This window comes from Somniosus microcephalus, chromosome 9 (assembly GCF_052327205.1).
Source record: "Somniosus microcephalus isolate GS21.2 chromosome 9, FLI_Smic_1.0, whole genome shotgun sequence".
Classification (NCBI taxonomy): Eukaryota; Metazoa; Chordata; class Chondrichthyes; order Squaliformes; family Somniosidae; genus Somniosus; species Somniosus microcephalus.
The window spans coordinates 219626994-219762077 of record NC_140995.1 but is presented as its reverse complement, the minus strand read 5'-3'; the positions used below and the strand labels follow the sequence as shown (position 1 = coordinate 219762077).

The following is a 135084-nucleotide window of genomic DNA, read 5'->3' as shown; positions in this document are numbered from 1 at the left end:
AAAAATTGGCAATTGAAAATAAAAAATTAAGCAAATTGTTAATGTTTACATTCAGGAACAGTAAAGCAGTGATTAATTGGGTTCCTTTAGTTTGACGTCAGCTGAAGTGATGATGTTGAGAGCTCGCTGATAGGGGTGTAAGGTCAGGGGTTGATCAAGTGCATTTGAAAGGAGACAGGCGACAAAACAGCATCCCTATAAGAATGGACAGTAATGGAATGATACAAAAATACAAAATGATTGCGTGCGACCAGCAGGTGGAAACGGTGGGACCTTGAGGAATGGGGAACATGAGGAGCAACAGAGGGAGCAGGAGAAGGGGACAAAAGAGAACAGAAAGGTTACCACACAAGGGGTGGACATTCTGAGACTGGTCCGAAGGTGGAAAAATGGGTGTCCTCAACGCATATGGTCTTCAGTCATATGGACTAGGAAGCACCCAGGTTCAGTACCTGGTCTGTGCTGAGTTAACGGATTTCAGCCAGGTTGGTCTCAGTACCACCAGACTGAGGAGAGGAAATACAGCCAGGTTTCCCCCACTTCAATGCTTTCCACTTGTCCCGGCTAGGAAGTGCGCATGTGTGTATGTTGCTCGAAGACAGGATCGAGCTTGCGTGTGTTGTTCCGCACAGTAAAATAGCCTGATGCTACATACTGCCCAGGCTTGTACTCGGGCGACTTAAAGGACAATAGTCGATAAGGTATTCCCTCATGAGCTAACATCTTCAGTAGAGGAGGGGAGAAATTGGGGGTGGAATATGGAAAGCAGAGAGAAGAAAAGTAAAAAGAAGCATAAAATTACAAAGCGATATTAACCGATTAAGTGAATGGGCAAAACTGTGGTAAATGGATTTCAATATAGGCAAGTGTAAGGTCCTTTGGACCTAAAAAGTATAGATTAGAGTACTTTCTAAATGGTGAAAGGCTAGAAGCAGTGGCGGTTAAAGAGACCTGGGGGTCCATGTATGTAGATCATCAACAGGTCATGGACAGGTACAAAAAATAATCAAAAAGGCTAATGGAATGCTGGTCTTTATATCTAGAGGGCTGGAAAACAAGGGGTTAGAAGTCATGCCACAGCTATACAAAGCCCTGGAGCACTATGTGCAGTTCTGGGTACCACACTTTAGGAAGGATATATTGGCCTTGGAGGGAGTGCAGTGTAGATTTACCAGAATGATATCTGGACTCCAAGGGCTTATGTTACGAGGAGAGATTACACAAATTAGGGTTGTATTTGTTGTGTCCGTGTGTTAATGGAGACACGGAATGCAGGAGTTGGTTTAACAGGTGTTTACTGAACAAAGTCTGGAGGTGAACTAAAAGATACAAGACACTATACAGGCTTATATAGCCCGAGTGGCCACTACCGGCATTACAGTACACAGGGGCTCTTAAAGGCACATACACCACAATTCCTCCCCTTTTAGACAACCAGTACATAATATTTTAAGTAATTGTTATTAACATGTGTACAAGAACAATAATCTACACATTTGCTGCAGTTAATCAATTATAAGTCAGTCTCTCTGGAGGCTTCCTGACTCGGTCCGGATAACGCCTCGGTGGTGTAGTAGTTTTCGGTGGTGTAGTAGGTTCTTTTGGCAAGGTCGATTCGGCTTGAATGCCAGTGTCGGGTTCATCTGGTTCCAGTATTACCGGATCAGAGGTAGATACTATGGGTATCTCTGCTTCATCATTAGGCGTATAGAGTGGTGGTGTAGGTTGTCCCTTTTCGGATGACTCTATGATCTGGTCAGCATGGCGCCTTATTATGCTTTCTCCAATGTCCACGGTATACATCAGCGGTCCTAGTCGTGTGCAAATAGTTCCAGGCTGCCATTTCTCGGTACGGTAGTCCCGGGCCAAAACTTGTTGACCTATCTGGAAGGTTCTAGTTGGCCTTTCATTCATGCCTTGAAATTGCCGGTTCTCTACGTCTCTTCTGATGTTTGGCTTGATCAAATCCAGCCGGCATCTTAGTCTTCTATTGAAAAACATCATGGCGGGAGTTTGGTTTGTAACCACATGTGTTGCATTCCTGTATGCAAACAAGAAGTTATCTACCTTATGCTGTAGATTTATGTCTTCATTACCCATGGCCTTTATGGCCTTCTTGAAGGTCTGGACATACCTTTCAGCCAATCCATTGGTGGTGGGATGGTATGGGGCGGACGTGTAGTGCTTAACCCCATTGTTTTTTAAGAACTTCCTGAATTCTTCGGACACAAACTTTGGTCCATTATCAGAACAGATCTGTTCAGGCAGCCCATTCCTGGCAAATATGGTCCTTAATACTGTGATGGTTTTTTCCGTGGTGGTGGAGGACATCTTTATTACCTCCGGCCACTTGGAGTGTGCATCAACCGCGATTAAGAACATCGAGTCCATAAATGGACCAGCAAAGTCGATGTGTACCCTTTCCCATGGAGATGAGGGCCACTCCCATGGATGTAGAGGGGCTTGTGGTGGGGCGTTTTGGGCCTTCTGGCATTCTAGACAGCCCTTGGTCATTTCTTCGATGTCTCCATTGATACCTGGCCACCACACAAATGCTCTGGCTAGGTTCTTCATTTTCACTCCACCCAGATGCCCCTCGTGAAGCTCCTTTAGCACTTTATCCTGGAGTTTGGGTGGAATCACCACTCTGGATCCACACATCAAGGTTTCTCGGCACACTGACAGCTGTTCTCTTCTTTGCGAGAATGCTGGCAACAGTGGTTCGCCATGTGCTGGCCATCCCTTCACCGTTAAATCGTAGACTCGTGAGAGAGTCGGGTCATTTCTCGTTTCCTTTTCAATGGTAGAATTTGTTACTGGTAGACATTCCACTATGGTTGAGTGGAACATTTCCACTGGGTCCACTGTAGGTGCCTCTTCTATCGTTGGCAACGGTAGACGCGATAAACCGTCAGCATTTCCATGCTGTTTTGATCCTTTGTATTCTATGTCATATTGGTGTGCTCCTAGGAAAAGGGACCACCTCTGTAGCCTTTGCGCTGTCATAATGGGAACGCCCTTTTTAGGGTTGAATATGGAGACGAGGGGTTGATGGTCAGTCAACAAGGTAAATTTTTGTCCGTGTAGGTAATGGTTGAATTTCTTCACTCCCCACACCAGGCTGAGTGCTTCCCTGTCGATCTGGGCATAGTTACGCTCAGCTGAGTTCAATGAGCGTGATGCAAAAGCTATCGGCCGCTCCGAGCCATCAGGGAATCTATGCGATAAGGGGATGCATCGCACGCCAGTCTGATTGGCAGTGATGGGTGGTAATGAGCCAAAACTTCCTTGGACGTGATCAAGCCTTTATATTTATGGAAGGCACGTTTACAGTCTTCGCTCCATTTCCAAATTACTCCTGTTTGTAGCAGTTCGTTAAGAGGGTGCAGAACAGTTGACAAGTTCGGTAAAAATTTATGATAGTAATTTATCAATCCCAGGAACGACCTTAATTGTGAGACATTTTCAGGTGCTGGGGCTTTTATGACCGCTTCAATTTTTTCAGGTGACTTATGCAACCCTTCTTCGTTAATTATGTGGCCACAATATGATATTTGTTTCTGGAAAAATTTGCACTTGGGGCGATTTGCTCGTAGGCCTCGTTCTCTCAGCCTAGTGAGCACCTGCTCCAAATTGGCAAGGTGCTCGTTGTCGTTTTCTCCTGTTACAAGGATGTCGTCTAGGTAGCATTGAGTCCCCGGAATCCCTTGCAGGACTTGCTCCATAGCTCTTTGCCAGATAGCTGGAGCTGATGCTACTCCGAAAACCAGTCGATTGTACTGGTACAGGCCTTTGTGTGTGTTTATCGTGAGATACTTTTTAGAGGCCTCCTCAACCTCCATCTGTAGATATGCCTGTGCCAAGTCAATTTTGGTGAAACATTTCCCTCCGGATAGTGAGGCGAAAATATCTTCTATCCTCGGAAGAGGATACTGTACCGTGTGAAGGACCGGGTTTACAGTCACTTGAAGTCCCCACAGATGCGAATTTTTCTCTGTTCTTCAGGTTTATCATTATTCAACGTTTTCTTCATGACCGGGACGATGGGTGTTGCCCACTCGCTCCAATCTATCTTGGGTAACACGCCTGCCTTTTCCAAATTCTCCAGCTCTGCCTCGACTGCTGGACGAATTGCGTATGGCACCGGCCTTGCCTTAAAAAACTTGGGAATTGCCGCATCTTCCACTTTTATTGAGGCGGTGACGCCTTTCAAGGTCCGTAGTTCCTGTTGAAACACTTCCTTGGCGTTGGCCAAGATGTCTTTTAATCGTTCAGGTTTGAAGTCGTCATCATTTTTTTTTTTCACTGGTCACCGTCAGTGCCTGAATGGAGTGCCAGTCTAAACGTATCTTCCTGATCCATTCACGTCCCAACAGCGGTGGACCACCATCTTGCAGAACGTATAAATACAACTCCTGTATTTCCTTGCCGTTGTATACAACAGGCACCCTTATTTTCCCTCTGGGGTATACTTTCTGCCCCGTATATGTTTTCAAGATAATGGATGTGTCTTTCAAAGGTATATGCGGAAATAGCCGCTCGTAATCCTGTTGACTTATGACGGTCAGAGCTGATCCTGTATCTAGCTCCATTTTAACTGGGGACCCCGCTATCATGAGGGTAACCCAAATGGTCTGGTAATCTTCTTTGGCAATTACATTATGTAATTTGAGAGAGCTTAGTCTCTTGTTTCCGGAGTCGCTATCGCTCTTCTGGTCTTCGGAGCTACTGTCCGTCATCATTTGTACCTTTCTGTACTTTTCCTTATTGATTTTTTTTCTGTCAGTGGATTTTTTGTTTCCAGATCGGCATACACGTGTAATGTGTCCCATCTTTCCGCATTGCCTGCATGCTTTGTCCTTGAACCAGCAGTCCCTCTGGTAATGGGTGGATCTGCCGCAGCGATAACATCTGTCGAAACCCTGTGTCATTTCATGGGTGCCGAAGTCCTGTGGCTTTTGCTGTATCTCTGCAGCTCCTCTTGCTGCTGCTTTGTATGATACAGCCACACTGAAAGCCTTGTCCAGTGTCAAATCTTTCTCAGAAAGTAGCCTTTTTTGTGTTCCTTCACTTAGGAGACCGCAGACGAATTTGTCTCGTAGAGAATCTGCCAGTCCTGCCCTGAATTGGCAGTGTAGGGTATCAACAATCACCTTAAAATTCTTGTCCATCGGTTTGGCTGGAGTGATTAAGTTTCATAACAGCCTGTATGTCCTTGCGCCCATTAGATTTAGAAGTACCGATGCCTTTTTATCATCCTTTATTTCATTCGCTGTGCAATATGCCTCCACTCTTTCCACATATGTGGTCCAATCCTCTACATCACTATCGAAAGCAGTAAATATATTGCCAGTCTTAGGCATCCTGAAAAAAAATGACGCCTCCCGTGCTTTCCTTTCTTCCCTGCCAAAAAAAAAAGGCGCCTCCCGCGCTTTCCCACCGCTGCCGCTGCTGACAACGCTGTTCTCTGCGGTTTTTATTTATACAGATATTTTTAATAGTTGGAGACTTGTTCCCACCGGACTCTCTGGGACTTTTCCCTCCCTCTGCTTGGTCCGAACCCCGACCTGCTTTGCAGCGCTGGCCATCTCCTGAGTGCTTCCACCCTCCGTCTCTGTTTGCCTCCGCCTTCGCTGCTCGGCCCCGCTGCAGAGCCAGCCGATCGAGCCCCAGCCCGCCGCCCAGGGAGGATTATTGCAGTACCTGCCACTAGCCCGGCTAGCTGGTGAAACCACAGTTTTCTTTCTTTTTTTTTTTCTTCGACCTTCGTCTGAGGAATCGATCTCCTTGAGGTGCTGCCGAATTGCAGGTAAGTCCGTTTCCAATTCGTCGCCACTGTTGTGTCCGTGTGTTAATGGAGACACGGAATGCAGGAGTTGGTTTAACAGGTGTTTACTGAACAAAGTCTGGAGGTGAACTAAAAGATACAAGACACTATACAGGCTTATATAGCCCGAGTGGCCACTACCGGCATTACAGTACACAGGGGCTCTTAAAGGCACATACACCACAGTATTTCCTAGAAATTAGAAGATTAAACAACAATTTGATCATAGTTTTCAAGATATTAAGAGGAACTGATAGGGTAGATAGAGATAAACGATTTCCACTGGCTGGGGAATCTAGGACTAGGGGATAGAGCATAAAAATTAGAACAAGATCTTTCAGGAGTGACGTTAGGAAACACTTCTACACACAAAGAATGGTAGCAGTTTGGAACTCTCCTCCACAAATGACAGTTGATGCTGGGTCAATTATTAATTTAAAATCTGAGATTGATAGATTTCTGATAACCAGGGTATTAAGGGATGTGGGGCAAAGGCGGATATGAAGAGCTAGGTCACAGATCAGCCATGATCTTATTGAATGGAGGAACAGGTTCGAGGGGCTGAATGACCTACTCCTGTTCCTATGTTCCTAGAAGAGAAAGAGAGAACAGGAAGAAACCTGCTGATAGAAAAGTGTTCAGGCGATCTGAGTCAGGAAGAACCTGTCAAAGGAACAGAAAAAAAAGAATTACAGCCGGCCTGTGGAAGATGAGGAAAGAATATTTCCAGCAAAAGTGCAAACTGAGGTGTCCTCAGCCACTGTCTTAAACATCCACTCCCTCTACCTCCAGCACACTGTGGCTGCAGTGTGCAACCATCTACAGGATGCACTGCAGAAAGTCGCCAAGGCTTCTTCGACAGCACCTCCCAAACCTGCGACCTCCACCAACTAGAAGGACATGGGCAGCAGGCGCATGGGAACACCACCACCTCCAGGAAAGACCGGCATTTATTGCCCATCCCTAGTTGCCTTTGAAAGGGTGGTGGTGAGCCTTCTTCTTGAACCGTTGCAGTCCGTGTGGTGAAAGTTCTCCCACAGTGCTGTTAGGTAGAGAGTTCCAGGAATTTGACCGAGTAATGATGAAGGAACAATGACATATGTCCAAGTCAGGATGGTGTGTGACTTGGAAGGGAACTTGAAGGTGTTGGTGTTCCCATGCGCCTGCTGCCCTTGTCCTTCTAGGTGGTAGAGGTCGTGTGTTTGGGAGGTGCTGTTGAAGAAGCCTTGGCGAGTTGCTGTAGTGCATCCTGTAGATGGTACACACTGCAACCATGGTACGCCATTAGTGGAAGGAGTGAATGTTTAAGGTGGTGGATGAGGTGCCAACCAAGCGGGCTGCTTTGTCCTCAACAGTGTCGAGCTTCTTGAGTGTTGTTGGAGCTGCACTCATCCAGGTAAGTGGAGAGTATTCCATCACACTCCTGATTTGTGCCTTGTAGATGGTGGAAAGGTTTTGGGGAGACAGGTGGTGAGTCACTCGCCGCAGAATATCCAACCTCTGACCTGCTCTTGTAGCCACAGTATTTATGTGTCTGGTCCAGTTAAATTTCTGGTCAATGGTGACCCCCAGGATGTTGATGGTGGGGGATTCGATGATGATAAAGCTGTTGAAAGTCAAGGGGCGGTGGTTAGACTCTCGCTTATTGGAGACAGTCATTGCCTGGCACTTGAGTGGCACGAATATTACTTGCCACTTATCAGCCCAAGCCTGAATGTTGTCCCGGTCTTGCTGCATGCGGGCACAGACTGTTTCAGTAACTGAGTAGTTGGAGCTGAACACTGTGCAATCATCAGCGAACATCCCCACTTCTGACCTTATGATGGAGGGAAGGTCATTGATGAAGTAACTGAAGATGTTTGGGCTTAGGACACTGCTCTGAGGAACACCTGCAGTGATGTCCTGGGGCTGAGATGATTGGCCTCCAACAACCACAGCCATCTTCCTTTGTACTAGGTACGACTCCAGCCAGTGGACCCTTCCCCCCCCCCCACCCGCTGCCCCCCCCTCCCAGTTTCCATTGACTTCAATTTTACTCGGGCTTCTTGATGCCACACTCAGACAAACGCTGCCTTGATGTCAAGGGCAGTCAACTCACTTCTGGAATTCAACTCTTATGTCCATGTTTGGACCAAGGCTGTAATGAGGTCTGAAGCCGAGTGGTCCTGGCAGAACACAAACTAAGCATCGGTGAGCAGTTATTGGTGAGTAAGTGCCGTTTGATAGCACTGTCGATGACACCTTCTATCACTTTGCTGATGATTGAGCGTAGACTGATGGGGCAGTAATTGGCTGGATTGGATTTGTCCTGCATTTTGTGGACAGGACATACCTGGGCAATTTTCCACTTTGTTGAATAGATGTCAGTGCTGTAGCTGTACTGGAACAGCTTGGCTAGAGGCATGGTTTGTTCTGGAGCACAAGTCTTCAGCATGACAGCTGGGATGCTGTTGGGGCCCATAGCATTTGTTGTATCTAATGTGCTCAGCAGTTTCTTGATATCACATGGAGTGAATTGAATTGGCTGAAGACTGGCGTCTGTGATGGTGGGGACTTCAGGGGGAGGCTGATATGGATCATCCACTCGGCACTTCTGGCTGAAGATGGTTGCAAATGCTTCTGCCTTGTCTTTTGAACTCACATGCTGGGCTCCACCATCATTGAGGATGGAGATGTTCATGGAGCCTCCTCCTCCCGTTAGTTGTTTAATGGTCCACCACCATTCATGACTGAATGTGTTAGGACTGCAGAGCTTTGATCTAATCCATTGGTTGTGGGGTCACTTAGCCCTGTCTATAGTATGCTGCTTCTACTTTTTAGCATGCATGTATCCTGTGTTGCAGCTTCACCAGGTTGGCACCTCATTTTTAGGTACACCTGGTGCTGCTCCTGGCATGCTCTTCTACATTCCTCATTGAACCAGGGTTGGTCCCCTGGCTTGATGGTAATGGTAGGGTGAGGGATATGCCAGGGCATGAGGTCACAGATTGTGGTGGAATACAATTCTGCTGCTGCTGATGGCCCACAGCACCTTCATGGATGCCCAGTTTGAGCAGCTAGATCTGTTCTGAATCTATCCCATTTAGCACGGTGATTGTGCCACACAACTTGATGGAGGGTGTCCTCAGTGTGAAGACGGGACTTCGTCTCCACAAGGACTGTGTGCAGTGGTCACTCCATGGACAGATACATCTGCGACAGGTAGACTGCTGAGGATTAGTCAAGTAGGTTTTTCCTCATGTTGGTTCTCTCACCACCTGTCGCAGGCCCAGTCTGGCAGCTATGTCCTTCAGGAATTGGCCAACTCAGTCAGTAGTGGTGTTACCGAGCCACTCTTGGTGATGGACATTGAAGTCCTCCACCCAGAGTACATTCTGTGCCCTTCCTACCCTCAGTGCTTCTTCCAAGTGGTGTTCAACATGGAAGAGTACTGATTCATCAGCTGAGGGAGGGCGGTAGGTGGTAATCAGCAGGAGGTTTCCTTGTCCATGTTTGACCTCATGCCATGAGACTTCATGGGGTCCGGAGTCAATGTTGAGAACTCCCAGGGCCACTCCCCACTGTGTCAGCACCTCTATTGAGTCTGTCCTACTGGTGGGACAGGACATACCCAGGGATGGAGATGGAAGAGTCTGGAAGGTATGATTCTGTGAGTATGACTATGTCAGGCTGTTTCTTGACTAGTCTGTGGGACAGCTCTCCCAATTTTGACACAAGTCCCCAGATGTTAGTGAGGAGGACTTTGCCGAGTCGACTAGGCTGGGTGCGCCTTTGTCGTGTCCGGTGCCTAGGTCGATGCCGGGTGGTCCGTCCGGCTTTATTATTAATATACTTCTTTGTCGGGGTTTGGTGTAACTGAATGGCTTGCTAGGTCATGTCAGAGGGCAGTTAAGAGTCAACCACATTGCTCTGGGTCTGGAGTCACTTATAGGCCAGACCAGGTAAGGGCGGCAGATTTCCTTCCCTAAAGGGCATTAGTGAACCAGATGGGTTTTTATGACAATCCGGTAGTTTCATGGTCACCATTACTGACACGAGCTTTTTATTCCAGATTTATTGAACTAACTGAATTTAAATTCCCCAGTTGCCGTGGTGGGATTTGAACTCACGTCTCCGGATCATTAGTCTAGGCCTCGGGATTACTAGTCCAGCAACATAAAAACGAAAGACTTGCATTTCTATAGCGCCTTTCACGACCCCAGGATGTCCCAAAGTGCTTTACAGCCAATGTGGGAAACGTGGCAGCCAATTGCGCACAGCAAGCTCCCACAAACAGCAGTGTGAGAATGAGCAGATAACCGCTATGCTACCGTACCCCTATTGTAGCTGTGTACTATATATACACACACACACATTAAAAACTAACTCACATTGGCATCTTCAGCATTTGAGGTTTAGTTGCAACAGCCAGCTCTTCTCTGAAGCTCACAAGCATTCCTATAAATCGGATTATTGCAGAGCTAACAGGACCAGCAGTGTTTATATCCGAGGCCTTTGAACCGCTCTATATTGGCCATTATACAGTAACAGCTGGAAGAAACACCGCATGTCCTTCAAAGTCATTAAACGAACAGATTTTAATGTCTGCAGTGCATTCTGCATGAAATGTACTTTTTAGATTTGTTCAAACGCACTTTAGCGCATACATCACATCAATGAGATTTTCTCGGAGAACAACTTTCAGCGACATCAGAGACCTGGGAGCCCCTCCATCCCTGTCCCCCTGCAGATTATTGATTCTACAATTTACTCACGTTTCTTACCGATAAACTATTTTTCCTTTTCTCTCACAGCAATCTGCAGCACAGCAGTAAAAACAGAGGTTGCTACTTGCCTGCGAAGCCTGTGACGGGTAAAGGCAGGAGAGTACCAGGTACAGAAAAAGGCTGTACTGAATCCCAGGAACCATATCGCCTCTGCTCCTTTACTCTTAGGGAATGCCTTCAAGATCTGCACGTGTGTGGGTTTTTTCTCCCCCCTACACCGGGAAAACTCCTAGTTTTCGCTGGCAGGTGCATTCACATTGGGCTCATTGTGGAGTCAGTCGGTTTCACTCCCTGGACAGGATGACGACAAGTGGGAGTTCAGCAAAGTCTTTCAAGGGAGCTTCTTTTCCAGACTCGACTGAATTCACATACTCAGGTTTGTTCCCTTGCTGCGGGACGGGAGTTGATCTCCACTGGACTGTGTGCTCAGGGTGAAGGATTGCTTTGGTCTCAGGTTCCTGTCAGAATGATATTGTCCCGCCCCTTTAAGGAGCTGGAGGGCTGGTGGAATTGAGACAAAAAAAATTGCTTCAACTTTGCAGCTATTATTATCTTAAGGTAGCAAATCGCGCTTTAAACAATTACCTTCCTTGATGATACACGTTAGTGACAAGGGCTACATCATAACAACAACATAATAAGTATGTTGTCAAATAAGGACTGATTTACAATTGGTTTATATGCGCACACATACATGTAAATGTGAAAACAGAATATTGTAAGGGTTCTAAGTACACTGTGGATTTATACATCGAACGATTTATGTTGCTTTCAGATTTAAAAATTGAGCCCCACAGACTGAGAATGTTAACAATAAAAGTTTACATCAACTGCATTCGTGCTTTTAAAACACTATCAAAATGGTCAGTGATAAGGTATCTTTTAGCGTCAACAGGGATTAGAACAATATTTTGACGTGAATCCTGTCAAATGGCATCATTTCCCTGCTTAGCTTTTAAATTCCAATTACTATGCACTTATAATAAATAATAAAATGATGTAGCAAAATATATGTAATGATACAGCACCTTATCACATGCAAAGCGTTTGACGACCAATGCAACACTTTCAAGTGCAGTTTCACACACATCAAATGAGATGAAACGAACCTGTAAGCTGCTTTTGGTGTCTTTGGTCGAGGGGAAAAGGTTAGGACAGTGGGAGAATTCCCGGCTCTTTTCAAGTAAGGATTAGGGGATGGGTGGGGTGCTGGGTGGGTGGTTTCGTTTGTTTCCGACTGCTGCCCTGTTACAAAGCCTTAAATGTAGTGTGTGCGTGTTTTTAAGTACCTATTGGGCATATGGATACATAATGAAATCACATTTCCCCTTCGTTTGAAACCGTTCTGCCAGGACTCCTGAATCAACATTGCAAGATGCGTGTGATTCAATTGTCCCTCGTGTCCATGAACATATCACCTGTGTTGTATTGATTAAAGCAGTGATATTAGATTACTGTCTGTCAGCTTTCTACTGTGAGTATCTGCTCTCTGTATCCAGCAAAGAAAAAACCTTTCTGGGCTGTTTGATATGAAACGAATTCATCAGAAGGAGAGGAATGCGGCTGCTGCTAGTTTAACAGCCCAGAAAGGCTGGATATGGAGAGAGCAGATACTCACAATAGAAAGCTGATAGGCAGTAATCTAATATCACTGCTTTAAGTAATACAATACAGGTGATATTTTCATTTTGCAGGAATGCACACTTGAATTGACACCCATCTATGATATATATCACTGTTACAGTGAGGGGTGTGGGGTATATCACTGTTACAGTGAGGGGTGTGGTGTATATCACTGTTACAGTGAGGGGTGTGGGGTATATCGGAGTTAGTGAGGAGTGTGGGTTATATCACTGTTACAGTCAGGGGTGTGGGTTATATCACTGTTACAGTGAGGGCTGTGGGTTATATCACTGTTACAGTGAGGGGTGTGGGGTATATCACTGTTACAGTGAGGGGTGTGGGGTATATCGGAGTTACAGTGAGGAGTGTGGGTTATATCACTGTTACAGTGAGGGGTGTGGGGTATATCACTGTTAGAGTGAGGGGTGTGGGGTATATCACTGTTACAGTGAGGGGTGTGGGGTATATCACTGTTACAGTGAGGGGTGTGGGGTATATCACTGTTACAGTGAGGGGTGTGGGTTATATCACTGTTACAGTGAGGGGTGTGGGGTATATCACTGTTACAGTGAGGGGTGTGGGGTATATCACTGTTACAGTGAGGGGTGTGGTGTATATCGGAGTTGCAGTGCGGGGTGTGGGTTATATCACTGTTACAGTGAGGGCTGTGGGTTATATCACTGTTACGGTGAGGGCTGTGGGGTATATCTCTATTACTGTGCAGCGTGTGGGATATATCGGAGTTACAATGAGGAGTGTGGGGTATATCACTGTTATAGTGAGGGGTGTGGGGTATATTACTGTTACGGTGCGAGGTGTGGTTATATGTTCGAGGCAGGGACCCAGGAGCGAGGACGAGCCCAGCAGTGAGGTCAAGGCCCAGGAGTGGCGCAGCGTTGACCAGCAGCGGGGTCGGGGCCCAGGGAAGGTGCAGCATGAGCCAAAGGCAAGGTCGGGAGGACCACAATGCATCCTACGAAACCCAGGCAGAGAGGACCTGCGGGAAGGAGGGAGGAGGACAGTAGGAGTATATTTGTGTGTGTGTGCTAGACCATTGTAGCAGAGCCTGGTCTCCAATTGTCTTGGATCCCCTTGCCATTGGACCAAGACCTTGCTCTGTCAAGCCCGTGTGGTAGCTGGTGTGCAACGGCCACCCCATGTTAAAAGAATTCACGCACAGGCATCTTCCACCCTTTAAAATGAAGTTCGGGACCTGGAACATCATGGACAACCCCAACAGTGACAGACCGGAACGCCGTACTGCTATCGTTGCCCAGGAGCTCAGACGTTTCAACCACCGTCTGCCCCACCTGTGACAGACTGTAGGTCCCGCATTGGACTCATCAGTCACCTGAGAACTCATTTTTAATGTGGAAGCAAATCACCCTCGGTTCCGAGGGACTGCCTAAGAAAAAGAAGATATTAAAAAGCGTACATTTATATGTGATTTCTGTTCGTAAAACCTTACTTCCTATTGTGACATTTTTGTCATACTTTTATGTCAACTTGTCCCCATTATAATTACTATGCCCACATTTGCCTATGTAAACATGTCACACTGTAATGACACCCTCCTGACAATGGTGGTGCTGTAGAGTCTCAATTTTCCAGCTCCCTGCTCCTCAGCCAAACTCCTATGTCCCAGGCAACTGTACTTCACTCCTTCCCAAACTACCACTGCTTTTGCTGTTTAAAAATCAAAATATTAGATACAATTAAGAACAGAATGCATGACTTTAAAACGAGGATGATGTCTGCACACTGTGGTCCAGTTATCACCTGCTCTCTAACCTCACTTCACTTGAAGACTACGCTTAATCTTGACTCCCCATGTGCAATGCCACCGGTGGTCGACTAGTATAATAGCTGAAAAAATGCCAAGGGTTTTTTCATATCCTCCATTTATATCGCACCTTCTCACGCCTCTCAGAAATACCTCAACACTTCACAAACAATGGATTACTTTGGCAGGAAGATCCCAAAAACAACAGTGAGATGAATGACCAGTTAATCAGGTTGTGGCGGTGTTGGTTGAGGGAGGAATACTGGCCAGGTCACTGGAATAGCTCCCTTCTTCTCTTACAATACGGGAGCTTTTAACATTCACGCAAAAGGCAGGATGGACATCTCTTTTAATGCCTATCCGGAGGGCAGGGAGATCACTTCAGGAGTGGATCACCATTCATAACAGCGGCGAAGCTGGATGGAGGAAATCCAGCCCCACAATCTTTTTTTTGCTAAAAGGTACCCCTAAAATGCTTTGTAAAACTGATTACCCTAGTGCTGTACGTATGTGGATTGAGACGATGGTGGTGGGGCTACCTCATTGTCCACATAAAGCAGGACCCAGCTAAGGCCAAGATTGATAGAAGTTAGGCTACCCATTAATGGCTCATCGTGAGTCCCAGTGGATGGAGTGACTGTCCAGACACTGAGAGAAGGTGGGTGATCCAGGGCTAATTGGACACAAAGGGGAGGGTTAGTTTGAAGGCTGGGTTGCAGACGAGCCAAGTGTGATAGCTAGCAGTGCCCTCCGCTGGTTGTTATCTGGAAGGACTCCACAATAAATAATCGACTTCAGAAACACAGCTGGTGAGCGTCCTCTGCCGGACAAGAGGAAGAAGTGGCGACAAGGTTCTGGCTTAAAGGGGCAGGCATGTACAGAAGCCTGACATCGGTAGTGGGGAAAATGCTAGAGTCCATTATAAAAGATGTAATAGCAGAGCACTTGGAAAGCAGTGACAGGATTGGACAAAGTCAACATGGATTTACAAAAGGTAAATCGTGCTTGACTAATCTACGGGAATTTTTTGAGGATGTAACTGGTAAAATAGATAAGGGAGAACCAGTTGATGTGGTGTATTTGGACTTTCAGAAGGCTTTCGATAAGGTCCCGCATAAGAGATTAGCGTGTAAAATTAAGGCACATGGGATTGGGGGCAAGGTATTGACTTGGATAGACAACTGGTTGGCAGATAGAAAGCAAAGAGTTGGAATAAACATGTTGTTTTCCGAGTGGCAGGCAGTGACTAGAGGGGTACCGCAAGGATCGGTCCTAGGACCCCAGCTGTTCACAATATATATTAATGACCTGGACGAGGGAATTGGATGTAATATCTCCAAATTTGCAGACAACACAAAGCTGGGTGGGAGGGTATGCTGTGAGGAGGATGTCGTGAAACTCCAGTACGATTTGGACAGGTTGGGTGATTGGGCAGAAACATGGCAAATGCAATATAATGTGGATAAATGTGAGGTTATCCGCTCTGGTGGCAAAAACAGGAAGGCAGATTATTATTTGAATGGCAATAGATTGGGAGAAGGGGAAGTGCAAAGAGACCTGGGTGTTCTTGTGCACCAGTCGCTGAAAGTAAGCATGCAGGTGCAGCAGGCGGTTAAGAAGGCAAATGGTATGTTGGCCTTCGTAGCAAGAGGGTTCGAGTACAGGAACAAGGATGTCTTGCTGCAGTTGTACAGGGCCTTGGTGAGACCGCACCTTGAGTATTGTGTGCAGTTTTGGTCGCCTTACCTGAGGAAGGATGTTCTTGCCATGGAAGGAGTGCAGCGAAGATTCACCAGGCTGATACCTGGGCTGGCAGGAATGACGTACGAGGAGAGATTGGGTCGATTGGGCTTGTACTCACTGGAGTTTAGAAGATTGAGAGGGGATCTCATTGAAACCTATAAAATTCTGTCAGGCCTGGACAGACTCGATGCAGGAAGGATGTTCCCGATGGCCAGGGAGTCCAGTACTAGGGGTCATAGTCTAAGGATAAGGGGTAAGCCATTTAGGACTGAGATGAGGAGGAACTTCTTCACCCAGAGAGTGGTGAACCTGTGGAATTCTCTACCACAGAAGGCAGTGGAGGCCAATTCATTAAATATATTCAAGAAGGAGTTGGATATATTTCTTAAGGCTAACGGGATCAAGGGATATGGGGAGAAGGCAGGGACAGGGTACTGAATTTGGATGGTCAGCCATGATCTCATTGAATGGCGGAGCAGGCTCGAGGGGCCGAATGGCCTACTCCTGCTCCTATCTTCTATGTCTATGTTTCTATGACAGATTCAAAACTGTTCTGTGGTGAGATCCTACACTGTTTCTTTTGTGAATAGCCAAGCTAATGGGAATCAGCAACATATTTCAAAAATCAACAGAGGTGTTTAGAGAGAGGCTCGATTGGTTCCCCAGTGATTGTAGCTCCAGATTGTACTGATGTGTTTGTCGAACTGAAATTCTTCAGGTTGGAGGTTTCTCCAGCCCTAGAAATGGACGGCCTAATGGATGATACACAGAAGAATGGAGAGAGAATGGAGGAACTGAAGAAAAGGTTAGTGCTGGAATCAGGATTGCAGAGATCGAGAGCTTAGCTGCTTAACAACCGGAAACATTGGCCCCCGATCTTTACTGGGGTGAGATTTCAAAGCAGGAGAGAGGATTTCTGGTCGGGAGTGGGTTTTTTCAACATCATCTCCACCTGGAAGCCAGCCTGATTGACAGTGGGCGGGGGGGGGTGTGGGGGGGTGGGAGGCTGCTGAAAAGGCCGCAGCCCAGGAACAGGGATAGAGATCGCAAGGGTGGGGGGAGGGGGATACAGTGTGGCTTCGAGGGTCGGGGTGTTGGCGAGAGATTGGGGCAGAGATGAGGGCATCGGGAAGGTCGGTGATCACCGGGGGATCAGTGATCGTGGTGCGGTGGGGGTAGGTCCGATCATGGGGGGATCTGATTGTGGGGGGGTCCGATTGCATGGGGGCTCCGATCCCGGGGAATGAAGCAGGTTAGCTTGGGGGCCGGGGGGAAGCACACTTGCTGCTCCTGGCCCATGTAGTGTATGTACCCGTCTACCTTTAAGGGAACTATTGAATGTAACCGTTCACCTTTAAGAGAACTACTTTAGGTGTGGCACTATTTGTTTGGCTTCTGTATACTGTAATACCGACAGTGACCACACCAGTATATAAGTGTTGTGGCAGGATAACTGGGGCAGATTCTTCTGACCTCTGAATAGTAAAGACCTGTTTGTTTGTTACTCCTGAAGTCTGTGTCGTTATTAACCGTACAACCCACAGACTTTACAGTGGCGACGAGTCCGATCGTACCCTGCGGCAAGACTACCAAAGCAAGAAGAGCGTCGAAGAGAGGCAACCGCCCTCGTCGTGCTGCTGGAAGAAAACACAAGGCTGCAGCAGGAGAAAGGTGGAAGACTTTAGCAACAAAAGCTTCCGTCTGCAACAGGCACTGACTACCCTTCTACCACGGTACGGAGTGAGCCGATCAGCAGGGAACAAGGCGGCCGTGGAGACTGTGAGTAGGGGAAGGTGTAGAAGTATCCGGAGGATAAGGGCAGAGCACTCGACCTCGGTCGAGGGGGAGCTGAGCCGGTCAGAAGTCGGGTCCAACGGCGTCGGGTGACAGCCGGACCGCGATCGGCGGGAAAGATCCGGGCGGCGACGAAGCCGCGGAGCGCTGAAACCGAGCGTGTGGGAGAGGCAGAGCCGAGCAAAGGAGGCTGCGCGAGAGCCAGCCCAGCGGCTGAACTGTTCTCCACCAACGGGGTCCCCAGAGCCGGTAGAACCGAACGTGCGGGGGAGAGAGCGACAGAGCCGGGTACGGAGAGAGAGACTGCGCGAGAGCCAGTCCAGCGGCTGAACTGTCCTCCGTTAACGGGGTGTACCCAGCGCCGGTAGAGCCGTGCGGGCGGGAGGAAAAGACAGAGCCGAGTAAGGGGAGTTGTGCGAGAGCTAGCCCAGCGGCTGAACCTGTCCGCTGTGGGGAAAGCGTACCCCTTCCACCAGGAAGAAACGCGGAAAGCCGCCATTAGGCGGAGAAGACGACAGAGGCGGGAAACCGCCATTGAAGTGGGCGGGGAGAGAAAGGAAGAGCGGGAAACCGCCATTTTAGAAATAAACAGATAATAAATAATACTTAAAGAAATACTGTGCTGCTCCAAGGAAAGGAAGATGCCTAAGCGAGGGAATATTAACGATTTTAATTCTGAGATAGAAGACTGGGCCACGTACGTGGAACGCATCGAGATCTATTGTGAAGCCAACAAAATAGAGGAAGACGACAAGGCGATAACATTGTTAAACTCGATGGGCGCAAAGACATACGGGCTCTTGAAGGATTTACTAGCACCAGCTAAACCGGCGGATCAGTCTTTCGAAGAGATTGTGGCTGTTCTGAAGGACCACTTGAACCCCACACCGTTGATATTGGCTGAATGATTCAAATTCTATGCAAGAACGCAACGGAAAGACGAAAGCAACGCAGAATACTTGGTCGAACTGCGTAGGCTAGCGAAATACTGCCAGTTCGGAGGGAATCTGACAGAGGCACTGCGAGACAAGTTCGTAGGTGGATTGTCCAAGGAAGGGACGCAAAAGCGCCTACTCGAAGAGAACGACCTTACACTTGACAGGGCTGTCCTTATAGCCACATCACACGAAGCCGCAGCGAAAGGAACGGCGGAAATGCAACTAAAGGCGGCGGCACTCGGGGTGGACCAAATTACCTCGAGTACAACAAAATGCTATCGTTGTGGGAAGACAACACACGACCAGAATCAATGCTGGTTTAAGAACCAAGAATGTAGGAAATGTGGCAAAGTGGGTCACATCGCTAAGGTATGCCGGTCAGGGAAGAAGACCAACAACCAAAGGAAGCCATCACAAGAAAAGTACAACAAGGTATACAAGGGGGCTGAGAAGAGTTCAGACGAACAGAATCCAGACTCAGATCCAAACGGCCAGGAGCTGGGTAGTCTGAGTATCCACCATGTGAGTAAGGAAGCTGACCTACAAACTATCTGGGTCATGCTAAAAATAGCTGGAGTCCAAGTGAAAATGGAGTTGGACACTGGATCAGCTGTATCAGTCATAAATCGAAGGGATTACCACCGGCTATTCCCACACATACCCTTAAGAGATACCAAGTTCGTATTGCAGACATACACGGGGCATAAAGTATACCCCATGGGAAAAATAAGAGTCAAGGTGAGAGATAGGGGTAAAGTACACCCAAGAATGAACTTGTACGTACTACCTGAGGGAGGACCACCACTTCTAGGACGGGAGTGGATCAAGAAAATAGACATGGAATGGCACTACCTACAAGCAATGACGAGTGAGGACTCGGTGCAGACAAGCAGCTCAGACTCTGAGCCGGAAGACGATAAGTCCAGCCCATGTATGAAAAACAAGGTTAACATGAACTCACTGACTAAGGCTGGAAAAACGATGGCGTGCATAAAGACAGAGAATTCTGAGTCTGTTCAAGTTACAGACATATGCATTACGGAGGAACATCGGGCTCGAACTCAACATTATTTCAAAGTACGACAACAATTAGAACAATTAAGTTACCGTCTCGTACAAGAGATGAAAACAATGAAAAAGTTCTATGACACCGAATGGGAGAGTCTGGAAAGACAACAGAACCTGCTGGCTCAAGCAGAGAGCGACCATAGAGCCATCGTGACCAATTACCGATCACATCTCCCTTATGATGTTCAGGAGTTAGAATATTTGCATGATCTAGAGATACAGCATAAAGGCAAACCACGCTTCACTGAGGATTTTGTTCTGCAATTGGAGACGGAGCTAGTGCAGGCAAGGTTAAGAGAAGCTGAATCGCAGTGTGCACTTAAAGAGATGCAAAAAAAAATCTTGGACATGGAAAAGAGAAACGCTTCTTTACCTGATGTGAATAATGTGGCCATGTTGCAAGAGGAGCTTATAGGGGCGAAACTGAAAGAAGCTAAGCAAAGGATGTTGGAACTTGAAACACAGAACCAAATCAGCAGTAACCAGCTATGTCGAGCAGAGAAGGAGTGCTATGGTCTACATGAGAAGGTGCAATATCTCTCAGCCCAGAATAAGGGTCTACTCACTCAGTTAAATGAAAGTAAACGGAAAATGGCTGAGATAGACTGCAAGAATAAAGAAGATTTGATGGCAGTGAGACTTCAAGAGGCAGATAGCATAGCAGCCTTGGCTGAACTCCAACAGGAAATTGCGAAAGAAGCAAATGAAGAGGAATCTTCAGGAAGCCAGGATTTTATTCCAGTTCTTCTCTACGACTCCTTACAAGCAGAGTGTGAGAAGTTGAAAGAACAGTATGAACAGGCCCAGGCTACAATTCTGGAGGGGATTAACTCGGCAACCTCCGAAAAGCTAGTTTCAGTAGAAGCATATGAACAACTAAAGGTTGAACATGAGCAAGAAGTCCAAAGGCTGCAGGAAATTCTTGATGAGCTCAAGGCCAAGATAGACTCATCGGTAGAAGTTCCATCCATAGATGAGAATTTAGAGGTGAAAGACATGGCAGAACATGAAAGACAAGATGTCCAAGAACTCATAAAAATATTGAAGGAAACCCAAGTCAAATATGAGGCGGCAATGACCGAGGTTCAACGACTTGAAGAACAAATTCAACTGGGAATCCTTTCAGTGGAAGGAAAGGAAACTGTAAGAAACACAGAGACTGTAAGAATGGGCCCTGAACATGAGCTAGGGAGCATCAAGGCGCAACTTCTTCGAGCGCTTGAAACCAAAGTACAAGAGGAAAGGAAGGTGAAAGCATTGGAGGGAAAGGTGGATGAAATGGAGAAGACTCTGATCCACAGAGTCCCCGTGGAAGAGTTAACGGTCAGCCAACTCCTTCACATGCTGAGAGACAAGACTCCACAATGGGAACACGAGCTTCAATCTTCAAAGGGAAGGAATTCGGAGCTCCCAAAAGTTACGGAAATAACTGAGGTGGCAACACAGATTTTGTATTACAGTTTACTCTATGAAGAGTTCGTTGAATCACGTCAATGTGAACAGAAGAATGTTGAAACAGCTGCTTCAGTAGAAGGATTAAATAGCCTGATAACGCAATCCCCGATGGAAGGGAAGGTATTGAACTCACAAATGAGGTCAGTAGTGAAGGAATGGCAGACAACCCAGGAAGAGCGGAATGAAATTGAATGCATGAAGAAGTCTTTTCAAGAAAGATGTCTAGGGAAGGAACCACAGTCAGCTAACGTCCAGATGGGTAAGGAGGAAGTAGAAGGCCCTCTCGCTGGCCTAACTCAGGACGAACCCGAGTATTACCATGACCTGTTGAGTGACACTGAATATTACGAGCATCTGGTCTGCTCAGTTTGTGATGAAAACTCCCAAAGTGCTGAAATCCGGATGAAGCACTTCAGGTCTAAGGAACATAGAGAGTTGGTGGCGCTACAGCTGGCAGCCGAGAAAGGAGCTCCGAGAGTTTCAAAAAGGCAGAAAAGAAAAAGAAGAAGCAGAAGATAATAACCGTCTAAAATATTATCACTTCTACCATCTCAGGCGGGACACTACGAAAGGAGCTAAATTAGTTGAAAAACCGGAAATTATCAAGACAGCCAGTTGGTTGTAAAAGTCCGCACTGCTGGTTCAACAGGACGAAAGTTCAAGCTGTTACGTCAAGAAAAAGGCTATGGAGGAGTCACGCTAGCCATGTGAACCGGCTACACCAAAGAGATGCTGTTCGGAACGAGTCAAGATCAGAGACTGAATCTATGAACTGTTCCCACCGAGATTATATCTGTAAATTGTTTTATAGGAAGTTGAAGATATGTATGTTTAACGGGGACTCTGTAAGTAATAAGCTAAAAAGGGAGGATTGTAGTGTATGTACCCGTCTACCTTTAAGGGAACTATTGAATGTAACCGTTCACCTTTAAGAGAACTACTTTAGGTGTGGCACTATTTGTTTGGCTTCTGTATACTGTAATACCGACAGTGACCACACCAGTATATAAGTGTTGTGGCAGGATAACTGGGGCAGATTCGCCCTGACCTCTGAATAGTAAAGACCTGTTTGTTTGTTACTCCTGAAGTCTGTGTCGTTATTAACTGTACAACCCACAGACTTTACAGCCCACAAGCTGGAAAGGCACTTCCAGCCTGTTCCTGTTCCATGCACCAGTCCTCCCTTTAGCACCCGGGGAAACCCGGCCAGCCAGCGTTAAAGCTGGACAAGAGATAAAATCTGAGGCACACATCCTCATTCAAATATTTAAATCAGCAACCTGCCTCCTGGGAGCGGGCTGGTTGCCTGTCCCCCATCCCACCACCGTTAACACTGGAAGTGGGCTGGCCCGAGGCGGGTTTGACAATTTTTAAATTTTCACATCCCACCCGAAACCCACCCGTTTTGCGGGGTTAGAATTACCCCCAAAGATGCTGCCTGACCTGCTGAGTGTTTCCAGCATTTTCTGTTTTTATTTCTGATTTCCAGCATCCGCAGTATTTGGCTTTTGACTCACGTGCTTACTTGATGTAGCACGGGAATACACAGCTAATAGACTACCAACACCTGACAATTTATGTGCAAGATCCTTGATCAGAACCAAGTAAAATTGGTTCCACATCCCCAATGGCCCAGTGAGGCTATGCCGACTGGGACTGGCCCAGGCCTGATCTCCGACTGTGCGGAGTTAGCTGGCGTCCAACTGGACAGCGGTAACAGGGCTACAGTACCTCTGGGATTGGAAATGGGAAATCAGCCAGGGTTCCCCACTGCTGATTGCTATCCGGCAAACTCTGCTGGAAGCGGATCTGTGTTGATGTTATGAAAGCAGATGATTGGCTGATGCCCCTTGTGGTCAAATAGCCTACCAACACTAACTGTCAAAGCTCACACATGATTAATGGGTCAGGTACCAGGGAGGGACCAGCATTCAAAGAACTAAAGCCAATGCCTTTAAGAGGAGTGGGAAGAAAAAGAAAATTGTTCTAATTTTTATCCAGTAAAAATGAATGCACCAGAGGACTGACGGTTCCACCCGGCTAATGCAACTTATATCTTTAAGAAACAAATTGTCTACTATTTAGCAGTTTTGATTTAATGAAATCTTTACCTTTTTTTAATAAATTGCTGGTGTCCTGTATTTATTCTTAATTCTTCACACGGTCTTGTGTGGATGAAACTGGTATTGTCCCCCTCTCCCTCAAATCTGCCGTCATCACCCCTCTCCTCAAAAAAACAACCCTTGACCCTTCCGTCCTTGTAAACTACCGCCCCATCTTCAACCTCCCTTTCCTCTCTGAAATCCTGGAACATGTTGTCGCCTCCCAAATCCATGCCCATCTTTCCCGCAACTCCATGTTTGAATCCCTCCAATCAGGTTTCCGCCCTTGCCACAGTACCAAAACGGCTCTCATCAAAGTCACAAATGACATTCTTTGTGACTGTGACAAAGGTGTAAGCTATCCCTCCTCGTCCTTCTTGTCCTGTCTGCAGTCTTTGACATGGTTGACCACTCCATCCTTCTCCAACGCCTCTCCACCGTCGTCCAGCTGGGTGGGACTGCACTCGCCTGGTTCCTTTCAGGAAAGTGGTAGATGGAGTTTAATACAGAGAAGTGTGAGGTGATGCATTTTGGCAGAAGGAACAGGGAGAGGCAATATGCACTTAATGGCACAGTTTTAAAGAGTGTGCAGGGACAAAGGGACCTGGGAGTTAATGTGCATAGGTCCCTGAAGGTAGCAGGACATATTGGGAGAGTGGTTAGCAAAGCATATGGGATCTTGGGCTTCATAAATAGAGGTATTGAGTACAAAAGTAGAGAAGTTATGCTGAATCTTTATAAAGCGCTGGTTAGGCCACAACTGGAGTATTGCATCCAGTTCTGGTCACCACACTTTAGGAAGGATGTGAAGGCCCTTGAGAGGGTGTAGAGGAGATTTACCAGAAGGGTTCCGGGGATTGGGGGATCTTAGCTACAAGGACAGGTTGGAGAAGCTGGATTTATGTTCATTGGAGCAAAGGAGGTTGAGGGGTGATTTGATAGAGGTGTACAAGATTATGACGCGTTTGGATAGGGTAGACGGGGAAAGGCTTTTCCCACTAGTTGATGGTACAAGGACTAGGGGACACAGATTTAAGGTTTTGGGCAAGAGATATAGGGGGGACGTGAGGAAAAACTTTTTTACGCAGCGAGTGGTGAGGACCTGGAACTCGCTGCCGACAGAAGTGGTGGAAGCGGAGACACTTCTGTTGCCTAGGCCCTAAGCTCTGGAATTCCCTCCCTAAACCTCTCCGTCTCGCTACCTCTCTTTCCTCCTTTAAGTCGCTCCTTAAAATCCATCTCTTTGACCAAGCTTTTGGTCACATGCACTAATTTCTCCTTATGTGGCTCGGTGTCAAATTTCTTTGTCTTTTAATACTCCTGTGAAGCGCCTTGGGATGTTTTACTATGTTAAAGGTGCTATATAAATACAAGTTGTTGTTGTTTACAATAACCCCACAGTAGTAATAGAGATAACCAATTGCAAACATAGTGGGAAGATTTCCTGAAATTGCTATTTCGAGCAAAACCTTGAAAATTTTGTAAAGCAATGTGTGCTCAGAGGAAATTGACTCCTTGTATATGGAGTTGATTTTCACAGCCTCCTGCCCAGCAGGAACAGGATGATAATGGCAGTGTACCACCTGCTGTCCTCTTCCCAGTCCCAGTCTGGCCACTGCTGTTCTCGCCGGGGCCTTTCACCTGTTTCAGGCGGGAACCTACTTTTAGTACAGTCCCCGCTGCTTACAGTGGGCGCGTCAGTGTTAACGCGATTTCCCCTCTATACACGGTGGATGGTTAATGGTTCCATTAAAAGCCCGTTAATCTCCCCCATCGCTGATTAACTCTCCTGTATTAATCAGGAACACGGGAGGCACTGCTGGAACCCAGCGCTCTATAATTCCAACCCACTCACGCTATTCCCTGGTGCAATGCACACTAATCATTCTGTAAAATTTTTGCACGATTCTCACACTGACAGGACATGGCAAAGAACCACGAACTCCTCACTGGCGCTTCCAGACTGATGCTGTCTGCAGAGATCAGTCAACTTCGCCCAGCTTCTCTTCACCTGAATTCCTCGTCTGGCTCCACACAAAGAAGCATAACAGGTAATTGCAGCTTAACAAGGTGCGAACTACTCACTGAACACCTGTTTCTGCCCGAAATAACCGACGCTGTTAGCGCCAACTTGGTCATTTACAATAACGGTAATGACAAATTGCCCCGCCTCCAAGGCCGCCAAGTCATCTGGAGTGGCCAAGGCTGGCGCCGCCGCCGCTCCTCCTTCCGGGTCTAGCCGCGCCCCCGCTCAATCGAACGCTACCGGGGCGCGGTCGTCGTCGGAGGCCAACGACATCCAGGCCTCCGGCGGGGGGGAGGAGGGAGGTCCGGTCAGAAAGAAGGCGCGGGACAAGACCAGAAACCGTAGGGTGGGTCCCCCCGCGGAGGGCGTCCCCCTGAATTTGGAGGCCCTGACGCCCGAGCGCGTAATCGCGATAATCGCGGAGTGCGGAGGTGGGGGGGACCTCGTGCCCGAGCCTGTGGCCGCGACCGCCGAGGCGGTCACGCCAGTACCTGCGGCCGGGCTCGGGCCCGGGGGACCCAAAGAACTCGCTCCACCAGGGGGAGCAGGGGAGGCCCCTGAAGAAATGGAGGCCTCCCTTTACCCCTCCGCGCTCAAAAGAAGGCGCGACTCCCTGGACGAGGAGGAGGACCGGGAGGTGGAAGGTCCCTCCGGTCGGGGGGAGTCGTCGCCCGCCGCGGGCGCTGCGCCCCACCCCACCGCTAACACCATCGGCGAACGGCAGGGGTCGCCTGTCCCTGGGGAGGCTGAGGCAGAAGCGTCTGCCCAGCTCGTGCCTCCCGGGGATGGGGACGAGACCCTGCCCGTGGGGGGGGTCGCGGAACAACCCACGGCGGTTATAGATCCATTGCTGGTGGCATTGCCCCTCGACGGGTCGGGCGGCCAGGGGACCGGGTCGGGCGAGTCGTCTGAGGACGAGCTCGCCCAGAACGACCCGGATTTTTCCCAGGTGCTGCTCGACCTCGTCGAGGTATGTAAAAATTTCACCCCCTCTGCTGGGTCGGAGGCCGGTGGTGTCGCAGAGGAGGGCCCTCGGTCTGTGTCTCCGGCGCCGGGCGACTTGGAGGTGGCCCGGTTTTCGTATTCTCCGGTCTCTCCGACCTCTCCGGCCGTTCCGGCGCCTGGGGCGGAGGGGGTCTCCGAACCGCCGCCGTCTTCTGGCCCGGCCCCCCTAGAGGAGCCCAGGGAGAAATCCTCCGCTACCGATCCTGGGGGTGGGATCCGGGCGGAGGCGGGGCCGGCCGTCACGGCCGAGCCGCCCAATGCGCACTGCGTGGCGGACGGTTTGGCCGACGGTGGCGACCCCCCGGAGGAGGACGGGGACTCGGTGGTAGGGGCGGAGGAGGATCTAGATGCCGTCGCCGAGGAGGCGATGGATGACCTCGCGCCCCTCGCCGGGACCCCCCTCGATCTCATTCCCATCAGGGACCTCCGGGACTTTGTGGCCACGTGCCAGGGTCGCCGCACCACCCGGCGGGCCCTCGACAGATGGTCGGAGCTGGCGCTGCTCATCGGGTCGGCCCGCGTCGCCTACAGGACTATGGGCGAGGACGCGGGCGCGGACCCACTCGGGCTGCGTCGGTTCCGGCTGTTTCTCACTGGGCTGCTGAGGAAGTGGCGGTCGACTAGCGGCCGCCCTTCCTTACCCCGTTAGTCATAAGTAGGGGATGGTTGTGCTTCTGAAATGAAGATAACCATAGCCAGCCTCAACGTCAACGGCAGCAGGGATGCTAGCCGCAGATTTAATAACTTTTCGGTCCTTCGGGACGGGAAGTATGCGGTGTGCTTCCTGCAAGAAACCCACACCGTTCCGGGAGACGAGGCCACGTGGCTCCTGGAGTGGCAAGGAGGGGTCAACATGAGTCACCTCTCCAGTGTTTCCAGTGGGGTGGCTATCTTGTTGGCCCCGCATTTTCAGCCGGAGATCTTGGGGGTCAAGGAGCTCGTGCCGGGCCGCTTGCTCCAGGTCACTGTTCGCCTGGGGGGCGTGCCGTTCCATCTAGTGAACGTGTACGCCCCTCAGGCTGGTGCGCAGCAAGCGCGCTTCTTTGAAGAAGTGTCCACTCTTTTGGGCTCCATCGACGCGGGCGAGTGCGTCATCCTCGGGGGGGATTTTAATTGTACCCTCGAGGCGAGGGACCGCACGGGTACCCAGCCGTGCCCGGCGGCGATGGGGAAGCTGAGGGACCTGGTCGGGTCCCTCGACTTGGTGGACGTCTGGCGTAATCTCCATCCCGACTCCAGCGCCTTCACTTTTGTGAGGTCTGGGGGAGGAGCGTCCAGGATCGACCGCCTCTACATTTCCCGGGCATACGTCTCCTGCGTTCCGACGGCTTCCGTGCGGCCGGTGCCGTGCACGGACCACCACCTGGTGTGGGCGGAGCTCGTGCCGCTGCGCGCCGGGGGGGGGTCCGCGTACTGGCACTTTAACAACCTGCTGCTGGAGGACGCGCGGTTCCGGGATTCGTTCGGTCGGTTCTGGGCCGGCTGGAGAAGGAAGCAGGGGGGCTTCCCCTCCTTGAGGCTATGGTGGGATGTGGGCAAGGCTCACATCCGTCTCTTCTGTCAGGAGTACGCGAAGGGGTCGACCAAGAGGCGGGAGGCCCGGGTCGGGCAGTTGGAGAAGGAGGTGCTCGACCTGGAGTCCCGTCTCGGTCAAGTAGCCGAGGACCCGGCCCTGCGGCTGGCGTACGAAGAGAAGAAGGGCGCGCTGAAGGACCTGCAGCTCGTCGGGTCCCGAGGCGCGTACGTGAGGTCGCGGATCCAGTTCCTGCGGGACCTGGACCACGGCTCCCCCTTCTTCTACTCGCTGGAAAAAAGACGGGGGGTCCGTAAGCAGCTTTTGGAGCTGCTGGCCGACGACGGATCTCCGGTCTCGGATCCGGAGGGAATCTGCGCGGAGACCCGCGCCTATTACGGGGCTCTGTTCTCTCCGGATCCGTCCAGCGAGGACGCGCGCAGAGTTTTGTGGGAGGACCTGCCGAAGGTCGGCCTGGAGGGCGCCGAAAAATTGGACGCTCCTCTGAGTTTGGAGGAGCTGTCCGGCGCCCTCCGCCAGCTCTCTAGGGGGAAGTCCCCGGGGCTGGACGGGCTGACCGTGGAGTTCCACAGGGCGTTCTGGGGCGTCCTGGGGGGCGACTACGTGCGGGTCCTGGGGGAATGTTTGGCGACCGGGGAGATGCCCCTCTCGTGGCGCAGGGCGGTGATTGAAAAAAAAGTCTGTCGGTCGCCTTCCTTTCCCTGGATCAGGAGAAGGCGTTCAACAGGGTGGATCACGAGTATCTTTTCGGGACTTTGCGCGCATTCGGGTTCGGGACGCATTTCGTCGCCCGGATCCGACTTCTGTATGCTGTCGCGGAGTGTCTGATTAAAGTTAACGGGTCCTTGACGGCGCCCCTTCGCTTCGGGAGGGGGGTGCGTCAGGGATGCCCCATGTCCGGCCAGTTATATGCCATTTGCGTGGAGCCTTTCCTGCGCCTCTTGCGGAAGAGGTTGGCGGGATTGGCTCTGCAAGGGCCGGGCATGGAGGTGGTCCTCTCGGCTTACGCCGATGACGTGCTCCTCATGGTCACGGATCCCGTTGACTTGCGGAGGATGCGGGAATGCCAGCAGATTTACTCGGACGCATCCTCTGCCAGGATCAACTGGGGGAATTGTTCTGGACTCCTGGTGGGTCAGTGGCAGGTGGACTCTCTGCCGGAGGAGTTCAGGCCCTTCGCCTGGAGTACGACGCACCTCCTCTACTTGGGAGTCTACCTCAGCCCGGCCGAGGATGCCTGGCCGGCGAACTGGCACGAGCTGGAGGCCAAAGTCACCGCTCGCTTAGGACGCTGGACAGGATTGCTCCGAGTGTTGTCCTACAGGGGTCGGGCGTTGGTCATAAACCAACTGGTGGCCGCCATGTTGTGGTACCGGTTGGTTACTCTGATCCCCCCCCCTGCGTTTGTCGCCAAGATACAGAAGAAGCTCGTCGACTTCTTCTGGAACAACAGGATACACTGGGTCGCTGCCGTGGTTCTGAGTCTCCCGCTTAGGGAGGGCGGTCAGGCGCTGGTGTGCCTTCGCACCCAGGCTGCGACTTTCCGTCTTCAGACGCTGCAGAGATACCTGTACGTCGAGAATCCTCCCAGATGGTGTGCGCTGGCGACGTATTTCTTCCGCCAGCTGCACGGCCTCAATTACGACATGCAGCTCCTGTTTCTGGAAGTGGGCAGCAGGCGTGCCAGCCTGCAGGAGCTGCCTGTCTTTTACCAGGAACTGCTATGGGTTTGGAACTCCGTCGCCTCCAGGCGGAGCTCTCCCCCGTCAGGAATGGCGGCTGTCCTTCGAGAGCCGCTGTTCAGGAATCCGCACCTCCGCGTCCGTGAGTTCGGGTGGCTGGCGGAGCGGAGGGCTGTGCCTGGCAGGGTGACTAGAGTCGGGGACCTACTCGATGGCGGAGGAGCGGGCTGGATGGCGCCGGAGGAGTTGGCGCGGCGTATGTCGTGGGGCAACGTCCGGCTCGCGGTCGATGCCATCGAGGCGGTGAAGGCGAGGTTGCGCCCCGGCGCCACGAGGTGTATCGAGGTGGCTCAAGCACGTGGGGCGATCCCGCCCGAGCTTACTCCCGTTCGGACGGAATTCCTTATCGGCGCCCTGCCCCAAAGCTCCCCTAGGGGTTTGGTGCCTCACAACTTGAGCCGTCTCGAGGAGATGCCCTCCGTGCCTTTCCATTCTGCGCGGAGGGGTTTCCTGTACGGGCTGCTCTTGCACACCTTCCACTTTGCCATCTTCGCCTGCCGTCCGGACACGCCGTGGCGTGCCGTTTTACCTTCCGGCGGAGGCGGAGGTCCCCAATGGGGGGCTCTCTATGCGGGAGTCTTCCCTTGTTCTATTGGGGACTTGGCCTGGAGGGTGTTGCACAGAGCAGTCCCGTGCAATAGGTTTTTAAGTAGGTTCACGGACTCCCGGGCCGCCTGTTTGTTCTGCGGTCTGGAGGAGTCCGTGTTCCATGTTTATGTTGAGTGTGGGAGGTTGCAGCCGCTCTTCCACTATTTGAAGGGGCTGCTCCTCAAATTTTGGTTGCACTTCAGTCCCACGCTCTTGATCTACGGTCACCCGGTGCGGAGGGGAGCGGGCAGGTCGGAGGACCTCCTCGTGGGCCTGCTCCTGGGCCTGGCCAAGAAAGCCATTAATTGGTCCAGGCAGCGGGCGGCCGAGGGGGTCGTCCGGCCGGATTGCCTCCCTCTCTTCCGCGGCCATGTTCGCGGCCGGGTGGCCCTGGAGATGGAGCACGCGGTGTCCGCCGGCGAGCTCGAGCTCTTTCGTGACCGGTGGGCGCCGCGGGGACTGGAGTGCGTAATCGATTTAAGGGGCCAAATTTTAATTTGATTAATCGGGTTTATTTAAAGGGTTTATTGGTTTAATGGTTTTTTTTTTGGGTCTATAAAAAAAAAGAGGACAAATTGGCTAGTGCTATTTACCCAATTTAAACGTGTGCATTTAAGTGATAGGGATTGTATACTAATCAGGGTCCTGTGACGTACATAGGATCCCAATGTGATTTTGAGGTACCATTGGGCGGAGATGGGACCATGCACACTACACTCATTGGAACCAGGCATGCAGCAGCCTCACCAGCGGTCCTTAAAGGAACTGCTGCATACTGCTCAGAAAAAATTAAGTACAAGTTTTTGAAGAGATTTCTGTGGGGCCAGAAGGAGCAGGAAAGTCACATTAATGAGGATATATGATAGACTGCCAGACAAAGGAAAGGAAGTTGTAGGTGAAATTTGCAGAGGGGCATGTGTTATGATAAGAGTTATAATTTTAGGAGATTTTAACTATCAAAAGTTAGGCTGAGATAGGAGAAATGTTTGTGGAAAGGAAATTGAGTTTTTTTGCAGTGTGTTCAGGATTGTTTTCTCAGTCGGTATATTGCTATTCCAACAAGGAAGGCAGCATTGCTTGACCCTGGTTCTGTATAATTAAGCAGAGCGAGTAGACAACCCAGAAGTAGGGCAATGATCACAATATAATTAGGTTCAGTGTAAGAGTTGGAAAAGGAAAATGAAAAGCTGAGGGCCAGGTGTACTTGACTGGAAAAAGCAAATTGTAACGAGTTAATAAGAGACATTGCCCAAACAAAATGGAAGGAAAAGCTGGCAAATAGAATCTCAGATCAGTAATGGGAAAGGTGCAAATCAGGCACATTCCAGTAAGGACAATGGCAGTGCACCGAAGGTTGGGGTCCTAAAGGTGAATAAGGGGAAGTAGATCAAATTTGAAACAGAAAAAAGAACCGACGCAGATAATAAAAATGAAAGGCAGGACAAATATAGAGCATAGATAGGAAAACTACAACAAGGAAGACTAGAAAAGCTAGGAGGATGTATGTACAAAAATGAGCAAAAAGAACAAAAGAGGCAACAACTAGCCATCTTTGTACAGGTATATTATTCTTAATAGGAAAAGCCAGGTAGATGCAGAGCCACCAAGAGACAAGGAAGCAAACTTGTATTTGAGAGTCAGGGAATAGAGTGATACTAAATGAGTATGTTGGTTTCAATGAGGAGGTGGATGTTGAGATGTAGAACCATCAGAGGTAGATGGGTGGAGGGGAACTTTACTATGTAAATAGTATTAAAGAAGTTGCTCAACCTTAAGGTAGGCAACTCATCAGGACTGCATGGTTTACAGCTATGAATCATTAGGGAAGCTAGGGAGGAATAGCAGAGGCTTTGACTATAATTTTCCAAAATTCAGTAGAAGAGAAAATTGTGCCAAAATATGCCATCCTATTCAAAACAGGAGATGAGGACAAGGCAGAAAATTATAGTCTAGTTAGTCTTATTTCAGTTATTAGTAAACCACTCGAGTCTATAATATCTAAAAACAAAGGAATAAAAGGGCCAAATAGAATGTATGAGAATAGATTAGCAGCTAACATAAAAGAGAAACCAAAAGTCTTTTATAAACATATAAATAGTAAAAAGGTAGTCAAAGGAAGGGTGGGACTGATTAGGAACCAAAAGGGAGATCTTCTTGGGGAGGCAGAGGGCTTGGCTGAGGTTCTAAATGAGTACTTTGCAATTGTCTTCACTAGAGAAGAGGATGCTGCCAATGTAGCAGTAGAGGAGGAGGTCGTAGCAATATTGGATAGGATTAAAATAGATAAAAATAGGAGCTACTTAAAAAGTTGGCAGACCTCAAAGTAGAACAGTCACTTGGTCCAGATCTTAGAATCATAGAATCATAGAATGGTTACAGCACAGAATGTGGCCATTCGGTCCGTCGAGCCCGTGCTGGCTCTCTGCAAGAGCACTTCAGCTAGTCCCACTCCCCCGCCCTTTCCCCATCGCCTTGCAAATTTCTTTCCTTCAGATACTTATCCAATTCCCTTTTGAAAGCCATGACTGAATCTGCCTCCACCACCCTTTCAGGCAGTGCATTCCAGACACTCGCTGCGTATAAAAGTTTTTCCACATGTCGCCTTTGGATCTTCCACCAGTCACCTTAAATCTGTGCCCTCTGGTTCACGACCCTCCGCCAATGGGAACAGTTTCTCTCTATCTACTCTGTCTGGACCCCTCATCTTGGATGGTAGCGAAAAATGTGCATCGGCCGCCCGTTTCACCTGCCTGAGATCCGATAACTCAGCACAGACTGCAGATTAAACCAGGGGCTGAAACCTGTCCTGGGCAGGAGCTCAATTTTCTTCTCTGTTGACTCCAATGGAACTGGGCGGAGTGTAAAACTGGCGGCCGATCCGCTGTCGCACGATTTGTGCTGCCGTCCAAGACAAATTTCACCCATTGGGTCCTTCCTGGTCTGTATGGTTCAGTTCCACAACACAGGAGAACTTACCAACTGAGACAACCGTGGATTTTCAGACACATTTTTAAACAAAGAGTAATTTTGACTTTGGCGGATAGTATAAAACGGGCGATATCCGATCAGCCGCTCGTTATACATCTCTCCCGATTTTCATTTCTATTGGAGAGATGTATAACGGGCGGCTGATCTGATATCACCCAAAGTCAAAATTACCCCGAGGTGTGGGCCTGCTAATGGAAGCTGCCTTTTACAGTGAGAACAAGGGAAGAGTTTTGGGAGTGAGGCTGAATTGTAACATACAGAACAAGCCACTCCTGACACGTCACCAATGTTATTGCTGTATTACTGGGGAATTTATCAGCCTCACAGTCTGAGCGCTGGTGTGGTGTACCGATCACAGAAAGGACACAATCCGCTTTTCGGTCCGTAGACTATAAATCAGGCGTCATGCCTTTAAGAAGGATCACACCTTTAAGAAGCTCGATCTGCAACATAGTTAAGCCCAGAGCAGGGGAGGAGCAGTCGAAGCTGTGGACTGATGAAAGGCAGTCGGACTTGGTGTAGGCTCTGACGCCATTTTGTGTTCAACATGCAGTCTCAACAATTAAACCTTTTCTGTTGAACCTCTCCGAGTTCAGTATTTTTTGCTAGGAGTACGTAGACTCCTACATTGGTGACCCCGACGCTCAGGATGACTCCTAAGCGTAACCATGGCTGACACAAACGCAGTTTCTGTGAAGCTGCCGGAGTTCTGGGAGAACCTAGCCACCGCCTGGTTCCTTCAAGCCGAATCGCAATTCCGACTCTGCGGCATCACCACCGACGCAATGATGTACGACTCCCTCCTCGCCTCCCTGGGCAGCTCCACAATCACGAAAGTCTGCACAACACTACAAAACCCTTCGGAGGAAGGCAAGTATGCACATCTCAAGGCCGCGCTCCATAAAAAATCACAGCCTCCCAATTTTTGCGCAACTGCCACCTCCTCGACCTCCCGGGCCTCGGTGACTCCACGCCGTCAGACTTGCTCTCACACATGCTTGCTCTGACCGACGAGAAACCGCCCGGCTCCCTCTTCCGCACGCTCTTTATCCGCCAACTACCTCCCAGCATCCGCCCGGCGATCGTGGCGTCCAGCCTCACGGACCTCGAGGCCCTGGCCGACGAAGCCGATAAGCTCCTGTCCGCCGGCTGCAACCACGCCGTCACCCCCGACCTGGCCTCCGCAGCGTCGGCGCGCGCTCCACCCTCTATCGCGCGGCCACACAGCTCGGCCACGATGCCCCCCAGGCCCCCACGTCCCCCAAGCCCTCCGACCCAGGGCTACTGCTACTTCCATATCCGGTTCGGCGCACGGGCACGCCACTGCAGCCATCCCTGCACGTTTCCAACTGCCCCCACACCGGCCTACACGATGGCCATGGGGCAAGCAGGCGCGCTGCTGTACGTTACGGACAGCGCCTCCGGACGTCGTTTCCTATGCGACACGGGCGCGCAGCGCAGCATCATCCCCGCGTCCGCCCTCGAGATCCAGCGAGGTGGCCGCGGCCCTGCGCTGGCTGCCGCCAACGGCACCGACATCCGGACGTATGGCACCCGCACTGTCACCATCGACCTCGCAGGCCGCCGCTACCACTGGGAGTTTACCACCGCCAAGGTGCTCTCCCCGCTCCTCGGTGCAGATTTCCTGTGCACCCACGGCCTGTTGGTCGACATGCCTCAGCGCCGCCTCGTGGACATGAACACCATGTCACCTGTCCCGGGCGCCATGGCCCCCCCCAACCCGCCGAAATGGCGTGGCAGTGCCGCGCCCACTCAACAGACGACTACTCAGCACTCCTGGCTGAGTTCCCAGCCCTCACCAACCTGACCTTCTCCGCGAAAATTGCTAAGCACGGGGTAGAACACTTCATCCCCACCACAGGCCCACCGGTGTATGCCCACGCCCGCAGGCTGGACCCGGCCAAGCTGGAGATCGCGCGGGCCGAGTTCGCCACAATGGAACAGCTCGGCATCATCCGCCACTCCAACAACCCCTGGGCCTCCCCACTCCACATCGTCACCAAACCCGACAGGGGATGGCGCCCCTGCGGGGACTACCGGCGCCTAAACGACGCCACCACGCCGGATCGGTACCCCATACCGCACATTCAAGACTTCTCGGCTAGACTGGCCGGCCGCTCAGTCTTCTCCAAAGTTGACCTGGTGCGCAGTTACCATCAGGTGCCAGTCCACCCCACGGACGTTCCCAGGACGGCCATAATCACCCCTTTTGGGCTATTCAAGTTCCTTCGAATGCCCTTCGGCCTCAAAAACACGGCCCAGGCCTTCCAGCGGCTCATGGACTCGGTCCTCCGGGAACTGAAGTTCCTCTTTGTCTACCTGGATGACATCCTGGTAGCTAGTTCCTCCAAGCAGGAACACATCGAGCACCTCCGCACCCTGTTCCAGTGGCTCAGTGAGCACGGGTTCATCATCAGCCCAGCCAAGTGCCAATTCGGCCTCAGCAGGATCGAATTCCTCGGCCACCACATCACGCAGGACGGAGCCATTCCCCTGCCCGCCAAGGTGCAAGCCGTCCAGCAGTTCCCCCGGCCTACCACCATCAAAGGCCTCCAGGAGTTCTTGGGGATGATCAACTTTTACAACCGCTTCATTCCCGGAGCGGCCTCCCTCATGTGGCCCTATACGAAGCCCTCCATGGTAAGAAAGACAGAATGGCGATCGAGTGGTCGGCGGACATGTTGACCGCTTTCGACTCGACCAAAAAGGCGCTCGCCGACGCCACCATGCTCGCTCACCCACAGCCCAACGCCAGGGTGGCCCTCACCACGGACGCCTCCGACCACGCGGTCGGCGCCGTGTACGAACAGTGGGTCGACGGGGCCTGGCAACCGCTGGCCTTTTTCAGCCACCAACTGCGCCCCCCGGAGGCCAAATACAGCGCCTTTGACCGCGAGCTCCTCGCACTGAACCTGGCAGTCTGCCATTTTAGATTTCTTCTGGAGGGCAGCCCCTTCACCGCGTTTGTCGACCACAAACCCCTGACATTTGCGATGGCGAAATCTGCGGACCCGTGGTCAGCCAGGCAGCAACGCCAGCTCGCCGCGGTGTCCGAATTCACCACGGACATCCGGCATGTCTCCGGTCGAGACAACGTGGTGACCGACTGCCTATCCCGCCCCACCGTCCACGGCGCCCACCTGGCAGTGGACTATGCTCAACTGGCAGCGGAGCAACGCACCGACCCCGATCTGCTCTCCGCGCCCACAACCCTCCCAGGGCTGCGACTGACCGACGTCGCCTGCGCCCGTCCGCCGTCACAGTCAAATGCGACACCTTCTTGGCGCAACCCCGCCCCGTAGTCCCGGCGTCCTGGCGAAAACGGGTGTTCGACATCGTCCACGGCCTCTAACACCCCGGCACCCGCACGTCCATTAGACTGGTGGCCAACCGATTTGTCTGGCACGGCCTGCGCAAAGGTGTGCGCGTCTGGTCCAGATCCTGCATAGCTTGCCAGCATGCCAAAATCCACCAGCACGTCAAAGCCCCACTCGAGGAGTTCACCGTGCCAGAAAGAAGGTTTGACCACGTCCACATCGACCTCGTCGGCCCCCTGCTGCCATCACAAGGTCAAACGCACCTGCTGACAATCGTGGACCGTACCACCCGCTGGCCCGAGGCCATTCCACTGACGTCCACCACCACCGCCGACATCGCGAGGGCGTTCATCGGTACCTGGGTCACTCGGTTCGGCGTCCCCTCCGACATGACGTCGGATAGAGGCCCGCAGTTCACCTCTGATCTGTGGGCCGCCATCGCCCGAAACTTCGGGGTGGCCGTTCACCACACTACGGCTTACCACCCCCAAGCCAACGGACTGTGCGAGCGATTCCACAGGTCCATGAAGGCGTCCCTCCGCGCCAGCCTTGAGGACGAGGCTTGGATCGACCGCCTCCCGTGGGTGCTACTTGGCCTACACTCAAGGAAGACCTGCAAGCCTCGGCAGCGGAACTCGTGTACGGCCAGCCACTGCGCGTACCCGGAGAGTTCCTGCCCACTGCCACGACCCCCTGGTCGGCTGACCAGCAACGCCGCGCTTTCACCAACCGAGCACAACAGTTCTCTCCGGTACCCACCGGCTGGCACGGCGAACCAGCAACCCGTGTACCACCTAGCCTGCACATGGCCAAATTTGTTTTCGTGCGCCATGACGCCCACCGAGGACCTCTACGGCCCCCATACGACGGACCCTACAAGGTACTCCAGACGGGGAACAAGTTCTTCCTCCTCGAAGTGGGCGGCAGAACTGACAAGGTGTCGGTCGACCGGCTCAAGCTGGCGCACCTAGAGCCCGACGAACCCGTTCAAGTGGGCCAACCCCCACCGCGGGGCAGACCGCCTAAGAGCCCGACGCGTCCGACCGCCCCGCTCCCGACACCAACCGCCAAGAGCCGTTCCGGCCGTGCCATCAAGCCACCACGCCGGTTCGTACACTCCCTACTAGCGGATTCTGCGGGGAGCTGTGTGGCGTACCGATCACAGAAAGGACACAATCCGCTTTTCGGTCCGTAGACTATAAATCAGGCGTCATGCCTTTAAGAAGGATCACACCTTTAAGAAACTCGATCTGCAACATAGTTAAGCCCAGAGCGGGGGAGGAGCAGTCAAAGCTGTGGACTGATGAAAGGCAGTCGGACTTGGTGTAGGCTCTGACGCCATTTTGTGTTCAACATGCAGTCTCAACAATTAAACCTTTTCTGTTGAACCTCTCCGAGTTCAGTATTTTTTGCCAGGAGTACGTAGACACCTACACTGGAATCATTTATAAAATGGCTGCCCCAGGTGTTCAGACTTCCCTGGAGCTGACACTCAGGGAGTTAATGATGTCTAAATCCATCACAATGTTGGAACGAAGAAACAATTCCAGAATCAATTCGCTGCTTTTTGTCTTCAGCATTTAATATTTCTGCCTAAAGTAATCAAAAATATCTTCAGAATACAGCATAAAAAGATCTGAACTCGCTGCTCAAACAGCAGATCCACCTGAAGGTGCAGAGTCATTCAGCGCGTTCAACAGTGATCAGAGTGGACACCAAGAGGCTGAGACTCTGCTTAACTGTGTCTGTCCTACTCGGGCTTGTAATTGTGGCAACAGGAGCAGATCAAGAGATGGCTGATTTCTGCCATGAAGTTTGCGGCCTTGAGCCCTTAGGGACCATTTCATTCAAAGTCAGTATAGTCAGGAGCCCACTGTTTGCTGCCATGTTTGTGCCAGCTCATTTTACTTTTGTCACTGAGAGACAGAAAGACATTTTGTCAGTGCTTGATTTTGTGTCTTGTGGAAACATTTAAGTCATGTTCTACAGAGGGGGAGAAACCTGCTTTAAGAAATTATGTTAAAATCTACCTTCTGTTCCAAAAAGTATCTTTCATCTAATTGATAAAAACATTCCTGCTTGTCCATTCAACGAGAGGCTTGATACAGTCCCATCATTAAATTATCTCATCAATAATTCCCATAATTAGTGATGTGTATCAGGAAATTGAAGTTTTATTGCCTCCAAAATAATGTCTCTTTGCTTCCTGACATAATACACCAATCCGAATCTTTACTCCTTACACCAAAACATATTCCCATTTAATTTCTAGATTTTCATTTGTTTGCCTGATATAAAACTTGGGAACCAATCATTTAACCCCTTTTGATCTAATTAATTAAACCAAAACCTCCATACAAAGTACACATAATTGCCTTTGTGATCAATTGTTTCTTATAGTCTTTGTTGTTCTGATACAACATCTCCTGTCTGCCTATTTATTCCTTTAAACAGTCCCTTTAATTGCTTGTGCATGGTTTATCATGTTCCCACATTCTCCTTATGTCAATTCACCTGATTTCCTTCCCAAATTGCACTTAGTAAAATCGTGTACCATTTCTCTTAGCACTGGATGATGAAATTCTACAATCATACGCTTACATCAATCGGAAAGCAAAGGTACCAAGAAAAATTTAACAGAGTAGGAAAATTTGTGTGACATCAATACTTTCAAACACACTTCCTCCAATTGCCATCAAACTCAGGGGTATTTTAAGATCTCAGTTTTAACTGTTCGATTTGTTCTTGCGGGTGTTATGGGATATGGAAATTCTGTTCTATCCCGAACATTGTGCACATTTCTTTCATGACCCAGCCCACAAAGCATTGTCCATTATCACCAGCGATCGCCTCCAACTCCCGACTTCAAAAGAACTTGTTCCACAAGAATTTTCGCAGTAGTGAGCCTGGTGGTATCGCTTCGAGCTGAAACTTATAAACCTAATACAACTTGTCTTTACATTCAGCAATTCAAGGTGGCAAATAGAAGTAAGGGGTTTATTACTTGTTCACTGTGAAAAGCCCTTGGGGGTGGGGAGGAGTCAGCCAGCACAGTGGCAGTTTCAGACGTGCTGTTTAAGTCAATAATAAAACTGCTTTGAAAAAGATCAAATTGTAACTTTGTAATTCTCCAAAGCTGCCTTTTTATCCTCTTTAAAAAATCTCTTTGTGAATTTCAACAGCGGTATATTATAAATTGGGGTCAAAATAAATCCACACCAGTGTCTTTGTATTGGCCCCGATTTTGCGGTCCACGATGACGGCGAACTGGCAGTGTTTGCCATCATTTTGCCTTTGAAACTAACTGAACTTCATGATTTAGCGCAGTCACAGCCCAACGCAGAAATCCAGAAGTTGCGGTCTGTCATTCACTGCTCCTCCACAGGCTGCGCTGTTCCCCCCCCCCCCCGGCCCACCACACAGAGCTGGCAATCAGTGTACTGCCCCTCCGACAGTGCAGCACTCCCTCAGTACTGCCCCACCGACAGTGCAGCACTGCCTCCAGTATTACCCCTCCGACAGTGCAGCGCTCTCTCCAGTACTGCCCATCCGACAGTGCAGCGCTCTCTCCAGTACTGCCCCTCCAACAGCGCAGCGCTACCTCAGTACTGCCCCTCCGACAGCGCAGCACTACCTCAATACTGCCCCGCCGACAGTGCAGCACTGCCTCCAGTATTACCCCTCCGACAGTGCAGCGCTCTCTCCAGTACTGCCCATCCGACAGTGCAGTGCTCCCTCAATACTGGCCCTACAACAGTGCAGTGCTCTCTCAGTACTGGCCCTGCAACAGGACGGCGCTCCCTCAGTACTTGTTATTGACAGTGCAGCGCTCCCTCAGTACTGCCCCTCCGACAGTGCAGCACAGTACTGGCCCCTCCGTCAGTGCGGCGCTCCCTCAGTAATGCCCCTCTGACAGTGCAGCGCTCCCTCAGTACTGCCCCTGCAACAGTGCAGCGCTCCCTCAGTACTTGTTATTGACAGTGCAGCGCTCCCTCAGTACTGCCCCTCCGACAGTGCAGCACAGTACTGGCCCCTCCGTCAGTGCGGCGCTCCCTCAGTACTGCCCCTCTGACAGTGCAGCACACCCTTCAGTACTGCCCCTGCAACAGTGCAACGCTCCCTCAGTACTGCCCCTGCAACAGTGCTGCACTCCCTCAGTACTCGTTATCGATAGTGCAGTGCTGCCTCAGTACTACCCCTCCGCCAGTGCGGCACTCCCTCAGTACTGTCCCTCTGACAGTGCAGCGCTCCCTTAGTACTGCCCCTCTGACAGTGCAGCGCTCCCTCAGTACTGCCCCTGGAACAGTGCAGCGTTCCCTCAGTACTGCCCCTCCGACAGTGCAGCACTCGCTCAGTGCCGTGCTTCCAGCGTACTGCCCCTCTACCAGTGCGGTGCTCCCTCAGTACTGCCCCTCTGACAGTGCAGTGCTCCCTCAGTACTGGCCCTCCGACAATGCAGCACATCCTCAGTACTGTTCCTCCGACAGTGTAGCGCTCCCTCAGTACTGCCTCTCTGATAGTGCAGCGCTCCCGCCGACAGTGCAGCACTCCCACAGCACTGCCCTTCTGACAGTGCAGCGCTCCCTCCAGTACTGCTCCTCTGACAGTGCAGCGCTGCCTCAGTACTGCCCCTCTGACAGTGCTGCGCTCCCTCCAGTACTGCCCCTCCAAAAGTACAGCACTCCCACAGCACTGCCCTTCTGACAGTGCAGCGCTCCCTCCAGTACTGCCCCTCCGACAGTGCAGCGCTGCCTCAGTACTGCCCCTCTGACAGTGCAGCGCTGCCTCAGTACTGCCCCTCCGACAGTGCAGCGCTGCCTCAGTACTGGCCCTCCGACAGTGCAGCGCTGCCTCCAGTACTGCCCCTCCGACAGTGCAGTGCTCCCACAGTACTGCCCCTCCGACAGTTCACCGTTCCCACAGTACTGCCCCTCCGACAGTGCAGCGCTCCCTCAATACTGCCCCTCCGACAGTGCAGCGCTCCCTCAGTACTGGCCCTGCAACAGTGCAGCGCTGTCTCAGTAGTGGCCCTGCAACAGTGCGGTGCTCCCTCAGTAATGCCCCTCCGACACTGCAGCGCTCCCTCAGTAATGCCCGTCCGACAGTGCGGCGCTCCCTCAGTACTGCCCCTCCGACAGTGTAGCGCCCCCTCAGTAATGCCCCTCCGACAGTGCGGTGCTCCCTCAGTACTGCCCCTCCGACAGTGCAGCACAGTACTGGCCCCTCCACCAGTGCGGCGCTCCCTCATTACTGCCCCACTGACAGTGCAGCGCTCCCTCAGTACTGCCCCTCCGACAGTACGGCGCTCCCTCAGTACTGGCCCCTCCACCAGTGCGGCGTTCCCTCAGTACTGCCCCTCCGACAGTGCAGCGATCCCTCAGTACTGCCCCTCCAACAGTGCAGCGATCCCTCAGTACTGCCCCTCCGACAGTACTGCCCCTCCAACAGTGCAGCGATCCCTCAGTACTGCCCCTCCGACAGTGCAGCAATGAACGGATACGTGTTAAACGTGAACTAATGTGGTAGGTCGGGGTTAGAGTAACACTTTTGGGGGGAATGGAATTTACTTGCACCTTAAGCACATTTTGCAAAGATAATAAGACGTATTATATCTGCGAGGGCTTGTATCAATGAGCTGTGTTACATTTTTACCCTGTCTCAGTCATGTGTTCTATAACTCCATCACATTTTCTGTATTTCAACTAAAGAGAAACAGCAAGAGAGAGAGAAAGAGAGGGGGAGAGAGAATGAGAGACAGTATTGAAGGGCAGTACAGTTGCCACGATTACCCTCCCATGGGCGTATGATCATTTTTAGAAAGTGCAATCTAGGTCACGGAACACTTTCCAGCAATGCTACAGGAGACCTGCTGGTATTTTCAGATGGTCTTTCTTGGCACATCACTAAGTGATATTGCATTCTTCTGCATAGTTTCTTATCTATCGTAACTTCCTTATTATCTCAGCACATTTTTCATTGCTTTGTTATTTAAGTGCTGTATATTTTGCATTTCAGGTTTTACAGAAGTAGGCAACAAGATGGAGATTAATGAGGAAGAGTTTTCCGAAAGAATTACAGAAACAAGCCATTCGGCCCGTCAGCTCCATGGCGGTGTTTATGCTCCACACGAGCCTGCTCCCACCCCTCTTCATCTCACCCCGTCAACATATCCTTCTATTCCTTTCTCCCTCAGGTGCTTATCTAGCTTCCCCTTAAATGTATCTATGCTATTCGCCTCAACCACTCCCTGTGGTAGTGAGTTCCACATTCTTACCACTCTCTGGGTAAAGAAGTGTTGGCGGATTTCCCTGTGGTTACCATCACAACAAAGATTGCTCTTCAGTACTCACAAACTTTCTCTCTCCCTCTTTCTATCTTTATCCCTCAATTTCCCTCAAGTAAATTCCCTCCCCCAAAAAAGTGTTATTGTCACCCCAACCCATGCCCGTTCATTGCTGCACTGTCGGAGGGGCAGTACTGAGGGAGCGCCGCACTGTCGGAGGGGCGGCACTGAGGGAGCGCTGCACTGGTGGAGGGGCAGTACTGAGGGAGCGCTGCACTGTCGGAGGGGCAGTACTGAGGGAGCACTGCACTGTCGGAGGGGCAGTACCGAGGGAGCGCTGCACTGTCGGAGGGGCGGCACTGAGGGAGCGCTGCACTGTCGGAGGGGCGGCACTGAGGGAGCGCTGCACTGTCGGAGGGGCGGTACTGAGGGAGCGCTGCACTGTCGGAGGGGCAGTACTGAGGGAGCGCTGCACTGTCGGAGGGGCAGTACTGAGGGAGCGCTGCACTGTCGGAGATGCAGTACTGAGGGAGCGCTGCACTGTCGGAGGGGCAGTACTGAGGGAGCGCTGCACTGTCGGAGGGGCAGTACTGAGGGAGCGCTGCACTGTCGGAGATGCAGTACTGAGGGAGCGCTGCACTGTCGGAGATGCAGTACTGAGGGAGCGCTGCACTGTCGGAGGGGCAGTGCTGAGGGAGCGCTGCACTGTCGGAGATGCAGTACTGAGGGAGCGCTGCACTGTCGGAGATCTATAATCATGTGTAAGGATTAAATGTAGAAGTTTATAATCATTAACTGCATACAATGATAACCTGAATTATGTATAACATGTAACCCTTTTTCTTATGCTTAAAAATCTGTGAGTAGGCTTTCACCAGACAACCTGGGGTGAGCAAGAGATTGCCACGGTCGAATAGACTGCAGTTAGCCTGGGAACCAAGGTCAGCTGCAGTTGCCATTGCATTAGAATGTTATAACCTCTGTGTTGAGTCTGTGTGTCCCAGTTATGTTTATTATAAATCACTGGACACAGACAACAAGAATAACTTTAACAGGTCTTTACTATTCGGAGGTCAGGGCTAAACTGCCCAGCAAATCACTACACAACGTTTATATACCGGTGTGGTCACCACCGGTATTACAGTATACAGCAGCCAAGAGAAAGTAGTACATCTCTTAAGGTAGTTCTCTTAAGGTGGAACAGGTTACATACACCACAATCCTCCCTTTTTAGCTTAACAGTGTATATCCCCATTTAACATAACATAATAACATATATATATATGTATATACAACTTCATGCAAAACAGTTCAAAGATTCAGTCTCTGAGGAGGCCTCCTGATCCGAGTTGGATAACGCCTTTCAGGGGTCTCTGATTCTCGTTGCTGGGGTGACTCATCTAGTTGATCTCTTATGGATTGGACATCATCATCAGGTACATTCACTTCTGAGGTAGATGCTTCAGGTTCACTAACTTCTTCCACGGTTGTCTCTGCCGTAACCCTGGGTTCGACCCTTGTTCTCGATTCTACCAGTTGGTCAGCATGACGTCGTATTACATTTTCACCAATATCTACCGTGTACATCAGGGGTCCTTGTCTGGCCTGAATTGTTCCAGATTGCCATTTCTCATTTTTATAGTCCCGGGCTAACACTGGTTGTCCTATTTCGAAACTCCGAGTGGTCTTGTTATTTATATGCTGGAACTGTTTGTTTTCGACTTCCCTCCGCACATTTGGTTTTAACAAGTCCAACCTGGACCGCAACCTCCTGTTATAGAACATCATGGCAGGACTTTGGTTTGTCACTGCATGAGTGGCGTTTCGATATGCCAGTAGGAAATTGTCCACCTTGTGTTGTAGTGGAATCTGATCTTCGCTCATGGCCTTTATTGCTTTTTTGAACGTTTGTACAAATCTCTCGGCCAACCCGTTTGTAGCCGGATGATATGGGGCAGAGGTATAATGTTTCACCCCATTCTTCTTCATGAATTTCTGGAATTCTTCTGACACGAACTGCAGTCCGTTGTCTGAACATATTTGTTCTGGCAATCCATTTCTTGCAAATATCGTTCTTAGCACCGCGATCGTCTTTCCCGAGGTAGTGGTAGTCATCTTAATCACTTCTGGCCATTTAGAATGTGCGTCCACCGCAATTAAAAACATGGAGTCCATGAATGGACCAGCAAAGTCAATATGTACACGTTGCCATGGGGTTGAAGGCCATTCCCATGGATGCAGCGGTGCAATCGGAGGTGCATTTTGAACTTTTTGGCACCCTGAGCAGCTTTTCGTCAGATCCTCTATCTGTTGGTCGATACCCGGCCACCACACATAAGCCCTAGCAAGGCTTTTCATCTTGACTCCCCCAGATGACCTTCATGCAGTTCCTTTAGAACTCTCTCTCTTAACTTAGGAGGAATAATCACCCTTGTTCCATACATCAATGTTCCTTGACAGACGGACAGCTGTTCTCGTCTTGCTGAGAATGCCGGTAACAGTGGATCACCATGTGCTGGCCATCCCTTCACTGTCAATTCGTAGACCCAGGACAGTGTCGGGTCGTTCCTGGTTTCTCTTTCAATACTTGCATTGGTGATTGGTAAACATTCGATGATGGTCGAGTGAAATAACTCAACAGGGTCAACCGTCGGTGCCTCCTCCGCTGTAGGTAATGGCAGGCGCGACAGCCCATCAGCATTACCATGCTGCTTTGTACCTTTGAATTCAATCTGATATTGATGTGCCCCTAGGAAAAGGGACCATCTCTGGAGCCTGTAGGATTCGCAAAATTGGATTTCATATTAATAAGGATCAATGGGCAGAAGAGGCCATGATTTTAAAGACTGTTTTAAAAGAAGCCCAGAAAAAGGGGCATACAAAATGGCCACTGTATCATGTGACCAGCTTATTGGGACACTTTAAAATGGTTCCTGCACAACCTCAGACAACTATGTGGATTGAACCCATAGCAAGTTCTGGAAGCTGTTTCTGAGAGAACAAAGCCAGACCCACAGGCATGCATATGGATTAGATGCAGATCCACTCAAGATCTGGCTGGAGACAGAGGCCATCTAAATGTTGACCCAGATGAAAGAGACAATAACTTATTCATGAGGACAACACCAAGGGCTCGGTAACAGGATTAGCATGAAATTAAAAAACAATGAAAGCCATTTCAAACCAGAGATGGGCCTGTTACCAGCTGCTTAAAATGATTTAAAATATAATAACTGCTCCGCTGTGCTCAAAGCCCACCAAAAGTTAAAACAAAGACTCACCTGATTTTGGGGGGGGAAGTGAAGCCTCGGGAAGAAAGGTATAACTGAAGAGACTTTTCAGCAATTGAAACAAGCAGAAGCACCGGGTTGGAAGCGACACTTGAGGCAAGCTGAACAAGCAGCTTGGAGGACACGGCAGTGGGACACGACGCGACAGGGGCAACGACCCCAGGGACAGCTTGGACGAGTTGAGACACAGGACCAGGACGCAGCAGCCCGGAACGCAGCTTGAGGAGGAAGACACAGCTTGGGAGAAGACGTTGGAGGAAGCTTGAATCAACAAGCTCGGACAGTCACAAAGAGAGCGGAGAAAAAGGACAGTTTAAAATCGGACAGTCGTTGCAGCCCCAGCAGCCTCGTTTTCAAAACCTTGCACTTCCTAGTGGGATTGGTGAGCATGTTTCTGGCCCTTCACAATCAGATAGTTAGGTTTAATAAGGGGGTGGATTTAAGGGTACAATTAACATGAGTTGTTGTCCCTCGATGTTCCATGTGTTTCTTTATTTCATGATGATCTTTGTAGAGTATAAGATGCCTATATTTGCCTTAGTTAGTATAATGTCGTTATGATTTGTTTGTATTTGTTTTTCCCTCCCATGTACCGTACTCTTGTCTTTGTTGCATTTGATTTGATATTTTTCCATTTGCAATAAAATTTCATTTTTATTCATCAAACTTGGTCTACAAGAGTCTTCTCTGCATTGCAGTTCCTGCACCTAAGTCCAGATTATAGAATCTAAGGGGTGAGTGGGTCGAACCACTCAAAGTTTTACTGTGCAAGAGAGAGAGGCTTCTAGAGAGAGAAACCTCAGGGAAACCTCTCGAGGAAAACCCCTTACAAGCCTCTGTGCTGTCATCACCGAAACACCCTTCTTAGGGTTAAAAATGGATACCAACGGCTGGTGGTCTGTCAGTAGCGTAAACTTTTGGCCCTGCAGGTAATGATTAAACTTCTTTACTCCCCACACAAGGCTGAGAGCCTCCCTATCTATCTGAGCATAGTTGCGCTCAGCGGAGGTCAATGATCTGGATGCGAACGCGACTGGCCTCTCCAAGCCATTTGGCAACTTGTGTGAGAGTACTGCCCCAATACCATATGGAGAAGCATCACAAGCCAAACGAATAGGCAGCGTTGGGTTGAAGTGAGCCAACACTTCCTCTGAGGTGATCAATGCCTTGCTTTTGCGAAAGGCCCTCTTACAGTCCTTGCTCCACTTCCATGGCACTCCCCTCTGCAAAAGAGCGTTCAGCGGGTGTAGCACCGCGGATAAATTTGGCAGGAACTTATGGTAATAGTTAATCAACCCTAGGAACGACCTCAACTGGGATACATTTTCCGGAGCGGGAGCCTTCACAACAGCTTCGATCTTGTCAGGTGACTTGTGAAGCCCCTCCTGGTCAATGACGTGACCACAGTACGAGATTTGCTTCTGAAAGAACTCACATTTCTGGCGATTAACTCGAAGTCCATATTCTTTCAATCTGGTGAGCACCAGTTCCAAATTTGCAAGATGTTCCTCATCATCATCTCCTGTAATCAGAATATCGTCCAGGTAACATTGTGTGCCTCGAATTCCATGTAATACCTGCTCCATGGCCCTCTGCCAAATTGCTGGAGCCGATGCCACTCCAAAAACCAGTCTATTATACCGATACAAGCCTCTATGCGTGTTGATCGTGAGATACTGGCGTGACTCTTCCTCAACTTCCATCTGTAAGTACGCCTGCACCAGGTCTATCTTGGTGAAGTGTTTCCCGCCAGACAACGAAGCGAAGATATCCTCAATCCGCGGAAGCGGATATTGCACCGTGTGAAGCACCGGATTAACAGTGATCTTGAAATCTCCACAGATGCGAACCTTCCCCGGTTCCCCCGGCTTGTTGCTCGATGAACGCTTCATGACGGGAACAATGGGTGTGGCCCACTCACTCCAGTCCACCTTAGACAGTACTCCTGAACGTTCTAGCCCTTCCAGCTCAGCTTCCACAGCAGGTCGTATCGCATAAGGTACCGGTCTGGCTTTGAAAAATTTCGGGTTTGCATGTTCTTCAACCTTGATGGTTGCCGTAATTCCTCTCAGTTTTCCCAGTCCCTGTTGGAACACCTCTTTAGCATCGTCCAATATTCTGGACAATCGTTTAGGTTTGACATCTTTTTTACCGGAATCTACCGTTAGTGCTTTTAAGGAATGCCAGTCCATATTTATTCTCCTGATCCACTCCCGTCCCAGTAGTGGTGGACCTCCCTCAGGTAGCACATATAAGTCCATTCCTCGGCTTTCTTTGCCCTTGTGGACCACCTTTACCTTTATCTTTCCGATGGGGTATACTCTTTGCCCCGTGTATGTTTTCAATACAATCTCCGTATCCCGTAGGGGAATATGTGGGAATAACCTTTTGTAATCTTGCTTATTCATGACCGTCAATGCCGATCCAGTGTCCAATTCCATCTTCGCTTGGACTCCTGCTATCTGAAGTGTGACCCAGATAGTTTGGAGGTCTGCTTCATTACCCACATTGTGTACTCTTAGACAACCCAGTTCCTTACTGCTGGAGTCTGAATCTGACTTCTGTTCATCCGAACTGTTCTCTGTCACCTTGTGTACCTTTCTGCACTTTTCCTGCGGTGACTTTTTGTTGCTGGTCTTCTTTCCTGACCGGCATACTTTAGCTATGTGACCAAGCCTGCCACATTTTCTGTATTCCTGATTTTTGAACCAGCACTGGTTCTGATCGTGCGTTGTCTTTCCACAACAATAACACTTTACTGCACCCAAGGCCATTTGATTGGTGCTGAGTTCCGATGACCTTAGCTGCATTTCCACAGTGCCTCTCGCTGCGGCTTCGTGCGATGCTGCAATAGTGACAGCTTTATCAAGCGTAAGATCATTCTCTTCTAGCAGTCGCTTTTGTGTTCCTTCTTTTAACAATCCACACACAAATTTATCTCTCAGCGCATCTGCTAGTCCTGTTCCAAACTGACAGTACTTTGATAGCTTACGCAGTTCAATTAAGAATTCAGCGTTGCTTTCTTCTTTCAGCTGCGTTCTTCTGTAAAATTTAAATCGTTCCGCTATCAGCAGCGGCATGGGGTTTAAATGATTTTTCAGGACAGTAACAATATTCGCGAAAGTCTGATCCGCCGGTTTATCTGGTGATACAAGGTACGTCCTCGCACCCATTGAGTTTAATAAGGTTAGTGCTTTCTTATCATCTGGTACCTCATTTGCTTTACAATAAACTTCCATGCGTTCTACATACGTGGCCCAATCTTCGACATCGCTATCAAAAGCATTGATGTTACCATGTTTAGGCATCCTTGCAAGTTTCTTTAAATTTTCTTTTTCCCAAAATGGCGGCTTCCCGCGCTTGTCTTCTTCCCCCGCCTACTAAAATGGCGGCTTCCCGCGCTTGGCGGTTTTTCCCGCGCTCGTCTTCTTCCCCTGCCGACTACAATGGCGGCTTCCCGCGTTTGCCTTCTTCCCCCGCTGGCTGCAATGGCGATTGCCGTGCTGCTGCCGTTCTCGCCTCCCCAGCGGTTCTCAATTCCCTGACGCTGCTTTTTGCTCCCCCGCGGTTCCCGTGGGCATTCACGCTTCCCCTGCTGTTGCGCCTCTCAGCCCCACTTGCAGGCCGGTCCTTTACACCGGCTGCGGTTGAGTTCTCCGCGGTTCTCGTGGCCTTAACGCTGCCCCAGTCGCTGCGCCTCTCGGCCTCGATTGCAGCCCGGCCATTTTCACAGGCCGCGGTCGAGTTCTCCGCCCTTTTTCCTCCGTTTTCCCTCCCCTACTCTACAGCCAACGCGGCCGACTTTCTGCTCGTGTCGCTGATCGGCTTACCCACCACCGTGGTAGAAGGGATGATCACTGCCTGTCGCTGATGGAGGGCTTCGTGGTCAGAATTTTTCTTTTTAACCCGGGTTCTCGATGCCTCCCGTGCGATGTGGTGCTCAGCAGGATGATGAGGGTGGATGCCTCTTCTCGACGCCCGTTCTGAGGACGAAGCTGACTTGGATGTAAAACTGTCGCAGGGTAAGATCGGACTCGTCACCACTGTTGAGTCTGTGTGTCCCAGTTATGTTTATTATAAATCACTGGACACAGACAACAAGAATAACTTTAACAGGTCTTTACTATTCGGAGGTCAGGGCTGAACTGCCCAGCAAATCACTACACAACGTTTATATACCGGTGTGGTCACCACTGGTATTACAGTATACAGCAGCCAAGAGAAAGTAGTACATCTCTTAAGGTAGTTCTCTTAAGGTGGAACAGGTTACATACACCACACTCTGCAGTGAATTAAAAACAAAGGCCATCAGCAGGGGCCATGTCTCAACCTGTGGAGACATGTTCCGATTGTGTTGCCATAGCTACCCCAGATATGAGTCTTGATGGTCAAAAACAGATGATGTCAGGGGGTCATAGGACTAGAACTTGTGTAAGCCCAGCTGCTGCAGACGGGCATCTTTATGATTGGATTTTGGGTTTGGGTGTCAGCCAGTGATCGGTTCAGGAGGACTCCATAGGTTTTGAATGAGAGTACGGGTATAAGAGGGGGCGGTGGGTGTGGGTGTCTTGACAGCCACAAATTCTAGACAATTTCAGGAGTAGAAGATTTCAGGAAGGATCAAGGAGACACCTGGGAGGCGAGGAGAGACAAGAGACACAGGGTGCAGCTCACTCACGGCTGCTGCTTCTACCCAGTGTATAACGGGGTAATACAAGTCTCAATTATACTCTGTAAACTGCTGCTCGAATACTGTAATGTATTAAATCTTGCTTGTGCCGAATAAAGTTTTATCACTGTCACCAATATGGGTCAAGCTCGAATCATTTGGAACCAGGGTCTCTCTGCGATCTTATAAATTCATAATTTTCCTTCTATCTCTTTTTATCTCTCTTTCTCTCTCTCCCTCTTTCCAAAGCGCATGTGCCTCTCACCAGCGCCAGTGCTGGCAATGATCATTGCATTGACGTTTACAAGTGATCAACGGAATCGGAATCTTGGCATTTCTTAACCGACAGTTGAAATGTCATGAGGGTTCTACCTGCTCCCTGAGCCTCAACTGTCAAACATTCGAGAGGGGCAGTACTGAGGGAGCGCTGCACTGTCGGAGGGGCAGTACTGGAGGGTGTGCTGCACTGTCGGAGGGTCAGTACTGATGAGCGCTGCACTGTCGGAGAGGCAGTACTGAGGGATTGCTGCACTGTCGGAGGGGCAGTACTGGAGGGTGTGCTGCACTGTCGGAGGGGCAGTACTGATGGAGCGCTGCACTGTCGGAGGGGCAGTACTGAGGGAGCGTTGCACTGTCGGAGGGGCAGTACTGGAGGGTGTGCTGCACTGTCGGCGGGGCAGTACACGTAACGCCGCACTGTCGATGGGGCAGTACTGAGGGAGCGCTGCACTGTTGGAGGGGCAGTACTGAGGGAGCGCTGCACAGTCGGCGGGGCAGTACTGAGGGAGGGGGGAGTGGGGGGGAGGGGGGAGGGGGAGGTGTGGGAGGGGGGAGGGGGGGAAGAGGGGGGGAGGGGGGGAAGAGGGGAGGAGGGGGGGAGGGGGGGAGGGAGGGGGGGGTGACCAGGGGGAGAGCGCGGGGGGCAGAGCGGGGGAGGGAGAGCGGGGGAGAGAGTGGGGGGTGACCAGGGGGAGAGCGGGGGGAGAGCGCGGGGGGAGTGAGAACGAGAGCAAAAAAAAATCTAGGAGTGACATCACAGGATAGCAGGTAAGTGATTGGTTGGTGAGTCTCACAGTGTTGTTTCGTTCTCAAAGCTAGTGCAGTGGTTTAAATTAAGAGCTGCGGAACTATAACTATTACATTAATAAATAATAACTTAACTAGATAAACTAATTAATTAATATAACTATAAATAATCATTTGATTAAAAACTTTAACTAATTAAATGAGCAAATAAATAAAATAAAGTCTAGAGATGGCAGGGACTAAGTGTCAGGACTGTAGTATGTGGGAGTTTGTGGACAGCGAGACTGTCCCGGATTCCCACATCCGCAGGAAATGTCTCTGCCTTCAGTCACTCCGGCTCAGAGTCATTGAGCTGGAGTGTGCGTTAGAGACACTCCGAAACATAAGGGAGGGGGAGGAATTTCTGGACAGTTTTATCCTGAATACAGTCACACCTCAGAGGAAAGCACAGGTTCAGGAAGGGGAGGGTGTGACTGTTTGGGAGACGGGTAGTGCGGATTTAGGAGAGGTTGAGAAGGAGGTCCGGCAGACACTGGTCCTGTCCAACAGGTACGATGTACTCGCTACCTGTGAGGACAAGGAGAAAGACTGCGGGGAGGACAGCCACAATGCAGACCAAGGCACCGTGGCTCAGAAGGCTGTCCAAGGGGGGGAAGAGCAGAACGGAAATGTGGTAGTGATAGGGGATTCTATAATTAGGGGGATAGATAGCCTCCTCTGCAGCCAAGAACGAGAATCCCGATTGGTGTGCTGCCTACCCAGTGCCAGGGTAAGGGATATCTCACAGCGGCTGAAGAGGAACTTGGAAAGGGAGGAAGTAAATCCAGTTGTCGTGGTCCATGTCTGAACAAACGACATAGGTAGGAACAGGGAGGAGGTCCTGCTGAGGGAGTATCAGGAGTTAGGAGCAAAATTAAAAAGCAGGACCTCGAGGGTAATAATCTCTGGATTACTGCCCGAGCCACGTGCAAATTGGCATAGAAGCAGACAGATCAGGAGAATTAACACATGGCTAAAGGGCTGGTGTGGGAAAGAGGGGTTCCTTTTCATGGGACAGGAAGGAGCTGTACCGATGGGACGGGCTCCACCTGAACCAGGGTGGGACCCGTGTCCTAGCAGAAATGGGAAATAGGGAGGTGACAAAGGCTTTAAACTAGTAAGAAGGGGGGAGGGATCGACAAGAAATGAAACCAGCCTAAATATAAACAAGGAAAGGAGAGCATAGGAAAGAGTAAAGAAAGGGAGGACATTGATGGCTAGGGAATAAGTAGAGTTAAAAAACAGGAGTTTAAAAAGATGGTTAAAAATAAAGTGAGAGGAACTACTATTAAAAATGAGTTAAACTGTCTGTACAACAATGCACACAGTGTCCATAATAAAACAGGGGAGCTGGAGGCAATCATGCGTTGCGAGGAACCAGACATAGTAGGGATTACTGAGACATGCTAAATTCAGCGCGAGTTTAGCGGCGGCGGTAACCGGTACCACCCCACTCCGCTGCACAGGCAATGACGATGTCATCACCGTGCGCAGCGCCCAGTTTTCACCCCGCCTGCAAAGTTGGCCGCACGTCCCCATAATCTGTGCTGGACGATGACAGCAACCGACTTAAGGGGCAGGAACGGACAACAGGAGGCGCGTGGGGCGGTTAGTAAAGGGGAGGTGGCGAGGGGGGGAAAATAAAATCGGCCGACTTGCTTGTGGCTCGTTGCGTCTTTGAGCGCGTGGTCCGTGCCGCGATCTGGCAGCCCAGCACTTCACTTGTGTGCCGGGCTGTTGGCACAGCACCCCGCTCCCCGGTGGTCCAGGTATGGCCCCACAGAGTTGTGGGCTTAGGCCCTCCCCTTTAATGAGGGGAACAGCCCTTCCAATACACAGCACGACGTGGCCCAGTGCAAAGCGCTGCAGAATGCACTGCCCCGATATTCGGGGTTAGTGCTCTAAGAAGGAAGTGGAGCGTTTGAATTAGCGCTCCACCTCCCTCTTGGGGCGCTAAAACTGAAGTTAGCGATCGCCGGCACTATTTTTGCGCCGGGCACTAAATTTAGCGCCCAGGCGATGTTGGTTGCTAACGAACTTTTCCCCCATGGACTTTCAAAAGGCATTTGATGAAGTATCACATAATAGACTTATTCAGAAAATAGAAGGATATGGTATCAAAGGGACAGTGGTAACTTGATACATTATTGGCTAAGGGATAGGAGGCAGAGAGTAGTGGTGAACCAATGTTTTTCTGACTGGAGGGAAGTGTGCAGTGGGGGTCTCAAGGGGTCAGTATTAGGGCTATTGCTTTTCTGTTATATATAAATGACCTGGACTTGAGTATAGGGAGCACAATTTCGAAGTTTGCGGACTATACAAAACTTGGCAACGTAGTAAATAGTGAGCAGGGTAGTAGCAGATTTCAGGAGGACATAGACAGACTGGTGAAATGGGCAGATACATGGCAGCTGCAATTTACTGCAGATAAGTGTGAAGTGATGAACTTTGGAAGGAACAACATGGAGAGGCAGTATAATCTAAATGGTACTATTTTAAGGGGGTGCAAGAACAGAGGGACCTGGGGGTACATATTCACAAATCCTTGAAGGTGGCAGGGCAAGTTGATAAGACAGTTAAGAAAGTGTATGAGATACATGGCTTTGTAAATAGGGCTATTGAATGCAAAAACAAGGAAGTCATGCTAAACCTTTACAAATCATTGGTTAGGCCTCAGCTGGAATATTGTGTCCAATTCTGGGCACCGCACTTTAGGAAGGATGTCAAGGCCTTGGAGAGGGTAGAGACGAGGTTTATCAGGATGATACCAGGGATGAGGGACTTCAGTTATGTGGAGAGATTGAAGAAGCTGGGGTTGTTCTCCTTAGAGCTGAGAAGGTTGAGGTGAGAGCGAATAGAGGTATTCCAAATTGAGGTGTTCTGATAGATCAAGTAGGGAGAAATTGTTTCCTCTGGCAAGTGGGTAGGCAACCAGAGGTCATAGCTTTCATATAATTGGCAAAAGAACCAGAGGGGAAATGAGAACTTTCTTCACACAGAGAAGGTCTGTTAAGGTCTGAACGCGTTACCTGAAAGGGAATCAGATTCCATAAGAATTTTCAAAAGGCAATTAGACATGTACTTGAAGGCGACTAATTTGCAGGGTTATGGCGGAAAAGTTGGGGTGTAGGACTAAATTGGACAGCTCTTCAAAGAGCCGGCACGGACATGATGAGCCGAATGGCTTCCTTCTGTCCTATCAGATTCTATAATTCCATGACTGTGCCATTGAGGCAGATTTACTGTAAAATATGTGGCTTTGCTCTGCAAATGTCAGTGTCAGCATCGAGCACTCCCAGGGCAGGCACAGCACTCGTTAGATATAGTGCCGAGCTCCCGCTGAATAACAAAGTAACTCGAGGCTTTTCTGCTTGTGCCAGGATGGGAATTTCCCACATCCTGCGCCCTGAACAAGTTGATACAAGTTGTTCAGACGGGATTATGTTGCCAGCTGTCAGGATAGTTTGATTGCTGTTTTGAATGACTCAGTATAAACTCTGAGAACAGTTCCCGAATCACTCCAAAAGACTCTTTAAACCACAAGTCAGTTCATCTTTTTGACACTGCATCAGCACACACTGGGTTCTTGCTCCTAATAGCATGTGTGTACGTGTGCCTTTACTGGAACCGTTTATTACTGAAATATAGACTGGCATTTATATCGTGCCTTTCACCACCTCAGGACGTCCCAAAGTGCTTTACAACTAATGAAGTGTAGTCACTGTTGTAATGTAGGAAACTTGGCAGTCAATATGCGCACAGCAAGCTCCCACAAACAGGAATGTGAGATGACCAGATCAACGGATTTTTAGTGATTTTTTTAGTGATGTGGGTTGAAGGATAAATATTGGCCACAGGACACCGGGGAGAACTCTCCTGCTCTTCTTCCAAAACTGGGCGTGGGATCTTTTACGTCCACCTCAGAGGGCAGAAGGGACCTCGGTTTAATGTCTCATCTGAAAGAGGGCGCCTCTGGCAGTGCAGCACTCTCTCAGTACCGCCCCTCCGACAGTGCAGCGCTCCCTCAGTACTGCCCCTCCAACAGTGCGGCGCTCCCTCAGTACTGCCCCTCCAACAGTGTGGCGCTCCCACAGTACTGCCCCTCCAACAGTGCGGCGCTCCCTCAGTACTGCCCCTCCGACAGTGCGGCACTCCCTCAGTACTGCCCCGCCGACAGTGCGGTGCTCCCTCAGTACTGCCCCGCCGACATTGCGGTGCTCCCTCAGTACTGCCCCTCTGACAGTGCAGCGCTCCCTCAGTACTGACCCTCCCACAGTGCAGCGCTCCCTCAGTACCGCCCCTCCCACAGTGCAGCGCACCATCAGTACCGCCCCTCCAACAGTACTGACCCTCAGTACTGCCCCTCCGACTGTGCAGCGCACCATCAGTACCGCCCCTCCAACAGTACTGACCCTCCCTCAGTACTGCCCCTCCGACTGTGCAGCGCACCATCAGTACCGCCCCTCCAACAGTGCAGCGCACCATCAGTACCGCCCTTCCAACAGTGCAGCGCTCCCTCAGTACTGCCCCTCCAGCAGTGCAGCACTCCCTCAGTACCGCCCCTCCCACAGGGCAGCGCACCATCTGTACCGCCCCTCCCACAGTGCAGCGCACCATCAGTACCGCCCCTCCAACAGTGCGGCGCTCCCTCAGTACTGCCCCGCCGACAGTGCGGTGCTCCCTCAGTACTGCCCCGCCGACAGTGCGGTGCTCCGTCAGTACTGCCCCTCTGACAGTGCAGCGCTCCCTCAGTACTGACCCTCCCACAGTGCAGCGCTCCCTCAGTACCGCCCCTCCCACAGTGCAGCGCACCATCAGTACCGCCCCTCCAACAGTACTGACCCTCAGTACTGCCCCTCCGACTGTGCAGCGCACCATCAGTACCGCCCCTCCCTCAGTACTGCCCCTCCGACTGTGCAGCGCACCATCAGTACCGCCCCTCCAACAGTGCAGCGCACCATCAGTACTGCCCCTCCAACAGTGCAGCGCTCCCTCAGTACTGCCCCTCCAACAGTGCAGCACTCCCTCAGTACCGCCCCTCCCACAGGGCAGCGCACCATCAGTACTGACCCTCCCACAGTGCAGCGCACCATCAGTACTGACCCTCCCACAGTGCAGTGCTCCCTCAGTACTGCCCCTCCAACAGTGCAGCACTCCCTCAGTACCGCCCCTCCCACAGGGCAGTGCACCATCAGTACTGACCCTCCCACAGTGCAGCGCACCATCAGTACTACCCCTCCAACAGTGCGGCACTCCCTCAGTACCGCCCCTCCGACAGTGCAATGCACCATCAGTATTACCCCTCCAACAGTGCGGCGCTCCCTCAGTACTGACCCTCCCACAGTGCAGCGCTCCCTCAGTACGGCCGCTCCGACTGTGCAGATCTCCCTCAATGCTGGCACTGGAGCAATGTCGGGAGTTTCAGAGAAGGCACGGGGGCAATTGGACAAGGGGAGAGCTTTTTCAGAGGGAGGGTCACAGTGCCTATCTATTCTAATCCCATTTTCCAGCACTTAGTCTGTAGCCTTGTATGCTATAGCATTTCAAGTGCTCATCTAAATGCTTCTTGAATGTTGTGAGGGTTCCTGCCTCTACCATCCTTTCAGGCAGTGAGTTCCAGATTCCAACCACTCTCTGGGTGAAAAAGGTTTTCCTCAAATCCCCTCTAAACCTCCTGCCCCTTACCTTGAAACTATGCCCCCTGGTTATTAACCCCTCTACTAAGGGGAATAGTCCTTTTCTATCTACCCTATCTATGCCCCTCATAATTTTGTACACCTCAATCAGATTCCCCCCTCAGCCTTCTCTGCTCTAAGGAAAACAACCCCAGCCTGTCCAGTCTCTCTTCATAGCTGAAACGCTCCAGCCCAGGTAACATCCTGGTGAATCTCCTCTGCACCCTCTCCAATGCAATCACATCCTTCCTATAGTGTGGCGACCAGAACTGCACACAGTATTCCAGCTGTGGCCTAACTAGTGTTTTGTACAGCTCCATCATAACCTCCCTGCTCTTATATTCTATGCCTCGGCTAATGAAGGCAAGTATCCCATATGCCTTCTTAACTACCTTATCTACCTGTCCCGCTGCCTTCAGGGATCTATGTAAATGTACACCAAGGTCCCTCTGATCCTCTGTCCTTCCTAGGGTCCTACCATTCATTGTGTATTCCCTTGCCTTGTTAGTCCTCCCAAAATGCATCACCTCACACTTTTCAGAGTTAAATTCCATTTGCCACTGTTCTGCCTATCTGACCAACCCCTCTATATTGTCCTGTAGCCTGAGGCTTCCCTCCTCACTATTTACCACTCTACCAATTTTCGTGTCATCTGCAAACTTACTGATCATACCTCCTACATTCATATCTAAATCATTAATGTACACTGCAAACAGCAAGGGACCCAACACCGATCCCTGCGGTACACCACTGGACACAGGCTTCCAGTCATAAAAACAACCTTCGACCATCACCTTCTGCCTCCTGCCACTTAGCCAATTTTGGATCTAATGTGCCAAATTGCCGTGGATCCCATGGGCTCTTACCTTCTTGACCAGTCTCCCATGCGGGACTTTGTCTAAAGCCTTACTGAAGTCCATGTAGACTACATCAACTGCATTACCCTCATCCACACACCTAGTCACCCCCTCGAAAAATTCAATCAAATTGGTTAGACATGATCTCCCCCTGACAAAGCCATGCTGACTATCCTTGATTAATTCTTGTCTCTCCAAGTGGAGACTAATTCTGTCCCTCAGAATTTTTTCTAGGCCTGGTAGCACTGCCATTAAGAAGTATCACCATGGCAAACTTCGACCCTAGTGCTGAGTTCAGTGCTGGGTCCTAAGCTCACCAGGTAAACCCAGTGTGAATACAGACTCACAGAGGCGCTGTCAGCACCTGTTAAAGGGACACACACATCGTTCATGTAAGTTTGCATTTAAGCTATTGGACTGTTTAAAAAAAAATTTTGCTGAAGTAGTGGCTTGTTGCAATAGATGATAAAAGTTTTTTAAGTGTGTAGGGAGTGCTGCTGAATGTTTGCAAGGCCTCGGATAGTAAAGGAAGGCCTCTGAGAAGACAAAAAATGCTGCAAATACTCAGTAGGTCAGGCAACATCTGTGGAGAGAGAAACAGAGTTCACGGTCGGGAACCTGCTGTCAAAACATGCCCACCTGCATTTCCTGATGTCAGGTTTGCCAGCGCTGAGCCGTCCCAACAGGCAGCGGTGGGAGACCCAATTCAAATCATTAACAATGCTTTTTTCCCCAGCTTTTTGAATTTGACAGGTTGCCCACCAGTTTCCTGCAGTGCCTAGACCTTGTCTTTGAAGCTGAGGCAGGAGGTCACTAGCCATTGAATCAGATGTGGAGTTGACAGCTTCAGATGTCAAGTCAAAGCTCCCCGCTGATTGATAAATGTTCCCTTAACCACTAGCTTCTCTAAACTGCATTTCCACTACAGATTCACAAGTCTCCATCCAGTCTGACTTCATTACCTCTCCCACCATTGACAGACCGCTTCTGTCATCTCTGTTTCACCTGCCATCTATTCCATCAGCATGGGTGTACTTTATATTGTCTCACCTTGGTCCTCAGAATCTGACCACGATCAGCCCCAACACCAGCATCACCAGGCACACCAGCAGCACCAACAATCACACCAACCTTCTCTGCAATCACCTGATGCTGCACAGAACAGAGGGCATCAGCACCCGACCAGATTTCTGCCTGGGACGCCAGGGATGGCCTCAACAATGCCACATTTACTTCACTTGACACTGCACACCCTGGCTGCCACATGATGTGCCAAGTTGGCACCATCCCACACCAACAACATAATGCATCCCTACAATGCCCAAGCCATAGAAAAGCAGAGTGTTTTTTGAATGTTGAGAGATTGGGAAATATTGGTATTCAGAGGGACCTGGGTGTCCTTGTACATGAATCATTGAAAGTTAACATGCAGGTACGGCAAGTAATTAGGAAAGCAAATGGTATGTTGGCCTTTATTACAAGAGGATTTGAGTATAAGAGTGAAGACGTCTTACTGCAATTATATAGGGCCCTGGTGAGACCCAACCTGGAGTATTGTGTACAGTTTTGATCTCATTACCTAAGGAAGGATATACTTGCCATAGAGGGAGTGCAACGAAGGTTCACCAGACTGGTTCTGGGATGGGGGGATTGTCCTATGAGGAGAGATTGAGTAGACTAGGCCTATATTCTCTAGGGTTTAGAAGACTGAGAGGCGATCTCATTGAAACATACAAAATACTTACAGGGCTTGACAGGTTAGTTGCAGGGAGGATGTTTCCGCTGGCTGGGGAGTTTAGAACCAGGAGTCACAGTCTCAGAGTATGTGTCGGCCATTTAGGACTGAGATGAGGAGAAATTTCTTCACTCAGAGGGTGGTGAATCTTTGGAATTCTCTACCCCAGAGGGCTGTGGAGGTTCAGTCATTGAGTATATTCAAGACAGAGATCGATAGATTTTTGAATATTAAGGGAATCAAGGGATATGGGGATAGTGCAGGAAAGTGGAGATGAGGTAGAAGATCAGCCATGATCTTATTGAATGGCGGAGCAAGCTGAAAGGGCCGAATTGCTTACTCCTGCTCCTGTTTCTGATGTTCTTATGTTCTTATTTCTTTCACACTCATCACCATTGTGGGGAGGGGGTACCGTTATGTCTCACCATTCACTGCAACACACTGAGCCACTTCCAAAGATGCACACAAATCTGTCCAAGAATGCAAAGTGTTGAAAATAAAGATTTCAATGTTTGACGGCACATTAACAGAAACTTAACATGAACATTGGCTAAAACACACAAGTGCCTACCCTTGTGTGTTGTTAGTTAGTATGATTGGACTAGGATGAGGGTGAGTGTGAGGGGTAACTAGTGAGATGGGGATGTGATAATATAGATAGAGAGGGATGGGTGGAGGTGCAAGGTAAGTTGGTGTGAGTAATGATGTGCAGCAGTAGGGTAGGGAAGGCAGAGTGATGGGGATGTAATGAGTGGCACAACAGGATGAGGTTGAGTGTGCCTTTGCAGTAACGTTTTGTGATCTACTGACATCATTGAAAGGTTTGCGCCACTGCAGCCTGGTCCTCCTGATGACGCTCCTGCTTGTGTCCTCCTATGCAATGTGCAACTAGGCTGTGTTGATCTCCTGGGGAGGTCTCTTCCGACTTTGGAAGGGAAGAGAACCTCCCGGTGCGCTGTGACTCCCTCCATAAGCATATGGAGAGAGTCATGGGAGAGCCTGGGTGCAGCCGTGCACCTCTGTGCAGTGATTGTCAGTGTTTGCAGCACCTCAATGCTGTAGAACACTGAAAGCACAAATGTCAAAGTAAATATTGTTATAAAACACATTTTGTTGTGCACTTGAGTAGTAACAAATTCAGTCATCTGGTTATAATCATTTTATTCTTTAACTTCAGTATTAAAAGCAATTTACAACCTGAGTATTGTCACAGATAGAGTATACGAACTTAGGCATGGGTCCTGTCTCGAGCTGCTTGAACAAATGAAAAGTTTATATTAATTCATTGTTTTCTTATCAAACTGGAATTGGCATTGCATAATATGTTAGTCTCTAGCTACAGCATAGTCCAGAGATTCAAGGCTACATTTTCTTCAACATGATGCACACAAAAATACCATGGCCTTGCTGTGGTAAGCCTAACCCTTCTAGTTTCTAGACATTTTTACCATAAATAAACATATCCAAGGCTGGTTGGTTGCGAACACCAGCAGTTGCTAAGTGAAATCTGTATCTCTCTCTCTCACTCTATATCTCTCTCTCTCTAATGATGCCATCCACCGTTTTTTCCTATATTCAATGAACTAAACATGAACACCTTTCAGAAGCTGAATTAACCGAGTTCCATACGCCAACACTTTGAATCTTACTCATGCTGTACCTGCCTTGGGAGTGTTTGATGGGATAGTGTAGAGGGAGCTTTACTCTGTATCTAACTCGTGTTACATAGAAACATAGAAGATAGGAGCAGGAGTAGGCCATTTGGCCCCTCGAGCCTGTTCCGCCATTTAATGAGATCATGGCTGATCATCCAAATTCAGTACCCTGTCCCTGCTTTCTCCCCAAATCCCTTGATCCCTTTAGCCTTAAGAAATATATCTAACTCCTTCTTGAATATATTTAAAGAATTGGCTTCAACTGCCTTGTGTGGTAGAGAATTCCACAGGTTCACCACTCCCTGGGTGAAGAAATTCCTCCTCATCTCAGTCTTAAATGGCTTACCCCTTATCCTTAGACTGTGACCCCTGGTTCTGGACTCCCCCGCCATCGGGAACATCCTTCCTGCATCTAGTCTGTCTAGTCCTGTTAGAATTTTATAAGTTTCAATGAGATCCCCTCTCATTCTTCTAAACTCTAGCGAATACAAGCCCAATCGACCCAATCTCTCTTCATATGCCATTCCTGCCATTCCAGGTATCAGTCTGGTGAATCTTCGCTGCACTCCCTCCATGGCAAGAACATCCTTCCTCAGATAAGGCGACCAAAACTGCACACAATACTCAAGGTGTGGTCTCACCAAGGCCCTGTACAACTGCAGCAAGATATCCTTGCTCCTGTACTCGAATCCTTTTGCTGTGAAGGCTAACATACCATTTGCCTTCTTAACCGCCTGCTGCACCTGCATGCTTACCTTCAGCGACTGGTGCACAAAGACACCCAGGTCTCGCTGCACTTCCCCTTTTCCCAATCTATTGCCGTTCAGATAATAATCTGCCTTCCTGTTTTTGCCACCAAAGTGGCTAACCTCGCATTTATCCACATTATACTGCATCTGCCATGCATCTGCCCAATCATCCAACCTGTCCAAATCATACTGGAGTTTTTCGGCATCCTCCTCGCAGTACACACGCCCACCCAACTTTGTGTCGTCTGCAAACTTGGAGATATTACATCTAGTTCCCTTGTCTAGATCATTAATATATATTGTGAATAACTGGGGTCCTAGCACCGATCCCTGCAGTACCCCACTAGTCACTGCCTGCCACTCGGAAAAAGACTTGTTTATTCCAACTCTTTGCTTCCTGTCTGCCAACCAGTTCTCTATCCAAGTCAGTACCTTACCCCCCAGTCCCATGTGCTTTAACTTTGCACGCTAATCTCTTATGCGGGACCTTATCGAAAGCCTTCTGAAAGTCCAAATACACCACATCCAGTGGTTCTCCTTTACCTATTCAACAGTTACATCCTCAAAAAATTCCAGTAGATTAGTCAAGCATTTTGTAAATCCATGTTGACTTTGTCCGATCCTGTCACTGTTTTCCAAGTGCTCTGCTATTACATCTTTTATAATGGACTCTAGCATTTTCCCCACTACCGATGTCAGGCTTACCGGTCTATAATTCCCCGTTTTCTCTCTACCACCGTTTTTAAATAGTGGGGTTACATTAGCTACCCTACAATCCATGGGAACTGTTTCATAGTCTATAGAATTTTGGAAGATGACCAGCAATGCATCTACTATTTCTAGGGCCACTTCCTTAAGTACCCTAGGATGTAGATTATCAGGCCCTGGGGATTTATCGGCCTTCAAACCTGTCAATTTCCCTAACATCATTTCCCTACAAATACTGATTTCATTCAGTTCCTCCCTTTCTTTAGACCCTATGTTCCCCGACATCTCTGGGAGGTTATTTGTGTTCTCCTTTGTGAAGACAGAACCAAAGTATGTATTTAATTGGTCAGCCATTTCTTTGTTCCCCATTATAAATTCCCCTGATTCTGACTGCAAGGGACCTACGCTTGACTTCACCAATCTTTTTCTCTTCACATATCTATAGAAGCTTTTACAGTCAGTTTTTATGTTCCCTGCAAGCTTACTCTCATACTCTATTTCCCCCCTCTTAATTAATCCCTTTGTCCTCCTTTGCTGAATCCTAAACTGCTCCCAATCCTCAGGTTTGCTGCTTTTTCTGGCCAATTTATATGTCCTCTCCTTGGATCTTATGCTATCCCTAATTTCCCTTGTTAGCCACGGTTGAGTCACATTTTTTGTTTTATTTTTATGCCAAACAGGGATGAACAAATTCCGTAGTTCATCCGTGCGATCTTTAAATGTTTGCCATTGCCTATCCACCGTCAACCCTTTAAGGAACATTCCCCAATCCATCCTAGCCAACCCACGCCTCATACCATCGTAGTTTCCTTTATTTAAATTCAGGACCCTAGTCTCTGAGTCAAATACTTCACTCTCCATCTTCATGAAGAATTCTTCATATTATGATTGCTCTGCCCCAAGGGGCCTCGCACAACAAGATTGCTAATTAATCCTTTCTCATTACTAATACCCAGTCTAAGATGGCCTTATCTCTAGTTGGTTCCTCGACATATTGGTCCAGGAAACCATCCCATATACACTCTAGGAATTCCTCCTCCACAGTATTGTTACTAATTTGGTTAGCCCAATCTATATGTAGATTAAAGTCACCCATGATAACTGCTGTGTTCTTATTGCATGCATCTCTAATTTCCCATTGAATGCCATCCTCAACCTCAGCATTACTGTTTGGGGGTCTATATACAACTCCCACTAACGTTTTCTGCCCCTTGGCATTTCTCAGCTCTACCCATACGGATTCCACATCATCAGAGCTAATATCCTTCCTTACTATTATGTTAATCTCCTCTTTAACCAGCAATGCTACCCCACCTCCTTTTCCTTTTTGCCTGTCTTTCCAGAATATTGAATACCCCTGGATGTTGAATTCCCAGCCTTGGTCACCCTGGAGCCATGTCTCTGTAATCCCAATTATATCATATCCGTTTAATTCATACAGCTTATTACGAATGCTCCTCGCATTAAGACACAAAGCCTTCAGGCTTGTTTTTTTAACAATCTTAGACCTTTTAGAATTATTATTTACTGTGGCCATGTTTGATTTACACCCTTGATTTCTCTGACTGCCACTTTTGCTTTTCTCCTTCCTGTCTTTTGCTTCTATCCTTGCTTCCCTTTCCTCTGTCTCCCTGCACAGGTTCCCATCCCCCTGCCATTTTAGTTTAAACCTTCCCCAATAGCACTAGCAAACACTCCCCCTAGGACATCGGTCCCGGTCCTGCCCAGGTGCAAACCGTCCAGTTTGTACTGGTCCCACCTCCCCCAGAACAGGTTCCAATGTCCCAGGAATTTGAATCCCTCCCCCTTGCACCATTCCTCTAGCCATGTATTCATCTGAAATATCCTTCTATTTCTACTATGAATAGCACGTGGCACTGGTAGCAATCCTGAGATTACTACCTTTGAGGTCTTATTTTTTAATTTAACTCCTAACTCTCTGTATTCAGCTTTTAGGACCTCATCCCGGTTTTTACGTATATCATTGGTACCTATATGCACCACGACAACTGGCTATTCACCCTCCCCCTTCAGAATGCCCTGCAGCCGCTCCGAGACATCCTTGACCCTTGCACCAGGGAGGCAACATACCATCCTGGAGACTCGTTTGTGGCTGCAGAAACGCCTATCTATTCCCCTTACAATAGAATCCATTATCACTATAGCTCTCCCGCTCTTTTTCCTTCCATCCTGTGCAGTAGAACCACCCATGGTGCCAGGACGTTGGCTGCTGCTGCCTTCTCCCGATAAGCCATCTCCCTCAACAATATCCAAAGTGGTATATCTGTTTGAGAGGGGGATGGCCACAGGGGACCCCTGCACTACCTGCCTGCGCCTACTACTCTGCCTGGCGGTCACCCATTCCCTTCCTGCCTGTGCAGCCTTTACCTGCAGTGTGACCAACTGATTAAACCTGATATCCTGCCTGGGAGTGTTTGATGGGCTAGTACAGAGGGTGCTTTACCCCATTTATTGCCCATGATGCACCCTCCAATTAATGATCCGATGGTCCCTCTCTTTGATACCCTGAAGATCCCTCCACTTATTGTTTCTGACACTATTCCTCTTACAGGGAATAGACTTGTTTCAGAGCACAAAGGAGGTTGTGATATCCTTGCCTCATCCCAAACACCATTTCCACAAACTGCCTCTCTCTGCCAAAGCAGGAGGGAGACACAGTGGCTGATATAAAGAGAGGGGAGACTTTCTGGTGTATAAAGCAAGAGGTAGACATGGGGGCCTTTGAATAGTGGGACCTCACATTTGGAAGATGGGAGGGATAATTTATCAGTGGTAATTTTGGGAGTCTGTGCTCCCTGACTGGAGTCTCAGTACATGGGAGCAGGGTTGGAGACGGGATTGATTGTATAACCTGCGCTCATGCCCAGTGAGACTGCACACCAGTGCTCCGATGATCCCACCACTTGATACCCATGAAGATCCCTCCACTTATTGCTTGTGGCACCCTTCCTGTTACAGGGAATAGGCTTGTTTCAAGGCACAAAGGAGGCTGTAATATCCAGGGTTGGAGAAGGGACTGATTGTACAACCTGCTTTCATGCCCAGTGAGACTGCACACCAGGAGCAGAGACTGGTCATGTGACCCTGTAATACCTTGAGTGGGAGGGGCTTGGGCTGCTTTGTGACATGTTTCCTGGCTCCTCTGTGATGTCACCTGGAGACAGGTTTACACCCCTGGTTACACAGCATCAACGGGAGTCACTGTGGGATGAGCTGGACTTGGCAGCTGACACTGCCAGTGAGTTTAGTCCTTATAAATAGGGGAAAGGAAAGAACAATTTAATATTAAGGTAAGTAATTCAACCAAATGTCATTCATTACAAACATATTCAAACTAAATATAATCATAGTAACAAAAATAGACTGAATGTATTCCAATTACAGATTCTAGAATTAATAATTTTTATATTAAATGTTTCATGTAGTGAAGAGTATCTCAGGAGGGTGGAGAGAGTGGAGCCAAATCATCATCACACTAACTGGGACTGGAGAAATGTCGCTGGATTCACAGAGCAGATCTGGTGGGACCAAGGCCCTCAATGTCAAAGACGGGATGAAACAAGAAGCCCCAACAATGATTGTAAAGGTGAGGAACTTTACTGAGGATCCCATCAGTCCAGGATTTTGCCAAGGTGAGAGTCTAACCATCTACTGGGTGCTTCTTCGACAAATGCCATAAGGGACTGCCTTTGATGCGACAAGTACAATTGAGCTCAACTTGTATGTAAAGCTAGCCCATACCTGGAACAACAACAGAAAATGCTGGAAAAACTCAGCAGGCCAGGCAGCATCAGTGGAGAGAGAAATAGAGTCAACGTTTCAAGTCGAAACTCTTTGTCAAGACTGAAAAAACACAGGAAATGAAACAAATTAAAAGGACAGTTTGGGGGCTGAGAGAGAACAAAAGAGAAGTGAAGAGACATTGGGGGAAAAATTGGGTGAGTAGCAACACCTGTTAGCGCCTAAAGAGGCAGTCAGTGGCTGTAGCGCCACTGGCTGCGCCTCCCGCGATATTCAGCAGGGGCGCTAATGGTGGCGTTAGCCATTTGCGCTGCGCCACCACCGATGACATCATCAGTGTGCGCAGCGCCCCATTCACGCCCAGAACGCGATATTTGGTAGCGAACGCCGCTGTAGCGCCGTTCGCTACCCGCGTCCGGTTCACGGGGCCTTCTTGCGCCGGCAGAGGCGCAAGTTAAGGTGGAGGTGCGGGGCGGCCGCTTTTTCGGCGGCTGCCTGCCAGCACCTCCGTCCCCAGCCTCCTGGTCCCCCCCCCCGCGGCATTGCCGGCTGTTTCCCGAGAGCCCAGCACTTCTCCTTGGTGCCGGGCTCTTTTGCCGGAACTCGCGATCGGGGTTCGTGCTGTTGCAGGCCCCTCCCCCTTAACAGTGGGAGGAAGGCCTGCAGTACCACAGCATGCCGTGTCGCAGCGTATGGCGCTGCGGCACGTTGCGCTGCGATATTCAGTTTCAGCGCCCTAAGAGGGACACGGAGCGCCTCGAGCCTCGCCCCATCTCCCTCTAGGGGCACTTCAACTGAATTTCTGACGATCGCTACAGCTTCGAACGCTGCGCAAAAACCAGCGCCCAGGCGAACTTGGCGCCAGTTTGGCGCCTCAACCCAAAGAGGTATTCAAAACGAGACGAGATGGTGATAGGACTAGTGGAGACAAAAGACGGCTCTAGATTAGGTGTGAGATGCGCTGGCAGAATGGGAGACAGCTGCCATGTGGGAGAGAAAAAAAAGGGGGGAGCCAAAACAAAGGTGTGGATAAAAAATATAAGTAAAAATGCAATGGGGGCCGAGGTTATGATCTGAAATTGTTGAACTCGATATTGAGTACGGAAGGCTGGAAAGTGCCTAATCATACCTGGGACTGCCTGACACTTACATGTAGAGGGATTTTTATTCTAAGTTCATCCCATGCTGTACCTGAGCTGGTGTGCTTCATTGGGTAGTGTCAGAGGAGCTGTACGCTGAATTTAAAACATGCTGGATCTGAGTTGGCTGTGTGTGATCAACCAATTTCGAGAGAGTTTTACACTTCATCTAAGTTGTACTGTACCTGGCCTGGGAGTGTTAGATGGTAATGTAAAGTGGGAGGCTTTACTCTGTATCTAACCAGTGCTATACCAGGCCTGGGAGTGTTTGATGGGACACTGTAGAAGGAACTTTACTCTGTATCTAACCCGTGCTGTACCTTCCCTGTGAGTGTTTGATGAGACAGTGTAGAGGGAGCTTTACTCTGCATTAACTGAGATTGACTGATACTTTCATTGACTATTTCTTTCATATACCCAGCACTGGCCTGAACTGAGATACTTTCTGCGTACTCACAGAGATCAGCACGAGAGCACAAAACATCCCAAACACAGGAGCTGACCCTGGGATGGTGCGACACTAACTCTGCAGGTACATTAACAACCTCTAGAGATGAACCCCTGTCCGCACCCATCCTACTTTATCATTTTCTTGTGGTTGCAGTTGGAATATTGCGGGTGTGTGACGGCAAGCCTAAGGAATTTCCCACCTTTGACCTCTTCAATTTTTTTATTTCAGCTCAGCTTTGAAAACCAGGGCTGTCCTTCAGATGTCACGCATTTCCTGACAGCGCATTTCCAGCACTAGACATGTGACAAGAGAGTGACACCAAAGAGGTAGGACATGTGCAGCCACACTCATCAACATCCATCTTGCCCACACCTGTTGCTGTGCTGTGAAAGATCGAGAAATGCTGGAGTTCCCCTGTGGAGGGAGGCAACGGCAGCTCTGCTGCAAAAGACAGTCAGTCACTCGACACAAGAGATGGTGAAGGAAAGAATCAGAAAATGTGAAGCTTTGAGGAGCTGGATTCTGAACAAAATGAGGTTCCTCAGATCACGGTGTATTCATACCAGATACATGTGTCAGAAATGTTTGTGTCCACAATTAATCCTGAGTGCCTCCAGCTCCAGAGGAGTAACAGTCAATTCCAGATTAACACATATTGAGGCCTGTTACAAAGGTATTGGAAACCAAACAGGACAAAGACAAATAGCACTGAACTATTGATTAATGGGAAGATCTGAATTATAGACAGATTAAATTTGATCCTGCAGGAAGGAAGGAAAAAATGAAGGAAGGAAGATACTAATCTGTAGTAACCGGGACACAAGCACGAATGTGCTGTGCCATGGACTGAATAGGAGTATCAACATTTCCCACTTTCACTTTCCCACTGCTGATTATGGAGTGGGTTGGCCCCATTAGCTGGGCTTACAGTGAATCGCACCATTTGTTTCTAACATCCAATTTGTTTAAATTCAGTTTATTGTTATGTTTCCTCTCCAGAGGCTGATGGTACAGAGCTGACCAATGTACAGACACTGGCCAACGCTGAATCAGTGGGGAAATTTATAGAGAACATTTTCTCCTCTTTTACCTCACCCATAACTCTTTGGAGACACAAGTGGTAACTTCTGGCTCTGTTAGTCACCATTCCTGTTAATGCTGGGCCAGATTGGGGACACAAGGCCCTGTCCCTCTGAAGTACTTAGATGACATTTCCATAGCCATGGAAAGCTTCATGCGACTGATGTAGAATCCAGTCTCTGGCACTTCATGAGTGGGAGGAGGATCTGCTCTAATGTCACCAGCACTGCCCTTGGGTCTTTTTCTCCCATCAGCAGCAGAACATCCCTTTACCATCTCCTGTATCAAAAACTCGGGTTGACCTGACTGGTCTTCCTTTGATTCCTTCCCTTAGTTTACAGACTTTTCTGCCGTTTATTTTTTGTAATTGTGAACCCAGGTGGAGGGCCCAGACCCAGTAGAAGCAGAGCGTGATTGAGGCCGAAGGCAGATTTGTTGGAACAAATCTCTGGGACTTAGGAATAGAATGACTGTGGAGGCTAAAAAAGTAAATAGAAAAAGAGGACACGAGAACGGGAAAAGGTTAAAGCAAAATTAAGTTACAATTAAGAAAAACAAGAAACACAATATATAAAAAACACGTTTTTAATTCTAATTTATTCATTCTCGGGATGTGGGCATCACTCGCAAGGCCAGCATTTATTGCCCATCCCTAGTTACCCTTGAGAAGGTTGTGGTGAGCAGCCTTCTTGAACCGCTGCAATCCGTGGTGTGAAGGTTCTCCCATAGTGCTGTTAGGTAGGGAGTTCCAGAATTCTGTGAGACTTGGAGGGGAACTTGGAGGTGGTGGTGGAAGCCTTGCTGCCCTTGTCCTTTGAGGTGATAGAGGCCGCAGGTTTGGGAGGTGCTGTCGTGGAAGCCTTGCTGAGTTGCTGCAGTGCATCCTGTAGATTGAACACACTGCAGCCACAGTGTGCCGGTGGAGGAGGCAGTAAATGCTTAAGGTGGTGGATGGGATGCCAACCAAGCAGGCTGCTTTGTCCTGGATGGTGTTGAGGTTTTTGAGTGTTGTTGGAGCTGCACTCATCCAAGGACATGGAGAGTATTCCATCACACTCCTGACTTGTGCTTTGTAGGTGGTGGAAAGGTTTGGGAAGTCAGGAGGTGAGACACTCGCCGCTAAATACCCAGCTTCTGCCTAGTTCTTGCAGCCACAGTATTTAAGTGGCTGGTCTAGTTAAGTTTCTGGTAAATGGTGAACCCCAGGATTTGATGGTGGGGGATTCAACGATGGTAATGCCATTGAACGTCACAGGGAGCTGGTTAGACTCTCTCTTGTTGGTGATGATCATTGTCTGGTGCTTGTGTGGTACAAATGTTACTTGCCACATATCATCCCGACCTGAACATCGCCCAGGTCTTGCTGCATGACTGCCTTATTTTCTGACGAATTGTAATGTTGTCGGGTAGATGCCAGTACTGGATCAGCTTGGCTAGAGGTGCAGCTAGTTCTGGAGCACAGGTCTTCAGCTCTGCAGCTGGGATGTTGCCGGGGCCCACAGTCTTTGCTGTATCCAGTGCGCTCTACTGTTCTTGATATCATGTGGAGTGAAGTGAATTGGCTGAAGACTGGCTTCAGTGAAGGTGGGGACCTCAGGAGCAGGCCGAGATGCATCATCCACTTGGCAGTTGTGACTGAAGATGGTTGCGAAGGCTTCAGCCTTGTCTTTTGCACTCACGTGCTGTGCTCCGCCATCATTGAGGATGGGGATGTTCAAGGAGCCTCCTCCTCCCGTTAGTTGTTAATTGTCCATCACCGTTCACGACTGGATATGGCAGGACTGCAGAGCTTTGATCTGATCGATTGGGTGTGGGATCGCTTAGCTCTGTCTATAGCATGCTGCTTCTGCTGTTTAGCATGCATATAGTCCTGTGTTGTAACTTCACCAAGTTGGTTTCTGATTTTCAGGTACACCTGGTGCAGCTCCTGGCATGCTCTTCAACACGCCTTATTCAGCCAGGGCTGGTTTGATGGTAATGGTAGAATGAGGGGTATGCCGCGCCATGAGGTTACAGATTATGGTGGAATAAAATTCTGTTGCTGCTGATGGGCCCAGTGCCTCATGGATGCCCAGTTTTGAGCTGCTAGATGTGTTCTTAATCTATCCCATTTAGCACGGTGGTAGGGCCACAAGACACGATGAAGGGGTGTCCTCAGTGACTCAATAGTACCATGATTGACCGAGCTGCCTGAGTCCTGAAGGACATAGCAGCCAGACAGGCTCACGGCAGGTAGTGAGAGAATAAACACGAGCCACTACCGAGCCACACTTGGTGATGGACATTGAAGTACCCCACCCAGAGGACATTCTGTGCCATGACGCCACAGTGCGCTGGATAAGAGATTAGCGTGTAAAGTTAAAGCACATGGGATTGGGGGTAAGGTACTGACTTGGATAGAGAACTGGTTTGCAGACAGGAGGCAAAGAGTTGGAATAAACAGCTCTTTTTCCGAGTGGCATGCAGTGACTAGTGGGGTACCGCAGGGATCGGTGCTAGGACCCCAGCTATTCACAGTATATATTAATGATCTAGACGAGGGAACTAGATGTAATATCTCCAAGTTTGCAGACGACACAAAGCTGGGTGGGCGTGTGTGCTGTGAGGATGATGCCGAGAAACTCCAGTATGATTTGACAGGTTGGGTGATTGGGCAGATGCATGGCAGATGCAATATAATGTGGATAAGTGCGAGGTTATCCACTTTGATGGCAAAAACAGGAAGGCAGATTATTATCTGAACAGCAATAGTTTGGGAGAAGGGGAAGTGCAACGAGACCTGGGTGTCCTTGTGCACCAGTTGCTAAAGGTAAGCATGCAGGTGCAGCAGGCACTTAAGAAGGCAAATGCTACGTTGGCCTTCATAGCAAAAGGATTTGAGTACAGGAGCAAGAATGTCTTGCTGCAGTTGTACAGGGCCTTGGTGAGACCACACCTTGAGTATTGTGTGCAATTTTGGTCACCTTATCTGAGGAAGGATGTTCTTGCCATGGAGGGAGTGCAGCAAAGATTCACCAGATTGATACCTGGGATAGCAGGAATGATGTCGATTGGGCTGGAGTTTTGAAGAATGAGAGGGGATCTCATTGAAACTTAAAAAATTCTAACAGGGCTAGACAGACTAGATGCAGGAAGGATGTTCCCGATGGCGGGGGAGTCCAGAACCAGGGGTTACAGTCTAAAGATAAGGGGTAAGCCATTTAGGAATGAGATGAGGAGGAATTTCTTCACCCAGAGAGTGGTGGACCTGTGGAATTCTCTACCACAGAAGGCAGTTGAGGCCAATTCATTAAATATATTCAAGAAGGAGTTAGATATATTTCTTAAGGCTAAAGGGATCAAGGGATATGGGGAGAAAGCAGGGCCAGGGTACTGAATTTGGATGATCAGCCATGATCTCATTAAATGGCGGAGCAGACTCGAGGGGCCGAATGGCCTACTCCTGCTGCTATCTTCTATGTTTCTATGGGTGAGGAGGGAGTAAATGTTTAAGATGTTGGATGGGTGGCTGATTAAGCGGCCTGCTTTCCCCTGGATTCTGTCGAGCTTCGTGAGTATTGATGGAGCTGCAACTGTCCAGGCAAGTGGAGAATATTCCATCGCACTCCTGACTTGTGCCTTGCAGGTGTGCCGACGTCATCGGTGTGCGCAGCGCCCCATTCGCGCCCCGAACGCGATATTTGGTAGCGAATGCCGCTGTAGCGCTGTTCGCTGCCCGCGCCCGGTTCACAGGGCCTTCTTGCGCCGGCAGAGGCGCAAGTTAAGGTGGAGGTGCAGGGCGGCCGCTTTTTCGGCGGCCGCCTGCCAGCACCTCCGTCCCCAGCCTCCTGGTCCCCCCCCCCCGCGGCATTGCCGGCTGTTTCCCGAGAGCCCAGCACTTCTCCTTGGTGCCGGGCTCTTTTGCCGGAACTCGCGATCGGGGTTCGCGCTGTTGCAGGCCCCTCCCCCTTAACAGTGGGAGGAAGGCCTGCAGTACCACAGCATGCCGTGTCGCAGCGTATGGCGCTGCGGCACGTTGCGCTGCGATATTCAGTTTCAGCACCCTAAGAGGGACGCGGAGCGCCTCGAGCCTCGCCCCATCTCCCTCTAGGGGCACTTCAACTGAATTTCTGACGATCGCTACAGCTTCGAACGCTGCGCAAAAACCAGCGCCCAGGCGAACTTGGCGCCAGTTTGGCGCCTCAACCCAAAGAGGTATTCAAAACGAGACGAGATGGTGATAGGACTAGTGGAGACAAAAGACGGCTCTAGATTAGGTGTGAGATGCGCTGGCAGAATGGGAGACAGCTGCCACGTGGGAGAGAAAAAAAAGGGGGGGCCAAAACAAAGGTGTGGATAAAAAATATAAGTAAAAATGCAATGGGGGCCGAGGTTATGATCTGAAATTGTTGAACTCGATATTGAGTACGGAAGGCTCTAAAGTGCCTAATCATACCTGAGACTGCCTGACACTTACATGTAGAGGGATTTTTATTCTAAGTTCATCCCATGCCGTACCTGAGCTGGTGTGCTTCATTGGGTAGTGTCAGAGGAGCTGTACGCTGAATTTAAAACATGCTGGATCTGAGTTGGCTGTGTGTGATCAACCAATTTAGAGAGAGCTTTACACTTCATCTAAGTTGTACTGTACCTGGCCTGGGAGTGTTAGATGGTAATGTAAAGTGGGAGGCTTTGCTCTGTATCTAACCAGTGCTATACCAGGCCTGGGAGTGTTTGATGGGACACTGTAGAAGGAACTTTACTCTGTATCTAACCCGTGCTGTACCTTCCCTGTGAGTGTTTGTTGAGACAGTGTAGAGGGAGCTTTACTCTGCATTAACTGAGATTGACTGATACTTTCATTGACTATTTCTTTCATATACCCAGCACTGGCCTGAACTCAGATACTTTCTGCATACTCACAGAGATCAGCACGAGAGCACAAAACATCCCAAACACAGGAGCTGACCCTGGGATGGTGCGACACTAACTCTGCAGGTACATTAACAACCTCTAGAGATGAACCCCTGTCCGCACCCATCCTACTTTATCATTTTCTTGTGGTTGCAGTTGGAATATTGCGGGTGTGTGACGGCAAGCCTAAGGAATTTCCCACCTTTGACCTCTTCAATTTTTTTATTTCAGCTCAGCTTTGAAAACCAGGGCTGTCCTTCAGATGTCACGCATTTCCTGACAGCGCATTTCCAGCACTAGACATGTGACAAGAGAGTGACACCAAAGAGGTAGGACATGTGCAGCCACACTCATCAACATCCATCTTGCCCACACCTGTTGCTGTGCTGTGAAAGATCGAGAAATGCTGGAGTTCCCCTGTGGAGGGAGACAACGGCAGCTCTGCTGCAAAAGACAGTCACTCACTCGACACAAGAGATGGTGAAGGAAAGAATCAGAAAATGTGAAGCTTTGAGGAGCTGGATTCTGAACAAAATGAGGTTCCTCAGATCACGGTGTATTCATACCAGATACATGTGTCAGAAATGTTTGTGTCCACAATTAATCCTGAGTGCCTCCAGCTCCAGAGGAGTAACAGTCAATTCCAGATTAACACATATTGAGGCCTGTTACAAAGGTATTGGAAACCAAACAGGACAAAGACAAATAGCACTGAACTATTGATTAATGGGAAGATCTGAATTATAGACAGATTAAATTTGATCCTGCAGGAAGGAAGGAAAAAATGAAGGAAGGAAGATGCTAATCTGTAATAACCGGGACACAAGCACGAATGTGCTGTGCCATGGACTGAATAGGAGTATCAACATTTCCCACTTTCACTTTCCCACTGCTGATTATGGAGTGGGTTGGCCCCATTAGCTGGGCTTACAGTGAATCGCGCCATTTGTTTCTAACATCCAATTTGTTTAAATTCAGTTTATTGTTATGTTTCCTCTCCAGAGGCTGATGGTACAGAGCTGACCAATGTACAGACACTGGCCAACGCTGAGTCAGTGGGGAAATTTATAGAGAACATTTCTCCTCTTTTACCTCACCCATAACTCTTTGGAGACACAAGTGGTAACTTCTGGCTCTGTTAGTCACCATTCCTGTTAATGCTGGGCCAGATTGGGGACACAAGGCCCTGTCCCTCTGAAGTACTTAGATGACATTTCCATAGCCATGGAAAGCTTCATGCGACTGATGTAGAATCCAGTCTCTGGCACTTCATGAGTGGGAGGAGGATCTGCTCTAATGTCACCAGCACTGCCCTTGGGTCTTTTTCTCCCATCAGCAGCAGAACATCCCTTTACCATCTCCTGTATCAAAAACTCGGGTTGACCTGACTGGTCTTCCTTTGATTCCTTCCCTTAGTTTACAGACTTTTCTGCCGTTTATTTTTTGTAATTGTGAACCCAGGTGGAGGGCCCAGACCCAGTAGAAGCAGAGCGTGATTGAGGCCGAAGGCAAATTTGTTGGAACAAATCTCTGGGACTTAGGAATAGAATGACTATGGAGGCTAAAAAAGTAAATAGAAAAAGAGGACACGAGAACGGGAAAAGGTTAAAGCAAAATTAAGTTACAATTAAGAAAAACAAGAAACACAATATATAAAAAACACGTTTTTAATTCTAATTTATTCATTCTCGGGATGTGGGCATCACTCGCAAGGCCAGCATTTATTGCCCATCCCTAGTTACCCTTGAGAAGGTGGTGGTGAGCCGCCTTCTTGAACCGCTGCAATCCGTGTTGTGAAGGTTCTCCCATAGTGCTGTTAGGTAGGGAGTTCCAGAATTCTGTGAGACTTGGAGGGGAACTTGGAGGTGGTGGTGGAAGCCTTGCTGCCCTTGTCCTTTGAGGTGATAGAGGCCGCAGGTTTGGGAGGTGCTGTCGTGGAAGCCTTGCAGAGTTGCTGCAGTGCATCTTGTAGATTGAACACACTGCAGCCACAGTGTGCCGGTGGAGGAGGCAGTAAATGCTTAAGGTGGTGGATGGGATGCCAATCAAGCAGGCTGCTTTGTCCTGGATGGTGTTGAGGTTTTTGAGTGTTGTTGGAGCTGCACTCATCCAAGGACATGGAGAGTATTCCATCACACTCCTGACTTGTGCTTTGTAGGTGGTGGAAAGGTTTGGGAAGTCAGGAGGTGAGACACTCGCTGCTAAATACCCAGCTTCTGCCTAGTTCTTGCAGCCACAGTATTTAAGTGGCTGGTCCAGTTAAGTGTCTGGTAAATGGTGAACCCCAGTATTTGATGGTGGGGGATTCAACGATGGTAATGCCATTGAACGTCACGGGGAGCTGGTTAGACTCTCGCTTGTTGGCGATGATCATTGTCTGGTGCTTGTGTGGTACAAATGTTACTTGCCACATATCATCCCCGACCTGAACATCGCCCAGGTCTTGCTGCATGACTGCCTTATTTTCTGACGAATTGTAATGTTGTCGGGTAGATGCCAGTACTGGATCAGCTTGGCTAGAGGTGCAGCTAGTTCTGGAGCACAGGTCTTCAGCTCAGCAGCTGGGATGTTGCCGGGGCCCACAGTCTTTGCTGTATCCAGTGCGCTCTACTGTTCTTGATATCATGTGGAGTGAAGTGAATTGGCTGAAGACTGGCTTCAGTGAAGGTGGGGACGTCAGGAGCAGGCCGAGATGCATCATCCACTTGGCAGTTGTGACAGAAGATGGTTGCGAAGGCTTCAGCCTTGTCTTTTGCGCTCACGTGCTGTGCTCCGCCATCGTTGAGGATGGGGATGTTCAAGGAGCCTCCTCCTCCCATTAGTTGTTAATTGTCCATCACCATTCACGACTGGATGTGGCAGGACTGCAGAGCTTTGATCTGATCGATTGGGTGTGGGATCGCTTAGCTCTGTCTATAGCATGCTGCTTCTGCTGTTTAGCATGCATATAGTCCTGTGTTGTAACTTCACCAAGTTGGTTTCTGATTTTCAGGTACACCTGGTGCAGCTCCTGGCATGCTCTTCAACACTCCTTATTCAACCAGGGCTGGTTTGATGGTAATGGTAGAATGAGGGATATGCCGGGCCATGAGGTTACAGATTATGCTGGAATAAAATTCTGTTGCTGCTGATGGGCCCAGCGCCTCATGGATGCCCAGTTTTGAGCTGCTAGATGTGTTCTTAATCTATCCCATTTAGCACGGTGGTAGGGCCACAGGACACGATGAAGGGGTGTCCTCAGTGACTCAATAGTACCATGATTGACCGAGCTGCCTGAGTCCTGAAGGACATAGCAGCCAGACTGGCTCACGGCAGTGAGAGAATAAACACGAGCCACTACCGAGCCACACTTGGTGATGGACATTGAAGTCCCCCGCCCAGAGGACATTCTGTGCCATGACGCCACAGTGCGCTGGATAAGAGATTAGCGTGTAAAGTTAAAGCACATGGGATTGGGGGTAAGGTACTGACTTGGATAGAGAACTGGTTGGCAGACAGGAAGGAAAAAGTTGGAATAAACGGCTCTTTTTCCGAGTGGCAGGCAGTGACTAGTGGGGTACCGCAGGGATCGTTGCTTGGACCCCAGCTATTCACAATATATATTAATGATGATCTAGACGAGGGAACTAGATGTAATATCTTCAAGTTTGCAGACGACACAAAGCTGGGTGGGCGTGTGTGCCGTGAGGAGGATGCCGAGAAACTCCAGTATGATTTGACAGGTTGGCTGATTGGGCAGATGCATGGCAGATGCAATATAATGTGGATAAATGCGAGGCTATCCACTTTGGTACCAAAAACAGGAAGGCAGATTATTATCTGAACAGCAATAGATTGGGAGAAGGAGAAGTGCAACGAGACCTGGGTGTCCTTGTGCACCAGTTGCTAAAGGTAAGCATGCAGGTGCAGCAGGCACTTAAGAAGGCAAATGCTACGTTGTCCTTCATAGCAAAAGGATTTGAGTACAGGAGCAAGGATATCTTGCTGCAGTTGTACAGGGCCTTGGTGAGACCACACCTTGAGTATTGTGTGCAATTTTCGTCGCCTTATCTGAGGAAGGATGTTCTTGCCATGGAGGGAGTGAAGCGAAGATTCACCAGATTGATACCTGGGATGGCAGGAATGATGTCGATTGGGCTGGAGTTTAGAAGAATGAGAGGGGATCTCATTGAAACTTATAAAATTCTAACAGGGCTAGACAGACTAGATGCAGGAAGGATGCTCCCGATGGCGGGGGAGTCCAGAACCAGGGGTTACATTCTAAAGATAAGGGGTAAGCCATTTAGGACTGAGATGAGGAGGAATTTCTTCACCCAGAGAGTGGTGGACCTGTGGAATTCTCTACCACAGAAGGCAGTTGAGGCCAATTCATTAAATATATTCAAGAAGGAGTTAGATATATTTCTTAAGGCTAAAGGGATCAAGGGATATGGGGAGAAAGCAGGGCCAGGGTACTGAATTTGGATGATCAGCCATGATCTCATTAAATAGCGGAGCAGACTCGAGGGGCCGAATGGCCTACTCCTGCTGCTATCTTCTATGTTTCTATGGATGAGGAGGGAGTAAATGTTTAAGATGGTGGATGGGTGGCTGATTAAGCGGCCTGCTTTCCCCTGGATTCTGTCGAGCTTCATGAGTGTTGATGGAGCTGCAACTGTCCAGGAAAGTGGAGAATATTCCATCGCACTCCTGACTTGTGCCTTGTAGGGAGTGAAAAGGCTTTGGGGAGTCAGGAGGTGGTGAGTCACTTACGCAGACTACCCAGTGTCTGACTAGCTCTTGTAGCCACAATATTTATTTGGCTGATCTAGTTAAGTTCCTGGTCAATGGTGACCCCCAGGATGTTGATGGTGGGGAATTCAACAATGGTAATGCCATTGATTGTCATGGGGTGGTGGTTAGACTCTCTCTTGTTGGAGATGGTCATTGTCTGGCACTTGTGTGGCACAAATGTTACTTGCCACTTATCATCCCCAACCTGAATGTTGTCCAGGTCGTGCTGGACACAGACTGCCTCATTATCTGATGAATTGCGAATGTAACTTGACACTGTGCAATCAGTAGCGAACATCCCCACTTCTGAAGGTCATTAACAAAGCAGCTAAGATGTTGGGCCTAGGACACTGTCCTGAGTAACTGCTGCAGCGATGACCTGGGTCTGAGATGATTGGCCTCCAATAACCACAACCATCTTCCTTTGTGCTAGATATGACTCCATCCAGTGGAGAGTTTTCCCCTGATCCCCATTGATTTCAGTTTTATTAGGGCTCCTTGGTGCCACACTCGGACCAATGCTGCCTTGATGTCGAGGACAGTCACTCTCACCTCACCTCTGGAATTCAGCTCTTTTGTCCATGTTTGGACCAAGGTTGTAATGAGGTCAGGAGCCAAGAGGTCCTGGTGGAAACCAAACTGGGCATCGGTGAGGAGGTTATTTGTGAGTTAGTGTCGCTTGATAGCATTGTCGATGACAGCTTCCATCACTTTGCTGATGATGGAGAGGTGCTTAATGGGGTGGTAACTGGCTGTTGGATTAGTCCAGCTTTAGGTGGACTGGACATACCTGGGCAATTTACCACTTTGTCGGGTAGAAGCCAGTACTGGAACAGCTGGGCTAGAGGTGCAGCTATTTCTGGAGCAGAGGTCTTCAGCTCTGTATCCGGGATGTTGTCGGGTCCCAGAGCCTTTGCTGTATCCAGTGCGCTCTACCGTTCTTGATATCATGTCAGTGAAGCGAATTGGTTGAAGACTGGCTTCTGTGATGGTGGGACCTCAGGAGCTGTAATGCATCATCCACTTGGCACTCGTGGCTAAAGATGGTTGCGAAGACTTCAGCCTTGTCTTTTGCACTCACGTACTGTGCTCTGCCATCGTTGAGGATGGGGATGTTCAAGGAGCCTCCTCCTCCCGTTAGTTGTTAATTGTCCATCACCATTCACGACTGGATGTGGCAGGGCTGCAGAGCTTTGATCTGATCCATTGGGTGCAGATCGCTTAGCTCTGTCTATAAAATGCTGCTTTCGCTATTTAGCATGCATATAGTCCTGTGTTTTCAGATACACTTGGTGCAGTTCCTGGCATGCTCTTCAAAACTCCTTATTGAACCAGGGCTGGTTTGATGGTAATGGTAGAATGAGGGATATGCCGGGCCATGAGGTTACAGATTATGGTGGAATAAAATTCTGTTGCTGCTGATGGGCCCAGCGCCTCATGGATGCCCAGTTTTGAGCTGCTAGATGTGTTCTTAATCTATCCCATTTAGCATGGTGGTAGGGGCACAGGACACGATGAAGGGGTGTCCTCAGTGACTCAATAGTACCATGATTGACCGAGCTGCCTGAGTCCTGAAGGACATAGCAGCCAGACTGGCTCACGGCAGTGAGAGAATAAACACGAGCCACTACCGAGCCACACTTGGTGATGGACATTGAAGTCCCCCGCCCAGAGGACATTCTGTGCCATGACGCCACAGTGGGCTGGATAAGAGATTAGCGTGTAAAGTTAAAGCACATGAGATTGGGGGTAAGGTACTGACTTGGATAGAGAACTGGTTGGCAGACGGGAAGCAAAGAGTTGGAATGAACGACTCTTTTTCCGAGTGGCAGGCAGTGACTAGTGGGGTACCGCAGGGATCTGTGCTAGGACCCCAGCTATTCACAATATATGTTAATGATGATCGAGACGAGGGAACTAGATGTAATATCTCCAAGTTTGCAGACGACACAAAGCTGGGTGGGCGTGTGTGCTGTGAGGAGGATGCCGAGAAACTCCAGTATGATTTGACAGGTTGGCTGATTGGGCAGATGCATGGCAGATGCAATATAATGTGGATAAATGCGAGGCTATCCACTTTGGTGGCAAAAACAGGAAGGCAGATTATTATCTGAACAGCAATAGATTGGGAGAAGAGGAAGTGCAACGAGACCTGGGTGTCCTTGTGCACCAGTTGCTAAAGGTAAGCATGCAGGTGCAGCAGGCACTTAAGAAGGCAAATGCTACGTTGTCCTTCATAGCAAAAGGATTTGAGTACAGGAGCAAGGATATCTTGCTGCAGTTGTACAGGGCCTTGGTGAGACCACACCTTGAGTATTGTGTGCAATTTTGGCCGCCTTATCTGAGGAAGGATGTTCTTGCCATGGAGGGAGTGCAGCGAAGATTCACCAGATTGATACCTGGGATGGCAGGAATGATGTCGATTGGGCTGGAGTTTAGAAGAATGAGAGGGGATCTCATTGAAACTTATAAAATTCTAACAGGGATAGACAGACTAGATGCAGGAAGGATGTTCCCGATGGCAGGGGAGTCCAGAACCAGGGGTTACAGTCTAAAGATAAGAGGTAAGCCATTTAGGACTGAGATGAGGAGGAATTTCTTCACCCAGAGAGTGGTGGACCTGTGGAATTCTCTACCACAGAAGGCAGTTGAGGCCAATTCATTAAATATATTCAAGAAGGAGTTAGATATATTTCTTAAGGCTAAAGGGATCAAGGGATATGGGGAGAAAGCAGGGCCAGGGTACTAAATTTGGATGATCAGCCATGATCTCATTAAATGGCGGAGCAGACTCGAGGGGCCGAATGGCCTACTCCTGCTGCTATCTTCTATGTTTCTATGGATGAGGAGGGAGTAAATGTTTAAGATGGTGGATGGGTGGCTGATTAAGCGGCCTGCTTTCCCCTGGATTCTGTCGAGCTTCATGAGTGTTGATGGAGCTGCAACTCTCCAGGCAAGTGGAGAATATTCCATCGCACTCCTGACTTGTGCCTTGTAGGGAGTGAAAAGGCTTTGGGGAGTCAGGAGGTGGTGAGTCACTTACGCAGACTACCCAGTGTCTGACTAGCTCTTGTAGCCACAATATTTGTTTGGCTGATCTAGTTAAGTTCCTGGTCAATGGTGACCCCCAGGATGTTGATGGTGGGGAATTCAACAATGGTAATGCCATTGATTGTCATGGGGTGGTGGTTAGACTCCCTCTTGTTGGAGATGGTCATTGTCTGGCACTTGTGTGGCACAAATGTTACTTGCCACTTATCATCCCCAACCTGAATGTTGTCCAGGTCGTGCTGGACACAGACTGCCTCATTATCTGATGAATTGCGAAAGTAACTTGACACTGCAATCAGTAGCGAACATCCCCACTTCTGAAGGTCATTAACAAAGCAGCTAAGATGTTGGGCCTAGGACACTGTCCTGAGTAACTGCTGCAGCGATGACCTGGGTCTGAGATGATTGGCCTCCAATAACCACAACCATCTTCCTTTGTGCTAGATATGACACCATCCAGTGGAGAGTTTTCCCCTGATCCCCATTGATTTCAGTTTTATTAGGGCTCCTTGGTGCCACACTCGGACAAATGCTGCCTTGATGTCGAGGACAGTCACTCTCACCTCACCTCTGGAATTCAGCTCTTTTGTCCATGTTTGGACCAAGGTTGTAATGAGGTCAGGAGCCAAGATGTCCTGGTGGAAACCAAACTGGGCATCGGAGAGGAGGTTATTTGTGAGTTAGTGTCGCTTGATAGCATTGTCGATGACAGCTTCCATCACTTTGCTGATGATGGAGAGGTGCTTAATGGGGTGGTAACTGGCTGTTGGATTAGTCCAGCTTTAGGTGGACTGGACATACCTGGGCAATTTACCACTTTGTCGGGTAGAAGCCAGTACTGGAACAGCTGGGCTAGAGGTGCAGCTATTTCTGGAGCAGAGGTCTTCAGCTCTGTATCCGGGATGTTGTCGGGTCCCAGAGCCTTTGCTGTATCCAGTGCGCTCTACCGTTCTTGATATCATGTCAGTGAAGCGAATTGGTTGAAGACTGGCTTCTGTGACGGTGGGACCTCAGGAGCTGTAATGCATCATCCACTTGGCACTCGTGGCTAAAGATGGTTGCGAAGGCTTCAGCCTTGTCTTTTGCACTCACGTACTGTGCTCTGCCATCGTTGAGGATGGGGATGTTCAAGGAGCCTCCTCCTCCCGTTAGTTGTTAATTGTCCATCACCATTCACGACTGGATGTGGCAGGGCTGCAGAGCTTTGATCTGATCCATTGGGTGCGGATCGCTTAGCTCTGTCTATAAAATGCTGCTTTCGCTATTTAGCATGCATATAGTCCTGTGTTTTCAGATACACTTGGTGCAGCTCCTGGCATGCTCTTCAACACTCCTTATTGAACCAGGGCTGATTTGATGGTAATGGTAGAATGAGGGATATGCCGGGCCATGAGGTTACAGATTATGGTGGAATAAAATTCTGTTGCTGCTGATGGGCCCAGCGCCTCATGGATGCCCAGTTTTGAGCTGCTAGATGTGTTCTTAATCTATCCCATTTAGCACGGTGGTAGGGGCACAGGGCACGATGAAGGGGTGTCCTCAGTGACTCAATAGTACCATGATTGACCGAGCTGCCTGAGTCCTGAAGGACATAGCAGCCAGACTGGCTCACGGCAGTGAGAGAATAAACACGAGCCACTACCGAGCCACACTTGGTGATGGACATTGAAGTCCCCCGCCCAGAGGACATTCTGTGCCATGACGCCACAGTGCGCTGGATAAGAGATTAGCGTGTAAAGTTAAAGCACATGGGATTGGGGGTAAGGTACTGACTTGGATAGAGAACTGGTTGGCAGACAGGAAGCAAAGAGTTGGAATAAACGGCTCTTTTTCCGAGTGGCAGGCAGTGACTAGTGGGGTACCGCAGGGATCGGTGCTAGGACCCCAGCTATTCACAATATATATTAATGATGATCTAGACGAGGGAACTAGATGTAATATCTCCAAGTTTGCAGACGACACAAAGCTGGGTGGGCGTGTGTGCCGTGAGGAGGATGCCGAGAAACTCCAGTATGATTTGACAGGTTGGCTGATTGGGCAGATGCATGGCAGATGCAATATAATGTGGATAGATGCGAGGCTATCCACTTTGGTGGCAAAAACAGGAAGGCAGATTATTATCTGAACAGCAATAGATTGGGAGAAGGGGAAGTGCAACGAGACCTGGGTGTCCTTGTGCACCAGTTGCTAAAGGTAAGCATGCAGGTGCAGCAGGCACTTAAGAAGGCAAATGCTACATTGTCCTTCATAGCAAAAGGATTTGAGTACAGGAGCAAGGATATCTTGCTGCAGTTGTACAAGGCCTTGGTGAGAGCACACCTTGAGTATTGTGTGCAATTTTGGTCGCCTTATCTGAGGAAGGATGTTCTTGCCGTGGAGGGAGTGCAGCGAAGATTCACCAGATTGATACCTGGGATGGCAGGAATGATGTCGATTGGGCTGGAGTTTAGAAGAATGAGAGGGGATCTCATTGAAACTTATAAAATTCTAACAGGGATAGAAAGAATAGATGCAGGAAGGATGTTCCCGATGGCGGGGGAGTCCAGAACCAGGGGTTACAGTCTAAAGATAAGGGGTAAGCCATTTAGGACTGAGATGAGGAGGAATTTCTTCACCCAGAGAGTGGTGGACCTGTGGAATTCTCTACCACAGAAGGCAGTTGAGGCCAATTCATTAAATATATTCAAGAAGGAGTTAGATATATTTCTTAAGGCTAAAGGGATCAAGGGATATGGGGAGAAAGCAGGGCCAGGGTACTGAATTTGGATGATCAGCCATGATCTCATTAAATGGCGGAGCAGACTCGAGGGGTCGAATGGCCTACTCCTGCTGCTATCTTCTATGTTTCTATGGATGAGGAGGGAGTAAATGTTTAAGATGCTGGATGGGTGACTGATTAAGCGGCCTGCTTTCCCCTGGATTCTGTCGAGCTTCGTAAGTATGGATGGAGCTGCAACTGTCCAGGCAAGTGGAGAATATTCCATCGCACTCCTGACTTGTGCCTTGTAGGGAGTGAAAAGGCTTTGGGGAGTCAGGAGGTGGTGAGTCACTTACGCAGACGACCCAGTGTCTGACTAGCTCTTGTAGCCACAATATTTATTTGGCTGATCTGGTTAAGTTCCTGGTCAATGGTGACCCCCAGGATGTTGATGGTGGGGAATTCAACAGTGGTAATGCCATTGATTGTCATGGGGTGGTGGTTAGACTCTCTCTTGTTGGAGATGGTCATTGCCTGGCACTTGTGTGGCACAAATATTACTTGCCACTTATCATCCCCAACCTGAATGTTGTCCAGGTTGTGCTGGACACAGACTGCCTCATTATCTGATGAATTGCGAATGTAACTTGACACTGTGCAATCAGTAGCGAACATCCCCACTTCTGAAGGTCATTAACAAAGCAGCTAAGATGTTGGGCCTAGGACACTGTCCCGAGTAACTGCTGCAGCGATGACCTGGGTCTGAGATGATTGGCCTCCAATAACCACAACCATCTTCCTTTGTGCTAGATATGACACCATCCAGTGGAGAGTTTTCCCCTGATCCCCATTGATTTCAGTTTTATTATTGCTCCTTGGTGCCACACTCGGACAAATGCTGCCTTGATGTCGAGGACAGTCACTCTCACCTCACCTCTGGAATTCAGCTCTTTTGTCCATGTTTGGACCAAGGTTGTAATGAGGTCAGGAGCCAAGAGGTCCTGGCGGAAGCCAAACTGGGCATCGGTGAGGAGGTTATTTGTGAGTTAGTGCCGCTTGGTAGCATTGTCGATGACAGCTTCCATCACTTTGCTGATGATGGAGAGGTGTTTAATGGGGTGGTAACTGGCTGTTGGATTAGTCCAGTTTTATGTGGACTGGACATACCTGGGCAATTTACCACTTTGTCGGGTAGAAGCCAGTACTGGAACAGCTGGGCTAGAGGTGGAGCTATTTCTGGAGCAGAGGTCTTCAGCTCTGTATCGGGGATGTTGTCGGGTCCCAGAGCCTTTGCTGTATCCAGTGCGCTCTACCGTTCTTGATATCATGTCAGTGAAGCGAATTGGTTGAAGACTGGCTTCTGTGATGGTGGGACCTCAGGAGCTGTAATGCATCATCCACTTGGCACTCGTGGCTAAAGATGGTTGCGAAGGCTACAGCCTTGTCTTTTGCACTCATGTACTGTGCTCTGCCATCGTTGAGGATGGGGATGTTCAAGGAGCCTCCTCCTCCCGTTAGTTGTTAATTGTCCATCACCATTCACGACTGGATGTGGCAGGACTGCAGAGCTTTGGTCTGATCCATTGGGTGCGGATCGCTTAGCTCTGTCTATAAAATGCTGCTTTCGCTATTTAGCATGCATATAGTCCTGTGTTTTCAGATACACTTGGTGCAGCTCCTGGCATGCTCTTCAACACTCCTTATTGAACCAGGGCTGGTTTGATGGTAATGGTAGAATGAGGGATATGCCGGGCCATGAGGTTACACTTTATGGTGGAATAAAATTCTGTTGCTGCTGATGGGCCCAGCGCCTCATGGATGCCCAGTTTTGAGTTGCTAGATGTGTTCTTAATCTATCCCATTTAGCACGGTGGTAGGGGCACAGGACACGATGAAGGGGTGTCCTCAGTGACTCAATAGTACCATGATTGACCGAGCTGCCTGAGTCCTGAAGGACATAGCAGCCAGACTGGCTCACGGCAGTGAGAGAATAAACACGAGCCACTACCGAGCCACTCTTGGTGATGGACATTGAAGTCCCCCGCCCAGAGGACATTCTGTGCCATGACGCCACAGTGCGATGGATAAGAGATTAGCGTGTAAAGTTAAAGCACATGGGATTGGGGTAAGGTACTGAGTTGGATAGAGAACTGGTTTGCAGACAGGAAGCAAAGAGTTGGAATAAACGGCTCTTTTTCCGAGTGGCAGGCAGTGACTAGTGGGATACCGCAGGGATCGGTGCTAGGACCCCAGCTATTCACAATATACATTAATGATCTAGACGAGGGAACTACATGTAATATCTCCAAGTTTGCAGATGACACAAAGCTGGGTGGGCGTGCGTGCTGTGAGGAGGATGCCGAGAAACTCCAGTATGGTTTGGCAGGATGGCTGATTGGGCAGATGCATGGCAGATGCAATATAATGTGGATAAATGCGAGGCTATCCACTTTGGTGGCAAAAACAGGAAGGCAGATTATTATCTGAAAAGCAATAGATTGGGAGAAGGGGAAGTGCAACGAGGCCTGGGTGTCCTTGTGCATCAGTTGCTAAAGGTAAGCATGCAGCTGCAGCAGGCACTTAAGAAGGCAAATGCTACGTTGTCCTTCATAGCAAAAGGATTTGAGTACAGGAGCAAGGATATCTTGCTGCAGTTGTACAGGGCCTTGGTGAGACTACACCTTCAGCATTGTGTGCAATTTTGGTCGCCTTATCTGAGGAAGGATGTTCTTGCCATGGAGGGAGTGCAGCGAAGATTCACCAGATTGATACCTGGGATGGCAGGAATGATGTCGATTGGGCTGGAGTTTCGAAGAATGAGAGGGGATCTCATTGAAACTTATAAAATTCTAACAGGGATAGACAGACTAGATGCAGGAAGGATGTTCCCGATGGGGGGGGAGTCCAGAACCAGGGGTTACAGTCTAAAGATAAGGGGTAAGCCATTTAGGACTGAGATTAGGAGGAATTTCTTCACCCAGAGAGTGGTGGACCTGTGGAATTCTCTACCACAGAAGGCAGTTGAGGCCAATTCATTAAACATATTCAAGAAGGAGTTAGATATATTTCTTAAGGCTAAAGGGATCAAGGGATATGGGGAGAAAGCAGGGCCAGGGTACTGAATTTGGATGATCAGCCATGATCTCATTAAATGGCGGAGCAGACTCGAGGGGCCGAATGGCCTACTCCTGCTGCTATCTTCTATGTTTCTATGGATGAGGAGGGAGTAAATGTTTAAGATGGTGGATGGGTGGCTGATTAAGCGGCCTGCTTTCCCTTGGATTCTGTCGAGCCTCGTGAGTATTGATGGAGCTGCAACTGTCCAGGCAAGTGGAGAATATTCCATCGCACTCCTGACTAGTGCCTTGTAGGGAGTGAAAAGGCTTTGGGGAGTCAGGAGGTGGTGAGTCACTTACGCAGACTACCCAATGTCTGACTAGCTCTTGTAGCCACAATATTTATTTGGCTGATCTAGTTAAGTTCCTGGTCAATGGTGACCCCCATGTTGTTGATGGTGGAGAATTCAACAATGGTAATGCCATTGATTGTCATGGGGTGGTGGTTAGACTCTCTCTTGTTGGAGATGGTCATTGTCTGGCACTTGTGTGGCACAAATGTTACTTGCCACTTATCATCCCCAACCTGAATGTTGTCCAGGTCGTGCTGGACACAGACTGCCTCATTATCTGATGAATTGCGAATGTAACTTGAGACTGTGCAATCAGTAGCGAACATCCCCACTTCTGAAGGTCATTAACAAAGCAGCTAAGATGTTGGGCCTAGGACACTGTCCTGAGTAACTGCTGCAGCGATGACCTGGGTCTGAGATGATTGGCCTCCAATAACCACAACCATCTTCCTTTGTGCTAGATATGACACCATCCGGTGGAGAGTTTTCCCCTGATCCCCATTGATTTCAGTTTTATTAGGGCTCCTTGGTGCCACACTCGGACAAATGCTGCCTTGATGTCGAGGACAGTCACTCTCACCTCACCTCTGGAATTCAGCTCTTTTGTCCATGTTTGGACCAAGGTTGTAATGAGGTCAGGAGCCAAGTGGTGCTGGCGGAAACCAAACTGGGCATCGGTGAGGAGGTTATTTGTGAGTTAGTGCCGCTTGATAGCATTGTCGATGACAGCTTCCATCACTTTGCTGATGATGGAGAGGTGCTTAATGGGGTGGTAACTGGCTGTTGGATTAGTCCAGCTTTATGTGGACTGGACATACCTGGGCAATTTACCACTTTGTCGGGTAGAAGCCAGTACTGGAACAGCTGGGCTAGAGGTGCAGCTATTTCTGGAGCAGAGGTCTTCAGCTCTGTATCGGGGATGTTGTCGGGTCCCAGAGCCTTTGCTGTATCCAGTGCGCTCTACCGTTCTTGATATCATGTCAGTGAAGCGAATTGGTTGAAGACTGGCTTCTGTGACGGTGGGACCTCAGGAGCTGTAATGCATCATCCACTTGGCACTCGTGGCTAAAAATGGTTGCGAAGGCTTCAGCCTTGTCTTTTGCACTCACGCACTGTGCTCTGCCATCGTTGAGGATGGGGATGTTCAAGGAGCCTCCTCCTCCCGTTAGTTGTTAATTGTCCATCACCATTCACGACTGGATGTGGCAGGACTGCAGAGCTTTGATCTGATCCATTGGGTGCGGATCGCTTAGCTCTGTCTATAAAATGCTGCTTTCGCTATTTAGCATGCATATAGTCCTGTGTTTTCAGATACACTTGGTGCAGCTCCTGGCATGCTCTTCAACACTCCTTATTGAACCAGGGCTGGTTTGATGGTACTGGTAGAATGAGGGATATGCCAGGCCATGAGGTTACAGATTATGGTGGAATAAAATTCTGTTGCTGCTGATGGGCCCAGCGCCTCATGGATGCCCAGTTTTGAGCTGCTAGATGTGTTCTTAATCTATCCCATTTAGCACGGTGGTAGGGGCACAGGACACGATGAAGGGGTGTCCTCAGTGACTCAATAGTACCATGATTGACCGAGCTGCCTGAGTCCTGAAGGACATAGCAGCCAGACTGGCTCACGGCAGTGAGAGAATAAACACGAGCCACTACCGAGCCACACTTGGTGATGGACATTGAAGTCCCCCGCCCAGAGGACATTCTGTGCCATGACGCCACAGTGCGCTGGATAAGAGATTAGCGTGTAAAGTTAAAGCACATGGGATTGGGGGTAAGGTACTGACTTGGATAGAGAACTGGTTGGCAGACAGGAAGCAAAGAGTTGGAATAAACGGCTCTTTTTCCGAGTGGCAGGCAGTGACTAGTGGGGTACCGCAGGGATCGGTGCTAGGACCCCAGCTATTCACAATATATATTAATGATGATCTAGACGAGGGAACTAGATGTAATATCTCCAAGTTTGCAGACGACACAAAGCTGGGTGGGCGTGTGTGCCGTGAGGAGGATGCCGAGAAACTCCAGTATGATTTGACAGGTTGGCTGATTGGGCAGATGCATGGCAGATGCAATATAATGTGGATAAATGCGAGGCTATCCACTTTGGTGGCAAAAACAGGAAGGCAGATTATTATCTGAACAGCAATAGATTGGGAGAAGGGGAAGTGCAACGAGACCTGGGTGTCCTTGTGCATCAGTTGCTAAAGGTAAGCATGCAGCTGCAGCAGGCACTTAAGAAGGCAAATGCTACGTTGTCCTTCATAGCAAAAGGATTTGAGTACAGGAGCAAGGATATCTTGCTGCAGTTGTACAGGGCCTTGGTGAGACCACACCTTGAGTATTGTGTGCAATTTTGGTCGCCTTATCTGAGGAAGGATGTTCTTACCATGGAGGGAGTGCAGCGAAGATTCAGCAGATTGATACCTGGAATGGCAGGAATGATGTCGATTGGGCTGGAGTTTAGAAGAATGAGAGGGGATCTCATTGAAACTTATAAAATTCTAACAGGGATAGACAGACTAGATGCAGGAAGGATGTTCCCGATGGCGGGGGAGTCCAGAACCAGGGGTTACAGTCTAAAGATAAGGGGTAAGCCATTTAGGACTGAGATGAGGAGGAATTTCTTCACCCAGAGAGTGGTGGACCTGTGGAATTCTCTACCACAGAAGGCAGTTGAGGCCAATTCATTAAATATATTCAAGAAGGAGTTAGATATATTTCTTAAGGCTAAAGGGATCAAGGGATATGGGGAGAAAGCAGGGCCAGGGTACTGAATTTGGATGATCAGCCATGATCTCATTAAATGGCGGAGCAGACTCGAGGGGCCGAATGGCCTACTCCTGCTGCTATCTTCTATGTTTCTATGGATGAGGAGGGAGTAAATGTTTAAGATGGTGGATGGGTGGCTGATTAAGCGGCCTGCTTTCCCTTGGATTCTGTTGAGCTTCGTGAGTATTGATGGAGCTGCAACTGTCCAGGCAAGTGGAGAATATTCCATCGCCCTCCTGACTTGTGCCTTGTAGGGAGTGAAAAGGCGTTGGGGAGTCAGGAGGTGGTGAGTCACTTACGCAGACTACCCAATGTCTGACTAGCTCTTGTAGCCACAATATTTATTTGGCTGATCTAGTTAAGTTCCTGGTCAATGGTGACCCCCAGGTTGTTGATGGTGGGGAATTCAACAATGGTAATGCCATTGATTGTCATGGGGTGCTGGTTCGACTCTCTCTTGTTGGAGATGGTCATTGTCTGGCACTTGTGTGGCACAAATGTTACTTGCCACTTATCATCCCCAACCTGAATGTTGTCCAGGTCGTGCTGGACACAGACTGCCTCATTATCTGATGAATTGCGAATGTAACTTGACACTGTGCAATCAGTAGCGAACATCCCCACTTCTGAAGGTCATTAACAAAGCAGCTAAGATGTTGGGCCTAGGACACTGTCCTGAGTAACTGCTGCAGCGATGACCTGGGTCTGAGATGATTGGCCTCCAATAACCACAACCATCTTCCTTTGTGCTAGATATGACACCATCCAGTGGAGAGTTTTCCCCTGATCCCCATTGATTTCAGTTTTATTAGGGCTCCTTGGTGCCACACTCGGACAAATGCTGCCTTGATGTCGAGGACAGTCACTCTCACCTCACCTCTGGAATTCAGCTCTTTTGTCCATGTTTGGACCAAGGTTGTAATGAGGTCAGGAGCCAAGTGGTCCTGGCGGAAACCAAACTGGGCATCGGTGAGGAGGTTATTTGTGAGTTAGTGCCGCTTGATAGCATTGTCGATGACAGCTTCCATCACTTTGCTGATGATGGAGAGGTGCTTAATGGGGTGGTAACTGGCTGTTGGATTAGTCCAGCTTTATGTGGACTGGACATACCTGGGCAATTTACCACTTTGTCGGGCAGAAGCCAGTACTGGAACAGCTGGGCTAGAGGTGCAGCTATTTCTGGAGCAGAGGTCTTCAGCTCTGTATCGGGGATGTTGTCGGGTCCCAGAGCCTTTGCTGTATCCAGTGCGCTCTACCGTTCTTGATATCATGTCAGTGAAGCGAATTGGTTGAAGACTGGCTTCTGTGATGGTGGGACCTCAGGAGCTGTAATGCATCATCCACTTGGCACTCGTGGCTAAAGATGGTTACAAGGCTTCAGCCTTGTCTTTTGCACTCACGTACTGTGCTCTGCCATCGTTGAGGATGGGGATGTTCAAGGAGCCTCCTCCTCCCGTTAGTTGTTAATTGTCCATCACCATTCACGACTGGATGTGGCAGGACTGCAGAGCTTTGATCTGATCCATTGGGTGCGGATCGCTTAGCTCTGTCTATAAAATGCTGCTTTCGCTATTTAGCATGCATATAGTCCTGTGTTTTCAGATACACTTGGTGCAGCTCCTGGCATGCTCTTCAACACTCCTTATTGAACCAGGGCTGGTTTGATGGTACTGGTAGAATGAGGGATATGCCAGGCCATGAGGTTACAGATTATGGTGGAATAAAATTCTGTTGCTGCTGATGGGCCCAGCGCCTCATGGATGCCCAGTTTTGAGCTGCTAGATGTGTTCTTAATCTATCCCATTTAGCACGGTGGTAGGGGCACAGGACACGATGAAGGGGTGTCCTCAGTGACTCAATAGTACCATGATTGACCGAGCTGCCTGAGTCCTGAAGGACATAGCAGCCAGACTGGCTCACAGCAGTGAGAGAATAAACACGAGCCACTACCGAGCCACACTTGGTGATGGGCATTGAAGTCCCCCGCCCAGAGGACATTCTGTGCCATGACGCCACAGTGCGCTGGATAAGAGATTAGCGTGTAAAGTTAAAGCACATGGGATTGGGGGTAAGGTACTGACTTGGATAGAGAACTGGTTGGCAGACAGGAAGCAAAGAGTTGGAATAAACGGCTCTTTTTCCGAGTGGCAGGCAGTGACTAGTGGGGTACCGCAGGGATCGGTGCTAGGACCCCAGCTATTCACAATATATATTAATGATGATCTAGACGAGGGAACTAGATGTAATATCTCCAAGTTTGCAGACGACACAAAGCTGGGTGGGCGTGTGTGCCGTGAGGAGGATGCCGAGAAACTCCAGTATGATTTGACAGGTTGGCTGATTGGGCAGATGCATGGCAGATGCAATATAATGTGGATAAATGCGAGGCTATCCACTTTGGTGGCAAAAACAGGAAGGCAGATTATTATCTGAACAGCAATAGATTGGGAGAAGGGGAAGTGCAACGAGACCTGGGTGTCCTTGTGCATCAGTTGCTAAAGGTAAGCATGCAGCTGCAGCAGGCACTTAAGAAGGCAAATGCTACGTTGTCCTTCATAGCAAAAGGATTTGAGTACAGGAGCAAGGATATCTTGCTGCAGTTGTATAGGGCCTTGGTGAGACCACACCTTGAGTATTGTGTGCAATTTTGGTCGCCTTATCTGAGGAAGGATGTTCTTGCCATGCAGGGAGTGCAGCGAAGATTCACCAGATTGATACCTGGGATGGCAGGAATGATGTCGATTGGGCTGGAGTTTAGAAGAATGAGAGGGGATCTCATTGAAACTTATAAAATTCTAACAGGGATAGACAGACTAGATGCAGGAAGGATGTTCCCGATGGCGGGGGAGTCCAGAACCAGGGGTTACAGTCTAAAGATAAGGGGTAAGCCATTTAGGACTGAGATGAGGAGGAATTTCTTCACCCAGAGAGTGGTGGACCTGTGGAATTCTCTACCACAGAAGGCAGTTGAGGCCAATTCATTAAATATATTCAAGAAGGAGTTAGATATATTTCTTAAGGCTAAAGGGATCAAGGGATATGGGGAGAAAGCAGGGCCAGGGTACTGAATTTGGATGATCAGCCATGATCTCATTAAATGGCGGAGCAGACTCGAGGGGCCGAATGGCCTACTCCTGCTGCTATCTTCTATGTTTCTATGGATGAGGAGGGAGTAAATGTTTAAGATGGTGGATGGGTGGCTGATTAAGCGGCCTGCTTTCCCTTGGATTCTGTCGAGCTTCGTGAGTATTGATGGAGCTGCAACTGTCCAGGCAAGTGGAGAATATTCCATTGCCCTCCTGACTTGTGCCTTGTAGGGAGTGAAAAGGCGTTGGGCAGTCAGGAGGTGGTGAGTCACTTACGCAGACTACCCAATGTCTGACTAGCTCTTGTAGCCACAATATTTATTTGGCTGATCTAGTTAAGTTCCTGGTCCATGGTGACCCCCAGGTTGTTGATGGTGGGGAATTCAACAATGGTAATGCCATTGATTGTCATGGGGTGCTGGTTAGACTCTCTCTTGTTGGAGATGGTCATTGTCTGGCACTTGTGTGGCACAAATGTTACTTGCCACTTATCATCCCCAACCTGAATGTTGTCCAGGTCGTGCTGGACACAGACTGCCTCATTATCTGATGAATTGCGAATGTAACTTGACACTGTGCAATCAGTAGCGAACATCCCCACTTCTGAAGGTCATTAAAAAAGCAGCTAAGATGTTGGGCCTCGGACACTGTCCTGAGTAACTGCTGCAGCGATGACCTGGGTCTGAGATGATTGGCCTCCAATAACCACAACCATCTTCCTTTGTGCTAGATATGACACCATCCAGTGGAGAGTTTTCCCCTGATCCCCATTGATTTCAGTTTTATTAGGGCTCCTTGGTGCCACACTCGGACAAATGCTGCCTTGATGTCGAGGACAGTCACTCTCACCTCACCTCTGGAATTCAGCTCTTTTGTCCATGTTTGGACCAAGGTTGTAATGAGGTCAGGAGCCAAGTGGTCCTGGCGGAAACCAAACTGGGCATCGGTGAGGAGGTTATTTGTGAGTTAGTGCCGCTTGATGGCATTGTCGATGACAGCTTCCATCACTTTGCTGATGATGGAGAGGTGCTTAATGGGGTGGTAACTGGCTGTTGGATTAGTCCAGCTTTATGTGGACTGGACATACCTGGGCAATTTACCACTTTGTCGGGTGGAAGCCAGTACTGGAACAGCTGGGCTAGAGGTGCAGCTATTTCTGGAGCAGAGGTCTTCAGCTCTGTATCGGGGATGTTGTCGGGTCCCAGAGCCTTTGCTGTATCCAGTGCGCTCTACCGTTCTTGATATCATGTCAGTGAAGCGAATTGGTTGAAGACTGGCTTCTGTGACGGTGGGACCTCAGGAGCTGTAATGCATCATCCACTTGGCACTCGTGGCTAAAGATGGTTACAAGGCTTCAGCCTTGTCTTTTGCACTCACGTACTGTGCTCTGCCATCGTTGAGGATGGGGATGTTCAAGGAGCCTCCTCCTCCCGTTAGTTGTTAATTGTCCATCACCATTCACGACTGGATGTGGCAGGACTGCAGAGGTTTGATCTGATCCATTGGGTGCGGATCGCTTAGCTCTGTCTATAAAATGCTGCTTTCGCTATTTAGCATGCATATAGTCCTGTGTTTTCAGATACACTTGGTGCAGCTCCTGGCATGCTCTTCAACACTCCTTATTCAACCAGGGCTGGTTTGATGGTAATGGTAGAATGAGGGATATGCCAGGCCATGAGGTTACAGATTATGGTGGAATAAAATTCTGTTGCTGCTGATGGGCCCAGCGCCTCATGGATGCCCAGTTTTGAGCTGCTAGATGTGTTCTTAATCTATCCCATTTAGCACGGTGGTAGGGGCACAGGACACGATGAAGGGGTGTCCTCAGTGACTCAATAGTACCATGATTGACCGAGCTGCCTGAGTCCTGAAGGACATAGCAGCCAGACTGGCTCACAGCAGTGAGAGAATAAACACGAGCCACTACCGAGCCACACTTGGTGATGGACATTGAAGTCCCCCGCCCAGAGGACATTCTGTGCCATGACGCCACAGTGCGCTGGATAAGAGATTAGCGTGTAAAGTTAAAGCACATGGGATTGGGGGTAAGGTACTGACTTGGATAGAGAACTGGTTGGCAGGCAGGAAGCAAAGAGTTGGAATAAACGGCTCTTTTTCCGAGTGGCAGGCAGTGACTAGTGGGGTACCGCAGGGATCGGTGCTAGGACCCCAGCTATTCACAATATATATTAATGATGATCTAGACGAGGGAACTAGATGTAATATCTCCAAGTTTGCAGACGACACAAAGCTGGGTGGGCGTGTGTGCCGTGAGGAGGATGCCGAGAAACTCCAGTATGATTTGACAGGTTGGCTGATTGGGCAGATGCATGGCAGATGCAATATAATGTGGATAAATGCGAGGCTATCCACTTTGGTGGCAAAAACAGGAAGGCAGATTATTATCTGAACAGCAATAGATTGGGAGAAGGGGAAGTGCAACAAGACCTGGGTGTCCTTGTGCATCAGTTGCTAAAGGTAAGCATGCAGCTGCAGCAGGCACTTAAGAAGGCAAATGCTATGTTGTCCTTCATAGCAAAAGGATTTGAGTACAGGAGCAAGGATATCTTGCTGCAGTTGTACAGGGCCTTGGTGAGACCACACCTTGAGTATTGTGTGCAATTTTGGTCGCCTTATCTGAGGAAGGATGTTCTTACCATGGAGGGAGTGCAGCGAAGATTCAGCAGATTGATACCTGGGATGGCAGGAATGATGTCGATTGGGCTGGAGTTTAGAAGAATGAGAGGGGATCTCATTGAAACTTATAAAATTCTAACAGGGATAGACAGACTAGATGCAGGAAGGATGTTCCCGATGGCGGGGGAGTCCAGAACCAGGGGTTACAGTCTAAAGATAAGGGGTAAGCCATTTAGGACTGAGATGAGGAGGAATTTCTTCACCCAGAGAGTGGTGGACCTGTGGAATTCTCTACCACAGAAGGCAGTTGAGGCCAATTCATTAAATATATTCAAGAAGGAGTTAGATATATTTCTTAAGGCTAAAGGGATCAAGGGATATGGGGAGAAAGCAGGGCCAGGGTACTGAATTTGGATGATCAGCCATGATCTCATTAAATGGCGGAGCAGACTCGAGGGGCCGAATGGCCTACTCCTGCTGCTATCTTCTATGTTTCTATGGATGAGGAGGGAGTAAATGTTTAAGATGGTGGATGGGTGGCTGATTAAGCGGCCTGCTTTCCCTTGGATTCTGTCGAGCTTCGTGAGTATTGATGGAGCTGCAACTGTCCAGGCAAGTGGAGAATATTCCATCGCCCTCCTGACTTGTGCCTTGTAGGGAGTGAAAAGGCGTTGGGGAGTCAGGAGGTGGTGAGTCACTTACGCAGACTACCCAATGTCTGACTAGCTCTTGTAGCCACAATATTTATTTGGCTGATCTAGTTAAGTTCCTGGTCAATGGTGACCCCCAGGTTGTTGATGGTGGGGAATTCAACAATGGTAATGCCATTGATTGTCATGGGGTGCTGGTTCGACTCTCTCTTGTTGGAGATGGTCATTGTCTGGCACTTGTGTGGCACAAATGTTACTTGCCACTTATCATCCCCAACCTGAATGTTGTCCAGGTCGTGCTGGACACAGACTGCCTCATTATCTGATGAATTGCGAATGTAACTTGACACTGTGCAATCAGTAGCGAACATCCCCACTTCTGAAGGTCATTAACAAAGCAGCTAAGATGTTGGGCCTAGGACACTGTCCTGAGTAACTGCTGCAGCGATGACCTGGGTCTGAGATGATTGGCCTCCAATAACCACAACCATCTTCCTTTGTGCTAGATATGACACCATCCAGTGGAGAGTTTTCCCCTGATCCCCATTGATTTCAGTTTTATTAGGGCTCCTTGGTGCCACACTCGGACAAATGCTGCCTTGATGTCGAGGACAGTCACTCTCACCTCACCTCTGGAATTCAGCTCTTTTGTCCATGTTTGGACCAAGGTTGTAATGAGGTCAGGAGCCAAGTGGTCCTGGCGGAAACCAAACTGGGCATCGGTGAGGAGGTTATTTGTGAGTTAGTGCCGCTTGATAGCATTGTCGATGACAGCTTCCATCACTTTGCTGATGATGGAGAGGTGCTTAATGGGGTGGTAACTGGCTGTTGGATTAGTCCAGCTTTATGTGGACTGGACATACCTGGGCAATTTACCACTTTGTCGGGCAGAAGCCAGTACTGGAACAGCTGGGCTAGAGGTGCAGCTATTTCTGGAGCAGAGGTCTTCAGCTCAGTATCGGGGATGTTGTCGGGTCCCAGAGCCTTTGCTGTATCCAGTGCGCTCTACCGTTCTTGATATCATGTCAGTGAAGCGAATTGGTTGAAGACTGGCTTCTGTGACGGTGGGACCTCAGGAGCTGTAATGCATCATCCACTTGGCACTCGTGGCTAAAGATGGTTACAAGGCTTCAGCCTTGTCTTTTGCACTCACGTACTGTGCTCTGCCATCGTTGAGGATGGGGATGTTCAAGGAGCCTCCTCCTCCCGTTAGTTGTTAATTGTCCATCACCATTCACGACTGGATGTGGCAGGACTGCAGAGCTTTGATCTGATCCATTGGGTGCGGATCGCTTAGCTCTGTCTATAAAATGCTGCTTTCGCTATTTAGCATGCATATAGTCCTGTGTTTTCAGATACACTTGGTGCAGCTCCTGGCATGCTCTTCAACACTCCTTATTGAACCAGGGCTGGTTTGATGGTAATGGTAGAATGAGGGATATGCCAGGCCATGAGGTTACAGATTATGGTGGAATAAAATTCTGTTGCTGCTGATGGGCCCAGCGCCTCATGGATGCCCAGTTTTGAGCTGCTAGATGTGTTCTTAATCTATCCCATTTAGCACGGTGGTAGGGGCACAGGACACGATGAAGGGGTGTCCTCAGTGACTCAATAGTACCATGATTGACCGAGCTGCCTGAGTCCTGAAGGACATAGCAGCCAGACTGGCTCACGGCAGTGAGAGAATAAACACGAGCCACTACCGAGCCACACTTGGTGATGGGCATTGAAGTCCCCCGCCCAGAGGACATTCTGTGCCATGACGCCACAGTGCGCTGGATAAGAGATTAGCGTGTAAAGTTAAAGCACATGGGATTGGGGGTAAGGTACTGACTTGGATAGAGAACTGGTTGGCAGACAGGAAGCAAAGAGTTGGAATAAACGGCTCTTTTTCCGAGTGGCAGGCAGTGACTAGTGGGGTACCGCAGGGATCGGTGCTAGGACCCCAGCTATTCACAATATATATTAATGATGATCTAGACGAGGGAACTAGATGTAATATCTCCAAGTTTGCAGACGACACAAAGCTGGGTGGGCGTGTGTGCCGTGAGGAGGATGCCGAGAAACTCCAGTATGATTTGACAGGTTGGCTGATTGGGCAGATGCATGGCAGATGCAATATAATGTGGATAAATGCGAGGCTATCCACTTTGGTGGCAAAAACAGGAAGGCAGATTATTATCTGAACAGCAATAGATTGGGAGAAGGGGAAGTGCAACGAGACCTGGGTGTCCTTGTGCATCAGTTGCTAAAGGTAAGCATGCAGCTGCAGCAGGCACTTAAGAAGGCAAATGCTACGTTGTCCTTCATAGCAAAAGGATTTGAGTACAGGAGCAAGGATATCTTGCTGCAGTTGTATAGGGCCTTGGTGAGACCACACCTTGAGTATTGTGTGCAATTTTGGTCGCCTTATCTGAGGAAGGATGTTCTTGCCATGCAGGGAGTGCAGCGAAGATTCACCAGATTGATACCTGGGATGGCAGGAATGATGTCGATTGGGCTGGAGTTTAGAAGAATGAGAGGGGATCTCATTGAAACTTATAAAATTCTAACAGGGATAGACAGACTAGATGCAGGAAGGATGTTCCCGATGGCGGGGGAGTCCAGAACCAGGGGTTACAGTCTAAAGATAAGGGGTAAGCCATTTAGGACTGAGATGAGGAGGAATTTCTTCACCCAGAGAGTGGTGGACCTGTGGAATTCTCTACCACAGAAGGCAGTTGAGGCCAATTCATTAAATATATTCAAGAAGGAGTTAGATATATTTCTTAAGGCTAAAGGGATCAAGGGATATGGGGAGAAAGCAGGGCCAGGGTACTGAATTTGGATGATCAGCCATGATCTCATTAAATGGCGGAGCAGACTCGAGGGGCCGAATGGCCTACTCCTGCTGCTATCTTCTATGTTTCTATGGATGAGGAGGGAGTAAATGTTTAAGATGGTGGATGGGTGGCTGATTAAGCGGCCTGCTTTCCCTTGGATTCTGTCGAGCTTCGTGAGTATTGATGGAGCTGCAACTGTCCAGGCAAGTGGAGAATATTCCATCGCCCTCCTGACTTGTGCCTTGTAGGGAGTGAAAAGGCGTTGGGGAGTCAGGAGGTGGTGAGTCACTTACGCAGACTACCCAATGTCTGACTAGCTCTTGTAGCCACAATATTTATTTGGCTGATCTAGTTAAGTTCCTGGTCAATGGTGACCCCCAGGTTGTTGATGGTGGGGAATTCAACAATGGTAATGCCATTGATTGTCATGGGGTGCTGGTTAGACTCTCTCTTGTTGGAGATGGTCATTGTCTGGCACTTGTGTGGCACAAATGTTACTTGCCACTTATCATCCCCAACCTGAATGTTGTCCAGGTCGTGCTGGACACAGACTGCCTCATTATCTGATGAATTGCGAATGTAACTTGACACTGTGCAATCAGTAGCGAACATCCCCACTTCTGAAGGTCATTAACAAAGCAGCTAAGATGTTGGGCCTAGGACACTGTCCTGAGTAACTGCTGCAGCGATGACCTGGGTCTGAGATGATTGGCCTCCAATAACCACAACCATCTTCCTTTGTGCTAGATATGACACCATCCAGTGGAGAGTTTTCCCCTGATCCCCATTGATTTCAGTTTTATTAGGGCTCCTTGGTGCCACACTCGGACAAATGCTGCCTTGATGTCGAGGACAGTCACTCTCACCTCACCTCTGGAATTCAGCTCTTTTGTCCATGTTTGGACCAAGGTTGTAATGAGGTCAGGAGCCAAGTGGTCCTGGCGGAAACCAAACTGGGCATCGGTGAGGAGGTTATTTGTGAGTTAGTGCTGCTTGATAGCGTTGTCGATTACAGCTTCCATCACTTTGCTGATGATGGGAGAGGTGCTTAATGGGGTGGTAACTGGCTGTTGGATTAGTCCAGCTTTATGTGGACTGGACATACCTGGGCAATTTACCACTTTGTCGGGTAGAAGCCAGTACTGGAACAGCTGGGCTAGAGGTGCAGCTATTTCTGGAGCAGAGGTCTTCAGCTCTGTATCGGGGATGTTGTCGGGTCCCAGAGCCTTTGCTGTATCCAGTGCGCTCTACCGTTCTTGATATCATGTCAGTGAAGCGAATTGGTTGAAGACTGGCTTCTGTGACGGTGGGACCTCAGGAGCTGTAATGCATCATCCACTTGGCACTCGTGGCTAAAGCTGGTTACAAGGCTTCAGCCTTGTCTTTTGCACTCACGTACTGTGCTCTGCCATCGTTGAGGATGGGGATGTTCAAGGAGCCTCCTCCTCCCGTTAGTTGTTAATTGTCCATCACCATTCACGACTGGATGTGGCAGGACTGCAGAGCTTTGATCTGATCCATTGGGTGCGGATCGCTTAGCTCTGTCTATAAAATGCTGCTTTCGCTATTTAGCATGCATATAGTCCTGTGTTTTCAGATACACTTGGTGCAGCTCCTGGCATGCTCTTCAACACTCCTTATTGAACCAGGGCTGGTTTGATGGTAATGGTAGAATGAGGGATATGCCAGGCCATGAGGTTACAGATTATGGTGGAATAAAATTCTGTTGCTGCTGATGGGCCCAGCGCCTCATGGATGCCCAGTTTTGAGCTGCTAGATGTGTTCTTAATCTATCCCATTTAGCACGGTGGTAGGGGCACAGGACACGATGAAGGGGTGTCCTCAGTGACTCAATAGTACCATGATTGACCGAGCTGCCTGAGTCCTGAAGGACATAGCAGCCAGACTGGCTCACAGCAGTGAGAGAATAAACACGAGCCACTACCAAGCCACACTTGGTGATGGACATTGAAGTCCCCCGCCCAGAGGACATTCTGTGCCATGACGCCACAGTGCGCTGGATAAGAGATTAGCGTGTAAAGTTAAAGCACATGGGATTGGGGGTAAGGTACTGACTTGGATAGAGAACTGGTTGGCAGGCAGGAAGCAAAGAGTTGGAATAAACGGCTCTTTTTCCGAGTGGCAGGCAGTGACTAGTGGGGTACCGCAGGGATCGGTGCTAGGACCCCAGCTATTCACAATATATATTAATGATGATCTAGACGAGGGAACTAGATGTAATATCTCCAAGTTTGCAGACGACACAAAGCTGGGTGGGCGTGTGTGCCGTGAGGAGGATGCCGAGAAACTCCAGTATGATTTGACAGGTTGGCTGATTGGGCAGATGCATGGCAGATGCAATATAACGTGGATAAATGCGAGGCTATCCACTTTGGTGGCAAAAACAGGAAGGCAGATTATTATCTGAACAGCAATAGATTGGGAGAAGGGGAAGTGCAACGAGACCTGGGTGTCCTTGTGCATCAGTTGCTAAAGGTAAGCATGCAGCTGCAGCAGGCACTTAAGAAGGCAAATGCTACGTTGTCCTTCATAGCAAAAGGATTTGAGTACAGGAGCAAGGATATCTTGCTGCAGTTGTATAGGGCCTTGGTGAGACCACACCTTGAGTATTGTGTGCAATTTTGGTCGCCTTATCTGAGGAAGGATGTTCTTGCCATGCAGGGAGTGCAGCGAAGATTCACCAGATTGATACCTGGGATGGCAGGAATGATGTCGATTGGGCTGGAGTTTAGAAGAATGAGAGGGGATCTCATTGAAACTTATAAAATTCTAACAGGGATAGACAGACTAGATGCAGGAAGGATGTTCCCGATGGCGGGGGAGTCCAGAACCAGGGGTTGCAGTCTAAAGATAAGGGGTAAGCCATTTAGGACTGAGATGAGGAGGAATTTCTTCACCCAGAGAGTGGTGGACCTGTGGAATTCTCTACCACAGAAGGCAGTTGAGGCCAATTCATTAAATATATTCAAGAAGGAGTTAGATATATTTCTTAAGGCTAAAGGGATCAAGGGATATGGGGAGAAAGCAGGGCCAGGGTACTGAATTTGGATGATCAGCCATGATCTCATTAAATGGCGGAGCAGACTCGAGGGGCCGAATGGCCTACTCCTGCTGCTATCTTCTATGTTTCTATGGATGAGGAGGGAGTAAATGTTTAAGATGGTGAATGGGTGGCTGATTAAGCGGCCTGCTTTCCCTTGGATTCTGTCGAGCTTCGTGAGTATTGATGGAGCTGCAACTGTCCAGGCAAGTGGAGAATATTCCATCGCCCTCCTGACTTGTGCCTTGTAGGGAGTGAAAAGGCATTGGGGAGTCAGGAGGTGGTGAGTCACTTACGCAGACTACCCAGTGTCTGACTAGCTCTTGTAGCCACAATATTTATTTGGCTGATCTAGTTAAGTTCCTGGTCAATGGTGACCCCCAGGTTGTTGATGGTGGGGAATTCAACAATGGTAATGCCATTGATTGTCATGGGGTGCTGGTTAGACTCTCTCTTGTTGGAGATGGTCATTGTCTGGCACTTGTGTGGCACAAATGTTACTTGCCACTTATCATCCCCAACCTGAATGTTGTCCAGGTCGTGCTGGACACAGACTGCCTCATTATCTGATGAATTGCGAATGTAACTTGACACTGTGCAATCAGTAGCGAACATCCCCACTTCTGAAGGTCATTAACAAAGCAGCTAAGATGTTGGGCCTAGGACACTGTCCTGAGTAACTGCTGCAGCGATGACCTGGGTCTGAGATGATTGGCCTCCAATAACCACAACCATCTTCCTTTGTGCTAGATATGACACCATCCAGTGGAGAGTTTTCCCCTGATCCCCATTGATTTCAGTTTTATTAGGGCTCCTTGGTGCCACACTCGGACAAATGCTGCCTTGATGTCGAGGACAGTCACTCTCACCTCACCTCTGGAATTCAGCTCTTTTGTCCATGTTTGGACCAAGGTTGTAATGAGGTCAGGAGCCAAGTGGTCCTGGCGGAAACCAAACTGCGCATCGGTGAGGAGGTTATTTGTGAGTTAGTGCCGCTTGATAGCATTGTCGATGACAGCTTCCATCACTTTGCTGATGATGGAGAGGTGCTTAATGGGGTGGTAACTGGCTGTTGGATTAGTCCAGCTTTATGTGGACTGGACATACCTGGGCAATTTACCACTTTGTCGGGTAGAAGCCAGTACTGGAACAGCTGGGCTAGAGGTGCAGCTATTTCTGGAGCAGAGGTCTTCAGCTCTGTATCGGGGATGTTGTCGGGTCCCAGAGCCTTTGCTGTATCCAGTGCGCTCTACCGTTCTTGATATCATGTCAGTGAAGCGAATTGGTAGAAGACTGGCTTCTGTGACGGTGGGACCTCAGGAGCTGTAATGCATCATCCACTTGGCACTCGTGGCTAAAGATGGTTGCGAAGGCTTCAGCCTTGTCTTTTGCACTCACCTCCTGTGCTCTGCCATCGTTGAGGATGGGGATGTTCAAGGAGCTTCCTCCTCCCGTTAGTTGTTAATTGTCCATCACCATTCACGACTGGATGTGGCAGGACTGCAGAGCTTTGATCTGATCCATTGGGTGCGGATCGCTTAGCTCTGTCTATAAAATGCTGCTTTCGCTATTTAGCATGCATATAGTCCTGTGTTTTCAGATACACTTGGTGCAGCTCCTGGCATGCTCTTCAACACTCCTTATTGAACCAGGGCTGGTTTGATGGTAATGGTAGAATGAGGGATATGCCGGGCCATGAGGTTACAGATTATGGTGGAATAAAATTCTGTTGCTGCTGATGGGCCCAGCGCCTCATGGATGCCCAGTTTTGAGCTGCTAGATGTGTTCTTAATCTATCCCATTTAGCACGGTGGTAGGGGCACAGGACACGATGAAGGGGTGTCCTCAGTGACTCAATAGTACCATGATTGACCGAGCTGCCTGAGTCCTGAAGGACATAGCAGCCAGACTGGCTCACAGCAGTGAGAGAATAAACACGAGCCACTACCGAGCCACACTTGGTGATGGACATTGAAGTCCCCCGCCCAGAGGACATTCTGTGCCATGACGCCACAGTGCGCTGGATAAGAGATTAGCGTGTAAAGTTAAAGCACATGGGATTGGGGGTAAGGTACTGACTTGGATAGAGAACTGGTTGGCAGACAGGAAGCAAAGAGTTGGAATAAACGGCTCTTTTTCCGAGTGGCAGGCAGTGACTGGTGGGGTACCGCAGGGATCGGTGCTAGGACCGCAGCTATTCACAATATATATTAATAATGATCTAGACGAGGGAACTAGATGCAATATCTCCAAGTTTGCAGACGACACAAAGCTAGGTGGGCGTGTGTGCCGTGAGGAGGATGCCGAGAAACTCCAGTATGATTTGACAGGTTGGCTGATTGGGCAGATGCATGGCAGATGCAATATAATGTGGATAAATGCGAGGCTATCCACTTTGGTGGCAAAAACAGGAAGGCAGATTATTATCTGAACAGCAATAGATTGGGAGAAGGGGAAGTGCAACGAGACCTGGGTGTCCTTGTGCATCAGTTGCTAAAGGTAAGCATGCAGCTGCAGCAGGCACTTAAGAAGGCAAATGCTATGTTGTCCTTCATAGCAAAAGGATTTGAGTACAGGAGCAAGGATATCTTGCTGCAGTTGTACAGGGCCTTGGTGAGACCACACCTTGAGTATTGTGTGCAATTTTGGTCGCCTTATCTGAGGAAGGATGTTCTTGCCATGGAGGGAGTGCAGCGAAGATTCACCAGATTGATACCTGGGATGGCAGGAATGATGTCGATTGGGCTGGAGTTTAGAAGAATGAGAGGGGATCTCATTGAAACTTATAAAATTCTAACAGGGATAGACAGACTAGATGCAGGAAGGATGTTCCCGATGGCGGGGGAGTCCAGAACCAGGGGTTACAGTCTAAAGATAAGGGGTAAGCCATTTAGGACTGAGATGAGGAGGAATTTCTTCACCCAGAGAGTGGTGGACCTGTGGAATTCTCTACCACAGAAGGCAGTTGAGGCCAATTCATTAAATATATTCAAGAAGGAGTTAGATATATTTCTTAAGGCTAAAGGGATCAAGGGATATGGGGAGAAAGCAGGGCCAGGGTACTGAATTTGGATGATCAGCCATGATCTCATTAAATGGCGGAGCAGACTCGAGGGGCCGAATGGCCTACTCCTGCTGCTATCTTCTATGTTTCTATGGATGAGGAGGGAGTAAATGTTTAAGATGGTGGATGGGTGGCTGATTAAGCGGCCTGCTTTCCCCTGGATTCTGTCGAGCTTCGTGAGTATTGATGGAGCTGCAACTGTCCAGGCAAGTGGAGAATATTCCATCGCACTCCTGTCTTGTGCCTTGTAGGGAGTGAAAAGGCTTTGGGGAGTCAGGAGGTGGTGAGTCACTTACGCAGACTACCCAGTGTCTGACTAGCTCTTGTTGCCACAATATTTATTTGGCTGATCTAGTTAAGTTCCTGGTCAATGGTGACCCCCAGGTTGTTGATGGTGGGGAATTCAACAATGGTAATGACATTGATTGTCATGGGGTGGTGGTTAGACTCTCTCTTGTTGGAGATGGTCATTGTCTGGCACTTGTGTGGCACAAATGTTACTTGCCACTTATCATCCCCGACCTGAATGTTGTCCAGGTCGTGCTGGACACAGACTGCCTCATTACCTGATGAATTGCGAATGTAACTTGACACTGTGCAATCAGTAGCGAACATCCCCACTTCTGAAGGTCATTAACAAAGCAGCTAAGATGTTGGGCCTAGGACACTGTCCTGAGTAACTGCTGCAGCGATGACCTGGGTCTGAGATGATTGGCCTCCAATAACCACAACCATCTTCCTTTGTGCTAGATATGACACCGTCCAGTGGAGAGTTTTCCCCTGATCCCCATTGATTTCAGTTTTATTAGGGCTCCTTGGTGCCACACTCGGACAAATGCTGCCTTGATGTCGAGGACAGTCACTCTCACCTCACCTCTGGAATTCAGCTCTTTTGTCCATGTTTGGACCAAGGTTGTAATGAGGTCAGGAGCCAAGAGGTCCTGGCGGAAACCGAACTGGGCATCGGTGAGGAGGTTATTTGTGAGTTAGTGCCGCTTGATAGCATTGTCGATGACAGCTTCCATCACTTTGCTGATGATGGAGAGGTGGTTAATGGGGTGGTAACTGGCTGTTGGATTAGTCCAGCTTTATGTGGACTGGGCATACCTGAGCAATTTACCACTTTGTCGGGTAGAAGCCAGTACTGGAACAGCTGGGCTAGAGGTGCAGCTATTTCTGGAGCAGAGGTCTTCAGCTCTGTATCGGGGATGTTGTCGGGTCCCAGAGCCTTTGCTGTATCCAGTGCGCTCTACCGTTCTTGATATCATGTCAGTGAAGCGAATTGGTTGAAGACTGGCTTCTGTGATGGTGGGACCTCAGGAGCTGTAATGCATCATCCACTTGGCACTCGTGGCTAAAGATGGTTGCGAAGGCTTCAGCCTTGTCTTTTGCACTCACGTACTGTGCTCTGCCATCGTTGAGGATGGGGATGTTCAAGGAGCCTCCTCCTCCCATTAGTTGTTAATTGTCCATCACCATTCACAACTGGATGTGGCAGGACTGCAGAGCTTTGATCTGATCCATTGGCTGCGGATCGCTTAGCTCTGTCTATAAAATGCTGCTTTCGCTATTTAGCATGCATATAGTCCTGTGTTTTCAGATACACTTGGTGCAGCTCCTGGCATGCTCTTCAACACTCCTTATTGAACCAGGGCTGGTTTGATGGTAATGGTAGAATGAGGGATATGCCGGGCCATGAGGTTACAGATTATGGTGGAATAAAATTCTGTTGCTGCTGATGGGCCCAGCGCCTCATGGATGCCCAGTTTTGAGCTGCTAGATGTGTTCTTAATCTATCCCATTTAGCACGGTGGTAGGGGCACAGGACACGATGAAGGGGTGTCCTCAGTGACTCAATAGTACCATGATTGACCGAGCTGCCTGAGTCCTGAAGGACATAGCAGCCAGACTGGCTCACGGCAGTGAGAGAATAAACACGAGCCACTAACGAGCCACACTTGGTGATGGACATTGAAGTCCCCCGCTCAGAGGACATTCTGTGCCATGACGCCACAGTGCGCTGGATAAGAGATTAGCGTGTAAAATTAAAGCACATGGGATTGGGGGTAAGGTACTGACTTGGATAGAGAACTGGTTGGCAGACAGGAAGCAAAGAGTTGGAATAAACCGCTCTTTTTCCGAGTGGCAGGCAGTGACGAGTGGGGTACCGCAGGGATCGGTGCTAGGACCCCAGCTATTCACAATATATATTAATGATGATCTAGACGAGGGAACTAGATGTAATATCTCCAAGTTTGCAGATGACACAAAGCTGGGTGGGCGTGTGTGCCGTGAGGAGGATGCCGAGAAACTCCAGTATGATTCGACAGGTTGGCTGATTGGGCAGATGCATGGCAGATGCAATATAATGTGGATAAATGCGAGGCTATCCACTTTGGTGGCATAAACAGGAAGGCAGATTATTATCTGAACAGCAATAGATTGGGAGAAGGGGAAGTGCAACGAGACCTGGGTGTCCTTGTGCATCAGTTGCTAAAGGTAAGCATGCAGGTGCAGCAGGCACTTAAGAAGGCAAATGCTACGTTGTCCTTCATAGCAAAAGGATTTGAGTACAGGAGCAAGGATATCTTGCTGCAGTTGTACAGGGCCTTGGTGAGACCACACCTTGAGTATTGTGTGCAATTTTGGTCGCCTTATCTGAGGAAGGATGTTCTTGCCATGGAGGGAGTGCAGCGAAGATTCACCAGATTGATACCTGGGATGGCAGGAATGATGTCGATTGGGCTGGAGTTTAGAAGAATGAGAGGGGATCTCATTGAAACTTATAAAATTCTAACAGGGATAGACAGACTAGATGCAGGAAGGATGTTCCCGATGGCGGGGGAGTCCAGAACCAGGGGTTACAGTCTAAAGATAAGGGGTAAGCCATTTAGGACTGAGATGAGGAGGAATTTCTTCACCCAGAGAGTGGTGGACCTGTGGAATTCTCTACCACAGAAGGCAGTTGAGGCCAATTCATTAAATATATTCAAGAAGGAGTTAGATATATTTCTTAAGGCTAAAGGGATCAAGGGATATGGGGAGAAAGCAGGGCCAGGGTACTGAATTTGGATGATCAGCCATGATCTCATTAAATGGCGGAGCAGACTCGAGGGGCCGAATGGCCTACTCCTGCTGCTATCTTCTATGTTTCTATGGATGAGGAGGGAGTAAATGTTTAAGATGGTGGATGGGTGGCTGATTAAGCGGCCAGCTTTCCCTTGGATTCTGTCGAGCTTCGTGAGTATTGATAGAGCTGCAACTGTCCAGGCAAGTGGAGAATATTCCATCGCACTCCTGACTTGTGCCTTGTAGGGAGTGAAAAGGCTTTGGGGAGTCAGGAGGTGGTGAGTCACTTACGCAGACTACCCAGTGTCTGACTAGCTCTTGTAGCCACAATATTTATTTGGCTGATCTAGTTAAGTTCCTGGTCAATGGTGACCCCCAGGTTGTTGATGGTGGGGAATTCAACAATGGTAATAACATTGATTGTCATGGGGTGGTGGTTAGACTCTCTCTTGTTGGAGATGGTCATTGTCTGGCACTTGTGTGGCACAAATGTTACTTGCCACTTATCATCCCCAACCTGAATGTTGTCCAGGTCGTGCTGGACACAGACTGCCTCATTATCTGCTGAATTGCGAATGAAACTTGACACTGTGCAATCAGTAGCGAACATCCCCACTTCTGAAGGTCATTAACAAAGCAGCTAAGTTGTTGGGCCTAGGACACTGTCCTGAGTAACTGCTGCAGCGATGACCTGGGTCTGAGATGATTGGCCTCCAATAACCACAACCATCTTCCTTTGTGCTAGATATGACACCATCCAGTGGAGAGTTTTCCCCTGGTCCCCATTGATTTCAGTTTTATTAGGGCTCCTTGGTGCCACACTTGGACAAATGCTGCCTTGATGTCGAGGACAGTCACTCTCACCTCACCTCTGGAATTCAGCTCTTTTGTCCATGTTTGCACCAAGGTTGTAATGAGGTCAGGAGCCAAGTGGTCCTGGCGGAAACCAAACTGGGCATCGGTGAGGAGGTTATTTGTGAGTTAGTGCCGCTTGATAGCATTGTCGATGACAGCTTCCATCACTTTGCTGATGATGGAGAGGTGCTTAATGGGGTGGTAACTGGCTGTTGGATTAGTCCAGCTTTATGTGGACTGGACATACCTGGGCAATTTACCACTTTGTCGGGTAGAAGCCAGTACTGGAACAGCTGGGCTAGAGGTGCAGCTATTTCTGGAGCAGAGGTCTTCAGCTCTGTATCGGGGATGTTGTCGGGTCCCAGAGCTTTTGTTGTATCCAGTGCGCTCTACCGTTCTTGATATCATGTCAGTGAAGCGAATTGGTTGAAGACTGGCTTCTGTGATGGTGGGACCTCAGGAGCTGTAATGCATCATCCACTTGGCGCTCGTGGCTAAAGATGCTTGCGAAGGCTTCAGCCTTGTCTTTTGCACTCACGTACTGTGCTCTGCCATCGTTGAGGATGGGGATGTTCAAGGAGCCTCCTTCTCCCGTTAGTTGTTAATTGTCCATCACCATTCACGACTGGATGTGGCAGGACTGCAGAGCTTTGATCTGATCCATTGGGTGCGGATCGCTTAGCTCTGTCTATAAAATGCTGCTTTCGCTATTTAGCATGCATATAGTCCTATGTTTTCAGATACACTTGGTGCAGCTCCTGGCAAGCTCTTCAACACTCCTTATTGAACCAGGGCTGGTTTGATGGTAATGGTAGAATGAGGGATATGCTGGGCCATGAGGTTACAGATTATGGTGGAATAAAATTCTGTTGCTGCTGATGGGCCCAGCGCCTCATGGATGCCCAGTTTTGAGCTGCTAGATGTGTTCTTAATCTATCCCATTTAGCACGGTGGTAGGGGCACAGGACACGATGAAGGGGTGTCCTCAGTGACTCAATAGTACCATGATTGACCGAGCTGCCTGAGTCCTGAAGGACATAGCAGCCAGACTGGCTCACGGCAGTGAGAGAATAAACACGAGCCACTACCGAGCCACACTTGGTGATGGACATTGAAGTCCCCCGCCAAGAGGACATTCTGTGCCATGACGCCACAGTGCGCTGGATAAGAGATTAGCGTGTAAAGTTAAAGCACATGGGATTGGGGGTAAGGTACTGACTTGGATAGAGAACTGGTTGGCAGACAGGAAGCAAAGAGTTGGAATAAACGGCTCTTTTTCCGAGTGGCAGGCAGTGACTAGTGGGGTACCGCAGGGATCGGTGCTAGGACCCCAGCTATTCACAATATATATTAATGATGATCTAGACGAGGGAACTAGATGTAATATCTCCAAGTTTGCAGACGACACAAAGCTGGGTGGGCGTGTGTGCCGTGAGGAGGATGCCGAGAAACTCCAGTATGATTCGACAGGTTGGCTGATTGGGCAGATGCATGGCAGATGCAATATAATGTGGATAAATGCGAGGCTATCCACTTTGGTGGCATAAACAGGAAGGCAGATTATTATCTGAACAGCAATAGATTGGGAGAAGGGGAAGTGCAACGAGACCTGGGTGTCCTTGTGCATCAGTTGCTAAAGGTAAGCATGCAGGTGCAGCAGGCACTTAAGAAGGCAAATGCTACGTTGTCCTTCATAGCAAAAGGATTTGAGTACAGGAGCAAGGATATCTTGCTGCAGTTGTACAGGGCCTTGGTGAGACCACACCTTGAGTATTGTGTGCAATTTTGGTCGCCTTATCTGAGGAAGGATGTTCTTGCCATGGAGGGAGTGCAGCGAAGATTCACCAGATTGATACCTGGGATGGCAGGAATGATGTCGATTGGGCTGGAGTTTAGAAGAATGAGAGGGGATCTCATTGAAACTTATAAAATTCTAACAGGGATAGACAGACTAGATGCAGGAAGGATGTTCCCGATGGCGGGGGAGTCCAGAACCAGGGGTTACAGTCTAAAGATAAGGGGTAAGCCATTTAGGACTGAGATGAGGAGGAATTTCTTCACCCAGAGAGTGGTGGACCTGTGGAATTCTTTACCACAGAAGGCAGTTGAGGCCAATTCATTAAATATATTCAAGAAGGAGTTAGATATATTTCTTAAGGCTAAAGGGATCAAGGGATATGGGGAGAAAGCAGGGCCAGGGTACTGAATTTGGATGATCAGCCATGATCTCATTAAATGGCGGAGCAGACTCGAGAGGCTGAATGGCCTACTCCTGCTGCTATCTTCTATGTTTCTATGGATGAGGAGGGAGTAAATGTTTAAGATGGTGGATGGGTGGCTGATTAAGCGGCCTGCTTTCCCTTGGAGTCTGTCGAGCTTCGTGAGTATTGATGGAGCTGCAACTGTCCAGGCAAGTGGAGAATATTCCATCGCACTCCTGACTTGTGCCTTGTAGGGAGTGAAAAGGCTTTGGGGAGTCAGGAGGTGGTGAGTCACTTACGCAGACTACCCAGTGTCTGACTAGCTCTTGTAGCCACAATATTTATTTGGCTGATCTAGTTAAGTTCCTGGTCAATGGTGACCCCCAGGTTGTTGATGGTGGGGAATTCAACAATGGTAATGCCATTGATTGTCATGGGGTGCTGGTTAGACTCTCTCTTGTTGGAGATGGTCATTGTCTGGCACTTGTGTGGCACTAATGTTACTTGCCACTTATCATCCCCAACCTGAATGTTGTCCAGGTCGTGCTGGACACAGACTGCCTCATTATCTGATGAATTGCGAATGTAACTTGACACTGTGCAATCAGTAGTGAACATCCCCACTTCTGAAGGTCATTAACAAAGCAGCTAAGATGTTGGGCCTAGGACACTGTCCTGAGTAACTGCTGCAGCGATGACCTGGGTCTGAGATGATTGGCCTCCAATAACCACAACCATCTTCCTTTGTGCTAGATATGACACCATCCAGTGGAGAGTTTTCCCCTGATCCCCATTGATTTCAGTTTTATTAGGGCTCCTTGGTGCCACACTCGGACAAATGCTGCCTTGATGTCGAGGACAGTCACTCTCACCTCACCTCTGGAATTCAGCTCTTTTGTCCATGTTTGGACCAAGGTTGTAATGAGGTCAGGAGCCAAGTGGTCCTGGCGGAAACCAAACTGGGCATCGGTGAGGAGGTTATTTGTGAGTTAGTGCCGCTTGATAGCATTGTCGATGACAGCTTCCATCACTTTGCTGATGATGGAGAGGTGCTTAATGGGGTGGTAACTGGCTGTTGGATTAGTCCAGCTTTATGTGGACTGGACATACCTGGGCAATTTACCACTTTGTCGGGTAGAAGCCAGTACTGGAACAGCTGGGCTAGAGGTGCAGCTATTTCTGGAGCAGAGGTCTTCAGCTCTGTATCGGGGATGTTGTCGGGTCCCAGAGCCTTTGCTGTATCCAGTGCGCTCTACCGTTCTTGATATCATGTCAGTGAAGCGAATTGGTTGAAGACTGGCTTCTGTGACGGTGGGACCTCAGGAGCTGTAATGCATCATCCACTTGGCACTCGTGGCTAAAGATGGTTGCGAAGGCTTCAGCCTTGTCTTTTGCACTCACGTACTGTGCTCTGCCATCGTTGAGGATGGGGATGTTCAAGGAGCCTCCTCCTCCCGTTAGTTGTTAATTGTCCATCACCATTCACGACTGGATGTGGCAGGACTGCAGAGCTTTGATCTGATCCATTGGGTGCGGATCGCTTAGCTCTGTCTATAAAATGCTGCTTTCGCTATTTAGCATGCATATAGTCCTGTGTTTTCAGATACACTTGGTGCAGCTCCTGGCATGCTCTTCAACACTCCTTATTGAACCAGGGCTGGTTTGATGGTAATGGTAGAATGAGGGATATGCCGGGCCATGAGGTTACAGATTATGGTGGAATAAAATTCTGTTGCTGCTGATGGGCCCAGCGCCTCATGGATGCCCAGTTTTGAGCTGCTAGATGTGTTCTTAATCTATCCCATTTAGCACGGTGGTAGGGGCACAGGACACGATGAAGGGGTGTCCTCAGTGACTCAACAGTACCATGATTGACCGAGCTGCCTGAGTCCTGAAGGACATAGCAGCCAGACTGGCTCACGGCAGTGAGAGAATAAACACGAGCCACTACCGAGCCACACTTGGTGATGGACATTGAAGTCCCCCGCCCAGAGGACATTCTGTGCCATGACGCCACAGTGCGCTGGATAAGAGATTAGCGTGTAAAGTTAAAGCACATGGGATTGGGGGTAAGGTACTGACTTGGATAGAGAACTGGTTGGCAGACAGGAAGCAAAGAGTTGGAATAAACGGCTCTTTTTCCGAGTGGCAGGCAGTGACTAGTGGGGTACCGCAGGGATTGGTGCTAGGACCCCAGCTATTCACAATATATATTAATGATGATCTAGACGAGGGAACTAGATGTAATATCTACAAGTTTGCAGACGACACAAAGCTGGGTGGGCTTGTGTGCCGTGAGGAGGATGCCGAGAAACTCCAGTAGGATTTGACAGGATGGCTGATTGGGCAGATGCATGGCAGATGCAATATAATGTGGATAAATGCGAGGCTATCCACTTTGGTGGCAAAAACAGGAAGGCAGATTATTATCTGAACAGCAATAGATTGGGAGAACGGGAAGTGCAACGAGACCTGGGTGTCCTTGTGCATCAGTTGCTAAAGGTAAGCATGCAGCTGCAGCAGGCACTTAAGAAGGCAAATGCTACGTTGTCCTTCATAGCAAAAGGATTTGAGTACAGGAGCAAGGATATCTTGCTGCAGTTGTACAGGGCCTTGGTGAGACCACACCTTGGGTATTGTGTGCAATTTTGGTCGCCTTATCTGAGGAAGGATGTTCTTGCCATGGAGGGAGTGCAGCGAAGATTCACCAGATTGATACCTGGGATGGCAGGAATGATGTCGATTGGGCTGGAGTTTAGAAGAATGAGAGGGGATCTCAATGAAACTTATAAAATTCTAACAGGGATAGACAGACTAGATGCAGGAAGGATGTTCCCGATGGCGGGGGAATCCAGAACCAGGGGTTACAGTCTAAAGATAAGGGATAAGCCATTTAGGACTGAGATGAGGAGGAATTTCTTCACCCAGAGAGTGGTGGACCTGTGGAATTCTCTACCACAGAAGGCAGTTGAGGCCAATTCATTAAATATATTCAAGGAGTTAGATATATTTCTTAAGGCTAAAGGTATCAAGGGATATGGGGAGAAAGCAGGGCCAGGGTACTGAATTTGAATGATCAGCCATGATCTCATTAAATGGCGGAGCAGACTCGAGGGGCCGAATGGCCTACTCCTGCTGCTATCTTCTATGTTTCTATGGATGAGGAGGGAGTAAATGTTTAAGATGGTGGATGGGTGGCTGATTAAGCGGCCTGCTTTCCCTTGGATTCTGTCGAGCTTCGTGAGTATTGATGGAGCTGCAACTGTCCAGGGAAGTGGAGAATATTCCATCGCACTCCTGACTTGTGCCTTGTAGGGAGTGAAAAGGCGTTGGGGAGTCAGGAGTTGGTGAGTCACTTACGCAGACTACCCAGTGTCTGACTAGCTCTTGTAGCCACAATATTTATTTGGCTGATCTAGTTAAGTTCCTGGTCAATGGTGACCACCAGGTTGTTGATGGTGGGGAATTCAACAATGGTAATGCCATTGATTGTCATGGGGTGGTGGTTAGACTCTCTCTTGTTGGAGATGGTCATTGTCTGGCACTCGTGTGGCACAAATGTTACTTGCCACTTATCATCCCCAACCTGAATGTTGTCCAGGTCGTGCTGGACACAGACTGCCTCATTATCTGATGAATTGCGAATGTAACTTGACACTGTGGAATCAGTAGCGAACATCCCCACTTCTGAAGGTCATTAACAAAGCAGCTAAGATGTTGGGCCTAGGACACTGTCCTGAGTAACTGCTGCAGCGATGACCTGGGTCTGAGATGATTGGCCTCCAATAACCACAACCATCTTCCTTTGTGCTAGATATGACACCATCCAGTGGAGAGTTTTCCCCTGATCCCCATTGATTTCAATTTTATTCGGGCTCCTTGGTGCCACACTCGGACAATTGCTGCCTTGATGTCGAGGACAGTCACTCTCACCTCACCTCTGGAATTCAGCTCTTTTGTCCATGTTTGGACCAAGGTTGTAATGAGGTCAGGAGCCAAGTGGTCCTGGCGGCAACCAAACTGGGCATCGGTGAGGAGGTTATTTGTGAGTTAGTGCCGCTTGATAGCATTGTCGATGACAGCTTCCATCACTTTGCTGATGATGGAGAGGTGCTTAATGGGGTGGTAACTGGCTGTTGGATTAGTCCAGTTTTATGTGGACTGGACATACCTGGGCAATTTACCACTTTGTCGGGTAAAAGCCAGTACTGGAACAGCTGGGCTAGAGGTGCAGCTATTTCTGGAGCAGAGGTCTTCAGCTCTGTATCGGGGATGTTGTCGGGTCCCAGAGCCTTTGCTGTATCCAGTGCGCTCTACCGTTCTTGATATCATGTCAGTGAAGCGAATTGGTTGAAGACTGGCTTCTGTGATGGTGGGACCTCAGGAGCTGTAATGCATCATCCACTTGGCACTCGTGGCTAAAGATGGTTGCGAAGGCTTCAGCCTTGTCTTTTGCACTCACGTACTGTGCTCTGCCATCGTTGAGGATGGGGATGTTCAAGGAGCCTCCTCCTCCCGTTAGTTGTTAATTGTCCATCACCATTCACGACTGGATGTGGCAGGACTGCAGAGCTTTGATCTGATCCATTGGGTGCGGATCGCTTAGCTCTGTCTATAAAATGCTGCTTTCGCTATTTAGCATGCATATAGTCCTGTGTTTTCAGATACACTTGGTGCAGCTCCTGGCATGCTCTTCAACACTCCTTATTGAACCAGGGCTGGTTTGATGGTAATGGTAGAATGAGGGATATGCCGGGCCATGAGGTTACAGATTATGGTGGAATAAAATTCTGTTGCTGCTGATGGGCCCAGCGCCTCATGGATGCCCAGTTTTGAGCTGCTAGATGTGTTCTTAATCTATCCCATTTAGCACGGTGGTAGGGGCACAGGACACGATGAAGGGGTGTCCTCAGTGACTCAACAGTACCATGATTGACCGAGCTGCCTGAGTCCTGAAGGACATAGCAGCCAGACTGGCTCACGGCAGTGAGAGAATAAACACGAGCCACTACCGAGCCACACTTGGTGATGGACATTGAAGTCCCCCGCCCAGAGGACATTCTGTGCCATGACGCCACAGTGCGCTGGATAAGAGATTAGCGTGTAAAGTTAAAGCACATGGGATTGGGGGTAAGGTACTGACTTGGATAGAGAACTGGTTGGCAGACAGGAAGCAAAGAGTTGGAATAAACGGCTCTTTTTCCGAGTGGCAGGCAGTGACTAGTGGGGTACCGCAGGGATTGGTGCTAGGACCCCAGCTATTCACAATATATATTAATGATGATCTAGACGAGGGAACTAGATGTAATATCTACAAGTTTGCAGACGACACAAAGCTGGGTGGGCTTGTGTGCCGTGAGGAGGATGCCGAGAAACTCCAGTAGGATTTGACAGGATGGCTGATTGGGCAGATGCATGGCAGATGCAATATAATGTGGATAAATGCGAGGCTATCCACTTTGGTGGCAAAAACAGGAAGGCAGATTATTATCTGAACAGCAATAGATTGGGAGAACGGGAAGTGCAACGAGACCTGGGTGTCCTTGTGCATCAGTTGCTAAAGGTAAGCATGCAGCTGCAGCAGGCACTTAAGAAGGCAAATGCTACGTTGTCCTTCATAGCAAAAGGATTTGAGTACAGGAGCAAGGATATCTTGCTGCAGTTGTACAGGGCCTTGGTGAGACCACACCTTGGGTATTGTGTGCAATTTTGGTCGCCTTATCTGAGGAAGGATGTTCTTGCCATGGAGGGAGTGCAGCGAAGATTCACCAGATTGATACCTGGGATGGCAGGAATGATGTCGATTGGGCTGGAGTTTAGAAGAATGAGAGGGGATCTCAATGAAACTTATAAAATTCTAACAGGGATAGACAGACTAGATGCAGGAAGGATGTTCCCGATGGCGGGGGAATCCAGAACCAGGGGTTACAGTCTAAAGATAAGGGATAAGCCATTTAGGACTGAGATGAGGAGGAATTTCTTCACCCAGAGAGTGGTGGACCTGTGGAATTCTCTACCACAGAAGGCAGTTGAGGCCAATTCATTAAATATATTCAAGGAGTTAGATATATTTCTTAAGGCTAAAGGTATCAAGGGATATGGGGAGAAAGCAGGGCCAGGGTACTGAATTTGAATGATCAGCCATGATCTCATTAAATGGCGGAGCAGACTCGAGGGGCCGAATGGCCTACTCCTGCTGCTATCTTCTATGTTTCTATGGATGAGGAGGGAGTAAATGTTTAAGATGGTGGATGGGTGGCTGATTAAGCGGCCTGCTTTCCCTTGGATTCTGTCGAGCTTCGTGAGTATTGATGGAGCTGCAACTGTCCAGGGAAGTGGAGAATATTCCATCGCACTCCTGACTTGTGCCTTGTAGGGAGTGAAAAGGCGTTGGGGAGTCAGGAGTTGGTGAGTCACTTACGCAGACTACCCAGTGTCTGACTAGCTCTTGTAGCCACAATATTTATTTGGCTGATCTAGTTAAGTTCCTGGTCAATGGTGACCACCAGGTTGTTGATGGTGGGGAATTCAACAATGGTAATGCCATTGATTGTCATGGGGTGGTGGTTAGACTCTCTCTTGTTGGAGATGGTCATTGTCTGGCACTCGTGTGGCACAAATGTTACTTGCCACTTATCATCCCCAACCTGAATGTTGTCCAGGTCGTGCTGGACACAGACTGCCTCATTATCTGATGAATTGCGAATGTAACTTGACACTGTGGAATCAGTAGCGAACATCCCCACTTCTGAAGGTCATTAACAAAGCAGCTAAGATGTTGGGCCTAGGACACTGTCCTGAGTAACTGCTGCAGCGATGACCTGGGTCTGAGATGATTGGCCTCCAATAACCACAACCATCTTCCTTTGTGCTAGATATGACACCATCCAGTGGAGAGTTTTCCCCTGATCCCCATTGATTTCAATTTTATTCGGGCTCCTTGGTGCCACACTCGGACAAATGCTGCCTTGATGTCGAGGACAGTCACTCTCACCTCACCTCTGGAATTCAGCTCTTTTGTCCATGTTTGGACCAAGGTTGTAATGAGGTCAGGAGCCAAGTGGTCCTGGCGGCAACCAAACTGGGCATCGGTGAGGAGGTTATTTGTGAGTTAGTGCCGCTTGATAGCATTGTCGATGACAGCTTCCATCACTTTGCTGATGATGGAGAGGTGCTTAATGGGGTGGTAACTGGCTGTTGGATTAGTCCAGTTTTATGTGGACTGGACATACCTGGGCAATTTACCACTTTGTCGGGTAAAAGCCAGTACTGGAACAGCTGGGCTAGAGGTGCAGCTATTTCTGGAGCAGAGGTCTTCAGCTCTGTATCGGGGATGTTGTCGGGTCCCAGAGCCTTTGCTGTATCCAGTGCGCTCTACCGTTCTTGATATCATGTCAGTGAAGCGAATTGGTTGAAGACTGGCTTCTGTGATGGTGGGACCTCAGGAGCTGTAATGCATCATCCACTTGGCACTCGTGGCTAAAGATGGTTGCGAAGGCTTCAGCCTTGTCTTTTGCACTCACGTACTGTGCTCTGCCATCGTTGAGGATGGGGATGTTCAAGGAGCCTCCTCCTCCCGTTAGTTGTTAATTGTCCATCACCATTCACGACTGGATGTGGCAGGACTGCAGAGCTTTGATCTGATCCATTGGGTGCGGATCGCTTAGCTCTGTCTATAAAATGCTGCTTTCGCTATTTAGCATGCATATAGTCCTGTGTTTTCAGATACACTTGGTGCAGCTCCTGGCATGCTCTTCAACACTCCTTATTGAACCAGGGCTGGTTTGATGGTAATGGTAGAATGAGGGATATGCCGGGCCATGAGGTTACAGATTATGGTGGAATAAAATTCTGTTGCTGCTGATGGGCCCAGCGCCTCATGGATGCCCAGTTTTGAGCTGCTAGATGTGTTCTTAATCTATCCCATTTAGCACGGTGGTAGGGGCACAGGACACGATGAAGGGGTGTCCTCAGTGACTCAACAGTACCATGATTGACCGAGCTGCCTGAGTCCTGAAGGACATAGCAGCCAGACTGGCTCACGGCAGTGAGAGAATAAACACGAGCCACTACCGAGCCACACTTGGTGATGGACATTGAAGTCCCCCGCCCAGAGGACATTCTGTGCCATGACGCCACAGTGCGCTGGATAAGAGATTAGCGTGTAAAGTTAAAGCACATGGGATTGGGGGTAAGGTACTGACTTGGATAGAGAACTGGTTGGCAGACAGGAAGCAAAGAGTTGGAATAAACGGCTCTTTTTCCGATTGGCAGGCAGTGACTAGTGGGGTACCGCAGGGATCGGTGCTAGGACCCCAGCTATTCACAATATATATTAATGATGATCTAGACGAGGGAACTAGATGTAATATCTCCAAGTTTGCGGACGACACAAAGCTGGGTGGGCGTGTGTGCCGTGAGGAGGATGCCGAGAAACTCCAGTATGATTTGACAGGTTGGCTGATTGGGCAGATGCATGGCAGATGCAATATAACGTGGATAAATGCGAGGCTATCCACTTTGGTGGCAAAAACAGGAAGGCAGATTATTATCTGAACAGCAATAGACTGGGAGAAGGGGAAGTGCAACGAGACCTGGGTGTCCTTGTGCATCAGTTGCTAAAGGTAAGCATGCAGGTGCAGCAGGCACTTAAGAAGGCAAATGCTACGTTGTCCTTCATAGCAAAAGGATTTGAGTACAGGAGCAAGGATATCTTGCTGCAGTTGTACAGGGCCTTGGTGAGACCACACCTTGAGTATTGTGTGCAATTTTGGTCGACTTATCTGAGGAAGGATGTTCTTGCCATGGAGGGAGTGAAGCGAAGATTCACCAGATTGATACCTGGGATGGCAGGAATGATGTCGATTGGGCTGGAGTTATGAAGAATGAGAGGGGATCTCATTGAAACTTATAAAATTCTAACAGGGATAGACAGACTAGATGCAGGAAGGATGTTCCCGATGGCAGGGGAGTCCAGAACCAGGGGTTACAGTCTAAAGATAAGGGGTAAGCCATTTAGGACTGAGATGAGGCGGAATTTCTTCACCCAGAGAGTGGTGGACCTGTGGAATTCTCTACCACAGAAGGCAGTTGAGGCCAATTCATTAAATATATTCAAGAAGGAGTTAGATATATTTCTTAAGGCTAAAGGTATCAAGGGATATGGGGAGAAAGCAGGGCCAGGGTACTGAATTTGGATGATCAGCCATGATCTCATTAAATGGCGGAGCAGACTCGAGGGGCCGAATGGCCTACTCCTGCTGCTACCTTCTATGTTTCTATGGATGAGGAGGGAGTAAATATTTAAGATGGTGGATGGGTGGCTGATTAAGCGGCCTGCTTTCCCTTGGATTCTGTCGAGCTTCGTGAGTATTGATGGAGCTGCAACTGTCCAGGCAAGTGGAGAATATTCCATCGCACTCCTGACTAGTGCCTTGTAGGGAGTGAAAAGGCTTTGGGGAGTCAGGAGGTGGTGAGTCACTTACGCAGACTACCCAGTGTCTGACTAGCTCTTGTAGCCACAATATTTATTTGGCTGATCTAGTTAAGTTCCTGGTCAATGGTGACCCCCAGGTTGTTGATGGTGGGGAATTCAACAATGGTAATGCCATTGATTGTCATGGGGTGCTGGTTAGACTCTCTCTTGTTGGAGATGGTCATTGTCTGGCACTTGTGTGGCACAAATGTTGCATGCCACTTATCATCCCCAACCTGAATGTTGTCCAGGTCGTGCTGGACACAGACTGCCTCATTATCTGATGAATTGCGAATGTAACATGACACTGTGCAATCAGTAGCGAACATCCCCACTTCTGAAGGTCATTAACAAAGCAGCTAAGATGTTGGGCCTAGGACACTGGCCTGAGTAACTGCTGCAGCGATGACCTGGGTCTGAGATGATTGGCCTCCAATAACCACAACCATCTTCCTTTGTGCTAGATATGACACCGTCCAGTGGAGAGTTTTCCCCTGATCCCCATTGATTTCAATTTTATTAGGGCTCCTTGGTGCCACACTCGGACAAATGCTGCCTTGATGTCGAGGACAGTCACTCTCACCTCACCTCTGGAATTCAGCTCTATTGTCCATGTTTGGACCAAGGTTGTAATGAGGTCAGGAGCCAAGTGGTCCTGGCGGAAAGCAAACTGGGCATCGGTGAGGAGGTTATTTGTGAGTTAGTGCCGCTTGATAGCATTGTCGATGACAGCTTCCATCACTTTGCTGATGATGGAGAGGTGCTTAATGGGGTGGTAACTGGCTGTTGGATTAGTCCAGCTTTATGTGGACTGGACATACCTGGGCAATTTACCACTTTGTCGGGTAGAAGCCAGTACTGGAACAGCTGGGCTAGAGGTGCAGCTATTTCTGGAGCAGAGGTCTTCAGCTCTGTATCGGGGATGTTGTCGGGTCCCAGAGCCTTTGCTGTATCCAGTGCGCTCTACCGTTCTTGATATCATGTCAGTGAAGCGAATTGGTTGAAGACTGGCTTCTGTGATGGTGGGACCTCAGGAGCCGTAATGCATCATCCACTTGGCACTCGTGGCTAAAGATGGTTGCGAAGGCTTCAGCCTTGTCTTTTGCACTCACGTACTGTGCTCTGCCATCGTTGAGGATGGGGATGTTCAAGGAGCCTCCTCCTCCCGTTAGTTGTTAATTGTCCATCACCATTCACGACTGGATGTGGCAGGACTGCAGAGCTTTGATCTGATCCATTGGGTGCGGATCGCTTAGCTCTGTCTATAAAATGCTGCTTTCGCTATTTAGCATGCATATAGTCCTGTGTTTTCAGATACACTTGGTGCAGCTCCTGGCATGCTCTTCAACACTCCTTATTGAACCAGGGCTGGTTTGATGGTAATGGTAGAATGAGGGATATGCCGGGCCATGAGGTTACAGATTATGGTGGAATAAAATTCTGTTGCTGCTGATGGGCCCAGCGCCTCATGGATGCCCAGTTTTGAGCTGCTAGATGTGTTCTTAATCTATCCCATTTAGCACGGTGGTAGGGGCACAGGACACGATGAAGGGGTGTCCTCAGTGACTCAATAGTACCATGATTGACCGAGCTGCCTGAGTCCTGAAGGACATAGCAGCCAGACTGGCTCACGGCAGTGAGAGAATAAACACGAGCCACTATCGAGCCACACTTGGTGATGGACATTGAAGTCCCCCGCCCAGAGGACATTCTGTGCCATGACGCCACAGTGCGCTGGATAAGAGATTAGCGTGTAAAGTTAAAGCACATGGGATTGGGGGTAAGGTACTGACTTGGATAGAGAACTGGTTGGCAGACAGGAAGCAAAGAGTTGGAATAAACGGCTCTTTTTCCGACTGGCAGGCAGTGACTAGTGGGGTACCGCAGGGATTGGTGCGAGGACCCCAGCTATTCACAATATATATTAATGATGATCTAGACGAGGGAACTAGATGTAATATCTCCAAGTTTGCAGACGACACAAAGCTGGGTGGGCGTGTGTGCCGTGAGGAGGATGCCGAGAAACTCCAGTATGATTTGACAGGTTGGCTGATTGGGCAGATGCATGGCAGATGCAATATAATGTGGATAAATGCGAGGCTATCCACTTTGGTGGCAAAAACAGGAAGGCAGATTATTATCTGAACAGCAATAGATTGGGAGAAGGGGAAGTGCAACGAGACCTGGGTGTCCTTGTGCACCAGTTGCTAAAGGTAAGCATGCAGGTGCAGCAGGCACTTAAGAAGGCAAATGCTACGTTGTCCTTCATAGCAAAACGATTTGAGTACAGGAGCAAGGATATCTTGCTGCAGTTGTACAGGGCCTTGGTGAGACCACACCTTGAGTATTGTGTGCAATTTTGGTCGACTTATCTGAGGAAGGATGTTCTTGCCATGGAGGGAGTGAAGCGAAGATTCACCAGATTGATACCTGGGATGGCAGGAATGATGTCGATTGGGCTGGAGTTATGAAGAATGAGAGGGGATCTCATTGAAACTTATAAAATTCTAACAGGGATAGACAGACTAGATGCAGGAAGGATGTTCCCGATGGCGGGGGAGTCCAGAACCAGGGGTTACAGTCTAAAGATAAGGGGTAAGCCATTTAGGACTGAGATGAGGAGGAATTTCTTCACCCAGAGAGTGGTGGACCTGTGGAATTTTCTACCACAGAAGGCAGTTGAGGCCAATTCATTAAATATATTCAAGAAGGAGTTAGATATATTTCTTAAGGCTAAAGGGATCAAGGGATATGGGGAGAAAGCAGGGCCAGGGTACTGAATTTGGATGATCAGCCATGATCTCATTAAATGGCGGAGCAGACTCGAGGGGCCGAATGGCCTACTCCTGCTGCTATCTTCGATGTTTCTATGGATGAGGAGGGAGTAAATGTTTAAGATGGTGGATGGGTGGCTGATTAAGCGGCCTGCTTTCCCTTGGATTCTGTCGAGCTTCGTGAGTATTGATGGAGCTGCAACTGTCCAGGCAAGTGGAGAATATTCCATCGCACTCCTGACTACTGCCTTGTAGGGAGTGAAAAGGCTTTGGGGAGTCAGGAGGTGGTGAGTCACTTACGCAGACTACCCAATGTCTGACTAGCTCTTGTAGCCACAATATTTATTTGGCTGATCTGGTGAAGTTCCTGGTCAATGGTGACCCCCAGGTTGTTGATGGTGGGGAATTCAACAATGGTAATGACATTGATTGTCATGGGGTGGTGGTTAGACTCTCTCTTGTTGGAGATGGTCATTGTCTGGCACTTGTGTGGTACAAATGTTACTTGCCACTTATCATCCCCAACCTGAATGTTGTCCAGGTCTTGCTGCATGTGAACACAGACTGCCTCATTATCTGATGAATTGCGAATGTAACTTGACACTGTGCAATCAGTAGCGAACATCCCCACTTCTGAAGGTCTTTAATAAAGCAATTGAAGATGCTGGGTCTAGGACACTGTCCTCAGTAACTGCTGCAGCGATGACCTGGGTCTGAGATGATTGGCCTCCAATAACCATAGGCATCTTCCTTTGTGCTAGATATGACTCCTTCCAGTGGAGCGTTTTCCCCCGACTCCCATTGACTTCAGTTTTACTCGGGCTCCTTGGTACCACACTCGGTCTAATGCTGCCTTGATGTCGAGGACAGTCAGTCCCACCTCGCCTCTGGAATTCAGCTCTTTTGTCCATGTTTGGACCAAGGCTTTAATGAGGTCAGGAGCCAAGTGGTCCTGGTGGAAACCAAACTGGGATTCAGTGAGCAAGTTATTTGTGCTTTGTTAGTGTCGCTTGATAGCATTGTCAATGACAGCTTCCTTCATTTTGCTGATGATGGAGAGGTGGCTGATGGGGTGGTAAATGTGGTAAACCACTGTTATACCTGTCTGTATGTGTATGTGTATTCCACTAGGTACTGGTCTGGACATGCCTCGGCTGACTCCTCCCACTATTCCAGGTATATAAGTGACTACCTCCCAGTCCCTTAGTATTCTGGACGGGCCGACCACTCGAGACTAGACCTTCATTCTTTAGTTAATAAAAGCCTGGTTGTTACTCGCTTAACCTCAGTCTTTTGAGTAATTGATGGCGCATCAAACTGGCTGTTGGATTAGTCCAGCTTTTTGTGGACTGGACATACCTGGCCAATTTACCACTTTGTCGGGTAGATGCCAGTACTGGAACAGCTTGGCTAGAGGTGCAGCTAGTTCTGGAGCACAGGTCTTCAGCTCTGCAGCCGGGGTGGTGTTGGGGCCCTTAGCCTTTGCTGTATCCAGTGCGCTCCACCGTTCTTGATATCACGTGGAGTGAAGTGAATTGGCTGAAGACTGGCTTCAGTGATGGTGGGGACCTCAGGAGTCAGCCGAGATGCATCATCCACTTGGCACTTGTGACTGAAGATGGTTGCGAAGGCTTCAGCCTTGTCTTTTGCCCTCACGTGCTGTGCTCCGCCATCGTTGAGGATGGGGATGTTCAAGGAGCCTCCTCCGCCCGTTAGTTGTTAATTGTCTATCACCATTTACGACTGGATGTGGCAGGACTGCAGAGCTTTGATCTGATCGATTGTGTGTGGGATCGCTTAGCTCTGTCTATAGCATGCTGCTTCCGCTGGTCAGCATGCATATAGTCCTGTGTTGTAGCTTCACCAAGTTGGTTTCTGATTTTCAGATACACTTGGTGCAGCTCCGGGCATTCTCTTCAACACTAATTATTGAACCAGGGCTGGTTTGATGCTAATGGTAGAATGAGAGATATGCCGGGCCATGAGGTTACAGATTATGGTGGAATACAATTCTGTTGCTGCTGATGGGCCCAGCGCCTCATGGATGCCCAGTTTTGAGCTGCTAGATGTGTTATTAATCTATCCCATTTAGCACGGTGGGAGGGCACACAATACAATGAAGGGGTGTCCTCAGTGGCTGGGTAGTACCATCATTATCCAACCTGGCTGAGTCCTGAAGGACATAGCAGCCAGGTTGGCTCACGGCAGGTGGTGAGAGAACAAACATGAGCCCACTACCGTGCCACACTTGGTGATGGACATTCTGTGCCCTTGCTGACACAGTGCGTCATATGAGGAGTTAGTAAATGTTTAAGATGGTGTATGGGGGGCTGATTAAGCGGTCTGCTTTCCCCTGGATTGTGTCGCGCTTCGTGAAACTTGGAGCTGCAACCGTCCAGGCAAGTGGAGAATATTCCATCGCACTCCTGACTTGTGCCTTGTAGGGGGTGAAAAGGCTTTGGGGAGTCAGGAGGTGGTGAGTCACTTGCACAGAATACCCAGCCTCTCACTAGCACTTGTGGACACAGTAATTATTTGGCTGATCTAGTTAAGTTTCTGGTCAATGGTGACCCCCAGAATGTAGATGGTGGGGAATTCAATTATGGTAATGCCATTGCATGTCATGGGGAGCTGGTTAGACTCTCTCTTGTTGGAGATGGTCATTGTCTGGTACTTGTGTGGCACAAATGTTACTTGCCACTTATTATCCCCAACCTGAATGTTGTCCACATCTTGCTGCATGTGGACACAGACTGCCTCATATCTGACGAATTGCAAATTTACTTGACACTGTACAATCAGCAGCAAACATCCCCACTTCTGAAGGTCATTAATAAAGCAGTTGAAGATGTTGAGCCTAGGACACTGTCCTGATTAACTGCTGCAGCGATGACCTGGGGCTAAGATCATTGGCCTCCAATAACCACAGCCAGCTTTCTTGTGCTAGATATGACACCGTCCAGTGGAGAGTTTTCCCCCGATCCCCACTGACTTCAGTTTTAAGAGGGCTCCTTGGTGCCACACTCGGACAAATGCTGCCTTGATGTCGAGGACAGTCACTCTCACCTCACCTCTGGGATTCAGCTCTTTTGTCCATGTTTGGACCAAGGTTGTAATGAGGTCAGGAGCCAAGAGTTCCTGGCGGAAACCAAACTGGGCATCGGTGAGGAGGTTATTTGTGAGGGCTCCTTTGTGCCACACTTGGTCAAATGCTGCCTTGATGTCGAGGACAGTCACTCCCACCTTACCTCTGTATTTCAGCTCTTTTGTCCATGTTTGGACCAAGGCTGTAATGAGACTGAAGATGATTGCGAAGGCTTCAGCCTTGTCTTTTGCACTAACGTGCTTTGCTCCGCCATCGATTAGGATGGGGATGTTCAAGGAGCCTCCTCCTCCCATTAATTGTTTAATTGTCCATCACCATTCACGACTGGATGTGGCAGGACTGCAGAGCTTTGATCTGATCCATTGGGTGTGGGATCACTTAGCTCTGTCTATAGCAATGTTGCTGCTGTTTAGCATGCATATAGTCCTGTGTTGTAGCTTCACCAAGTTGGTATCTGATTTTTACATACCCCTGGCATGCTTTTCAACACTCCTTATTGAACCAGGGTTGGTTTGATGGTAATGGTAGAAGGAGGGATATATCACTCCATGAGGTTACAGAGTGTGGTGGAATACAATTCCGTTGCTGCTGATGGCCCACTGCACCTCCTTGGTGCCCAGTTTTGAGCTGCTAGATATGTTCTGATTCTATCCCATTTAGTGCCTCAAAACACGATGAAGGGGTGTGCTCAGTGTGAATACTGGACTTCATCCCCACAAGGACTGTGCAGTGGTCACTGTGACCAATACTGTCATGGACAGATGATCTGCGACAGGTAGATTGTTGAGGACGAGATCAAATCGGTTTTTTCCTCGTGTTTGCTCTCTCTCCACCTGCAGTGAGTCCAGTCTGGCAGCTATCTCCTTGAGGACTTGGCCAGCTCGGTGAATAGTGGTACTACCGAGCCACTCTCGGTGATGCCCTAGCAGCCGCAGTGTGCCGGATGAGGAGGGAGTAAATGTTTATGATGGTGGATTAAGCGGACTGCTTTCTGCTGGATTGTGTCGCGCTTCTTGAGTGTTGTTCGATCTGCAACCATCCAGGCAAGTGGAGAATATTCAATCACAATCCTGACTTGTGCCTTGTAGGTGTTAGAATGGTTTTGGGGAGTCAGGAGGTGAGTCACTTGCCGGAGAATACCCAGCCTCTGACCTGCTCTTATAGCCACAGTATTTACGTGGCCTGGCTAGTTACTTTGCTGATGATTGAGTAGACTGATGGGGCAGTAATTGGCCGGATTGGAATTTTCCTGCCTTTTGCAGAAAGGACATACCTGCCCAATTTTCCACTTTGTCAGGTAGATGTCAGTATAGGAACAGCTTGGCTAGTGGTACGGCTAGTTCTGGAGTGTAGGTCTTTAGCTCTACAGCTGTGATGTTGTTGGGGCCCACAGCCTTTGCTGTATCCAGTGTGCTCTGACATTTTTTGATGTCAAGTGGAGTGAATTGAATTGGCTCAGGACTGGCATCTATGAGGGTGGGGAGCTCAGGAGGAGGCCGCGATGGATCCACTTGTCACTTGTACAGGGCCTTGGTGAGACCCGACCTGGAGTACTGTGCACAGTTTTGGTCTCCTTATCTAAGGAGGAGTATACTTGCCTTGGAGGCGGTGCAACGAAGGTTCACTAGATTGATTCCTGGGATGAGAGGGCTGTCCTGTGATGAGAGATTGTGTAGAATGGGCCCATACTCTCTGGAGTTTAGAAGAATGAGAGGTGATCTCATTGAAACATACAAGATTCTGAAGGGGATTGACAGGGTAGATGCGGAGAGGTTGTTTCCCCTGGCCGGAGTGTCTAGAACTAGGGGGCATAGTCTCAGGATAAGGGGCGGCCATTTAAGACTGAGATGAGGAGGAATTTCTTCACTCAGAGGGTTGTGAATCTTTGGAATTCATCACAGAATCATCACAGAAACCCCACAGTGCAGATAGAGGCCATTTCGGCCCATCGAGGCTGCACCGACACATATCCCACCCGATCCCCGTAACCCCTACACCAACACATATCCCACCCTATCCCCGTAACCCCACGTATTTAATCCCCCTAACACTAAGGGTCAATTTAACATAGCCAATCAACCTAACCCGCACATCTTTGGACTGTGGGAGGAAACCGGAGCACCCGGAGAAAACCCACGCAAACACGGGGAGAATGTGCAAACTCCACACAGTCACCCGAGGCCGGATTCGAACCCGGGTCCCTGGCGCTGTGAGGCAACAGTGCTAACCACTGTGCCACCGTGCTCCCGGAATTCTCTGGCCCCAGAGGGCTGTGGATGTTGAGTCTTTGAGTATATTCAAGGCTGAGATCGATAGATTTTTGGACTCTAGGGGAATCAAGGGATATGGAGATCAGGCGGGAAAGTGGAGCTGAGGTCAATGATCAGCCATGATGTTATTGAATGGCGGAGCAGGCTCGAGGGGCCATATGGTCAACTCCTGCTCCTATTTCTTATTTTCTGCCTGAAGGTGGTTGCGAAAGATGAGGAGAGAGAAAACACAATACAAAAGCTAGAGCTGACTTTAATCATTTATAAAAATGGACCAAATATAACACTAACCATTTACATATTTTGTTCATGGACGAACAAAATGCCACCAATTAATTCTCCCCTGAGGCTAACGGAACAGACTGCTGCTGATTGGAGACAAAGAGCTAGAGACACTTTCAGAGTGAGACCTGTATGGGAGGGGAGGCGATGCCATGTGACCCAGGCAGCTCCTGGAGTGCACTGAGTTCAAAGTAACGGTGAACCCAAGGTCTCTTCCTCCTCCTGTCTTCCCTCCTCCCCCTCCCTCTCCCCATTTTAGATGCTGTCTTATTACAGATGTTAAAATATGAGGACGTTCACTGTATTTCCCACTCCATGAAAAAACAACAACGTGGGATTTTAAACATCGTTCGGTGTTGCATTTCATACTTCATGTGCAGATTGCTGACTTTGAGAAATACTTCAGTGTAAAAACCTGTTTCATGTAATAATTAAAAAATTGTATTTACCTACTTGTTGGTCAATGTTTTCATTTCATACTTTCATCTCATCAACTCATGTAAATAGTCGATATTTATCAACACAGATTAATGTGAGGTATTACATTTTGGTAAGAAAAATAGGGAGGTCACATATTACTTGGAAATAACAAATCTAAATGGGGTAGAAGAGCAAAGGGATCTCGGAGTACAAACACAAAAATCACTGAAAGTAGTGACACAGGTTAAAAAGGCCATAAAAACGCAAGCACTGGGGTTTATTTCTGGAGGGATTGAATTGAAAAGTAGTGAAGTTATGCTAAACTTGTATCGAACCTTGGTTGGACCACACTTGGAGTACTGCGTACAATTCTGGACACCATGTCATAAAAAGGAATTCGAGGCACTGAAGAGGGTGCAAAAAAGATGAGTAAAACATTAGAGCTGAAGGACAGGTTAGGGTGTGTGGCCCAAATAAGGGTTCTTTACACAAATGCACAGAGTATATAAGGAATACATTGAATGAACTGCAGGCATGAATTCAAATTGGAGGGTATGACATTGTAGCCATTACTGAGACATGGCTGCAAGACGGTCAAGACTGGGAACTAAATATACCAGGTTATAAGGTCTACAGGGAAGATAGGGAAAATGGCAGAGGGGGAGGAGTAGCCTTAGTGATTAAGGATGAAATCACTTCAATGATAAGAGAGGATTTAAAGAGAGGTAAGCAGGCAATGGAGACTTTATGGGTTGAATTAAGAAATAAATGATCTAAGACTGTATTGGGAGTTGTGTATAGGCCTCCTATAGCAGCTCTGAAGTGCTACATTGTATAAATGAAGAGATTAGACAAGCGTGTAGCAAAGGCAGAGTGTTTTTAATGGGGGATTTTAACTTTCACATAGATTGGGAAAAGCAGACTAGCACCTGTCAGAAAGGTAGTGAATTTCTTGAGTGTGTCCGGGATAGTTTTCTACAACAATGGCCCAGAAATTCGGGTCGGGGGCTTCCCGCGGGTGTAAGCCCCCGACCTGCACTTACCTTGCGCGCCGGCCATTGAGCTGTAGGGCCCCGTGAAATTCCGATCCGGGGCCTGGTCCAGCTGCCGGCACGCAGTGCCTGCGTATCCCAGGGGCGCAGTTAGTTCGATGCATCCCCTGGGATTACGTGGGCCATGGGGAGCCAATCGGAGCAGGGAATGCTCCATTCATATGTCTGACAGGAAGAGCTGTCAAGACTTATAAATACTATGGCCCCAAAACAGCACTAAATCTTCAAATAATTTTTTTTTTTAAATCACATTTTTTAAATAAACTATAAATTACATGAAATAACTATTTTAAACAATAATTTAAATTTTTGAAATAAATAATTTTATTTTCTAACGGGGCTAAGAATAAACTTACCTTACTTTAAAGTATTTAAAAATAATAAACCTGTGGGAAAAATGTTTTAATTTTAATTAATTCACCACTTACCTTGTAAAAAGCAGGCCTTACGCCTGCTTTTTAAATGTCTAACTTCTGGAGACTTACCCTCCCGGGAAAACCTGTAAAAAAAAGATGAAGTTCGATGCGCACGCGCAGCCTCTCCTGCGCACGCGTTCGACCTCTGAACCCCTGCTGTCAGGGGAACGGAAGTGCCGGTTTCCCGCGCATGCGCAGTGCATGCTGGAAACCGTCACTTCCATTGGGCTTACGAGTGAGAACCCCGTGCGTACTCACCCGTGGAGACCCAAATTTCTGGGCCAATATGTCCCAGAGGCAACAAGAGGGCATGTCATATTAGATTTAGTGATGAGTAATGAGCCGGATTTAGTTAACAGTCTAACTGTGCATGAACATTTATCCAATAGCGATCATAACATGATCGAGTTCAACGTAGTGTTTGAAAGGGAAAAACGCAAAACAGCTACTAAGATTCTAGATTTAGGTAAGGCTGACCAACGGGATGTCCACAGTAAACTGGGCAAATCTGTTAATGGGTAAAACGACAGAAGATCAGTGGGAGATGTTTAAAAAAGAATTGAATGTGATACAGAACCAGTTTATACCCCTGAGGGGCAAGAGCTCTACTTACCAATAAAACCCAGCCATGAACCACTAAAGAGGTAAAGGCCAGCATCAAACTATAAAGGAAAGGTATACAAAAATACACAAAATAGCACAGATCCTGGCGAATGGGAAAGATACAAAGAACAGCAAATGGTCACACAACAGTTAGTAAGAGTTACAAAAAGGGAGTATGAAAAGAAACTTGCAAGAGATATCAAAATCAATGCGAAAATGTTTTACAGTTACATTAGGAAAAAGAGGGTGGTCAGGAGCAGTGTTGGCCCCTTAAAATCAAAGTGGTGATATTGTCAGTGACAATGGGGAAATGGTGGACATGTTGAATAATTACTTTGCGTCAGTATTTACAGTAGAGGAAGAGGACACCATGCCGGAAATCCTAAAGAAACTAATATTGAATCGGGGAAAGGGACTCAATAAAACTAACATAAGTAAAATAACAGTAATGAAGAAAATAATGGCACAAAAGAGTGACAGATCCCCAGGACCAGATGGTTTCCATCCCAGGGTTTTAAAGGAACTAGGAGCACATTGCAGATGCCCTAATTATAATCTTCCAATGTTCTCTAGATTCAGGAACCGTCCTTTCGTTTGGAAAATTGCGCATGTTACTCTGCATTTAAGAATGGCAAGAGAGGGAAACCAGTGAATTATAAACCAGTTAGTCTAATATCTGTTGTCGGGAAATTACTGGGGTCTATAATTAAGGGTAGGGTGACAGAACACCTCGAAAATTTTCAGCTGATCAGAGGGAGCCAGCATGGATTTGTGAAAGGTACCATTAATTGGAGGGAAACTAAAATAAATCAAGGGAATGCACTTATTGAATTCAATATTAGTAATAAAATGGTAATGGAGAAAATAATGGGACCAGGATAGATAAATCACCAGGACCTGATGGTTTCCATCCCAGGGTATTAAAAGAAGTGGGGAAATTGCAGAAGCATTAGCTATAATCATTCAAACTCTTGATTTGGGAACTATGCTGTTAAACTCAAAAATTGCAAATGTCAGTCCATTATTTAAGAAGGGTGGGAGAGAGAAACCAGGTAACCACAGGCCTGTGAATTTAAAATCAATTGTGGGGACACTACCAGAATCTCTCATTAGGGATAGAGTGACTGAGCACTTGTCCAAAAATGAGCTGATCAGAGAGAGCCAGCATGGCAAGACTTGGGTTGGAAGTTGGTTGGGAGGTAGGAGACAGTGATTGGGGATAAAGGGTTTGTACTCAGATTGGCAGAATGTGACAAGTGGATCTGTTCTGGAGCCGCAACTTTTTCCCATATTTATTAATCAATTGGATCAAGGAATAGAGCTGTATATCCAAGCTTCCAGATGACACTAAAGTCAGAGACACAGTAAGTAGTGTGGGAGCAGGAAGTTGCAAAACTATGACACATGGACAAGTGTGAGGTCGTCCACTTTGGACCAAAGAAAACTACATTTTCCAAATGGTGAGAAACTAGGAACTGTAGAGGAGCAAAGAGATTTGGGAGTCTAACTCCACAAATCATTTAAAACTAGTCGACAGGTACAAGAAGTAATAAATAAGGCCAATGGAAATTTGACCTTTATCTTAAGATGGCTGGATTACAAATAGGAAGAATTGTAATTTTAAAATTTGGCCATTTAGGATGAAAGTCATGAAGTACCTTTTCACACAAGGTATTAGAAATCTGGATTCTCGCCCCAAAGGGCTGTGGATTCTAGGACAAGTGGAGCTTTTAAGGCTGAGATTGATAGATTTTAGTTGGGAAAGACTAACAAGGGACATGGGGCAAAGGTGGGTAAATAGACTTGAGGCACAGATCAGCAGTGATCTAATTGAATGGCATTGGAGGCTCGAGGGTCGGAATAAAACATAGAAACATAGAGATAGGAACAGGAGTAGGCCATTCGGCCCTTCGAGCCTGCTCCGCCATTCAATGAGATCATGGCTGATCTTCGTCTGAGATCATAGCTGATCTTACCAGTTCAGTACCCCGTCCCCGCCTTTTCTCCGTAACCCTTAATCCCCTTAGCCTTCAGAAATATATCCAATTCTCTCTTGAAAATATTTATTGAATTAGCCTTCGCAGCCCTCTGTGGCAGGGAATTCCACAGGCTCACCACTCTTTGAGTGAAGAAATTCTTCCTCATCTCTGTTTTAAATGATTTGCCCGCTATTTTTAGACTGTGGCCCCTGGTTCTGTGCTCCCCGG

The 135084-nt window shown here is 48.8% G+C and overlaps 1 pseudogene; it reads left to right on the top strand.

Moving 5' to 3' along the window:
- Positions 1–16485: 16485 nt before the first annotated feature.
- On the top strand, positions 16486–68597 carry LOC147113058 (uncharacterized; annotated as a pseudogene).
- Positions 68598–135084: the final 66487 nt, after the last annotated feature.